The sequence below is a fragment of the Ostrea edulis genome, chromosome 2, assembly GCF_947568905.1.
Source record: "Ostrea edulis chromosome 2, xbOstEdul1.1, whole genome shotgun sequence".
Taxonomy (NCBI): domain Eukaryota; kingdom Metazoa; phylum Mollusca; class Bivalvia; order Ostreida; family Ostreidae; genus Ostrea; species Ostrea edulis.
This window is the reverse complement of record NC_079165.1, coordinates 106,834,696-106,978,874: the sequence shown is the minus strand read 5'-3', so window position 1 is coordinate 106,978,874 and position 144,179 is coordinate 106,834,696. Positions and strand designations below refer to the sequence as shown.

Sequence of the window (144,179 nt, the reverse complement as noted above, 5' to 3'; positions counted from 1 at the left end):
ACATAAAAAGAGATATATAATTAAGTTAGAGTCATCTCTTTGTATCTTTACTTCTGACGCCAAGTGTTTATTGATTTCTACTCTGAGTATGCAGACGCAGATTCCGGGGGGGGGGGGGGGGGGGGGAGGTTGCTAATCTTCAATTTTTTCTGAACCTTTTTACCTGAACTGGGGGAAAAATGTCCAAAACATCTTCATATACAGGAAGCCATTGAGGAAGCTACTTCATTTTGTGGGAGAACCGATTACCTACCAAGATCCTAATCCGAAACTTCACAAGGGAAATTAGATAAAAGAATAAATTTGAAGAGAGATAGAGAAGAAAGAATACTATATATAGTAAACCGTGTTCGTCCTTTTTTCTCTTTCCTTTTTTTTTATATATATATTTATTTATTTTTATTTTTTTTGCTTGTATTTACTGTACCAAAATCCTTATCCCGATATCTATGACAATCCACACTGATTCAACACTTGAAATATTTCCTTAGTGGAAGGTAATGCCTTAGTAAAATATCCTTAATAAAATATCCTTAATAAATGTATAAATTTTATATAGACGGAGTGGAATCATTTCATTTATTATCGAAAAATCGATATTTAAATCATCGATTACCGATCACTATTGCTAGGTAAATGATGCGACCGAGACTGGTGAGTATAACGCGTATGAACTGTGCACGACTCTTATCAAGCCCGATATCACGAAGAGGTTATTGTAGTGAATGTTGCCAAGGAAACATCTCTCAAGTTCAGAAACGTATCTCTTTTTGGAAATAGATATCACTCTTCAACTCGCAGCGATATCTCTATTACTGATAAAAAGATATCTCTATCACTGATAAAAAGACATCTCTACCATTATGATAAAAAGACATCTCTACCACTATGATAAAAAGACATCTCTACCACTATGATAAAAAGATATCTCTACCACTATGATAAAAAGACATCTCGACCATTATGATAAAAAGACATCTCTACCACTATGATAAAAAGATATCTCTACCACTATGATAAAAAGACATCTCTACTACTATGATAAAAAGACATCTCTACTACTATGATAAAAAGACATCTCTACCACTATGATAAAAAGATATCTCTACCACTATGATAAAAAGATATCTCTACCACTATGATAAAAAGACATCTCTATCGCTGATAAAAAGACATCTCTACATGTATCACTAGATGATAAAAAGATATCTTTGTACAAATTACCTCTAAGTGAAAGCGATATACTACAGATGTCTCTTAGTGAGAAGATATCTGTCACTTAAAACATCTTTTTGTTCATAAAGATATCTCATCATCAAAGAGATGTCTCTGTCATCTTAAAAGATATCTTTTTTGGAAATACCTAATGAGATAAATCAATACCGGAAATGTAGATAACATATCAATATGGAACCTGTATTCTGAAAATACATCAAGATTTACTTAGCGACTTTTACTTTATATTCTGTGTGTCCTGAAGTTTGGATACATTTAGACAAAACACTCACCTCTCTGCAATTTCTGTTGTTTATGTTTTAGTGTCCATTATTGTGGTGCTTTAAACAGCTGCCATATTGGAAACTTGTCATTGCATGTAATCCCCGTAACTAAGATCCCAAGATCAATATTTATGCAACATGGGGCGTATGTGCTTGAATTATTCTACATTTATATTAAATTAAAATATCGCAATGATTCAGTGACATTTCGCATATTCATTTGGTACTCCATACACAATTATTAGGACAATTTCTGTTCAAGAACTCGATATATCGTGCATATGCAGAGTTATCGCGCTTTGGTCACGATCAGTCTAGATGTCATTTAATAGTCGGCTGATTTTCATAGAGTGAAAACAATAGAAATTAACTTGATACTATAGTTTTGATAAACAATGACAAACATGGGTGTTGTCTAGTACGAATTCACATACACAGAACACTCGTAAGTAGAAGTTAGTCATTTTCTTTCTTTTTCGTTTGTCTGTTTGGAGGAAATAGAATCTGAAATGGGTGACTCAGTATATATACGTCAAAAGTAGCAATTTAAGAGAGAATTTTATTTTAAACACCGTGTTGTAAGAAGAAAATTAGCATTGCTGTAAGAACTGTTATATGAAGGTGAAGATTCCCACGTTAAAATAAATTGAACTTTAAATTCAACTCGCTTTGAAATCTTTGGCTGATGGAATGTCTGCGAGCTGTTTTGGACTGTTATGGTCTTTTTATGTTTTCGTCCTTTCTTTTCCATACACATTGATGTCCGTGAACTACACGCCATCACAAAATTCATCAAAAGAAAAAGCTTGTACGCTAGATCATAATAAATTTAAACTATTCCAGTAACCCGGCTTGCAGGACAAGCAATCTTGTGATGTTGCACTCTCGGTCTTAGCTGGAATTATGTAATCGCCGACCTGATAGACCGGCTTTCGTTTGAGAACAGGTTGAAATTTATTTGAATTTTAGATTATTTGATATAAGAGTGCTCGTGTAAGAAATGCGTAGTTCTCTAGCACGGCCGGCAACATCTCCGTAAATCCATCACCAATCGCTCTGATTAAGCACAGAAATGTTCAGCGAGGATTCAATAATGCTGTAATGCAAGATTAAAGATAAGCTTCATCGGAACGTTGTGTTTCAACCCATTGACACTGAAACCGTCGTTTGTTAATTAGCCAAGGGAAGAATCGGTAAAATATATAGCTTGCAACGGATTTAAAGTTGCTTGTTCTTTTTTTTCCCCCCCAATTAGACAGCTTCAAGTATCGCCGACCCGGTACGACATCAGCAATCTCCTAGACAACTAAAGTCCTCTCCCTAATGAGCAGCGACACGGCGACATACCTCTCTTATTTTGACTTATGTATGTGTTCAGTGGTTTGCACACCTTGCTTGCGATAAATGACATAACACAGGTGATTAATGGCCCGTCGAGCTCCCGGCTTTAGATTCAAGTGCTGCATCTTGGTGTTTAGTCAAACCTTTAAGGGCTGCCAAATTTCATTTCCTTGAAGTTGTTATTTAGGATGCGATTTCTTGAAGAATATGGGTTCTTGTTTGTGTACATACTGTGCAAATTGATAAATAGAATGAATTGCGATGTACACAATAGGACAGACACATGGCATAATTTATGACATCCCACGTTTTGACCACTTTAAAGTCGCGGGCATGTATGTTTTCTTCAAATTCTTAAAATAGATCTTTTTTCTTATTTTTGCAGCCACACTATTACTAGAATTGTTATACTATGCAGTATTTGTCACATTACTCCAGTCATAAGATCGAAGTATCATTATACATAGAAACTTGAAAACGAATACAAGTCTGATAAAACAGTCCAAGTGTGCCATGAAACTAAGTTGATGTCATTTCTGCACCAACACCAATTATCACAAATTTGCACTGTCTTTAATCAATAAATATGATTCAATTCATTAATTGTTTCAAATCAATAAATACAGTTCAGTTCACTGTCTGTAAATAAATACAGTTCAGTTCAATGTTTCTAATCAATAAATACAGTTCAATTCACTATCTATAATCAATAAATACAGTTCAGTTCACTATCTATAATCAATAAATACAGTTCAGTGCACTATCTACAATCAATAAATACAGTTCAGTTCACTATCTATAATCAATAAATACAGTTCAGTTCAATGTCTATAATCAATAAATACAGTTCAATTCACTGTCTATAATCAATAAATACAGTTCAGTTCACTATCTATAATCAATAAATACAGTTCAGTTCACTATCTATAATCAATAAATACAGTTCAGTTCACTGTCTATAATCAATAAATACAGTTCAGTTCACTATTTATAATCAATAAATACAGTTCAATGTCTATAATCAATAAATACAGTTCAGTTCACTATCTATAATCAATAAATACAGTTCAGTTCACTATCTATAATCAATAAATACAGTTCACTGTCTATAATCAATAAATACAGTTCACTGTCTATAATCAATAAATACAGTTCAGTTCATTGTTTCTAATCAATAAATACAGTTCAATTCACTGTCTATAATCAATAAATACAGTTCAGTTCATTCTTTCTAATCAATAAATACAGTTCAGTTCAATGTCTATAATCAATAAATACAGTTCAATGTCTATAATCAATAAATACAGTTCAGTTCACTATCTATAATCAATAAATACAGTTCAGTTCACTGTCTATAATCAATAAATACAATTCAATGTCTATAATCTATAAATACAGTTCACTATCTATAATCAATAAATACAGTTCAATGTCTATAATCAATAAACACAGTTCAGTTCACTATCTATAATCAATAAATACAGTTCAGTTCACTATCTATAATCAATAAATACAGTTCAGTTCACTATCTATAATCAATAAATACAGTTCAGTTCACTATCTATAATCAATGAATACAGTTTAGTTCACTGTCTATAATCAATAAATACAGTTCAATTCACTGTCTATAATCAATAAATACAGTTCAGTTCACTATCTATAATCAATAAATACAGTTCAGTTCAATGTCTATAATCAATAAATACAGTTCAATTCACTGTCTATAATCAATAAATACAGTTCAATTCACTGTCTATAATCAATATATACAGTTCAGTTCAATGTCTATAATCGATAAATACAGTTCAGTGCACTATCTATAATCAATATATACAGTTCAGTTCACTATCTATAATCAATAAATACAGTTCAATGTCTATAATCAATAAATACAGTTCAGTTCACTATCTATAATCAATAAATACAGTTCAGTTCACTATCTATAATCAATAAATACAGTTCAATTCACTATCTATAATCAATAAATACAGTTCAGTTCGTTATCTATAATCAATAAATACAGTTCAGTTCACTATCTATAATCAATAAATACAGTTCAGTTCGTTATCTATAATCAATAAATACAGTTCAGTTCGTTATCTATAATCAATAAATACAGTTCAGTTCACTATCTATAATCAATAAATACAGTTCAGTTCACTATCTATAATCAATAAATACAGTTCAATGTCTATAATCAATAAATACAGTTCGGTTCACTGTCTATAATCAATAAATACAGTTCAGTTCACTGTCTATAATCAATAAATACAGTTCAGTTCACTATCTATAATCAATAAATACAGTTCAGTTCACTATCTATAATCAATAAATACAGTTCAGTTCACTATCTATAATCAATAAATACAGTTCAATTCACTGTCTATAATCAATAAATACAGTTCACTATCTATAATCAATAAATACAGTTCAGTTCACTATCTATAATCAATAAATACAGTTCATTTCACTATCTATAATCAATAAATACAGTTCAGTTCGTTATCTATAATCAATAAATACAGTTCAGTTCGTTATCTATAATCAATAAATACAGTTCAGTTCACTATCTATAATCAATAAATACAGTTCACTATCTATGATCAATAAATACAGTTCGGTTCACTATCTATAATCAATAAATACAGTTCAGTTCACTATCTATAATCAATAAATACAGTTCAGTTCACTATCTATAATCAATAAATACAGTTCATTTCACTATCTATAATCAATAAATACAGTTCAGTTCACTATCTATAATCAATAAATACAGTTCAGTTCAATGTCTATAAATAAATACAGTTCAGTTCACTGTCTATAATCAATAAATACAGTTCAGTTCAATGTCTATAAATAAATACAGTTCAGTTCACTGTCTATAATCAATAAATACAGTTCAGTTCAATGTCTATACATAAATACAGTTCAGTTCACTGTCTATAATCAATAAATACAGTTCAGTTCACTATTTATAATCAATAAATACAGTTCACTGTCTATAATCAATAAATACAGTTCAGTTCACTGTCTATAATCAATAAATACAGTTCAGTTCACTATCTATAATCAATAAATACAGTTCAATGTCTATAATCAATAAATACAGTTCACTATCTATAATCAATAAATACAGTTCACTGTCTATAATCAATAAATACAGTTCAGTTCACTGTCTATAATCAATAAATACAGTTCAGTTCACTGTCTATAATCAATAAATACAGTTCAGTTCACTATCTATAATCAATAAATACAGTTCAGTTCACTGTTTATAATCAATAAATACAGTTCAGTTCACTATCTAAAATCAATAAATACAGTTCAGTTCACTATCTATAATCAATAAATACAGTTCAGTTCAATGTCTATACATAAATACAGTTCAGTTCACTGTCTATAATCAATAAATACAGTTCAGTTCACTATTTATAATCAATAAATACAGTTCAGTTCACTATCTATAATCAATAAATACAGTTCAGTTCACTGTCTATAATCAATAAATACAGTTCAGTTCACTATCTATAATCAATAAATACAGTTCAGTTCAATGTCTATACATAAATACAGTTCAGTTCACTGTCTATAATCAATAAATACAGTTCAGTTCACTATTTATAATCAATAAATACAGTTCAGTTCACTATCTATAATCAATAAATACAGTTCAGTTCACTGTCTATAATCAATAAATACAGTTCAGTTCACTATCTATAATCAATGAATACAGTTCGGTTCACTGTCTATAATCAATAAATACAGTTCACTGTCTATAATCAATAAATACAGTTCAGTTCACTATCTATAATCAATAAATACAGTTCAGTTCACTGTCTATAATCAATATATACAGTTCAGTTCACTATCTATAATCAATAAATACAGTTCAGTTCACTGTCTATAAATAAATACAGTTCAGTTCACTGTCCATAATCAATATATACAGTTCGGTTCACTGTCTATAATCAATAAATACGGTTCAGTTCACTGTCTATAATCAATAAATACAGTTCAGTTCACTATCTATAATCAATAAATACAGTTCGGTTCACTATCTATAATCAATAAATACAGTTCAGTTCACTATCTATAATCAATAAATACAGTTCAATTCACTGTCTATAATCAATAAATACAGTTCACTATCTATAATCAATAAATACAGTTCAGTTCACTGTCTATAATCAATAAATACAGTTCAGTTCACTATCTATAATCAATACATACAGTTCGGTTCACTGTCTATAATCAATAAATACAGTTCGGTTCACTGTCTATAATCAATAAATACAGTTCAGTTCACTATCTATAATCAATAAATACAGTTCAGTTCACTATCTATAATCAATAAATACAGTTCAGTTCACTATCTATAATCAATAAATACAGTTCGGTTCACTGTCTATAATCAATAAACACAGTTGAATATCTATAATCAATAAATACAGTTCAGTTCACTATCTATAATCAATAAATACAGTTCAGTTCACTGTCTATAATCAATAAATACAGTTCAGTTCACTGTCTATAATCAATAAATACAGTTCAGTTCACTATCTATAATCAATAAATACAGTTCAGTTCACTGTCTATAATCAATAAATACAGTTCAGTTCACTATCTATAATCAATAAATACAGTTCAGTTCACTATCTATAATCAATAAATACAGTTCGGTTCACAAGCTACTCACACCTGGACGATATCTGGGATTACTTTTTAAAACAAATTCAATTGCGCATGCTCCACTTGCGTTGACTGGTACAACAAAACCTCACTATACGGAATGGTATTCCTTCTAAATGAGAATTGAGTTATCGATCATAAATTTATCCGTATATTTCATCTTTGGAACCAAATACCGAAAACAGCGTATATATTCCTATATGAAGTAACCCCCCCCCCCCCCCCCCCCCCAATCATGCATATTTAGAAACATCTAATATTGCTATGAAACTGGGTGTTTAAAAACGTGTGTGATGCACAACAACTTACAGGGCGCCAAATATTCAATCAGGTCTCGTGCCGAAATTAACATTCGCAAAAAACATTAATTCTCTGTGAGAGGATGATTTGTCGTTCTACAGAAATATTTAGAATAGGGGTCAAGGAGCGGTTCTTTCTTTATTGTGCCGAAGGGGTGTGTCAGTTTAAAATCGAGTTACCAAGTTCTTCACCACGTACAATTTTTCGCCATCTTTTACCATTTTACCTTTCCCCTACCAAATGCCCTGCATACTTTTGATTGGTTGATTGATTGATTGATTGATTGATGTTTTCCGCCACACTCAACAATTTTTCAGTTATCAGTTATATGGTGGCGCCCAGTTTTTATTGGTGGAAGAGAGAATCCAGATACAATATACCTGAGAAGAGACCACCGACCTTCCGAAAGTAAACTGGGAAACTTTCTCACTTACCGGCGCGAGCGAGATTCGAACCCGCGTCGACAGAGGTGAGAGGCCGTGTGATTTTGAGCGTGATGCTCTAACCACTCGGCCACGGAGGCCCCTGCAGACTTTTGACTACCAAGACATTGTACATACCATAGAACAACGTGTCAACTACCTACCGGTACACAACCTACTGTCTAGAATTCTTCTCTTTTCAATATACGCCATGGATGATTTTTTTTTTATTTCACTTATTTTTATTTCAGCCTTATAGCTATAGCATTTAGTTTCGGGTTTGACTTCTGACCCCCATGCACTTCAGTTTTGGATTTGACTTCTGACCCCCATTCACGTTATTTTTGGATTTAACTTCTGACCCCCATGCACGTTACTTTCGGATTTAACTTCTGACCCCCATGCACGTTAGTTTCGGATTTGACTTCTGACCCCATGCACTTTACTGTGGGGACTTACATGTTGCGTATCTTTACACTATAAAACCGCTCAGACAAATTATCATAAATTCAATATTTTTTTATTACGCATACAGGCCTTCAAACACACTATATCTGAATTTCATGAACAAAATTGACGGGCGAATAATTAAGTCGAAACTATCCCTTGCCACCTAAGGACAATCGCTTCTGGTTGATTAGCATTTATGGATATGGACAGTTAACTAGCTTGGTGACTCTCTGGCCACCGTGTACCAATATGCTTCAGTTTCTTTATTTCCGTGAGTCATATGGCTCATTGGATTCACATACACATATATATATATACACAGGCAGTACAGTAGATATAAAGATATAGTACATACAGGAACATTATATGGAGAGTGCATAAACTTACATAATGTTATATAGTAATGTTAGTACATAAATTTAAGTTATATATAAACACAGTATATATATATATTACAGGTATTCATAACCAATTACACTGATTCATAATATGTACTGTATCTTATATATGCGGAGGGAAATGCTCTATGTACTAATTAATAACAGTGTCATTACGTAGTTTCGCGGCACATTTAAGATATTTACCTAAATTAAAATGCAAAGAAGGAGTTTTTTAAACCTCTCTTTTTCTCTTTTAGGTATCAAGACCTTTCAAGTTCCTTTAAACACACGTGGATGGTAAAACAATTATATGAAAATCCATGTTGCTAATCACAAGTTCTACATTGTACTATGAATGCCATTGTGAAGGCGGCTAAAGAGCAGGTTATGTGCCCTGCTTGTAGGGAGCGGATCAAAGAGCCGAAGACCTTATCATGCCTCCATTCCTTCTGTAAGAAATGCATTGCGGATCACATCGTGAAGACGACAAAGAACCAATCCGATCCAGTGGGTTTCGGCTGTCCCGTTTGCCGGAAGGAGACTTTAATGCCACCTGGTGGTTCACAGTCCCCTTCAGCATGGGTAGATACTCTGCAAACAAATACAGCAATAGCCAATATTTTACAAGCGTTTGAATCGGAGTCTTTGCCAAAAACTTGTACATATCATCCGGATAAGGAAATAGAATATTATTGTGAAGATCACTTTCTTTCGATCTGCTCGTTGTGTGCAACTATAACCCACAAGAAGTGTGAAGACGTGACTCCAATAGAGGAAGCGGCCAAACGGCGGCGTGCAGACAGCGGAAAACTAATCAGTTTCCTCATGGAACAAGCTTCACTAGTTGAAAAAATTCTGACTGACAGAAAAAGCCAGTTAGAATATCTCGATCAAGCGGAGTCGGACATCAGATCCCACCTATCGAGTCTGCGAAAGAGAGTTATCGAAATCATGGATACCTTTGAAAATAAGGTCGTCGGTGAATTGGCACAGAAGAAGAATAAAGAGGCGGAGTACGTAAAACTTGAAGTACATACATGCGAACAAATAGTGAAAGATACTCAAAACTCTTTGGAGGCTTTCCAGGACGCCATTCAAAAGGAACCCCCGGCAGATTTTGTCATGTCGTACTTGAAAAACGCCGAGATGTTCCAACAAAGGCAAATAACGATAGGTGGTTTCTGCCAAAATCTCAAGAATGTGAAAATTACTTTCATCGCTAACAAAACTGCAGATCAGGCTCTAAGACAGGTAAAATCTCTTGGAAATTTGTCTGTCGAAAGGACACCAAACAGACATGCTTTGCCTTACACGAAATCATACACAGAGAATAGACAAAACTTCTTACAAACGCCAAGGTCTATCTCGTCATTACGCCGAGGTACCACCCCATTCCGTCCAGTGTCTGGAGCATCCACAATCAACGATGAAACCCAATCACTTCCGAACAGCAAATCACGACCGATCTCAATCCGACCCCGCCCATATTCCACTCTTCCAGACTCGTCAAGATTAGAGCCGATACGACAAAAGCGGGAACTAGAAGGATTCTCCCAACCACCCAGACACGAGACTTTTCCAAAGAAAGAAAGCAAAGCAACAAAGAACACGAGAGATCTGACCCAGTCCAGACCATCTGCAACAAGTATTTCAAAGGATGGAAAAATAATACAAGCAAAACTAAAGGCCACGTTTGATGCGTCATCTCCAGATCAGAATGAATGCTCAATTGAAGGTGCCACCGTTTTAACGTCAGGTCACGTGGTTCTTGCTGACTCTTATCACAGCTCATTAAAGCTGTTCGATCCAAAATACAATTACGTTGGATGTATCAAGTTCTCTACGTCCCCAGGTGACGTCACCGCAATCGCAGATGACGAAGTGATTGTCTGTCTACCCGATACTATGCAACTGAAGCACGAAAAGCTTCAGAGTAATAAACTAGTTCCTGGGGAATCTCTTGCTGTCGGTGACAGGTGCACGTCTGCAAGTTACAACAACGGAATTCTGGCGACCTGTTCTGGTAGCACAGTGCATGTTTTCAAGAGAGAAAATTCGCGCTGGATAAGGATTCTTTCGCAGAAGTTGGATGTCGATAACCTCATGTATATTGCTGTTGATAAAGAAGGGGAAAGAATTGTGGTGACAAAAAACGGTTATCCAAATCGACCAGTACTCTGCTTAAACAAAAATGGACAGAAAATATGGAGTTTTACACACGAGGAACTCCGGTTGCCAAGAGGTGTTGCTTTCTACAAAGATCAGATTTTAATAGTGTCGTGGGACCAACAACGCATTCTGCAACTTAACAAAGATGGTCAATTAGTAGGTGCAATCGTCCGTGACGGTCTGCAGTGGCCTTGGAAATTGTGTATTAGCCCCATGAATGACAAAATGTTTGTTACGCAGTGCTACTATAGGCTCACTTTGAAAGAAAAAAATTCAATTAAAGTTTTCTTATTGAAATGACATATCAAGAACTCGCGAGGTTCCCATTTTTGAATAGTTTTTGTTTGTAGTGAATTCGGTGGCTGGTGTGAACAAATTTTGTGTTACTTAAGATGTCAAGATAAGAAATAAACTTTTCAATATTATGTAATGTACATCTTCATGTGTGAAATACGATATAAATACCCAGAGCTCGTCTGATAGATTGCCTTGTTGCGTCAGTATTTATAATAATCATTCTCAATACAGTCTTTGTACACAGGTTAATTGAGTGGAGACCATCCGAACACTTTTTTAATATGAATCTTTAGTATTTCATGTCTCGCGATAAATCATCTTTTATTTCATGGTAGCTTTTACATTCATAATTTGGTCTGAAGATAAGCACTGCCTACGTCAAAATTCCACAGATCAACAAAACGATAAAAGCACTTCAAAAACCACACCATGCTGACAAACCAATATGAAATACATTCATTACAGGGGGATAAGGAAATTGAAATCGTGTTTTTAACTTCAGACAATATTCCATAAGCTCTCCTGTGTTCACTTTCCCATAACTCTCGAATATCCTTTACTGCGGTCAAAATTGTCGGCATACTTGAAAGAGTGTTTCGTACTGAATAAACTAGGACTAGGTGTGACTAAAGGCGAGCGAAGTACACGTGGACCTTTGTGTCGGCCAGTCTCCAGATTTCGGACAGTTTGTCGAGTACAAGAGGTATAATTCTATGACCGTACCTGGCGAGGGAATCCTATACTTTAAGCTATATATATGTCGTCTAGGTAAATGGACTCTATATGAACACAGGTGTTGTACATCTCTACATCAAATTTTAACACAAATATGATACCATTTTAAGAATGTGAAGAACAACGGATCATATGGTCACAGCTAGTATCAAGTCTGCGCATAATAATTCAAAATTACAACCACATATTTCACATACTTGCTCGCTACTGTATGACTAATTAAGTAATCTGCATGCTAATTTCGGAATCGTTTTAGGCGGTCAGAAATTTATTTGGTTAGTGGAAGACCTTGCAATAAACCGTAACTTGGAGTATTATTTAGGTCAATCCTCTTAACTGACCCGGTGACTTAGTAACCTTGTCCTAAATTCTCATGACAGCAGGTAGTAATTATGAAGTAATCATGAGTGAAAATTTCTTGCTCAGTCCATGATTTTACAAAATATGTTGAATTTAACTGTGTGAATTTTGATCACGAAAAAAAATGTATGTGCAAGAAAATCACTTGACAAACGCAACATCAAGTCGGAAAACAAATATTTGCTCTGATAACTCCCAGTAATCGGTATTCTGTCTGTTATAATGCTTCAGTGTTGCATAAGCTGCACATCTTGAGTTTAAAAACTTTTTACAAAGGTTTGTCATCGTCTTAATATTTCCGCCACAACACTTAAATGCATTGCTGATGCAGAAAAATCTATTCCTGATTGTAATAAAATGTGCAAGTTACATAACAGGTACTCATAGAAAAGCATTCCGCCTGCTCTGGGTCTCGTCAAAATAAATCTATCTCTCTCTCTATGTCTCTCTCTCTCTCTCTCTCTCTCTCTCTCTCTCTCTGGCCGATGTATCGATTAACGTAAAAGTTTTATTTCATCAGGTTACATGCACTCAAAACGTAAACACCAGTTCAATAATACATTAAAGTACATTGAAAGTTTTATTGGACGACTAAATTTCTTTTCAATGTACACGGAGCGGTATTTTAATCATCGTCTGGGACGGCTGTGTCTTTGGTTTCATGCGTCAGGGCTGCATTCAAGAAATTCAAATTCAGGTTACCGAGACACATTCTGTAGGGATGATTATGTCGTTTTAATAATATGCTTACATTCAGTGTTTGTGTGCCTACACTGGGACGATTTGTCAGCTATATAATATCCCATCATCAAATGCTTCATAAAAGTTACTCTATAAATTTGATTTTAATGTATTTAAATCAACGAGCGAGTCCCCTGCATTGTTAAGTGTACAAGCCATGATAAAGGAGTTCCTAATATCAACCATTCAATAATGCATAAAACGTCTGATTTAATGATATCTGATAAACTGTAATAAAAATGTACACTACGGGAAAGGATCCAGGAATTTTCAAGGGGGGGGGGGGGTCCCTCAACTTTTCCTCTCCAAAAGGGAGGTTGCACCTTTCTCCAATGTCATAAAATAACTCATTTAAGCTCAAGTTTCCCAACCAAAGGGCGTGCAACACCCCTCTCTCTAGATCGACCACTGATCAGGAAGTGGGAGGATAATGTGTCCAATCTGAGATTTTTTTGGCAAAAACGGAATTGAAATCTTTCGAAGTAAAACAAAACCCAACCGAACGGCAGACGTTACTCGTCAGAATTCTATGAAGCTTATAAAGCAGAAATTGAATTTCATAACTCCCAACAGGTGTCAATCCGCCGAGAGAGATCGGGATCGGGTTACCATGATAGCATCGAGACACTTCACAAAAAGAAGAAGGCCGAACCGCCAACTAACCGAAATTTCGTTTAAGTATGTAATGTTCACTTTGATATAAACTTTATATGCGAGTTAAGTAAATCTGACATTGCATAAGTGCCTGTCAAGAACTTTAACGACATATTTCATTATTTTCTGCACTTTGGTGCAGATTTATACGAACTGTCTCTTGAGCCGATGCATTTAAATGAGTTGACGTGTCCCTGAAAGAAACAAAATAAAGCGTCTGTTCTGTGCTAATGCACCTGTCAGCTGTTATTAAAGATTCAACTTCATCTTTGATTTCAAATATATCGGGTACTATCAAGATCATTGTTCTCAAAAGGAATAAAAGAATAAATATGGGTATAATTTCTTCCGAAAGACGATACCCAAAAAAGAATTCAAGAAATCACTCTTGGGTGTTGCTGTCGATGTTATCTGAGACACGGGTTTTTTGAAATTTTTATCGATATTTGATCCATAGAAGGAGTTAGATAGAAGCTCCACGTGGAAACAGTCTATCTGCAGACTAACGAGCCGGGCTGACCTTCATTAGCAGAAAGGAATCTTTTCAAAAGCAGAGAGATGAGGCCTCGCTAATCCAGTAGTTTATCATCGAACATTAGACAGAGAGAAAGGAATGTTTCGACTAACCACATTGAAATCAAGGGCGTATAGGTTGTCGATGGTTAGCTTTCATGAATCATTACTAACGGTTTTCATTCTTATCAAAGCACAAACGATCTTTGGTATACATTTTGCGTCAATAAATATCGTGTAATTGGTATCTTTTTAGCTATCCACGTGAAAGGTGTTATTGTTCGTTGATATTTGCTGTACTTTTTCGAATAAACAAAAAGAAAACAAAATTAGCCAAACTGTTTAAATTTTGAAGATTTGAGCACGACTAGCAAATGAAGACGATCCCGTGAATCATTCTAACAGCAGGTTGAGAGCACATGTAAATATTCTAATTAAAGTATTACATAACAAAGTATCTAATTGCATACTTTGATAATGTACAAGATTAAGGTCTTTAAAGTATCTTCTGCACAAACAGCTTCAGAATGTCCTGATAGGCTAGACGATGCTTCTCTAATGCATCCATCGTTTTGCCGACGTTCACAACACTTGGTGCACAAATTTGCACTTCTAATTGCTGTCTGCTACGGTGTTCTCATTGACTCCGAATTAATTTGGTTTCGAAGGACGGAAAGTTTGAAGTTTGTATCAATGTCGCTCTTAATCATAAGTAAGACACAGGTTAGTTCTAGTGTTTCAATAAAAAGGCATACTTCTGATATGTATGTGCTTTTATTATCATAAGAATTGTAAGAGTTCGTTGAGCACTTGGTTTCAAATATCTGCCGTTTGTTCTTTAAATGTTTCGCTTCCCCTTGATGTGAACCCCTGCTCATAATCCTAATGGTCATTTTAAAGTCATAATCTGCATACCAAAAGACTTCACCAAGCCAACGTCCGTAGAGAGACCAATGGTCCTTTCTCCCAAATCAAATCTGCAAAGAAAAATTCCAATAAAATAGGCACTAAACCATGAAATGTACATTCTTGAACTCAAAATAAATGACACAATTACACTTTATGAAGTAATTCAAAACTCCATTCAGTTTGTGAATAGTATAACACGAGTATACTACCATAGTGAAGGAAGATTATATATCAGTTACAATAAGGTCTGGGGCCAGACTATAAAATATAATAAATCATTATTCCCATTTACATCGCGTGTTTCGGAATAATGATCGTTTAGGACACAAAGGGGGCCTGACAAGAGTTCCGATTTCAGAAGGAGCTCTACCTGATGCCTCTGCTGACGGTGACTTTTCGGAGAGGTGAGACGAGCGGAATAATACCCCTCCTGTATAACGAAATATACGACCTCGCTGACAGACTGATGACAGCATATAATGTCGGAAGTTAAAGAAATGATTCATAGAAGGAATTAGATAATTCTAACAGAAAACCAAAGATGTGAAATACAGATGGTTTACGAAAATTCAGTGTGTAGAACCTCACGTCTAGGGTGTCCAATTTAACAGTCAACCATCGCTGTTCCTAGACCCCCCTAACAATCCCCAGATGATTAACGACATGTTAGAAAACATGCTCCTAATTAGATCAACGTCTGTGTGGTACACGCCCTGGTGATGAGATGAAATCATGTACGGAGTGCAGAAATCGACACGGCCCACGTGTACCCCTCCAGTATATATGCGACGTCTTCTACGAAAAGTTTTTTGTTTGAAAAAAAAACCCTGCAAAATTATTCCCATGAATTACATGAGAAGTACAATGCCCCTGGGTTCTGCCTTTGTATCGGCCTATTATAACAACCTTGTCGGACTTGGCGAGCATGAAATACGTGTGGAGTTTAATTTCATTCGCAAATATAATATTTTATTTATTCAATTTCACCAAACATATTGGCATACAAATTACAAGAAGCACAATACATGCATGTATTACAAAAACTGTATAATTAAAGTAATAAGTAATTTTCCCCACAAAAGAATGACAGCCGTGGTGCCGCGTTGAATGATGGCGGGTACATGTGGAACGTAATTCTGGTCTCTGATTCAGTACCGTACACACAGTAAAGATTTATCTCAGAGATAAACCTATCTTCAATTTTATTTCACACGTAATCGAAACACAATGAAATGGTTGACTTTGTTTTATAGACTTTACCAATTAAGATCCTTGTTAATGATAAGCAAATCTGAAACGTCACTTTAACTACACCGCCATCTTAATTTACGAGTCGGTCCAGTGGGTGTTACACGGTCAGGTGGCGTGGTCCTGTTGATGTATCATCGCTCTGAGAAATCCTCTGTTTATAATCAACTTCAAATTGCTTGTTTTATTACTTTCCTGTTTTTGTTTTCGGAATTTCGGTTAATGTTTAACCTATAACTGTTTCGATCGCCAATATTCTCTGATGGGAACTAGGCTGGGACCTGTTTCACTATATTACACAATGTCAGTTTGTATTGATGATAAAAAAAAACCTAAACTTTTCATTGATGTTTAAACATTGTAATATCGGACAATCTGGGTCTCCTGGGTTGGTTCCGAGGGCGGGAACGCCCTCGTTCTGGTGTGGTATCTGTCCTGATATCTTGTAAGTGAATTAGATTAAGATTTTTGGGAGTAACAACTAAATCCTGAACAGAAACACCCATGGGAAAATTGCTTTCTTTATCGAAGGTATAGGTATTGCGTACATACCTGTTCAAATTTATTCGCCATCATTTTCAGCACGATCTCGTGTTAGTTAATTCCCGTGGGGATCTGGCTTAGAATAGGTCCTCAGTACCCCTTGCTTGTCGTAAGAGACTAAATGGGGTGGTCCTTTTGATGCAACTGCAAAAAACCGAGAATATTTCACTCCTATGGAGAAGTCACCATTGCCGGAGTAGGGCTGTAAAATTTATGCTCATGCTTGGCGCTTACGGTCTTTGAACAGGATGAGTTCTTTACCGTGCCACACCAACTGTGACAGGGGATCTCGGTTTTTGCGGTCTCATCAAATTGATTGATTGTTTTTACGTCCCGTCGACAATTTTTCACTCATATTGAGACGTCACCAGCTGTAGGTGAAGTACCACAAATTTAGACCTATGCTTAGCCACGCCCTTCCGACAAGCAAAGTCCGTAGCAGTGAAGGTTTTTTTTATCGTACCAACGCCTGCGGCGGCGCGGTGCCTCCGTTTTCAAGGTCATATCCGAAAGACCCGTGATTCTCACCTCTAAATGCCGAGAACAATCACTACCCATTTTAACGTCTTAGGTTTGACGCGGCCATGACACGAGCGGGATTGAACTCACGACCTCCCGGTTACGAAGCAAACGCTTTACCACTGAGCTACCACGAAAATGACTGCCTCGTTTAGTCGCCTCTTACAACAAGCAAGGGTACTGAGGACCTATTCTAACCCGGATCCTCACGGGAATTAGCACGGGATCCAACACATGAAAACATATGGAAACAAATCACATACATAGGCCTATACTTTAGTAACTAGGGTTGAACCAAAGTACGATCGAGATGCTGCCTTTAGTCGAAACCGAAGGGCCTTAAGGGGTGTCACTGGTCTACCACACAGCAACCTATAATAAACTTTAGTAACCAGACATGCGCATTGAAGGCCCGGAAGCAAGCCAGGTATGGTTGATGATCGAACTATAAGGAATGCTAGTCAACTCGGCACCAAGTAAAGTGAATTCGGCCCCAAGTAAATGCGGCCCCTGTTTTTATGAATAATAGTGAATAATGGTAATGTTCTTGGTTTTTTTTTTCTTTATAATTGTTATCGGTCTCCAAGGTTAGACAAACTCACGCATGATCTCTCTTATTTTCAAAAGGAATATGGGGGGGGGGGGGGGGGGTGATCACGTGGGAACTAAGCTTGCTTTACTTTGTTGGCCCTAGCTTGGTTCCCCGCATTTAACAAAAAATATCTTCGATTTTATATTGATATACTATTTTGATTTTATCATATTTGTGTAAAGTTCTGAATGTGTAAACGACATACATGTACGGGTATATATTTACAGCAATATACAACTCTTTACAGATCTCAGATGGCACTGGAAGGAAACTTTGTAATTCCCTCTCAGACTCTTTAATCTGTGCTATATGGTGTGGACAAGATGTAACCACGATCGTTAGTAAACAGGGCTTCTTTGTGAGTGTCCTATTTTCCTCATATGTAATTACATGTACCTCAATTTCCCTAATCGGAACATTAAGTATCTTACACCACATTCAATCGATGTTCAATAAATCTTTCTTGACTACGCTGCACGCGGTCACTTCTCCAGACGGGGTGCTTGTTTATGGCTTTGAATCGTCTGAGATTACATTACATAATCGTCATTTTACCAAACAAAGAATGTAGGTAGACTCTCTCATTCCAAATGAAAGACTTTTTTTTTTGCATCGACAACGAATCAAACTGCGCACAACTAGTCAGTTATTGTATGTTAGCATTGTATTATGAAATGTCTGCCAAGGCAATATCAGACGACACAATTCCGGCTGCACATAGATGAAACTCTTTATTGGCAGACTTGGTGCATCTGTGACGAAGAAGGCGGATATTAGGTGCTCTAGCGGTAGTTCTGAAGTCAGCATTACATGATTAGGTTCTCTCGATGGTAAACAATATTTACACGTGTTTAAGTATGCGTACAATAGTGGACAACGTCTTAAATCAATGAAATGCGGTCATCTTTGGAGACACTTCTATAAGTTAGGCGCTAACCAAACACACTTTTAATTAGCTGTTCAGTCATGTGTGTCGGCCTCCATCATCCTGGTCGTCCCCTTCCTGAGTGTGCGCCCAGTCCATGAATTCCTCATCGCTGCATAAATGCAGGTTTCTTGACTAATCACTCCGTATTTAATAGCGTACAAAACTCACAGCAGCATTCCTTTCAGATACAATTACTATTCAAGGTTTTACTTATCTGCCAACAGTGCGGATGTAATCTTGCAGGAATATTTCGCAACATGATGATATTTTATACTAAAAACCAGCGGAAAAGGATGAGCCAGATAAAACTCTCAGCTGATGAAGTTTTCTATTAGAATCTGAAGATATCATTCAAAAAGTCGTTTATCTAAAGAATGCTCATATACCCTTCATCGTGCCAAGCATTCTACTACTTCGTTGATATATTGTAGTGTAAATCTTATAAAAGTCGATATTTCAAATCGTCAGCTGCGGTGTAAACAGGTAAACACGCTGGTGCTCACCTCAAGAATCTAAAAAGACCACCCCATCCCCCAATGACATCGTCGTTCTTGGCACACTGGTTTTGACTACGGATAACTCCGTTTACCTGATCAAGATAGAGGACTCAGGGTGAGTGTGACCGGTCAACAGGGGATGTTTACCCCTTCTTGGAACCTGATCCCACCTCTGGTATAGCCAGGGGTCCGTGTTTGCCCAACTCTCTATTTTATATTACTTATAGGAGTTTTGAGATTGATCACTGCTCGTTATCTTCACATTTATAGGAGTTATGAGATTGATCACTGTTTGCTATCTTCAACTTTATAGGAGTTTTGAGATTGATCACTATTTGCTATCTTCACTTTTATAGGAGTTATGAGATTGATCACTGTTCGTTATCTTCACCTTTTATAGGAGTTATGAGATTGATCACTGTTCGTTATCTTCACCTTTTATAGGAGTTATGAGATTGATCACTGCTCGTTATCTTCGCCTTTATAGGAGTTATGGGATTGATCACTGTTCGTTATCTTCACCTTTATAGGAGTTATAGGATTGATCACTGTTCGTTATCTTCACCTTTATAGGAACTATGAGATTGATCAATGTTCGTTATATTAACCTTTTATAGGAGTTATGAGATTGATCACTGTTGGTTATCTTCACCTTTATAGGAGTTATGAGATTGATCACTGTTCGTTATCTTCACCTTTATAGGAGTTATGAGATTGATCACATTCGTTATCTTCACCTTTTATTGGGTACTATACACGTATGTGGACTGATAATACTAGTGCAGGGTCACCTAGGGTGTGAAATAAAAATCTCCGTTCATTGGGCGCGGCGAAGCCGAGTCCCAATACGAATTTCTATAGTATGCTGTGTCGTGTTGAAAACTAGCAAAATGTTCCGGACACATTACCAGATAAACCGGTCCCCTATTTCCGTGAGGACTAGTTAAACACCAACCTAGTTCCCTGTCCCTGCTATGCTCAGAGGAACGAGGGAACCAGGGTAGTTAAACACAAAGTTGATAAGAGAGGGAAATTTCAGTAAAATCTACATAATAAGTAAACAATAGTAACGAGAAATCAATTTTACGGAAGTTTCAGATAATATTAACGAAAATATCAACAGCTGTTGAGAAACTTCAAATGTGGATTCTAAAAGAATCTAAAGAACTTTTTAATAAATTTGAAATTGCAAAACTTTTTTCAAATCAATAACATCAATATTTATGACTTTTCAACACTTTAAACGACCATTCCTCACGATAAATTAAAGACTAGACTTTTTGACATCATAGACAGTTGCTTCGTCAACATCTAGTCATCAATCATCCAAAAATTACTTTGTTAAACACCACTCGGATTCCACGCACAAGTACTCTAAATCTGAAATAAAAAATATGCTGGAGTTCCTCGTGGACAATATTTCCGTCAAGTCTTCCAACAGTCCGTAGGAGTTGCCATGGGCACGAATTTTGCTCCTTTGATAGCTGACCTGTTTTGTATTCTTATGGGGTAAAATTTATTCAAAAGATTCTACATGGGAAGAAAATAAATCACTTGCTGTGGCCTTCAACTCGACATTTAGAATTATAGAAGACATTTTATCTATTAACTATAATCAGTTTCATTCATATGTCGATTGGATATATCCCAGTGAACTTGAAATAAAAGACACCACAGAGTCCTCCACATCCACTTCGTACTTAGATAGATATCAACGGCAAATTAATAACTCAACTTTATGACGAACGGGATGATTTCAGCTTCTCCATCGTCAACTTCCTATTCCATTTAACAATATTCCATTACCACCTGCATATGTCGTTTATATCTCTCAACTGATTCGATATACAAGAGCTTGTTCTGCGTATGATCAGTTTTTAAATCAAGGCAGACTACTAACAAGTAGGTTGATGCTACAGGGGTTTCAACAGTCTCTTTTGAAGTAAGCATTTCGCAAATTCTATGGTCGTTATAATGATCTTGTTTGCCAATACAACCTATCAATGGGTCAAATGCTGTCTGACGTGTTTCATACCGATTGTTGAGCCGTTCTTGGCACACTGATTTTGACCTCCCACTAACCCTTGTCACCAGTTACTATCAAAAAGTTGGGCTCATTAGGCCATTACGCAATCCACTATAAATAAAACATCCAATGATCTATGGTGTACATGGATACAAATGACGCGATCTCATACTGCTGTATTGATGAACACGCGCAATCGTAATATTTACACCACTAAATACCTTTATTGATAGCAGATCAAGTTTGGAAACATTTTTGCCTAAGACAATGTTGCTTAAACGATTGAAATAGCCATAACTGTAGGTATCAATACACGTGTTTTATTTGAATCTCTCGCTTCGCGTTGTTATGAATAGAACCACATTCTCATTGGTTCACATTCTTTTGTAGAAACAATCAGAATGAGCCCAACTTTTTGATAGTCACTGATGTCAAGGGTTAGTGCGAGGTAACGAATCAATAATCCTTGACTTGTGAAGATGCCTAGGCACCTGACAACACCTCTGGTATATCCAGGGGTCAGTATTTGCCCAACTCTTTACTTTGTATTGCTTATAGGAGTTATGAGATTGATCACTGTTCGTTATCTTCATCTTTCATTGATAAGAGTAATTTGAAAATGTCCCTTGGGAATGTACTTTAGCTGTCACACCGAGTGAATGTATTGTATCAACTTTGCAAACTCGTGCAAAACACTAGGCATGCAGACTGCCATTGAGAATAGAGAAGAAATAACTTTCTCTGAGTAACTGATCAAAGAATATAGCGACCACGAGGTCAGATTGTATCTGTAAACATGAATGTACCTCCAAGGTAATACCGATTTAACGTTCGTTAAAAGCTCCGTGTTTCTATTTCAGTTTTTTTTACAACTAGATGTATCAGTTGTCAAGTAATTGTCAGTTCTTTGTGTCAAGCCTCGATTTTACTAACAGAGGCCATATCTCACTGCACCACACGCAAAATCCACATTCATATCGCTGTAGATCTCCGTTTTGGTGAATATTTCATTGATATCCGCGAGTTTAATCCAATAACATCAACCAGTTTAAAGTGAGACGAAACAAGTTGTGTGGGGCCTATTTCACTCATTCGCAAGCTCTCCAAAAAGTATACAAATATGGAAATTGTCGAAGTTCATAAAAGGTTCGAATTCATTTTTCGATTTTTAATACCTCGGTGATATATTTGGTGATTCATAAAATTTAGATGGATTCTAGCTATTCCCGTATAACTTTGGATAGATTAGAATGGTTTTTAGTCCCAATCAAGGCTCGAAGGGATTACAAACTCGAGGTGGTGACATCAGTCACCAAAACAACACGGCATTTTGAACCCCTAGCGACTCTAAAGAGGTGACGTAACATAAAAAAAACCATATCATTTTAAAACTACATGTATATGAATTTCATTTGGCCTAGTTGTTATTTCAGATAGTTTTATTCAAAGTATTCCAGTGCAATCCATTGTGAAATTTAATCGTGATCATACCACTATATTCCCGTGGGGATCCGGGTTAGAATAGGTCTTCAGTACCCCCTTGCTTGTCGTAAGAGGCGACTAAATGGGGCGGTCCTTCGGATGAGACCGCAAAAACTGAGGTCCCGTGTCACAGCAGGTGTGGCAAGATAAAGATCCCTCCCTGCTCAAAGGCCGTAAGCACCAAGTATAGTCCTAAATTTTGCACCCCTTCACCAGCAACGGTGACGTCTCCATATGATTGAAATATTCTTGAGAGGGACGTTAAACAATATACAATCAATCAATCAATCAATCATGACTTAAATCAATTTTTGAAGGTATGTGTGTCATAAATGTATATTGGGGAAATATAGGAATTATTTGATATTAAAACCAAGAGGAAGCGATGTAAAATAAAGGTGCTGTAAACCCCTGTAGTGCGCAGTGCATGTTGCGCCGTAAATCGAAGGTTTTTATAATGTGTGGATCTGCAGCTCTCTTGTCTACGGTGGCTTGTTTGGGACAGGTGGGTGTGATTTAAAAAAAAAAAATTACTTCCCACAAAATAAAATTCATTCCCACGAAATGAAATTCGTCCCATCGAAATTAATTTCGTACCCACAAAATATTCATACCCACGAAATAAAATTCGTGTCGTCGAAATTAATTTCGTACCTACGAAATAGAAATCATTCCCACGAAATAAAATTCGTGCCATCGAAATTTAATTTCGTACCCACAAAATCTACTTCGTTTCTACGAAATAAGAATCCATCAATATTCACTGGTCAAAGGACTACTAAGCTTGTGAAATTCATTAAAGTCCATTACATTTAACCACTAGACTAAATTTTAAAAAAAAATCAAAACTGAAAATTTATATTTGTTTCGCTATATATTGATCTAACTTTGAGGTATTATAGGGCACATCATCTATACATCAGTCAAGTAATCCTTCCTGTAGTTTGTGGTCTATTTGGGCTTAGCTACAGATTAATTATGAAAGTGATGATGTACATTTGTACTGTACACAGCCTTACATGTATATTCGCTGCATTTTAATTTTCACTGAAGACCTTAACTGTGAAATTTAAACCGCAGTAAATAACACATATTTTGAATGGTCATCCAAACCGATTTTAGACAAGAAACCTGGAGAAAAACCACGCTGTGTACAGTACTGTATTCCACGGACCAATTTCTATTCTGATTCATTACTATGAGGATAAACATATTCTATTAAGGGCTATCATGCACAGAAAATTAAATATTGTCTTTCTGATTAATGACAAGATGGCATTTTTTCCTTGGATGAAAGTTGTTAAATTGATGTACATATACAATGAGAATGGTCAACATGTCGGCATCTGGCAGTAAGCGACCGAGAACAAAGTGCTTCACTTCCTTATCAAGGTCTCACGATTTATGGAGGAATTCTTGGCAAAGGAAAAAGACATGCATATCAATCAAGCACTTATGCATGTGGGTCAACCGAGGCTTTAAGCAAAAGGAGCTGTGTATTGTTTCAGCATCTCGGTGAGGTCTTCATCTAAATTGACAATTCTAGTCTATTAAAGGGATAATAAAGCTCATTTGGGGGATTTTTTCTCTCACCACAAATCACTATATTCATTTCTGATATTATGAAAAAAGATAAATGAATATGTATATATACTTCATTTGAAATGATTGCATGTTCGTCAAAAGTTACACTATGCTCCAACTTATATAGCAGACTGAATTTTTGTCCAGAAAGCAAAATTAAGGGGACGTAATTGAAAGATTTAAACTTTGAAATAAATCCAGATAAATGCATAAAATTGTTATTATAACACGACACAGAGAATGGCTTGTACGAGTAATTTGTTCTCATTTTACTTCTTCAAAAAAAACCCAAGAGGCCCAGGGGCCTTATAGGTCACCTGAGTATCATGTAACAACCTTCCAATGGTTTGAATTAGGTTTGTGTTTAAATATAAGAATTTTACTTTTGGATGGAAGAAACATTGAATAGCTATGTGGTCATGAAGTACATGTGTCATTTTTATGTTCAATCAATAATCCTTTTTAAAAAACCTAGGTTTGAGACATCATAAAGAAAAGGGTTATTTACTCCTTAGATAAAACCAATATAAGAAGATTTTCAAAGAATTTCTACATTTTCACTATATGACCAATAGAGCCCCACCCTAAGACAAGAACCCCTGCCCCAGGGGCCATGAATTTCACAATTTTGGTAGAGGGCTCAACGCTCATTATAATTATGCCCACAGTTTGGCTTCTTGATGTCCAGGAGTAAAGAAGAAGATTTTTCAAAATTACACTCATTTTGATGGTTTTTGCCCCACCCCTCAGGCCCCAGGGGGGCAGGGACCACGAATTTCACAATTTTTGTTCCCCTCCACCCACAGATGCTATATGCCAAAATTGGTTGAAATTGGTTCAGGGGTTTCAGAGAAGAAGCTGAAAATGTTCAAATGTTAACGCACGACGAACGACGACGGACAAAAACAGATAGCAATAGGTCACCTGAATGATTCAGGTGACCTAAAAAAAAAAATTAACAAAATGACCGAAATCTCCGAAATGATCATGCCGGGTGGAAAAATTATAGACGGTGACGCTGTAACCCAGCCCATCCCCACCGGTTTATTTTGAGATGCACTATAGTATCAGACCATTTTGAAATATTTAAAGATACTTGGGTGTGGAACAGCATACTTGATTGATACAACACCGGTATTGTAAAATAGTTTCGATATTTTTAGTCCAAAAAAACCTCATCTGAAAATACCAATCTCTCCCCTTGTGAACCACCAACCTTTTATTTTGAATTTGGATATCACTATCCTGCATATTTCAGAGACTACTGTTAAATTACTGATTTACTTTAAATCAGTCCGCCCACCTGGGGTAATTTTACAGCATTGTCGTCAGGGGCGTGTTGATCGAATTCTGTTTCTTGGGTATTCACTTCTGCGTGTTCTCAGTTACACTGTGTTAACCACAAGGCACGTACAGAAACACATTTATATATCTGAGTATTGTAATGAAGCATCACAGAGCAATCGTACATCCTCGTGAGTTTGAGCCCCGTTCGGGGCAGGGCCGCGTCAAACACCTGATATAACGTAAACATAGGTAGTGATTGTTCCCTCACCAAACGCTCGGCTCTTAGAAGTGAAAATCACGGGTCTTTCGGATATGATCTCAAAAAACGGAGGTCCCGTGTCGCGACAGGCGTTGGCACGTTAAAGGACCCTCACTTCTACATGTACTACAGCCCTGAGCGCTACACGTAGGTCTATATTTGTGGTACTTCACCTACAGCTGGTGACGTCCCATTATGAATGAAAAATTCTTGACCAGACGTAAAACAAAGAATCTATCAATCTCAATTAATCAGCTAGTTTCGAGCAGTTATAAAGCGTAGGGGTGAATTTCAACATTAATGGATGTATCCTCCAGGAGAGGGGGTGGGGGGGGGGGGTGTTCTGTACCCCCTCCCGGAGGATACATTCATTAATGTTGAAATTCACCCCTACGCTTTATAACTGCTCGAAACTAGTTCTTCCATTTTCTCATCACAAAATTGTAACAATGTTTGCTTGAGATTATTCCTATTCTATAGAATTTGTTTACCGTTATTTGAATTCTATATCTACTTGCCGTTAGGCCTATAATATGAGCAATCTTCTACACCAAAACAGTGCACGTGCATTTGAATGATTTTGGAGGCTATTGTTTGCTTGGGCACGTGAATTTAATTTCGAAGCACGTACGTTATTATGCAATAATGTTTAGACATACACTTTCTGCTCACTTAACCTTTACGGGGTTGCTTAAAACAAATTGAAACGTTTGTCAACTTAAAAGCATATTCTATGTTAACATGCAAAGTCCTGGAAAGTTCGAGTTGTGCTGTTGAAGATGAAACATGATCTCATACGGCGGCAGTCAGCCCTGCGTTTGCTGACAATTAACCTGTCTAGCAGAGCTGTGGAACATCTTCTCAAGAGACAATGTGATAATCTGGTACCGTAATTTCATTTTTACCTGCTCCAGGTACATCAGCAGGTTCATTTATCAGGAACTGTCAGAAGAGGCGTGAGCACTGGGCGAGGAACGTGAAGGCTTTATTGTAGAATGTCATGCTGAATTCGTCAGTAACTCTGCCATAAACAGCCTGTATTTTCTTAAACTTTATAAAACATGTTTAACGCTGCGTGTATGGTTTTTTTTCGTATTTAATGTTCAGTAAGGTGCATAATTTTGTCATCCAATACCCCCTTACAAATGAATGGTGTTGGTTGCTGCCAATCAAGTGCATGTGTATTTCATGGCCAACATTCGAAGTCGTTTAAAATTTCGAATAACAAGAAAAACAAGTCTTAAATGGAAGATCCGACGCAGCAACTAAAATCTTATACGAGCATAAATAGCTCACCTGGATGTAATACCTTCAAAGCTGGTGAAGACGTGCAAGTCGTGGAGAAGAGGTGAACCAAGTATAGATACATGTATTACAAGTACGATAAAGTCAATATAAATCATAGGAGTTACTTGCAGTCCTTCTTAGAATTCTTTTTCTCGTTCAGTCAGAATCTTTCAGTCCTTTTCGGCTTCCAGTCGCTCTAGAACTGATCAGTTTTCAAAACCACAATGAGAAAATTTATGTCTGGAAAAATTTAGTAAGTTTGCGTCAGGTAATCAGAAAATCTTTCAGAATGTTTGGAAGTACTGCAACACCTGTATAAAGTTTAATTTGATGTGCACACTTTCTGCTAAATGTTCACGTGCAGCGATCACGTTGCATAACGTAAGTTTGTTCCCGATCGAGAGATTCTTCAGGACCAAGGAGGAATTTCTATACCAAGTCTGACAACCATTACTATCGAGCTGTAAAATGTTAACGAGTGATGTACGTCAGGTTATAAACTAAACTTCGGCCAGCTGAGCTAACTACACAGGAAAAGGATTATTTGGCTAAACCGATTTCATTTTTTTTTAATGAGTTAGTATCCATAACAACCAAATCCGCAACACAGTGATGTTGCTTTATGATAAAAACTACAACATTGAATAAACTCAGTGGCAGATTTATAGGGGGCCCAGTCCCCGCTTCCCCCTTTAACGCCAAAAGTTTACAAGGCATATATTTTTGCTAATACTTTACTTTCACATGTGCCCCTTTTTCCGGAAAACCTGTATCCGCCACTGAAACGCCTCCCTATTAAGCTACAACATACCTGCATGCTGCATTACACCTCCTAGAACGTAAGAAAAGCCACTCCTGATACCGATACTGCGTACTAAAACAGAGATGTATTGTTGGTAAAATAGAGGACATCCATGTATTGCATACTTGCTTTTTAAAAAATACCGAGGCGGGGGCTCCATACATACTCAAGCTGTGTCTGCAGAGTGATGACCTTGACATATGACCCTATGGAATGTAGGACAGACTAGATGGAGACAATGTCTCCCTAAATGTTAGCTTATTTTACATAAAACCTGCTGGCGTCAACAGTTTAGAAAATATTTCGTTCGTCCGAATCCATGGGCTACACACAGTGTAATTAACCTGCAAATTGATAATTTTATTATTGAATTTCCATAACATATGTCGTCCCTTATAAAAATTAACCATGGCGTGAAATTCGTTAAATTTCTGCAAGGCTTTTTGGAGATAAAGTGGCAGCAGGTGCATAATGTGTGGGCCGCTAAGACAAATACTTGTGTTCCCCACAAAAAAATCCAAGATGTTGCATGCAGGGATGTTTGATTTCCAAATTCACAGAGATTTCGCAATTTCAATTACCTCTTTAAAACCGGATTCAGAGTCGGAGGCACTTCAGAATTCTGGTGATTCACTGCCAAAGATTGACCAAGAATGAGTCCTCAAAAAACCTTCATATATGAATAGGCATGGAAGACATCGTTATTTTCTGACAGGATGATATATAAAGATGCTTTTTCCTGGAGATACAAGTGTTGCTCCAGTTGCTTAAGTAACTAATTAAACATTTAGGGTGCACTTCCGTTTATTTACGTTCTAGACTGTTGTACTTTTATCATTTCGAAATCACTATGTACTGCAAAAGGAGCGTGCCACTAAGGCACATTTCGACTGCAGCCAGTTCAAGGGAAGTAAACGGCACTTGATTGACAATACATTGCGCAATATTTCGCGAAACGTGCATAATCATCGAACCCCCCCCCCCCCCCCCCCCCCCACACACACACACCCGAAACATATTTGTATCTAGATATAAAAGAGTTCCATGTTGGACACTAATATGCAGATTTCTAGACAGGGAGATTTCTAAGTACATGTACAAGGTCGTATGTCAAGGTCACAGTCAGTAACTACTAGTAACGACGTACGTTGCCAAGGGATTTTATTTTCTAGAGTGTTGGACCAGCAGAAATTGAGTATTAACGACGTCTGATCCCACGTCACAAGACTCGAATAGGCCCAAAATGACGGAGTATTTCAATTTAAACATTCCTTTGTGACTGATGTGGTTAGAAACCAGCAGACGGCAGGCTTAAGGAAATACTTGTCATTCCATGAAAGTTAACATTGTAGACATTAACAAACGCACTTTGAAAACATCACCGACTGTTGTAAACTTCCAAACCTGCGTTCTTTAACGAATAAACATCCGCTCTTGTGCATTTTCTCATTTACATAAAAAATACACGCTTTCTGGTGCATCTGCCTGTTGCTAACACTATGCAAACTCTCGCCTTTCCCTGTTTCATGAGTATTTTTTATGGTTATTGGTTAATTTCTGAATTTTAACATTGTTAATGTACATGTATATTGATGGCTGTAAGTTCCCCTCAGGAACCAAGCAGTCCCTGTGCCTTGTTTCACTTCGTGCTTCGTTTGTTAAGATTACACGTCTGTTTTCTTGTTCCCAGAGAGGGCACCTGTTAAGTCATCGTGACTCCACACATCGGAGATTCAGTTCTAATAGTCCGTGTTCGATTACGGAATTGACTCCAACCAATTGTAAAGAAACAACAGAGCCCGAGGTATATACATGAAACGGTGATGGTTAAAGCTAGTCGTTTGAGAACAGATGAGATTTGGGTGTAAGTGTATTTGGATTCTTATATCATTGTATGTAAATTACCACCCAGAGAGAGAGAGAGAGAGAGAGAGAGAGAGAGAGAGAGAGAGAGGATATTTCACTGGGGTCGAGTTGATAGCAGGTGTAAGTGTAGTACCACTTTAGATCTATATGCCATGGATTAAAAAGTAAATATTTCTATCGGATTGTGACTCCGTAGTCTCGTTTTCCTAAGACATCGTCTTCCTGTCAGACTGCCATGTGAGAGTTCTATTTAATTAGATACAGCGAATTTCATCAGATTCTTTATTTAAACGGCTATCTTTAAACAATCTGAAACACTACACTACAGATGAGTATGCCAATACCGTTAATCGACTCGAATGACCTACAATACCCATGTTCCTCAGTCGGTAAGATGTGGACATATATGACCTCGCCTCAGAAACCGAATATTGTGATCTCTGTGGTTCCCGCCCTTTTAGGGCCCTAGAAATAGGGCTAAAATAGTACAATCTGTCTTCAGTACTCCTGGCCGTCAAACATACTCGGGGTGGGGGGGGGGGGGGGTGTGTTGTAATGAGAATAAAGGCCCCCATAAAATGGCAAACTTTATGGACCCTGTATTAGGGTTCAAGTCCATGGACATGGTTTATGGATTAAATGATGAAAATGCATGAAATGTATAGCATACAAACAGCATTGTGCACAATCATAGACATTTGCCAATATTGAAGTTCAGTCTCTAGGGCAGGGTTATATAGACCATAAAAATATTTATCAAATCTTCAAACTTCTCCTTCTGAATATCTATCATAAAACACTTGGTGAGTAGTTATATACAATGAACATGAATGCCTCTAAAACATTTGTGAAACCTCATTGGTTTCTGACATCTATGTATTCATAGCGAAAATGCCGCAAATCTTTAAAAATAAAAGTGGGGCTATATTAGCTGGAATAATGTAGCCCTCTCCGCTTTTTTTTGGGGGGGGGGGCTCTCCCTTCGGTCACGGTTCAGTGGTTAGAGCGTTCGCTTCGTGACCGGGAGGTCGTCGGTTTGAGCTCCGATCGTGCCGTGATCGTGTCAAACCTAAGACGTTTGGCATTTAAAAGTGACAGTCGCAGGTCTTTCGAAGAAGACCTTAAGACGGAGGTCCCGTGTCGCGACAGGCGTTGGCACGATAAAGAACCTTCACTATTACGGCTCTAAACGCTGTGCCTAGATCTAAATTTGTGGCACTTCACCTACAGCTGTTTACTTCTTAATATAAGTAATTTGGTTGGATTTTTTGTTGTTGCATTATGTCCCATTCAAAGAATTTTTCACTCACCATCTTTAGATGAAATACCACAAATATTGACCAATGCAGCATGGCGCTTACGACCATAACAGTGAGGATTCTTTTGCCAACGCCTACCGTGACACGTGACCTCCGTTTCTATGGTTATAGACAAAAGAACCGTGAAGTTCACGTTTAACCTCGGACGCTTGAGAAACAAATCTTCACGTTGCAGGTTTATGACACAACGACGGGATCGGGAATCGAATCCGGGTCTCCCGTTAAGAAAGTCAGCAACCAAACCACTAGACCACCGCGGCCTGTCAGTATGAGGGAAAGGTTATCGAAGGGACATAAAACCCACCGCAGCCTGTCAGTATGAGGGAAAGGTTATCGAAGGGACATAAAACCCACCGCGGCCTGTCAGTGTGAGGGAAAGGTTATCGAAGGGACATAAAACCCACCGCGGCCTGTCAGTATGAGGAAAAGGTTATCGAAGGGACATAAAAACAAAAATACACCCCCCAATAAATTTCACAGAACCACAAGTGCTACAAGGTCAAAAACTGAGGTTTTACGTTTTTCGTCGATACTTGTACATATGAAGGGAAAATCTGTCCAAAATATTTTCAAATTAACTTGTCAAGATCTTCCCCTGTATGAGTGCGGACGCATTCTGTGTTATGTATTTTTAATTTTGTTTAAAGTTTGAGAGCAGGGCTGGGCTTCATATAAAAGTCCGAAGTTATGAGGACACGTATCTATCACGTGACTCGGGTGAGCGCTGTGGCCCATGTTCTCATCTTTCAGTAGTCATGTTCTGTATTGGATAAAGAGGGTTTCGAAGCCTGTTGGAATTTTCTGTCTGTCATATTTATTGAGGGTCTCCAAAACTATCATACAGTAGACCCAATCTGGAAAAAGCGAGACTGGAACCGGTATCATGCCAAACGCCCTCACCCGTAGCGAATCGCTAAAAACGCCGTCATCCGTAGCGAATCGCTAAAAACGCCGTCATCCGTAGCGAATCACTGAAAACGCCGTCATCCGTAGCGAATCACTGAAAACGCCGTCATCCGTAGCGAATCACTGAAAACGCCGTCATCCGTAGCGAATCACTGACCAGGCTCCCTCGCAAATGTTTTAAGACACTTCATCTAGAGCTGGTGACGTTCGGTATACGAGTAAAACTGCACGTTTTCCACTTTTTCGATATTGTTCATCAATCGCCTTAGATAAGTGTATATACTGTCAGCAACTTCAAAAATTATCAGAACCCCGCCCCCCACTAATCAACCTTCATTTTGTTAATTTGTTCTTACGGCGATATTGCAGTTTTATTTTATCAGCATAGTTTATCACATCCTATGCCTATATTCACGTAAATTGACCGTCTATATTGCAGTCATTAAAATTTCCACGGCGGCACGCTATGCAGCACTGCACATGTCTTCTAAATCTAACGCATGAGTCGAATCAGATGTTAACATTGACAATAAATGCAAATTCGATGGTTTTTTTAATTTTTATTTATTTATTTATGTTTTTTGCAGTTTTTTTTAAAAATTGTTTTGTTTTCTGGTTCTTTTTTTTTTTTTTACCCGGACTCGCTTTTATATACACACGTGTAGACGCTAGAATCTTGTACAAGTATTGTAGAAAGTGTCAGAGGCACATGATGGCGGATCTAGCGGGGTATGGGGTTGCAACTACCATTTGGTTGTACATTTTAAACAAAATATTGTCATTTTTGGGGCCATTTTTAAGGTAACTACCCACCCCATCTTTAGGGTGGAAAAGGTACAAACTTGGGTTATAACTCCCAATCAGAATTTTTTTTGGATCCGCACCTGGGACACCCCCCTGGACCCCCCCCCCCTTTTTTTTTGTCATGTGCAAAACAAATGGATGGATTTTGTAGCTATTTTCAACTCCCAATACCATTTTGCGCTTTTATTCATAAAACCTCTGTAAGTCATTAAGGTAAAATTTAGCTTCCTTCACATATGTCAAAAACAGATTATTTCTTTTCAGGTTCCGTGTTAAAATCAAAGAGAAATGGCAAGTCCTGGCGAGAGACATACCAGTTACACTGATAGCAAGCGATTTTAAGCCCAAGTATAAAGTAGCGAGTGAGAACACAGGGGAAATTAAGCTCCATCGCTCTCGCTTTCTCGATACCTCTCATGATCTCGTTCCATCTCATTTCCTCTCAATACCTCGTTCCCTCTCATTATTTCGCTCCCTCTCATTATCTCGTTTCCTCTCATTATCTCGTTCCCTCTCAATATCTCACTCTCTCCCATTATCCTCTCTCATTATCTTGCTCTCTCTTTCCCTCTCATTATCCCGTTCCCTCTCATTATCTCATACCCTCTCATCATCTCACTCCCTCTCATTATTTCACCCCCTCTCATTATCTCGCTCCCTCTCATTATCTCGCCACATTTAGTATCTCACTCTCTTTCATTATCTCACTCTCTTTCATTATCTTGCTCCCTCCCATTATCTCACTCCATCTCATTATCTCACGCTCTCTCATTATCTCACTCCATCTCATTATATCGTTCCCTTTCATTATCTCACTTTCTCTCATTATCTCACTCCTTCTCATTATCTCACTCCATCTCATTATCTCGTTCCCTTTCATTATGTCACTCCCTCACATTATCTCGTTCCCTCTCATTATCTCGTTCCCTCTCATTGTCTCGCCATATTTAGTATCTCACTCTCTCTCTCTCATTATCTCGCTCTCTCTCATTATCTCGCTCCCTCTCATTATCTCGCTCTTTCTCATTATCCCACTCTCTCATTATCTCACTCTCTCTCATAATCCCACTCTCTCATTACCTAGTAGCTCCCTCTCATTATCTCATTCCCTCACTTCCTCTCATTATCTCGCTCCCTCTCATTATGTCACTCCCTCTCATTATGTCACTCCCTCTCATTATGTCACTTCCTCTCATTATCTCGCTCCCTCTCATTATCTCACTCTCTCTCGTTATCTCGCTCTCTCTCATTATATCGCTACTTCCTTTACCAAACTGCACTACAGGCTCTGGTAAAGCCTACTTGGGTGCAGCGGCGACACTCTTATTCTATGCCATCATGTTTATTTTCTGGTTTTATTTTCATTACATTTGATTTTCATCGTATATCATTTCATTTTATTTATTTATTTATTTTTTTATATTAACGCATGATATACCGATGTATATGAGGAACGTAAGGACGTCAATCGAGGGGGTAGGGCGAGGCAGCGAGAACGCAATACCAAGGGAGCAAACTCAGTAAGGCAACAAGTCTCGTGTCCAAGGAATATAGTGAAGTTTTCGCGTTCTCGTCTTGTAGATGACGACCCAAAGAAACAAGAGAGCGAAACTGAGGGATCAAATGATCCCAATAAAATAATCGTCGCAGACACAAAAATTTCTAATTTTGGAATACTGATTCAAGGTATGTACAGTGTGTAGTCTGCTTCACAACCCAGGTTACCATGTTGGTCTTTTACTAAAAGTAGGAGGTGGTCCGGGGGTGGGTGGACAGAGGAAGGCTAGGAGCAAAGGGGACAGGGTAAGAGGGATGGAAGGAGAGTGGGTCACCCTATCAACCCCTACGAATTTTAAAATGTTATATTGCTGGTGTCATTGATCAAATTAAGGAATTCTGAATTTGTGAAGGATGTCGGAAACGAGTATATATCGGTCAACATCTTCCATTCAGGACAGGTATCAAGATCGTGTCAATTTCCTGTCTTTTTCATGACAATCGCCAGTTTGTTTATATACTTTAAAATCAGCAACAATATTGTTTTCGCGAATCGGACTCGTATACCAGGTACAATTAATGAAAGTATTTCAAAGTATACACCGCATTGTCCTGTCAGTGAATCTGTGTTTATTTATCTAGCCCAATAAAAGCGGGTATGACCTGATACAAACCAGACTGCTAGACAAATTCAATAGTATTTTAATTTAAACTGAATTCCACAGGCAAATTGCGGCAATATTTCTACTGCGCTGTCCCCGTGAACTTAAAAGTCGCACGGATCACTGGGTGTCTTCTGTTGGTGATTTAATATTTATTTATTTTATTTTGAGTTTCGGTGCAGATTTTTTTTATTTTGAAGCGATCGTAAAATTCATTAACAGTCTGAGACTTAAAAGTCTTACCTTAGTGGTGATTACGTCATATCCTCTGCTCCCCCTACCAGTCGACTCGTCCGGGGATCACACGTGCTCTCGAAAATATTATTGCAGTCAACATTTGACAGTTGGTGATAGGGGTGCTAGAAGAATGTACGAGTAGCACGGTGCTGTGAACAAGGTACCCCGTGAGATAGATATGTTTTGCGATTAAAACCAATTTTACCAGCAGTTTTTTCCCCACCAAGGAACTCCCCCGAAAAGAAATTTATTTATTCAAGAAAAACCTTATTTTCATTTCTTCGGATGGTATAATCGCACCGTCACCAGCGGAGACTCGGACAGCCTCTTGATGATTTTTTATTCGAACTGACTGAATTTTTTGGAGCCTGTTGTGTTACAATGTGGTTTAGGAATATATTGGGGTTGATTTTAACCCAAACTTTATTTTTACTGACACCGGTGCGAGGACAATTTGAGTCAGGTACGTGCTATTTTATTTGTTACCTTAGGGGGGTATAATACAATGAAACGGTGTGTATTCATTGGGGATGTTGCACTGTCATTTGTCAAAGTCACAGTAAGAGAAAGGAAGACTTATTTACAATGAAACAAACCCCCTAAGCCAGCTGTGGGGGTGATTGTTCTGCAGACCACGGTGACATGATAAGTTTCCTATAAATCTGACCTTGTTTCACATTTATTTATCACTTGAGAACAGGTAGTCATATCATCTTCAAACGCTATTTACATTAATTAAGTGTTCTCTGACCAGCTGCTTGTTTCACTGATCTGGGTAAATATTTTCCCATGTTTTGTGTATTTAGGACATCATCTTTAATTCATAGAATTTGCTTTTTACCTGTGTGATTTTATGAACAGGTGAACATTATGTAACAGAGGGACTCTTCTTAGGGACTTTATACATAAGCCACTCCAATTTGCATACTGTAATAAATTTCCTTTTTGCATGTTATCGGGCATGTTCTTTAGGAGGCGGCTCCTAATATTAAACTTGTGTGACCCCCAGCCTTCTATTCAAATTACAGCAAGCAATATTAAGCTGTCTGGATGAATGTGTGGGGAAGTCTGTCACTGTTTCCCCATGTGTGTGAAAGTCTGCTCTATCTCGAGTGCCTTTGTTACTTTTTGACTTGAGCTTTTATAATAAAACATGAGAACTGAGGCAAAATTTCATACATTGATTGATTATCCAGAGAATAATGATGAATGAGTGACCAATTCTGGCCAGGGTGTTTGCTGTGTAGTGCATTATGCCCTGACAATTAACCAGTGTTCTAGCCCTGCAGTAAGAGCATTGAGATTTCTTCTGTAACCCAACCACATGGTAACAAAAGATTGCCAATCTCCTCCTCATCTCATTCCCTAGCCCTCAAGAAATTGTTACACTGCCCTTAATGCTAGAAATGTGTGTATATGTTAGATTAAAAGATTAATTTCAAACAAGTTTTTCCATTGTTCATAATCTTCGGATAAAATCTCTTCCATTAATTTACGCAATACACAATACATGAGAAGAAAGTGGATAAAAAAGCATTAAGATACGAGACAAATTGTCAGACTTGCTGACTTCCCAGCTGCGTAAGAGTTTCTCTGACTAAATAATGGATCAAAATGATCAAAGGCGCGATTTGTTCAGGTTTCACAATTAAGAATGAAATTTATATTTGTTCTTAGTCATGTTAGTTGTAATTTGATGAATTTATAAAAATGCTCTGAATATGAACTTGTTGACAAAGTTGAAATTTTTCAATTATTTTTAAAGTGTTTTTTGCACAGTAAGCAAGTGGGAGATATTTCTCAATGTGTAGCTTTTTTTTTTTATGGAAACAACAGTTTGAGGAAAATATTTTACTAATCATGACACTGGAGACAAATAACAGAAAATTAAAAATCTTTTGGACATAGAATAAACGTCAGAAGGGTATGGAGTTCAGGAAAGCCGCCTCTGCATATTTATGCTAATTTGTATTCAGTGAAGAATTCTAGTCATTCTGCAGGGAATAAAAGGTTAAAATCTTCTGTGGTGACATATATATCAAGTGAAGTGCCATATATGTAGGTTTGCCAGATTCTATAAATATAATAGTTCATGCTATAAGCTGATTATTTCGCTGTTGGAAAATTCAATATTTAATTTTATACATTTATATTATATCATGATGTATTGAATGTGCAATTTATACTAATGGCTTCAGCAGGGATGTGTAGGTGCTGGGCAGAGTTTGGGATGATGTGTAGGTGCTGGGCAGAGTTTGGATTGTGTTTGTGGCTTGTTGTATGTCTAGACTTTTCACAGCGGGGTCTGTATGACTAGGATACCTAGTAAGTCTGTCATGCACAGAATTCCCTAGAGTGTAAGTGGTTTATAGGCCCCAGTGTGAAATGTTGGCTAATGATCGGAAGTCCCTAGTTGTCCTGATGAATAGAATTATTTACAAATTCCAGCTTGACCTCACCACTTGTATAGATTGTGGGTTTTCTTGTCACGTTGCAGTGATATACTGTATTAAAGCTCATTCTCATGGAAGGCAAAGTTGCAAGGAGTGTGGACACCACTAGGCCCTATATATTGGTATTTCATACATATAAAGATCAGATCAGATTTGACCCCTTGAAATTGGAAATCATCGCTGATCATGAAAAAATCTTTCCAGATTTAAAAAAATTCTTCAAATTTAAATTCTTATGACAAAATCAAAATTATTAAAACCAGTTTTGTGCCATTTCATGTAACTCTACCCAAAAATGAAGCATTTTATTGTTTTTTGATTTTTCTACCACTAAAAACGTCTTGTGTTGGACTTCAAAAACATTGATCATTTGGAGAATATGAATTATGTTCTTCTACCACTGACTTATTATAGAGAGATACATTTGTAGCAACAATATAAATCATATTCTCCATTATGCTTTATGTTTGTAAAAAAAAAAAGAAGATCGCACAAACATGTTAACTCATATCAAAAGGTAAAAAATTCATGAAAAAAAATCCATGAAAAGTTGTGCATTCCATCTTCGGATCAGCTGCATTTTCTGTTTAAATAATGACTATATACTGCACATAAGATATTCATGAACATAAAGTAGAAATTGAAGGGCAACATTAGGACTACACCATACATTGCCCTTCTCCACCCTCCATCAGTCAGCCCTTCTCCACCCACCATCAATTAGGACTTCTCCACCCTCCATCAGTTAGGACTTCTACACCCTCCATCAGTAAGCCCTTATTCACCCTCCATCATTTAGGCCTTCCCCACTCTCCATCAGTTAGGACTTCTCCACACTCCATCAGTTAGGACTTTTCCACCCTCCATCAGTTAGGACTTTTCCACCCTCCGTCAGTTAGGACTTCTCCACCCTCCGTCATTTAGGACTTCTCCACTCTCCCATCAGTTAGTCCTTCTCCACCCTCCATCAGTTATGACTTCTCCACCCTTCATCAGTTAGTACTTCTCCATCCTAAATCAGTTAGGTCTTCTCCACACTCCATTAGTTAGTACTTCTCCATCCTCAATCAGTTAGGATTTCTCCACCCTCCATCAGTCAGCCCTTCTCCACCCTCCATCATTTAGGCCTTCCCCACTCTCCATCAGTTAGGACTTCTCCACCCCACCCCCCCCCACCCCCCCATCAGTTAGGACTTCTCCATCCTCCCATCAGTTAGTACTTCTCCATCCTCCATAAGTTAGGACTTCTCCACCCTCCATCAGTTAGGACTTCTCCACCTTCCATCAGTTAGTACTTCTCCACCCTCCATCAGTCAGCCCTTCTTCACCCTCCATCAGTTAGGACTTCTCCACCCTCCATTAGTTAGGACTTCCCCACTCTTCATCAGTTACAGAAGTCCCTCCTCTGAACAATTGTTAGTCCTCCATATAGTATTAATTTTCATGAAATAGCATTCATTTTCCAAAGATTTCCATATTATGTATACATTGAAACTTGAAATCATCGGAGCAAGAATAGTTCATGAGAAGGTTGTATGACCTCATTTAAAAGTTAGGAGATCTTTGTGTGTGAATTTGGATACTCTATTACACAACGAAACTTTGATAACAAGATAAGAAGCAGGTATTTAGTTTCCCCCTTGTCCAGTTTCTGCTCAGGTTATAAATGTCATGTTATAGGTATGATCACATTACAGCAGGGTGACCAGGCCTGGACAATGTGATTTAAACCTACACCTTCTCACTTAGCAGTGGTGATAGATCTTGTTACACAATAGAAATCCAGAGTCCTTTATTATTTACCAGGGATGTTTTCCCAGTGGGCCGTGAATCACTGGAGTTCTTGACTTCTTACAAAGGCAATGTAATGAAAATTAAAGAAAGTTTGATTGAAATAAACATCAAATTATGTACAGGTATTTGAATTTTAATCAGCGTTTCGCAATATGGAATATTTATAGGTTATAGACTTTGTATGGGAAAATATGACGACCGAGTTTTTTGGCGTGTAGACGGACCGAGCTTGTGAGGTCCGTCCACGACAAAAAACGAGGTTGTCATATTTCCCATACAAAGTCTATAACCTTTTTATTATATACTTTCAATTTCTTGTAGAAATTTGATTGTGACGTATAATGTTTGCGGGCCGGAATGCTTGCGGGCATATATCGTGTGATATATGCCCGCAAACTTTTAAAGAAAAGATGAAATTGAAAGTATATAATAAGTAGAAATATTTGATGACATAAAATTGCTTGTGTTCTTGACCTCTTCAATAAAGAAAATGTAATGAAGATAAAGAAAGTTTGATTGAATTAAACATCACATTATGTACAGGTATTTGAATTTTGAATTGGCAATAATGGAATATGTAGAAATATTTATTTGTGCACAGTGTATAGGGATGTCATGTTTATTTTCCTGAGGTCAGATACATTTGCCGAAGAGCCTGGGAGATAAAAATCCAATAAAATGTCTCCCTAAATACAAAGTGTACTTATCTAATGAGCAGATGCAGTCCACATGGCATAAAAATGTCAATTTGATAAGGGGAGTTGTAATTGCTGCCAGTCTTCATAGTTACAAAGAGGGAGAAAATTTTAATGCATTTGTTGCAGAAAAACACTGAAGTCTGGGCTAGTTAAATTTACTTATCATATGTGTTTTGAATTTTTTTTTTTTTATGTGTACAACCATTAATCCTATTCACTCTGCTGATTAGAGCTGAGATAAAGGTTATGTAGAAAGTTAAATACCAAAAATGTAATTTATATTGAAGTCAACTGAATTAGAAGCATTATTGGCCTTTCCAGAGCCGGAGTTCTGAGATCTGATACACTTACTAAGCAGTCATGCAGTTTATTGCCTTGATATGCACAAAAAGAACTCAATTTTTATCAATGAATTTTACACACAAAGTTGCTTGGTAGACTGACAGTTTACCTTGATCTTTGGACAGCAGTTATTGAGGTTTTTTTTAGTGTAAACTTCGGTGCTTTGGGTCTCTGATCTTGATATCGTGATACAAAGAATAAGAATTAAATCTAGTTATCAGTATACAGAATTCAGAACAATGGGAAAAAGACACAATTAATGCCAAACTGGATGACAAGATAATTAACAAAATAATTATGCATGCGATCTTCCTTTGTCTAGTTGCATTGTTAAGCAGACACTCCTGTGTAAAAGGTGCATTAAACCTCTGGAAGAATCCAGCTGGATTAACAATTATGTGATAGTCTGGGGGTCAGAATTTTTTAACCCTGTTGAGATTTTCTTCCATCACATTAGGACTGATTTTTGTAGAATCATGGCATTATGAATGAACCTTTGGACGATTCCTGGGAGTATATCCCTGGATTGCAAAACGATTTAGCAGCAGGTGTTGACCTAAATCAGAATAGCTGATTCTACATTTAAATATGTAGAGTAAATATTTTCTATATGCTGTCATACAGTTCTGATATTCAACAATCTGGCTTGGGAATCTGCCCAGTTTTTTAGTACATTTTGCATCAAGCTTTTATCGAAAAGTACTGTGTTCAGATAGTGCATTCTCATAAATTATCACTAAGGCTTTGATTTAAAATGAGCTCTTTATGCAAGCTGTATTGGGAGTTTATCGGGTAATTAAAATAAATTTACTCACAGTTCATTGTTGATATTTTTAGGCTATCATTTGTACTCTGTTGATGAATAAATCTGATAGTCTCAATTTCAAGGACAGATAATTTTGAAATATATGATTATTTAATCCCTTGTTATTTAATTGCTGGAACTAATGTCTTTATTTTGCATAATTTCAATTTTAATTTGTGCATTGCCATATTTCATGCCATTGCAAAATGTTGATCAAAAATTATAAATGTTATTGTTTTGCGAATGCCTTCTATTTCCTACAACTTAGTTCAAGATCTGCCTCATGTAGGACTTATAATAAGCATGATAAGTGCCTGTATGTTTTAAAATCTCAATTTAGCACTATAATGAGGTTTTTTGTTTTGTTTTTGTCAAGGGCTGGGTAAGAGCTTTAGGAGTTCATAATGATTTTTACTCTCCTGATTCAGTCTTTTGGTGCTGCATTGTGTGTCCGCCCAATGGGTTGTGTAATGGTTATGTTTTACTTGTAAGAAATAATTATCATTTAATTGAATTACAATAGCTTGACAGACTTTAGTGCATCAAGTTCAAGGAAATTTCATACTTTGCCTAATTGGGTGTGTGTGTGTATATATATATATATATATATACACACACACACACACACACACACACACACACACATACACACACACACATTGTTACATCTCCTAATTGTCTGTCAGCTGATTTAAGGTGGGAACGTAATTACGGTAAAATTTGCATATAATGAACATGAATATATAGGAAATTCACACTTATTGCAAAGTGATATTTATTCCCCTACAAGAGGAAAATAACGAAAAATGTTATTGGATGTAACAAAGTTTGGTTTATAATGATTTGTTTTCACTGGCCCTGGTGGTTCATTTTAACCAGGTTTTACTGTAAGTTGTCAGAATTTGTGTGCAAATCAAATCTGTACACCTCTGCAAAAATGAAACATGAAATATGAGTTGCTCTAGTCTGATCTTTTATGTAAGAGGTTCTGCTTGTATATGTATCTAAATTTCCCAAGAAATTACTACAGTTTACTCTTGATATATTGAAATTCAGGGGACCGACCTGAATTCTTCATTATATATCCAAAGTTCAATATAACTGATGTTGAACCATATAGATAAATGTTACAGGAATTTATTTTCAATATAACAGATAGTTCAATATACTATTGTTTCATTAACAGTGCGCCCCATTGCTTGATCCAATGTGCTTTCAAGCACTGATTGGCCATATGGTTTCAATAATAGTGAGTGTGGATAACCACACTATGCCACTCTTTCAATGTGATTGGTCACTGAACAAAAGTAAAACCTGTTTCATTGAAATCTATCATCATAGAAACCTTGCCCAAACATTTGCATGCTCCATAAAGCAAATTAAGTGTCATGCTGTTGAAAGGATAGTAAGTGACTTCAATATAATGGACCACCATGGTGGTCTAGAGGTTAAAGTGTCCCGTCCCGTCCCCCCCCCCCCCTCCTCCCGCATGTGGAAGGCCGGGGTTCGAATCCTGGCCGCAACAGATCTAGGTCGTTAAAACAGGTAGTGACAGTTCCATCACCAAACGCTCGGCATCAGGTGTGAATGTCATGGGTTCTTGGAGATGACCGTAAAAACGGATGTCCCGTGTGCTAAAGAACCCTCACTACTCAATGGCTGTGAGCAAAGGCCTAAATTTGAAGCCCTTCACCGGTCTCTTGGTGATGTCTCTATATGAGTGAAAAATTCTCGAGCGAGATGTTAAACAAGATACAATCAATCAATATAAGGGGAGTAGACTGTATTGGAGCGATTAGGAATTTCAAACATATGGAGATTGTAATGACAGTGTATTTGATTTTAGATGTTGATTTGCAATGCTTGTCGTCTTCAACCAGTCCACAGAATGTTGACTTTTAATACTGTCACATGATGTAGACACGCATGTAACAAGCCCAGAGATCTAGAGTTATATTCCTAATGCTGACAGTTTATATGACTGCTCTCATTGCTGTAGTTATGTAGGCTGCATCTATAAGTACTGCTGTAGTTGAATGTAAAGATTTACAGTGATAGTGAAAGTAGTTTGTTGTTACAAAGGGTTTGTCTGTCAGGAACATCTTGTCCTCCATAAATTACAGGGAGGTGGCCTGATTGCCATATTATACATCCTTATCAGAGTTCTAATCTGTTTGTTTTGGCAGTTCTGTGATATAAATAATTCTATTATTATGGAAACAATATGGTCATCCCCTGGTTATAGTTTTCACCAGCTGTTGTCACAATTTATTTTCCTGGATTGCTTGATGCCAGGAATAAATGGTTATTCTTTGCAATTAATCTGTTACACTTACAAGGATAACAGTAAGAGCTAGTGTACTAATTCACTCAAATAGTGCTCTTTTCCTGTTTTCTGTATTTTGTTAATTCAGCATTGTTTTCAAGAATGAAATTGTTGTAAGATATGCAATCGTCTCAAGTTAAGCTACTGTAACAAGTCCGAAATGAACATTTACTTGACCACAATCAGGTACAGAAGCTCATTGTTTGTCTCAGCCATGTCAGCTGACCCTCAAAACAATAGAGCTAGGACTTCCTTGAAATAATATTACTAACATGTAAGATGTTTGAGTTGTCAACCGCAAATGAATGTGGTGATGTGCTGGCCCTCCTCCCTCCATTCATGTAAACAATAGCCAAGTTCAACCTACATGTACCTCAGCTATATACTTATAAAGGTTTTTGACCAGCTAACATTTTCCCTGGCAAGAAATCCGTATGAAGTATTAAAGATGATATGGAATGTTGAAAATTCTGCCATTGAGTACAATATGAAGTGTTGGGGATTGCACAGATGAAGGACACCAATAGAAGGCTAAGGATTTATAAACATTTACCCAGATTACAGCCAAATCAGGGGTGTGAGTAATTAATGTGGTCTTTAGAAAACTGCCATGTATATACAGGTGAAAATAAATCTGCACTTCTTGTCTCAATGAATGTAAGTGTTTAATGTTATTGCTTAGTACCAAGAGAGTATTTAAATATCCATTGTACGTGATTAGGAGGGTAAAATCTGCCTGTGCAGAAGTTGCTAGCTGGTTGGTGCAGTCACCTGGTGCTATATGGTCTGATATCGTCTGCTGACTGAGTTAGCGCGACCCCGAAAGTTAAATTGGTCACACTGTGTGGATCACCAGATGCCAGTCCCACTAAAAAATTCCCAGTAAATGCACAAACATTAAATCGCAAGATCAAAATGTGTAAAATTATAGTTCTCACCCCACCTTAATGCTGTTTTTGTAAATGACAAATATTTGAAATTTTGGATGATAACCACTTCTGATGTGAAACTCGAAACCATCCTAATCCAGTTCAAACAATATGAATTCTTGTTGAATCAAATTAATGCGAATGTATATTTAAACAATTTAAGCAAAGTCTGTGAGTTGTCCTCAAATGCTTCTCACACCGAGTTAATGAACTTTCCAAACATTAGTACATTCTGACATGTATATGTATCTATATATATACATGTACATTAAGGACTTTGTTGGAAAATAACCCACTAGGTCAAGAGATTTTGTTCAAAAATAAAAACCAAGCTAAAGATCTTGAGACCATTAGAGGGCTTAGAAGCAAATGTACTTGGACCAGTCTAGTACTTGGACAAATTTAACTAGTAGATCAGGACATTTGTATGTTACTTGGTGTTAGATGTCACTTGTGCAAATTATATTTCTTCTTTTGGAAGACATTAAGGTTTAAAATCTTCAATCAATCCATCACAGGTTTCACTGAAAAACAATGGCAAACGGAAGTAGAATCTGTAAATTCAAAAGTCCATTACCACCATGTTTTGGGTCAGTGTATTCTTATATTGGTCCACACAGTAACATAGGTACATTGTATGTGGAAAAGATCCTCTTGGCTATTTTCTTTTAAATCCGTCCACAGGGTCAGTGAGACTGATCAGCTCCCTCCTACATCACACAGTATGAGAGAAAGGAGACCAGTATTTCCCTCCTACATCACACACAGTGTGAGAGAACGGAGACCAGTATTTCCGTCCTACATCACACACAGTATGAGAGAAAGGAGACCAGTATTTCCGTCCTACATCACACACAGTGTGAGAGAAAGGAGACCAGTATTTCCGTCCTACATCACACACAGTGTGAGAGAAAGGAGACCAGTATTTCCGTCCTACATCACACACAGTATGAGAGAAAGGAGACCAGTATTTCCGTCCTACATCACACACAGTGTGAGAGAAAGGAGACCAGTATTTCCGTCCTACATCACACACAGTATGAGAGGAAGGAGACCAGTATTTCCCTCCTACATCACACACAGTATGAGAGAAAGGAGACCAGTATTTCTCTCCTACATCACACACAGTGTGAGAGAAAGGAGACCAGTATTTCCCTCCTACATCACACAGTGTGAGAGGAAGGAGACCAGTATTTCTCTCCTACATCACACACAGTGTGAGAGAAAGGAGACACTGTATTTCCTACAGTTTGTGTATCCACCTGTCTCTCATTGTTTTCTTTACTGCAATTTGTTACGTAAGTGAATCAGGCACTCCCTTCAGTGTTGTGTCAGGGTTTTCAGTCTAATTTTGAGTTAATTTGAAATGGCGCACACAAGTAAGAAGTGAGTCGAGACATACTGACAGGGATGGTACATTATTTCGCCTTGATTATGTTTATAAAGGTATCTGGCTCGTAAATGTTTATTGATGTTATCTGAAATGGTATGCGAAGGGGGTGAAGATATCCAATGTTGTGTATTAAAAGTTTCTTTGCATCATATTTCAAAGAAAACAAGACATGGAATTTATATAGATGGCATCAGTTTTATTTTTATAATTTAATTAGAAAATATTTGAGGACCAAGAATTGTCAGGCATGACCTAGAAAATTCAGGTAGGACACCCAGCTGGCAAAGTGCAGGTTTGATTTTTAGTTACCTGAGTGCCAAAAATGTAACCGGATTCTCAGAATGGTTCAGGTTTTGTACGTTTGCAGTGAGTAGAATCATGGGAAGGGAAAATTGGCCAGTTTAACGAAGGGGACAAGTAATGTACTGCTATTGCAATACTTTATAGAACACTTTGAAATTAGAGCCAAGTTTCAGAGAAATTGTAGGAATGAACACGAAATCTGAAGTCAAAATCACCGACTGAATAATTTTTTTTTTAGTTTCATGGTAAATTAAACTTGTCACAAACTGGCCAATCTACTTGGGAGACGCATTAGTCGTGTTTTTATGTGTTTTGTCACAACTTCGGTTCATATGTCAGGTAAAGTTTTCACACCATATTTGATTTCATGAGTCAGAACCATTGACCCTGGTATGGGAGAAGCGATTTGGAAGGCAATGGGTTTTAACACTTGGTACCAGGTCGTTTTAGGTGATAGACAGGCAAACCAACAAACCTTAACTTTCTTTGGAAATCTGATCCTCAGGGATCATTAATCTACAGGTGCACTCACTTTTCTACAGCTGTCAAAGCAAAATCAGATGCTAGGACTAGCTTATACAACATTCCATGGGAATGAAAAATGATAGCAGAAAGAAAAGGATATTGTTCAAGAATTGAGCAGAATTATGAATTTTTGGTATATCTTACCCCTGGAGATACCGTATGTTTCTCATTTTCATTGGTTATTGAGGCTGTGATTTATATCTGAGTCTCGCATTTTCTTATATTAAAACGTATTCTCATTATTTAAAGTAATTCTATTTTAGAGACAGTCGGGAGAAATTATAATGGGTGTATTTTCATTAAAGTTGAGAGAAATGAGAGATTTAGATATAGACAATGTAGGATTTCAGATGACGTGTTGAATATAACATGTCTCTAGAGCTTTTGTTTTGGTGATCAATACCTAGAAAAAATGATATGAGGTATGACATCTGAGGAAAGAGACATAGGAGTACTTTATTGTGTGTGGGTAAAACAGACCAGGAATCGTAAAATCAGTGGCTGTGGATCTGTACTTCGGGAGTGTAACTGTCAACAATATTGCTTTTCTTATCTTAAAGATTACAAGTTATCAAAATCTGTGTGTACTAGGGCTGCCTTCTGTCATCAGATTGTAAGGCTTGCCAGGGACAACAGTGTTATGCAACAAATGGGAGATCTTATTAAAATAGATCCTGTTACTAACTGACCAGTCTGTGTCTTTATATTTAACTGATCACAGGAATTCATGTTAACCAGACTTTGTTCTCTAACAAACTTGTATCCTTCAGTTTTGCTGACTGTCATTTTAATCGAAATCTCGGTGCAAATAAGTGATGAGAATTTGCTTTTTATTATTTTTGAGGGATTTTTCTTTACTATGGTTTGATTGATAGCAATAGCAATATGACGTTGAATTTGATGTGGCAAATATGCCTGTCAGGTAGTACATGATAAAATTAAAGACTACTTTTTACCTCATGGTATGAAAGCAATATGACATCATATCTTAAAATAGAATCAACTTCTTGTCGTATCTGAAGGAGACAGTCAGAAATCGGTAGCGAGATGAAAAGGTCATATCCCGAAAGTTGTTAACACAGATTTGTGAAATTGTTGTTTAAACACTTCATTTTGTTAAACACAAAGGCGGAGCAATAATTGTCCACTAAAGGCTTCCCCAATCTATTCACTTCCCTGACATTTAATTTGTGTAGATGACATACATTCCAATTGTAACACCAGGGGTCATTGACCTCACGCTTCTGATAATTAATGAGGCCAAAATGAATTTCGTATTGGGAGGTGTACAGTTGCCTTACCAATTTTAAAAATTGTTGTGAATAATTTGATGAATAAGATAATGGATGGACTATTTCAAAAATTTTTAAAGATTGTATTGTAGTTCTTTAATAGAATTAAACACAGTTTTAAAATATTTTGCCTGAAAATTCCAATATCTTGGCTGTGGAATGTCCATCTGAGGACAGTTTAACCTCAGTGGTACCTTTAGAGTGCTAGCGTCCTGTCTATGGTGAAAGCTTATGGTTAGAGTTAGCCTTTTCTAGTTTAAGGCTCTCCAAAATGCCTGTCAATCTGTATAATCTTTTCATATTTTCAACTTTTCCAGAACTTAATATGGCCAATTCTATCAAATATATATATTTTTTCTTATGAACTATGCATGTTATGTTTAATCCAGTACTTCAGAGGAGATATATGCAAGGTGAAGATAACGAGCAGTGATCAATCTCATAACTCCTACAAGCAATACAAAATAGATAATGTAACTGTATCAGAAACAGTGTGGGTTTTTTGCATAGAGAACCATGTGAACATCCCACTATCTGCAATCACTGAATGGCTGTTAAGTAGCAATAATCTCATTGATCACATTCTCTCATTCTTTCAATGTTATTGGTCACTTAATTAGCGAAAATAAGTGAAACCTGAGGCCTCGCCCAAATTTTTACTTGCTTGATCAGGCAAAGTATCACGCTAGCTAGCTGTTATTGGAACAATGGATGTAATTATGTACATGTAAAATGAAGAAAATAGAATTCGTCTGAGCAATGTAACCTATGGGCCTTGTGTTGCACTTTCCAGCTGTAGAAAAACAGCTAGCTCATGCAGATAAGTGAAACTATTAATTTCTGCCATAGTAGCACTAGCTGTGAAAAATTATACATAACACTGAGCACAGCCCAGAGTCTCAGTAACATATCGTTTTCCCAGATGACATTTGAAAAATTGAATTTATGTGTAATTCACATGTAAGAGACATTGTTAAGAGATTATACAGATTGATGACATGATAAATGATACCATTTTCAGTCTCAACCAAATTGTTGAAATTTTTTTTTCATTTTAGGTTTGGTGTCGTGTCAATTTAAGTATGTATGGGTCCATTTATTTTTACGTAGATGTCCTTAATGTACATTGTATCTAACAATCCCATAGGGATCTGGATTAGAATAGCTAGGTCCTCTGAAAGTTGCTTGTCGTAAGAGTCAACTAAATGGGGCGGTCCTTTGGATGAGTCCGCAAAAACTGAGGCCCCATGTGGCATCAGGTGTGGCACGATAAAGATCCCTCCCTGCTCAAAGGCCGTAAGCGCTGAGCATAGGCCTAAATTTTGCAGCCCTTCACTGGCTATGGTGATGTCTCCATATGAGTGAAATATTCTCGAGCGGGACAAGAAACAATATACAATCAATCAATCCAACAGTCTTCTATAATAAAGTGTTTGTGTGCTGATTTTAGTGAATTTAAAAATGTAGAATTCAGCAAAATCAGAGAACATGTACTCACTCACTTGTTTAATTGCATAATTATGGATGAGCAATGTTGTATATTCTATGATAAATAGTTTGGGGAGAATTACTTAAGTTGTTGTAAACGATTTTAAAATTAACACTGTTTGTGCAGCACCAAGGATGCCATTAGATAATGAATCTCACCAAGTTTAGGGCACACAGTTTTAAAGAAAACTTTTCCAGTCTTCTTAATTTCTGAATTTAATGGAAACTTTGTTCTAATCCAATTGTCTGATATCTGTACCTAATGGTGAATCGATTTACTTCATGCAGACATTTTCGGTCAGGAAGTCACATTCTTAAGTTTGTAGACAGTGATTGAACTCGTGAGCAACAAAGCCTTCATGTGAACGACCAGCAAACTGCTGCAACATGATTTAAGAAGACTTGTTTGTTTTTTGTTGCCACCTGGGGTATAGCAAACAAGAATTATATTGAAACCTAATCACTTCTTAAAGGGGGGGAAGTGAGTGACCTGATCAGCGGTATCAGAGAAGGCACGGAATCGGAGGTATTAAATGCTGAAAACACCGCCTATCCAGACCGAGTTTCACCCATAAACCCAGTCTTCGAAAGAAAAAAACGGTTTACTGTTACAAAGTGCAACAGCGAGAAGAAGCATGAGGTTGCCTGTAGGAAGATCTTCCTATTTTAGGAAAGATTTCTTGGAATGCGAATGATAATAAATGATGCATTGAGTGGACAAGGAGTATTGTAGGGCTAACTACCCCATGGATGACTGCAAGCATGTTTCACCAAATTGAACGTGAACATTGAAATTTCCTCTCACCATTTGTTAATGCTGATATGGTTTGTAAATCTTGAATGAGAAGTTTTCTCAGGTCCTCATCAGGTTATGAATGTGAAAAGAACTTTTGAAATTAAAGTAATAGTTGTATTAAAAATCATGGGTGTGTAAAAGAAAGTTTTAAATTCTTAAAGGCATTAAAGTTTTCATTGAAGGAGTGGAAGGTATTTAAGACCAGACTGACAACTCATTGAACAGACTGTGAATTGATTTGATTGGAGAAACAGTGTTGAGTCATATGTGTGGTAACATCCATTGATAAGCCTGAAAAAGGACCAAAGTTATCAAGTCTTCTGCACATTTATCGCAATTTAATAAATACAGCTGACCTTTTCAGGGTATTTTTTTCAATCTTGAAAAAAATATATATGCTTTTGGATGCATTTCAAAACCAATACCATGTACAAGCTCTTTGCTGTCCCATAGAGTATTTGTTTAATGTCTCCTTTAAGAGCCTTTAAATAAGAAGTATTAAGTATTCCAGGTAGCGATGATTTGTTTAAGATTTGAATACCTGTGTGGTTTTAACACAGTGTATACAGTTTGATGTTAGGGTCACTCTGTCTGGCTGTCTGTATTTACATTGGTTGCAACACCCCTTGTCTGTTAAAGCCCATGTACTCGCCTGTTCTGGTACTGCACCTTTGCCTTTGGGAAACCAGTGACTCAATTTTAATTTGGAGATAAAAGTTTGACAAGATTATATTTATTCAGAGAATGAAATTTGACAAGATCAGAATTTCCAGAATTTCCAGCAACTTGATATGTAATTTTTTAAATAACTTAGGGTATTAATCTGTCTTTCAGTCTTTCTTTTTTTCCTGAGTATTTAAAGATGATACCAGTATTTTCAAGGGACACTTCGTTTTGAATTTTAATTAGACAAATCTATCAAGACATTAGAATTTGATAATAGATAGCGACTCGTGGGAGGGAACAGTCTGGTACATGGGAAACAATTATTTCCTTACAAGATGTTTAGAAAGTAAAGGTTAATTATGACTAGATGAAATAAAAGAAAATATTCTTTCTACCATTGCTTCGTGCTGTTAAGTCTCTGTGATATTCTTTGGTGCAGTGAACTGGGCGTAATTTAGAATCAGATTAATTTGTGTCCACGCTCTTGTTGTACGTAAAGTACATTTGAACCCTGTAACCTTACATACGAAACTAGACAAGATTACTGCTGGGCCAGCGACTGTCTGGTGGTGTACGACTGTCTGATGGTGTGTATGTTTGTCCAGGTATCATGGAGTGCTGTCAACATTTGCTATTTAATTAAATAGAATGAAATTTATTATTTATTTATTTGTGTTGGCATACAAGCACATAAGACAGAAAATTACAAAAAGAAAGAAATGCGTAATCAGACTAATATTGAAGTTTTAAGAAGTTATAACAATTCCATGTATTGTCACTAAGGTACTGTGTTGTTGCACTGCAATGTTGAACCACACAGGTACACTCGTGTTATCTTTTACATACATACATAAGTAACCTGTACACATACATACATAAGTACCCTGTACACATACATACATAAGTAACCTGTACACATACATACATAAGTAACCTGTACACATACATACATAAGTAACCCGTTAACAGACTATTAACCGTGTACTGTAATTAACCGTGTACTGTATCTACTCCATTTCTACCTGTACACATACATACGTAAGTAACCTGTTAACAGACTATTAACCGTGTACTGTAATTAACCGTGTACTGTATCTACTCCATTTCTACCTGTACACATACATACATAAGTAACCTGTTAACAGACTATTAACCGTGTACTGTAATTAACCGTGTACTGTATCTACTCCATTTCTACCTGTACACATACATACATAAGTAACCCGTTAACAGACTATTAACCGTGTACTGTAATTAACCGTGTACTGTATCTACTCCATTTCTACCTGTACACATACATACATAAGTAACCTGTTAACAGACTATTAACCGTGTACTGTAATGAACCGTGTACTGTATCTACTCCATTTCTACCTGTACACATACATACATAAGTAACCTGTACACATACATAAGTAACCTGTACACATACATACATAAGTAACCTGTACACATACATACATAAGTAACCTGTACACATACATACATAAGTAACCTGTACACATGCATACATAAGTAACCTGTACACATACATACATAAGTAACCTGTACACATACATACATAAGTAACCTGTACACATACATACATAAGTAACCTGTACACATACATACATAAGTAACCTGTTAACAGACTATTAACCGTGTACTGTAGACTACTCCATTTCTAGAGTGTATTTCAAAGCAGATCGAAACTATTTAATTTCTCTGTGTTGAAGCAAGCTAGACTGGAAACTTTATGATAGTAGTAACTTTGAATGACCATTAATAGAATTTAAGGTTTTAAGGATTTAAATATACAGACTTTACTAGCCTGTACAACTGCATGTCTTTAGTGTTAGAGCCTCGTACAATATCCTACAACCATGATGCTGTGGGCCGTTAATAATTGCACTTAAATTCTGTTTCCATTGTCACAGTCCCTAAAACGTTTTGCTTTCCCAATTTTCCGTTTGCTCTCTGTATGCTCTCACCATTCACAAAGTGTTCATCCTTTGCTCACCATGCATTCACCACACACTCACCGTTCATAAATCGTTCACTCATTGTGCTGTCTTTGAGTTTCTTCATCACCATTCAGTGAAAGGATCAATCTTTCTAATGATGACAAAATGAACAAGAAAACTCCACATCAAGCTCTTAATCAGTAAAACATTTTCTACGGCAGCATGATATAAACAGAATAATTTTCATAATTAAGCTGTATACTTAATTAAAAAAAAGAAAATGCATGAAGGTGTAAATTAGGAATATTTGATTGATTAAGGTTTTGAAATAATGTTCTACTGATGCGCACAGTTCAACTGTAACTACAGTGTATGTAGATAGTAAGTTAACACGGAATGACAAGGCACCGCACCTTGTGGTATTCGATGCAACTAAATTATGAATAATTGTTGTAAAACATGCTAAACAACTTCTTGAATTAACCATTAATTAATTTTCTTATCATTAATTGTGGTTTGTTTAATCGAAATTGTTTAGTATTTTTTTCTGAGTGCAGGAAATATTCAAGGTCATTTAAATAAACCTGTATATATTGAAAGAAATATAAATGCATGTACAATGTGCATGCACTGATACATACATGTACAAAAACTCACGACATTGCATGAAACTTGTGCTATTTTTCTTCTTCAGGAATTATTCACTTCTAAAAAGCGATTTAGCTTTTAATCTAGATTGGGATGTCAGCTCCACAAAATTGACTTGTTAATTAAATTTACATATCATATTTTTACCTAGCTGATTATGGAATAAGTACATTGCGAATAAATCATTTGTTCTATGCATTCATGCAACATTCACTCACTGTAAACTCACCACTCCCTCTGCCTAATTCATTTGGTGTTTACATGCTGACTGTTCACTCCCTGTTCAAGTGAAAGGTGAAGATAATGAACAGGAATCAATCTCATAAGTCCTATAAGCAATACAAAATAGAGAGTTGGGCAAACACGGACCCCTGGATATACCAGAGGTGAGATCAGGTGCTTAGTAGGAGTAAACATCCCCTGTTGACCGTTCACACCTGCTGTGAGCCCTATATCTTGATCAAGTAAACGGAGTAATCCGTAGTCAACATCAGTGTGCCATTTGTGGGGAAAGTAGAACGTATCGGGGACATTGTTATGGGAATGTAAATACAAGTTGTACTGGTCAATGTCCTGCATTATAACTGGAGATTTCTGTGGGTATAGCCATATTTTGGCTAATTTTCCTTCAATTGCTTAGAAAATCACATAAAATAATGTTGCATGATTATTTGATAGATATATTTATTGACTGATACTTAAGCTCTCACCAATAAAGCGCAGAGATGTTTGGGGTGTTCGTCATCTGTCCGTATCATATGTTTTCTTGACCAACCATTCAAAATTTGTATCGAGTTATGTTCATTGTTGTAAGCCACATCCGAAATATACGCTCCTCCTTTTCGTGAGAGAGGAGCATTCATTTCCGTCATTGTTTGTGACGATGAGTTGTGTTGGACGATACATTATTCATTCTGGACATTTTAAGTGACAGACTTTCGATTGCAGATTTACATTTACACAAATGATTGACGATTTTGTTTTTGATGTACAGTAAAACACAGTACAACAAACACACCTATAATGGATTCATGCTTACTGCAAAGTGATTTTCATTCCCTGTTAGTTTTAAAGCATAATTTTATTATGAAATTTTGGATATAATGAATGATGTTTATAACGAATCAAAATTGTTCATCTCCAGCACTTCACTATGAGTGTGTTTTACTGTATATTATTTAATAAAACATAAATGTAATGACTAAATCGTTTTTTTACAGATGATAACATTGATGTATTGGGAGCTATTGGTGTCCCAGGGTCAAAGAGAGGTATTAAGTATGCGCAAGGGATAGATGGGTTCCCCGCCTTCGAGATACAAGACAACGCCCACATTAAGGAACCTGCTCAAGCATTTTTTAAGAGCCAAATTTATAAAGACTTTGCAATAGGCATGACTGTAAAACCAGCCAGCATAAATGGTGGTTTTCTATTTGCAGTGAAAAATCTCTATAACACTGTAGTGCAGTTTGGTGTAGAATTGACAAAGAACAAATTAGTTTTATACTATACTTCGAATGTTCGATTTGCATCAACGTCTAAAAAATTAGTGTCGTTTGACATTGGAAATATTCATAACAAGTGGACCAAATTGTCTTTAAAAGTACAAGGTGATGAAGTGACGTTATACAAGAATTGTGCCAAAGTGGAAACGGTAAGAGTTACGGGAAAGAACGGCCCATTAGATGTTGAGGGAGGAGCTAATATGTACGTTGGACAAGGTGGAGAAAATTTCAAGAACAAATTTACAGTAAGTTTTATGTTTTTCACATCTAATACACAAATAATTTGCGTAAAACTTATTTAGCACAGGGTGGCTTATAAATCCGTAGAAATGAAAAAGACAGGATGTAAAACAATTCACAACTACGACTCCTAAGAGAACTGTGTAATGATTTCCAGCCATGTGTCTCGCTTGAATTTTATCAAACTCGTGGAAATGGTGCATTACAGTCATAGACTTTGATGCTTCCTATTGGTTTTCAAGGTCACATATCAAAGGTTATGGCCATTAGAAGGGAAATTCTGAAATTTCTTGTGGTACAGTGCGAGATTTAAGTGACATTTTGTAAAGCCAGAATGTGGTAGACTCTTCTCTCTCTCTCTTTCTCTTTCCCTCTTCTCTTTCTCTCTCTCGTGCTTTCACAGTTATCTCCTTTACAATCAATTATCATTCCCTCCACTTGATTTGCAGAAGAGGGGGTGAAATAAGTGTCACATGTATGCATCAATGTCCACTTAACATGATATGTGCATTTACTACAAGTCATTAAATTTTGTATGGACACTTAACACAATATGTCCATTCACTACAAGTAATTTAAATGTACGGAAGAGTCACGTCTCGTACATGTTAGTATCATTCACAACGAAGTTTCGAAGAGTATAATGTTTTTGACCGGTCCGTCAATCCCTTTCTTGTCAGCGCAACTCCTCTGAGACCGCTCAACAGAATTTCGTGAAACTTTGTAGTTTATAAGGACACACTGTTTAGATGTTTAGAAAATTCTGATTCAATAATTTTTCTGGGAGTTATGCCCCTTTTGAACTTACAATTTCAATGTTGGAGCGTGGGGTATGTGAGCTTGCTCACCTCTGCTTTCTTTCATTTAATCAACTTTTGAAATAATGTATGCAATTAAACATTAGACAGGAATTTTTAAAAGTCTCAGAATTGTGAGTGAATGATACTAACATGGTATAGTAATATCTTCCTTGATTTTAGTCAATCAACTGTGTAGGGTGTTTAGTCATTTCTTTACCTCAAATTACGTTAAAATGCATCTGCTTTTGTCAGAATTAGAAACCCCGGGATAGTCATGGGCTGAATCTACTTTCATGTTCTGAATCTACTTTCATGTACCTAGTGATGAAACAAAATACAGCACAGGAAAACAAAATGCATTTTTCTTTTATCAATATAGATCTTCAGACAGGAATACTATCCAGCATGCACCACAACATGGTCATAATGATGTCGAGATACATACCACACATGCTAAAAGTTATCTGATTGTCTGGACCTTCGTAAACTTTACCAAAAGTTATCTGATTGTCTGGACCTTCGTAAACTTTCACCAAGTTTTTTTTATGCAGCTCTGTGGACTTTTCTGTTTTTTTCTCGAGTCACCTCTAGTGAATAACGAGTCACCTCTAGTGAATAACGGTGGGATGTTTCAAAAATTGTCTTCTCAATATTAAGAATGGCTCTGCCAGAAAACCCAACATTTAATTGACATGAAAACTTCCTTATATAATCATGAAGATGTAACTACAGGTGTTCAAGCAATAATCAGGGAGGGTTTAAGGTATTCAAAGGAAATTGAACAATTCTGAATGATTTAAATCAAGATAAATATTTATTGGTAAATTAATCAAATTCACATGATTGGTAGCCACTTGAAACTTATCTGCCCTTGATGTGAAATAAAAAAAAAAATCTAATTTTCTTAAAACATATGCGGTAAATGATTTATTTCATTTCATGTTTTTTTGAAGAGAAAGTTTATCATGTAATTTTTTACTTAGAGATACGTGTACATTGGAATTGTGTTCACGCTTTAATTTTGGTTTTGCTTGAAAATTGGTTATCCTTAGGGATAAGGTGTGAGGGTTCTATCTAATGTTTAATTTGAGACATCTTTCCAGAATTTTTGAAATGGTACATTGAGTAATTTTGTACATTACTGTACAGCACTCTTTTTTAGTTATTCTTTTATTTGCTGTAGATGATGATGATTGACATATTGTGTTATAAGTATTTATGCGATTACTACAAATCGCAGTTGTAAAGATATCTGAAGAATTCCCATCATCATGGCCGACGACATATTGTAGTCAACACAAAGTAAATAATGCTCACTCACGTTGTAGAAACGACATGCAATTTGGGGACTTTTTTTGAAGAAGTTTATTGAGAATGCATGGTTGCTGAATATATAAGATCTAAGTTCATATAGTTTTCAAGGTCAAAGTATAAAAGGTCAGAGTTGCTAGGATGGAAATTCCGAAGTTCCTTACGTTCAGCCATGCCAATTTGATAAAGAGATGAGATTGAGTTTATTTTGGGAGTAGTACTTCAACCATGGTATTGACCCACATAGTTTGTGGAAAATGCATGAACAAGACCTGTGTGTGTTGCAATTAACCTTGAAATGGTAGTCTAAATCGAGTCAGCTTAAAGTGTGATGGAACTAGAATGCGGAATATGCCCATTAGTCAATTGTTTGGTGGTAGCCATTTCTGGACACACTGGTTGGTACATACGAAAATCTCGGATACTTCGTATCAGACAAAATAATCAGCAATTCCATGATCTATACATACATGTTATGTCTGGCAGATTCCGATGTTCACTTTGCGTTTTCAGTTATGGAATTTATGTGTGTCAGTTTCTGATTTTGCTCAGTTCCTTTCTTTGTTATTTTTAGAGGCATTATTATGCTCAAAGTCTTCGAATTGAGATTTTGAATACTGCATGACAACTTGAGAGGCTTATTGATTCATTCCAGATTGGAGTAGAATTATTTTGGGCTCTGTCTGTCAGAGGCTTCATTGTATATAACAACCAGTCTCGTCTTGACTTTGCTATTGGATAAGGCAATATATTGAGTTTTAATTTGTAGTAATTTGTTGTAGGGTATATAACAACTAGTCTCTTGTTTTCTTGACTTTGCTATCAGATAATACAATGTATTGAGTTTAAATTTGTAGTAATTTCTTGTAGGGTGCCATCCAGGAACTGAAGATATACAAAGATCCAAAAGAGGCAACAAATGACGACTGCGATGATCAGGTATGGGACCATGCAAATTAGATTTTTCAGTTGTTGCCGTATTGTTTTTAGGGCGTTTTGTATCTAGATATCTGTATATATTTAAAGAATAAACGAGTTTTAATGTTGTAAAGGAATAAAATTTATGTCTGTGCTATTTGAATTTTGCATCTTCACAAGTCAATGAAGGTTATTGATTCGTTACCTCGCACTGACCTTTGACATCAGTCACCATTCAAAACATTGGCTCGAGACGGAGCATATGATTGGTTTGCAGCGTGGAGCCAATCAGACAACAGCTTTTATAATCGGTCAAAAATGAAACTAAACAAACATGGTGTGGTATCGGCAACATGGTGTAGATTTTGTTACTGTCGATTGATTTTGGAAATTCATTGTTTTAAAAGAAATGATTAAAACAAAGTTTTAGAATAACAGCTGCATGAAAACGATGGATTGCACAAGTATGTTTGTCGATTGTGTTTCAACAAATTAAACAAGTTAATTATAATTGAAATGAATTAATGAATAGCTACAACATTTAAGGGACGAAAATGTGAATTATTAATTACATCACGTACATGTATAAAATCAGCACGCAATGTTCATGATGTTGAGAAAAGTACCCCACGAAGACCATTGTTTACTTTCTTATTTTGCTCTTACCAAACTTGCATCTTAAACAAAGAATCTCATTGGATGATTTAATTTTAGCTTATTGTATCATCCCCTGTCCCAAACCCATGTTTTGATTGATGACTGATGTCAAGGGTTAGTGGAGGTAACGAATCAATGACCCTTGACTTGTGAAGATATGAATTTAGGGGTTGATAAGCTACTGAAAGTATATAAAATTATTTGCATGAGTTGGTATATTTTGTTAGGTCACCTGAGTAAACTCAGGTGACCTAATTATATTAGAATTTGTCAGCATCCGTTGTCATCCATCGTGTATTAACAATTGAACATTTTTAAATTCTTGATAACTACCATTCCAATTTTTTTCAAATTGAGTATGAAGCATCTTTGGAACAAAGGGGACATATAATGTAAATTTTAGTCTCCTGCACCCATGGGACCTTGATAGGTTTTTACTGACAAATCATTGATAAACATAGATATATTAAGATTCATTATTGTAATGAGTTCTGATATTGCATAACCCTACACATACTGAAATCAATTCAGGTAAAATTTCAATTAATGAACAAGTGTCAGTGAAGTGTTTTCCCTGTATTTTACAGATTTATGGAAGTGGCTCAGGAAATTCAGGAGTAGGTCCTGACACTGGTATCATTGCTCCAATCATAACTCCTGTAAGTATCAGTGAAATTAACAGCTAGGCTGTAAATAACATTGTCATGGCAACCCAGCAATTCAGGACAATTACTTTGATTAGATTTTAGCTCCTCCTGCAATGTCATGTACTATATGTGCCAGCTTATATGAAACAATTCTGAATAGCAAATGTTTGTTTTGTATTGAAGCAAATTATGCTACTGCATGGTCTCATCACTGTCAGTGAATCTGGTGCTAGCTTTCATTTTGTGATTGTGCCAGATCCCAAAAAGGTTAAAATTTTGCTTATAATGTAGCTTTCCACCAAACCATGTATCAGTTTTTGACATATTTATAGATAACTATCTACGAAATAACAACACATAAAGAATATGGAGGGTAGAACTTCCAAACATACAATTTTTTCTTCATTTGTCAAGTTCAATAGTACTTGATGTTTGATAATTGTAATAAGCATTTAGCCTTATTAGTTTGCTCCAAAACATCAGACTCATATTATGGGTCCTTTTTTAGCTGAGTTGCAACGAAGTTGATCGGATATTGGTTTGGTGATGCTGTTGGGCGTCAACAATTGATTTCCGGATGATAACTCAAAAAGTTTACAATCTAATCAAATGAAACTTTGATATATTGTTGGGTACCAGGTAAGGAAGACCCCTATTGATTCTGGAGAAAAATGGTCAAAGGTCAAGGTCACTGACCGAAAATAAAATGAAAATTTCAGAAAAATTTGGTTTCCGGATGATAACTCAGATTGTTTAAATCCGAATCAAATGATACTTAAAGATATCGTTATGTACGAGGTAAGAAAGACCCCCTATTGATTTTGGAGAAAATAGATCAAAGGTCAAGGTCACAGTGACCAAAAATAGATTTAAAATTCCCAAAAAATTTGGTTTCCGAAAGATAACTCGAAAATTTTTAATTTGAATCAAACGAAACTTGGATATATTGTTGGATACCAGCAAAGCAAGGCTCCTATTGATTTTGGAGAAAAAAGGTCAAAGGTCAAGGCCACAGTGACCGAAAATAGATTGAAAACTTCAGACAAATATGGTTTCTGGACAGTAACTTGAAAAGTTTAAAACTGAAATTAGTTCTTCACAATTATAAATATGCCACTTCATTCCTGACTTTACAATGTATCCCATGCAATTCGGCTCATGCACCCCTGGGTGCATACATTGATTTTATAATACCATTTCTTTTCATTTGTATTCAACTAAAACATATCATTCTTATAGAGGTTGTTTATATCTAAATATTACTTTTAGATAACTGGTTGGGACAAAGATATGGGGGAGGGGGGCTTAATTGAACCGGAAGAAGTTTAGGAATTTCAAACGGGATGCAGACTCGTATTTCACAACTAGGCCTTGCCAATTGTGAATTTATTATTGCAAAAATCCGAGTTGTCCATCCTTCCTGAGCTTTCTTGTTACACCCTTTCCATATGTTTTTCGTGATCAATGTGCGTGCTTCAAACTAACATCTGTGATCGTTGACCCACCAAAACACTTCATTGGAAATTGAAGCTATTTGTTTTGGTATGTCTACATAACAAATGCATAAATAAACAGGTAGATTTCTCCAATTGGAAACAGTTTGAGTTTCAATGATTGATTATAATCGAAAATCTGCCCCTCATCAGGTGTTTACTCTACGTTTCATGCTTAGTGTGTATTACGGATATTTTAATGCGTAGTGTGTATTAAGGATATTTTAATTGCATTTCGTCTAATAATATAAACTTGTAGAAGTGCAATACAAACAAGTCTGTAGATGATGGCCAATCTCAACCCAGGGATTGAAAAACGGCAGACGTGTAATCACGAAACTAGCTAGAGTCAAAGGATGACACACAGCCTGACACCAACGTAGTGATGGGGACAGAATTCCAGACGTCTTTTCTCTGTTAATGCATCTCGTGTTTGAGATTAATATAAGCAAAATGTCATGAGTCAGATTGTAATCAAAGATTAGTTAATTACATAGAACCAGTGACTGATGTGGAAATTCTTCCGATTCTGTCACAGTTATATTCTTAATGTCGTAGTCTTGGAAAAATGTCGTAGTCTTGGAAACTTAGTTCATCCAATTTTTTTTATATCAAAGAATGCGATTTTGCCAAGGTATTGGAACTTGTCAAGGCATTAGAAACTTGCAATTAGCAAAGTCGGTGTTTGTAGTAATGTTGTTTTCTGTTTTAGCCTCCAATTTTTAACAAGGGGGAGAAGGGTGAACGTGGAGTGCAGGGTTTTAAGGGCGACAAGGGAGATCAGGGGTTACCTGGAAATTCCTCGAAGGTCACAGGTACTGGAGAAAAAGGTAAGTAAACTTAGTTTACCTGCCATAAAGCAAACATGAAAATTCTATAACTCGGTGTTGATGGCTTGATTTATCAGATTAACTGTTGTAAAGAATTGCTTTGGGGTCACCATGCTCTTCAAAACCAATAACTGCTGAATTTAATGCACAGCCCACTAAGATTGTGTCAGTTACAGCTCTGATTCAAGTCACCATATCCTGTCTGCTGCAAACTGTAGGAAAGGGGGGGGGGGGGCAGTAACATTTAATAAATTATTTAACACATAGATATTTTATATCTATACTATTAATGCTAGGCATGAAGGAGAAATATTGTTTCTACAAATAGAAACTATTGGATTATTTCTGCATATGATTACTAGATGTAATCAATGACAGATTAGTTCAATGTTGAATGACTATCATGACTAGTCTTCAGCCACCAAATTCAGAGTTACTGGCCCAGAGCAAGCACATTGATCCAGGATTAAATCTTCTAAGAACAAGAATTTCAATAAACATAGAAAACAAAAACAAGATTTATCTTTTGTGTAGAATATTTTTTGTTGTGGAAGATGCACAATTGATGCATAATGTAAAGATTGTGATTTGTTTCTAAGGTGAGACAAGAATTTCAATAAACTGCAAGAAGATGAAATTTATTTTTTGTGTAGAATATTCTTTGTGGTGGAGATAGGTAATGTAAGGCTTCTGATTTGTTTCTAAGGTGAGAAGGGGGAACCAGGAGAACCAGGTGTTAAAGGTGATACAGGGAGTCCTGGGAAAGATGGCGCTGATGGAGCCCCAGGTGAAGTGGGACTTCCAGGCCAGGGCGGGATTCCAGGCCGAAAGGGAGACCATGGGGACCAAGGCCGACCGGTGAGTTAACGTAAAGCTGACCGGTGAGTTTACACAAAGCTGACCGGTGAGTTCACATAAAGCTGACCGGTGAGTTTACACAAATCTGACCGGGAGTTAACACAAAACTGACTGGTGAGTTAACATAAAGCTGACCGGTGAGTTAACATAAAGCTGACCGGTGAGTTCACATAAAGTTGACCGGTGAGTTTACACAAATCTGACCGGGAGTTATCACAAAACTGACTGGTGAGTTTACACAAAGCTGAACGGTGAGTTAACATAAAACTGACCGGTGAGTTAACAAAGCTGACCGGTGAGTTAACACAAAGCTGACTGGTGAGTTAACACAAAGCTGACCATTGAGTTAACACAAAGCTGACCAGTGAGTTAACATAAAACTGACGGGTGAGTTAATACAAAGTTGACTGGTGAGTTAAAAGAAAGCTGACCGGTGAGTTAATGTAAAGCTGACTGGTGAGTTAGCATAAAACTGACCGATGAGTTAATACGAAGCTGACCAGTGAGTTAATATAAAGCTGACTGGTGAGTTAAAACAAAGCAGACCAGTGAGTTAACACAAACCTGACCGGTGAGTTAATATAAAGCTGACTGGTGAGTTAACATAAAGCTGACCGGTGAGTTAACATAAAACTGACCGGTGAGTTAACATAAAGCTGGCCGGTGAGTTAACACAAAGCTGACCGGTGAGTTAACAAAGCTGACTGGTGAGTTAACACAAAGCTGACTGGTGAGTTTACACAAAGCTTACCGGTGAGTTAACGTAAAGCTGACTGGTGAGTCAACATAAAGCTGACTGGTGACTCAACATAAAGCTGACTGGTGAGTCAACATAAAACTGACTGGTGAGTCAACAAAGCTGACTGGTGAGTTAACATAAAGCTGACTGGTGAGTCAACATAAAGCTGACCGGTGAGTTAACATAAAGCTGACTGGTGAGTTAACATAAAACTGACCGGTGAGTTTACACAAATCTGACCGGTGAGTTAACATAAAGCTGACCGGTGAGTTAACGTAAAGCTGACTGGTGACTCAACATAAAGCTGACTGGTGAGTCAACATAAAGCTGACTGGTGAGTTAACATAAAGCTGACTGGTGAGTCAACATAAAGCTGACTGGTGAGTCAACATAAAGCTGACTGGTGAGTTAACATTAAAAACTGGGATTATTCTGATAGAAGAATCCAGGTAACAGTAATTGCTTAATGTGAAGTGGACGTGCTGGCATGGATCCCATGGTTAGGGCTAGGAAGAGTTATTTTTTCAATTTGAAAAAAAAGATGATTGTAAAGTTATTTGATAGTTCTGTCAAATTTTCTATTTTTTTATCACGATTTCTGATCACTTTTATTACTTAACGGTTTGATATCTCCACATTGTTCTAAGTGAAGATTAGGCTAGTCATAGTTTCCATGTTGATATAAATGATAATTTTGAGAAAGAGATGGCTTACTGCTGGCCACTACAAAGAATCCTAAGTCTTGAGATTTAAGGAACTTGATTGACTAATTGATTAAATGAATCGGATTTACTTTTTCTTAGGGAGTACCAGGCATCGGTGTACAGGGTCCCAAGGGAGAACCTGGGGCACCAGCAGTCATCAACATGAAGGACATCGAAGATTTCATTCAGACCAGAATTCCAGGGGCAAGTGATGGTGAACGAGGCGAGAAAGGAGATCAAGGAGAGAGGGGTGAGCAGGGACCTCGAGGAGACACCGGGCTCCCAGGAATCCCTGGCAGTGATGGCCTTATCGGACCAACAGGACCTCCAGGACTCAAGGTCATATTGTATGGATGATCATGTGACTTCAGTCATATTGTGTGGATGATCATGTGACTTCAGTCATATTGTATAGATAATCATGAGACTTCAGTCATATTGTATGGATGATCATGAGACTTCAGTCATATTGTATTGATGATCATGTGACTTGAGTCATATTGTATGGATAATCATGAGATTTTAGTCATATTGTATGGATGATCATGTGACTTCAGTCATATTGTATGGATTATCATGTGACTTGAGTCATATTGTATGGATGATTATGTGACTTGAGTCATATTGTATTGATGATCATGTGACTTGAGTCATATTGTATGGATAATCATGAGATTTTAGTCATATTGTATGGATGATCATGTGACTTGAGTCATATTGTATGGATGATCATGTGACTTGAGTCGTATGAATGATCATGTGACTTGAGTCATATTGTATTGATGATCATGTGACTTGAGTCATATTGTATGGATAATCATGAGATTTTAGTCATATTGTATGGATAATCGTGAGGAGAAACTTTTGATATTTTGGTGTTGTGATTTTTAAAATTTTCACAAAGTATGGTAACATTTTCATTGAATCTTCTAAAGTAATGCTTTTAGTATGTGGTCTGGATCTCTCAAAAGAAACTTAAGTGGAAACTTGGACTTGTGTGTGAGATTTTACTCAAATTTTGGCTGCTCAAATAAAAGAAAACTAAAACTTAAGTTTGAGATATTTTCAAGAAATCCCAGCCAGAGCATGTTAGAATTTTTGGTTGAACGTCCATTATGCACATTTCCTTTTATTTTCAGATGTTTTGATTTGTGTTAGTAGCAAGTTATTTCAAAGTGAAATAATTTCAGGGTGAAGCCGGTGAATCAGTAGTTGGACCTCAAGGACCTGCTGGTAAAGATGGCGTCCCAGGGGCAACAGGTCAGAAGGGAGACCAAGGCGAGAGAGGACTGCCTGGTCTCCCGGGACCTACAGTGACAGTGGAGGGGTCTGGTGACGGTGATAGTGAGCCAGGACTACCGGGTACCCCAGGACTGCCAGGAGAGAAGGGAGAGAGAGGAGACATAGGACCTCAGGGTCCTAAAGGTGAGGGGATATTGAATACATAAACATACTGTGTAAACATAGATAAAAACATTATGGTATCCATATCCATCATTAAATTACTACAAGATCTGACATTTTTAAGGAGAAATACATTGATGAAATTTGGCATGCTACTCTTGGTTTGTTTAGGCCTATGTTTTGACAGGCTGTATTATAGTAGGAACTTTCCTGTCTGTTTTTCTGTCTGTCTGGGTTATATCTTTCACTCTGTGATGCCTAGAACTATCAAACTTGGTCAGCTGATGCATCGTGGGAGAAAGGTGCGCCGTGTCCCAAAAATAAGTCACATTAGTCTTCTTGTGGAATTTTATGGCTAAAGAGAATCAAAAATAAGTCCCATTAGTCTTGTGGAATTTCATGGCTATAGAGAATCAAAAATAAGTCCCATTAGTCTTCTTGTGGAATTTTATGGCTATAGAGAATCAAAAATAAGTCCCATTAGTCTTCTTGTGAAATTTTATGGCTATAGAGAATCAAAAATAAGTCTCATTAGTCTTCTTGTGGAATTTTATGGCTATAGAGAATCAAATCATGTCTAGATCATATCTTGCATTACTGTGTGGCCTAGTACTATTAAACTTGGTCAGGTGATGCATTGGGGGGGGGGGGGGGGGGGGGGGGGGGTACCGCAACCCAAAAGTAGGTCACTTTGGCCTCACTTGGAATTTTATGGCTATACTCAATTCAAATTATGTCTGCATTATATCTTAAGACTGTGAGGCAATTGATGCATCTTTGGGGGGGGGGGGGGATGTATGGTGTGACCCAAAAGTAGATGACTCATTATGGAATGTTATGGCTATACATAATCAAATCGTATCTTGGTCATATCTTGCACTCTGTAAGGCTCAGCTCTATCAAACCTGGTCTGTTGATAGAGAACTTCAGGAATGTTACAGTAATTTAACCTCAATGTAATTGCAGAAGACAGATTCAAAGCTTGTGACTTTGAGTATGCAAACATATATCTGCATCAGACACCACAGTCTTCCACATCATGTACATTTAGTTCCAGATTATGGTTATCGTGGACCTCTTGTCTGCATGGCATCAAGTATCTCTACTCCAACCAGTGGGTGCTTGGTTCCTTCCTCTCCTCACAGAGTAGAAATAGGGACACCAAATCTGTCCCGACCCCCAAGACCCACCGGGTGGTTCCCCTACAGCCTCATATCACAAATCCTTGGGGTACACTTTATTTATATTTTATTCAGAAAACGAAAAGATCTGAGTACTGTGAGATTAGGGAACCAGGGATACCCAGACAAGCCATAGTATGCATACTGAATAGAAGACAGAGGAGGGCATTATTAAAATTAGTGGTCAAAGAATTTCATGATTTTTTTATTTAACTTTTCAGGAGAGCCAGGTACATTTGATGGCGACATTAACGATCTGATTGGACCAGCCGGACCGCGGGGACTAACAGGAAATCCTGGACTTCCTGTAAGTAGATCCATACGGATATAACACAGCCTGCAAGTTATACTTAACTATCATCAAGATCCCATTCTGTCGTACAATCAGTTCATAAGAATGTGTTATTTATATTCACCTTTCAATTTTCATGTGCTCTCAGTCCTAGGGAACAGGTAATATCTCACCTGAATTCTCGTTTAATTTTGAATTATGTTACTTAGTTACGTGGAAGTTACCTGCTTTTTATTGTGATATTTGTTATGAATTTCTGCTTCCAGTATTTTGTTTCTTTGTCTTTACTACACACAATTTATGTATTACCATGAAGGATTAAGTAATCTGGGAGTTAACACCTAATCCTAGTGCTGACAAAAATATAGAGTATGATAACTGAAAAATTTGGGTGACTGTGATGAAGTGATTTTCATTTCAGGGAGTGCCAGGACCAGCAGGCTTACCTGGTAAAGAAGGCCCCATGGGACCACTAGGACTCAGGGTAACACAAAGCGTTTTTACAACTCATCATTATGTCCGGCAGAATTAAATTAAGAAGTCAACTGAGGTCCAAAGTTTTACATATTGTAAAAAATGTATAGGAAATCTTGATGATAATTTTCTTCACAAAAACAAGATTACAATTTGTCAAAGTTAGTTTATAGTATCACAATATGGGTGTATTATATCACACGGAGGAAGTGATGCAGGTGGACATGGGCTGATAGGGTTAAGTCATTATTTGTTTACAGGGTGAGGATGGAGCACCAGGCTCAGATGGACGAGATGGACAACTGGGACCAGAGGGACCGGCCGGTCCACAAGGCGACATTGGGCCCCGTGGACTGCCAGGTGCCCCAGGGACCCCTGGATTACCCGGTCAGACTGGGGCCCCCGGCCCTCCAGGAACGTGTTCCGGCTCTCCCAGCCGTGGAGATATCACTGGTCTGGGTGATGATTTGGTAAGTCTTGTTATCACTCTATTAAATGCTTCTATGCACTGGATTAATCTAATCATTTTAGCAACAAAAAATCATTTAGATGAATTGAATTCAAAATTTTTAATTAGTTGTATCATTTTGTAAGACTTCCATGGCAATTTAATAAAGTATCTGAATCATAAAAGTAAATGATGTATTCAATAAAACCATTTTGGTAATTGTTGTCTGTAAAGAGTATATAAAATTTTGCATTGTTGGTAATCCTTTGTAGGAGTTTTCTGGTAATTAAGTATTTAACATATTGCATTGTGGGTAATCCTTTGTAGGAGTTTTCGGATAATTTAAAAGTATTTAAGATATTGCATTCTGGGTAATCCTTTGTAGGAGTTTTCTGGAGATGGGTGTGGTGGAGGAGACTGTACCTGTATTGGCACCCCAGGACGAGACGGAATTAATGGCACAGAGGGGCCCCGAGGTTTACCGGGGTCCCCAGGAGTTCGAGGTGAAAAGGGAGAGAGGGGATTACAAGGCATAGCCGGAAAGGAGGGGCCTGCAGGCAAAAGGGGAGAAGCAGGACCAACGGTAAGGATCAGTGTCTGACTCCGAGACATTTCAGTGTCTGACTCCGAGACGGTTTAGTGTGCGACTCCGAGACAGTTTTACTATTTTAAAAAACTTGGATATTCAGAAACTTTTTGCCATTTAATGTGTATTAAAGCTTCATTTCTCAGAACTTCAGATTTTACAAAATCTAATTCTATTCTTGCAAAAAAGATGAGATTCGGCCATTTTTCAGGATATAGACACATAAATAAAAGGTATATTTGTACATAGATTTAGGTGTTGAGCTTAATACACCTTTATTCATCAGGGTGAGACTGGACGACAAGGGCCGCAGGGTCCCCAGGGTGAGACAGGTGCAATGGGATCCCCTGGTCTTCCGGGTGTGTCAGGGGAACCAGGTCTGACAGGACTGAAGGGGGCAAAGGTAAGAGTAACACTATTCACAGGGGTTAAAGGTTAGAGTAACACTATTCACAGGGGTTAAAGGTTAGAGTAACACTATTCACAGGGGTTAAAGGTTAGAGTAACACTATTCACAGGGGTTATTAAAGGTTAGAGTAACACTATTCACAGGGGTTAAAGGTTAGAGTAACACTATTCACAGGGGTTAAAGGTTAGAGTAACACTATTCACAAGGGTTAAAGGTTAGAGTAACACTATTCACAAGGGTTAAAGGTAAGAGTAACACTATTCACAGGGGTTAAAGGTTAGAGTAACACTATTCACAGGGATTAAAGGTTAGAGTAACACTATTCACAAGGGTTAAAGGTTAGAGTAACACTATTCACAAGGGTTAAAGGTTAGAGTAACACTATTCACAAGGGTTAAAGGTTAGAGTAACACTATTCACACAAGGGTTAAAGGTAAAAAAGAAAAAGAAGAGTCAAGTTAAAGAAGAGGAACATGATTTAAAATTTTCAGCCCTATGCAGAAAATTGGATGTGTACTCTAAATGTAGTCAATGTAACAACTTGTCATTATATTTTATAAAATGTGTGTTATATAACCTTGTTATGCATTGTGAATTGTTGTTTTCATCATGTAAAAATAGACACACGTGTATTTCATCATAGATACTGTGCAATAGTAAATATGTGTACAGTTAACAGCGTGTGACCAGTCGACAGGGATGCTTACTCCTCCTAGGCACCCGATCCTACCTCTGGCGTGTCCAGGGGTCCGTGTTTGCAGAACTCTCTATTTTGTATTGCTTGAAGGAGTTATGAAATTGATCACTGATCGTTATCTTCGCCTTTCATATGATCAATTCTTATGCAATTTCTTAAACACAATCGTGTAAATTATACTTCTGCAACAGTCCCTTTAAAAATCTAATCTTGAGACCTGTTACTTTTTTGGAAAATTTTTGTGGTTAGTACAATATATGATTGATTATCTCTATCAGTGAGTATTTATGGAGGTTCACCATTGTGTTGTATAGTAAATGGAACAGATGATTTATCAACTTTTTATGAATATACTCCGTCCCGGTAACCTTATAATTTTCAGCTCACCATAGCCCCAGACTCGCCCTTCAGATGATTGTTTATTTTGTGTCTTTGTTTCTCTGACTGGCATGATCTCGAGAACCACCAGATGAGCATCATCCACATTTGGCATGCAGTCCTGCATAAAGATGATTCATGTATATTCATGTCCCCTCTTAGGGTGTGATTGTCAGGAAGTGATGGAAATAGGGTCTTTTGAAAGTCTTTATAAGAACACCAGTCCAGAAGAGACAACTTGCATGTTTCTTATTGTGTAGATCAACTGATGACCCCCAGGGTGAGGTTAGCTTATAGCGTAGATCAACTGAAGACCCCTGGGTGAGGTCGGCTGTAGGTCACAATATGGGGTTCAAAGTTTTTCATATGAAGGATCATTTTTAAAAACTTGCGGTTTTTTTTTTTCAAGAAAAAGAAGCTTATATTATGTTAAATTTTTGAGAAATTATCCTCACGTAGAGTAGATTAAATTTGTGCTAATGGTTTCCCCTGGTTCAATATGGGGCTGCGGGAATTTAAGTCTTAAATGAGAGGCCATGGAGGTGCAGATTTGTTATAAGACTTAAAGGACTCTTTTGGAACCAGTGGGCGGGTCCAAAGATTCCATTTGATTAAGAATTTTTCACTCCTGAAGAATTTTGTAGAATTGATGACATCCAGTAGTTTTGATAGCTTGGGTGAGTGGTATGGCCCATACGCCTCTTGTTTAAAATGAATGACTTTACTAAAGGATTCATCATCAAAGATTAAAGTTTGATATAGAAAAAGAAGTAGTACCATCTTGGGTTGTGAAGGGGGGGGGGGGGGGGGTCTTCATACCAAGCTAGTATATACAATATAAACAAAAATTTTCAGTGTACTCATCCAATCAAATTGTGTGTTACAAGTAAAATTAAATTAATATCATATACAATATATGGTATTAGCGATTTTTTTCCTTATATAACTGGTACTGATAAACGGTACCATTCCCAATGCCAAAAACCTTTGATTTTTCCCAGTTTTGAGACTAAAGATTCCCAATTTACTTGCCTAAAAATAGACCGCTGACATCGTAATTTACTTAATCTGAAACGTTGTATAAGTTAACTAAAATGTTCACTTCCGGTATTAAATCGAAAGTACAGATCATGGCAGTGCGCGTGTTTTGTAGAGCTACGACGATTCTTAAACGACCCTATGACGATTCCTTATTTCACAACAGCAAATAATATGTTTTACGGCGTGACCGTGTTTGAGGGCGAAGCAAACAAATTTTGGCATTAGTATCTATATCCAAAACAGAACAAAAACAACCCGAAGTTAGCACGAAGACGGAGCTGTATCAAAGCATCCTAATTTTGGATATTTAATCCGCCTATATATTGAACGCGGGAAATATAATGCAATCGATGTAAACAGTACATTGTGACGTCATATTCAGCGTCATTATTTAGCAAATTTACAAACATAACGTTTGAACCACAACAACAAACATGGCATTAATCGTGGAGTGATTATATATGATTAAGAAAATAAGATTTACATGCTTTTACAAATTTTATGTAACATCTCAGAATGACGTGAACTAGGGTAGACGAGATTCAAAATGGAGAAATACATGTCCACGCACTAATATTCGAATCGACGCCATTAGTACCAAAATTTTCAAGTTCCATAGGTATGGTTTAATTTTTCATTATTTTCCTTTTAAACATGTTTATACGTGCTACCTATAGGGAGAGCTCCGCTCTCATGGCCCAAAGGGCCATGAGAGGGCTTCGCCCTGTATTACCGTAAAAAAGTTTGTAAAAAGAGATGACTACTTCTTGTTTTGTTCTTTTTTTTTTAGTTGATATCATTTGCCGATATATTGGTAGAAAATTCCCAATTTGTTCGATTTTGACATTACTTTTCCCAATTGAATGGGTACCAGTGGGTAGAAAAAAATCGCTGGGTATTTTGTCTGAAAATTCGTTAATATTTGAGTTGTTTATTCTCTGTTGGTTTTGGAGTGTAATAAAATCCTCTTTCTGCAGGGTGAAAAAGGAGATGCCACTGTTGGAACACCAGGTAAAGACGGAAAAGATGGCAAACAGGGACTTCCAGGCCCACCAGGGCCCCCGGGGCCATCCATCAGTGTAGTGGACCCAGGGTCAGGTGTAGGGGAAGTTCTGGAGGGGTCACCTGGTGAAAAGGTAAGTCCGTCAATAGAATCAAAAGTGGTTACTATGGATACAGGAAATTAACCTAAATTCAGTGTTTTTAGCTCACCTGAGCCAAAGGCTCAAGTGAGCTTTTCTGATCAAAACTTCATTGTCTGTCGTTGCGTCGTTGTTGTAATCTTTTCATTTTCATCTTCTTCTCCAGAACCACTGGGCCAATTTCAGCCAAACTTGGCACAAAGCATACTTGCATGAAAGGAATTCAAATTTGTTCAATTCAAAGGGGAGATAATCATAAAAATGCAAAATTAGGGTGGGATCATTTAAAAATCTTCTCAAGAACCACTGGGCCAGAAAAGCTGAAATTTACATGAAAGCTTCCTGACAAAGTGGAGATTCAACTTTTTAAAAATCATGGCCCCTGGGGGTAGGGTGGAGCCACAATAGGGAATAATATTTTACATGCAAATATATAAGGAGAATCTTTAAAAATCTTCTCAAGAACCACCAGGCCATATGATTAGGGATTTACATGTAAGTGAAAGCTTTCTGATTTAGAGTAGATTCAAATTTGTTCAGATCATGGCCCCCAAGGGTGGGACCAAATAAGGGGGTCGAAGTTTGACATGCTGATGTATAGGAAAACCTTGTTCTCCAGAACCACTGGGTCAATTTCAATCAAACTAGGAAGAAATCATCCTTAGGTGACGGGGATTCAAGTTTGCTCAAATGAAGGGCTATGCTCCCTTTAAATTTTGTGTGATAGATCTGTTATCTACGCAGAACAATAAAATAGACTCATTAATTGCACACTGTCAGGACTAACCACTAGACTCATTATCTACACAGGACAATATAATAGACTCATTAATGTGCTATCCAATAGCAAAGGGATTAAATGGTCCTCTCACTGCAATATATATATAAGTACCAAGATAGTAGATTAAAAAGTACTTTTAAGTGTTATCAATTTAGATAATAAATCGGAGTGGTCAAAATTTATTTTCCTGTTATCAATTAAAGAATATATTATCTTGTGGGGAAATTGAGGTATGTTCTCATGAATTAAGCAGGTGTTGGTTGTCATTCCTAAAATGCACTCGCTGCAAGGAAATTTTCAGTCTTAACTTCATCAGATACATTGATATACAGTTAGTTTCTATGACCCATTCTTATTTCATCCACTTCATTTCCCAGCAGAATATTTGGTGGGAAGAAATTGTCCCAAAACTTGTAAGATGTGAAATGTAAATGATGGAATTTGTTTTTTATATCTTGCAGGGAGAAAGAGGAGAACCAGGCTTAGAGGGAAAACCAGGTACCCCGGGACTGCCAGGTGTGGATGGGAAGAAAGGTGATACAGGAGACAGGGGAGAGAAAGGCACGGTGGGGGATACTGGAGCTGAGGGACCTAGTGTAAGATATCCGACAGTGATTGTTTTCTAAACTATCACCCCTCCTTTTAAATTGGGAAAAAATAGAGACATTTTCCTCAAGTTGAGAAAATTCATTTATTGTAAATTAGAATGATTAAAAATGCATAACATGATTAAACATAAGAAACAACAAATGTTTTTGTTTGAGGTTAATTTCAGTTGTGATTTAAAATCATAAAATAAATCATTTATTTACCTTTAGATATGAATGGGAAGTCGCATCTTTTATAACTATTATTTATTGTCTAATTTCATGAAATAGATAATTTACCAGCATTTGGACTTGTAATTTAGTAAACTGCCTTATATTGATAATGTCTCTCCTGCTCATGTTTTGTCTGATTTTAGTAAAACCTTAGTGTTGACAATTTCCTGTTATTAACCTGACCCATTATTTGATAATGGCGATCAAACTGAAAATGTCAATAAGGCTTGTGTCTGGGAACTATATACTAATTAGTATACAATACGTTACATTTCTGCTTATATGGATACCTCCATTGTTTTACACATTTATCACAAAACCTTTTGCATGCAGAATAAAAGTAAAGTATAAACAACATATTTAATCTTTGTCAGCAATATTTAGCAACTTTTTATTTAAAATTTTAGGATATAATTTCCTTACATTTGAAATTGGAAAAAATGTATATAAAAAATTCATATTATGTGTAATTGGGGGAAAAATAGTTATTTTTTGTGAGGGAAAACAGCCAAATATTAGTGGCATTTTGGCCCCAAAAAATCAATGGTCGTAAAAATTCTCTTTTTGTTTTGCACATATATATATGGGATTAATTAGTCTATGGCCTTGATCATCTTAGATTCTGGATTATCAAACCAAAGTACATTTGTTTTCTGCTGAGTTGATCTCAGTCCACATTTACCCACACCTATTGTTCATTTTTTGTGGCATAGATCTCATCACAGGAAGTGTATAGTGTTCCCATACTTGGATAAATTCTAAGATACCAGAGGTGTGCAATAATTAGAGAGGATTTATTTGTGTGGTTTATTGGTTGTTTTTGTTTGTAGGGTGAGAAAGGGGATAAGGGTGATACAGGGCCCGTTGGACCGCCCGGTCTACCCGGAACAGGAGGATCTGGAGGGGCTGTGACGGTAAGTGCATGTTAGTATTGACCGCCGGTGGTGGTGAGTGGATATTGACATTACCTGCCTGTGTTGGTGAGTGGATTTTGACATTGACTACCTGTGGTGGGGAGTGGATTTTGACATTGACTACCTGTGGTGGGGAGTGGATTTTGACATTGACTACCTGTGGTGGGGAGTGGATTTTGACATTGACTACCTGTGGTGGGGAGTGGATTTTGACATTGACTGCCTGTGGTGGGGAGTGGATTTTGACATTGACTACCTGTGTTGGTGAGTGGATTTTGACATTGACTGCCTGTGGTGGGGAGTGGATTTTGACATTGACTATCTGTGGTGGGGAGTGGATTTTGACATTGACTATCTGTGGTGGGGAGTGGATTTTGACATTGACTACCTGTGTTGGTGAGTGGATTTTGACATTGACTACCTGTGGTGGGGAGTGGATTTTGACATTGACTGCCTGTGGTGGGGAGTGGATTTTGACATTGACTATCTGTGGTGGGGAGTGGATTTTGACATTGACTGCCTGTGTTGGGGAGTGGATTTTGACATTGACTGCCTGTGTTGGTGAATGGATTTTGACATTGACTGCCTGTGTTGGTGAGTGGATTTTGACATTGACTGCCTGTGTTGGTGAATGGATTTTGACATTGACTGCCTGTGTTGGTGAGTGGATTTTGACATTGACTGCCTGTGGTGGGGAGTGGATTTTGACATTGACTGCCTGTGTTGGTGAGTGGATTTTGACATTGACTGCCTGTGTTGGTGAGTGGATTTTGACATTGACTACCTGTGGTGGTGAGTGGATTTTGACATTGACTGCCTGTGTTGGTGAGTGGATTTTGACATTGACTGCCTGTGTTGGTGAGTGGATATTGATGTATTTGTTTTAGGTTAGAAATTGCACATATAGAATTTCAAATTACAGAGATAGGTATCAATGGCAGAGACATTAATCATGGAATGATAGGGTTATATAATACTGCAAACAAAAATCTGGTGTAAGTGAGAAGGTAAAGTGAGCTATCATGTTTATTTTAGGGAACAAAAGGAGAACCAGGAGCCCCTGGACTGCCCGGAAAGATAGGTAAAATTGGACCACGGGGCCTACCAGGTCGCAAAGGGGACATCGGAATGCCAGGGATACCGGTCAGTTCTTGTACAATATTTCAAATACAGTCTACTCCAGATATACTAAAATTCAGGGGACCAACCCAAATTGTTCATTATATCCAGAAGTTCAGTATAGCTGATGTTGACCCATTTAAATAATGTTAACGGGATTTATTTTACTTAGTATAACATAATTCAATATAGGTGACTTCTGAATCAATGTAAGTGGACTGTACACATTCTGTAAATGGTGGTGTAAGGAAATAATTCTTAGAGTACTTGAAATGATACAAATGAAGAATCTTAATAGACTGAGAGAAATGAATCTTAATAACAGTAATTAGCAAAATTTTAAGTTGATACTCTGTATATTGTGCTACATGGTTCAGTGCAACTTTTTATTTTGTTAAATATAAAAATTGTGCTTATGGTGTTTAGACATATTTTGATGGGGAAGAGTGTTGTTTTAGGGTCGTAGAGGTTTCCGAGGAAGGAAGGGTGACCGTGGATTTGGACTGCGTGGATTTAAGGGATTTCAGGGCCCCCCAGGTCTTCCCGGTCCCCCGGGCCAAGGACTCGGTCCAAGTGGAGAAATCATTCGTGGAGCCAAGGTATAAATATCTTGATCTGTGTGACGTCCCCCTTTTTCTATGCTTCAGATATTTTGATTAGTGTAATTTATGCCTGTATTTCAATTCTTCCTATGTTTTCTGTTTTTTGCAAATTTTTCAGATCAGTTGAATACTGATAAAAAAAAAAAAGAAGCCCAAAATAATATTATAATTTACCTTAATCAGGAGATATTGTAGGGATGCTTTTGGTCTTAATACTTGAAAGCCTATGTTATTTTAGGGAGAACGTGGAGACAGAGGTTTGCCAGGAATCCCGGGAACAGGTATCTGAAAGTCCACACGACACTTGTACTTTTTCAAAACAGGGATTTATTTAAAACTTTCGCAACATGTGTACTATGTCAAAACTGAATTTATTTAAAACTTTAACGACGTGTACTATATGAAACAGGGGAATTTATTTTTAACTCGCAAATGAAGCTTTCAAACTGAACTTATGATTGGTGGTCAATCAAGTTTTTTGATAATTGGGTATTAATGCAGATGTTTATTTATGGTTGATTAATATATATATATATATATTAAAAAAATATGAAAAGAAAACACAGAAATCCTAGGTAAAGCTTTAGCGCTTTCATTACATCTTCAGAAGATTTACATTTACATTTATAGTATGTGTACAGTCCACTTACATTGATTCAGAAGTCACCTATATTGAACTATCTGTTATACTAAGTAAAATAAATCCCATTATATATATAAGTAAAATCTTTTGTTTCTTACAGGACGTGATGGTTCAAAAGGAGAACGTGGTTCCAGGGGTTACCCAGTAGGTCAATCTTGTGTATCCTTGTCGATCTATGATATACAAATGTTAAAATTTAGTTGTGTAAATTGTTTTCCTATAACAATAAATTTTGTACTCAAGCATTTTATTCACACAAATTAATTGGGTTAAGTCCTTTTCCTGTTTGTTTGAGATATGAGTTATTCTAAAGACGAGTTTAATCTTTCAGGGCCAGAAGGGTGATGATGGAAAGAAGGGTGAACCCTCGTATATCCAGGGACCACCTGGTCCCCCCGGACCCCAGGGACACAGTGGAGGGGGCAATGGAAATGGAGTAAGTCATCAGTTCTCGACTGTTATCAATTCATTGCGCATTGCAGTGTCTGTTTTAACAATTCATTTTGCACTGCAGTGTCTTGTTTTAAGTCCTCGATTTTAACAATTCATCTCGCACTGCAGTGTCTGTTTTAAGTCCTCGATTTTAACAATTCATCTCACACTGCAGTGTCTGTTTTAAGACCTCGATTTTAACAATTCATCTCGCACTGTAGTGTCTGATTTAAGTCCTCGAGTGTCGAAGGTTTTTGTATGCTCTTCTCACTATTCTGTTGTACGAAGTTTTACACAATCAAAAGGAAAGTACCACATATGTCAGATGGCATCTGATATTCCTTTTGAGAGAGTCGAAAAGACCATGCCTTCATTCTCCATACATTGTTTTTCTGACTTTTTTTTCAGGGGCTTGTTACCTTTAAAGATTTCAGCAACATGTTGTATGCAGCCAAGTCTCTTCCGATTGGCACAATGACCTTTACTCTCAAAGAAGAAGAAGTTTATGTTCGAGTGACAGAGGGATTCAAACAAATTACGGTAAATGTTCAACAGACTAATGTTTCGTACATTTGATAAAAAGTAGAAGTGTGGTTTATTTTATTTGGCTTTTGTTTTGTGAACGTGTCATTCATTTCATGATTACTATGAACAGGGACGAACAATTCGGGTGAGTTTTCACTGTATGTTACACACGTAAGCGCTAAAGCATTAATTATTTAACAAGAGGAACAGGCACAGCTTAAGTGCTTTAGGGATGAGGCATAATATATATTTTTCTTCCATTGTTTTACTACAGTAGATGGTTGATATAATTCAGGAAAAGACTACTCCATTGTTTAAATATGAATTTAAGTAAATGCTCTCTTTGAGCTGCGTTAACCAACTCCAAACAGAAGAGAGATCTACTGCATACTAAAACAGAAATAATGCTTCAGTAATTGCCTCATGAAGAGTTGCTAGCCAAATCTGAACACAGCACTGGCGATTCTGTGACAAGTCATACATGTATATGTATACTGCACATGTTTATATATATGTCACGTTGGGCTTTGTATCATATATGCTCATCGCAGTTCATACATACACATACATCAATGCATGACATTGATTATGAGAAAAGTGCACAGGCCAGAAGATGTGGAAAATGAGCTGCTTTTCATTTTACATATAAGGTTTCTACAGAAAATTATGTGATGGTTTCAATGTCCGCTTTTCATTTTACATATAAAATTTCTACAGAAAATTATGTGATGGTTTTAATGTCCGCTTTTCATTTTACATGTAAAATTTCTACAGAAAATTCTGTGATGGTTTCAATGTCTGCTTTTCCAGCTTTGACTGTAGCTCTCTACTCTCTTGATAGTGTGTACTGATTTGTGGACTAGTAGTGGAATAGAAAGTGTGAACTTTCAGCCATATAACCTAATATTGTAAAGTTTTCTAATGACTGTTATTCTCGCCGTGAAATTGTTTTTGGAGTTTCGTGATAGTAACAGTTGTGTTGGATGTTTGACATGAGGACATGTTTCGAAACATGTTTGTTTGACACGTCCTTGCTGTACTGAGTCTCTGATACAGGGGGTATTTTATTAGTGTTTGTATGACACTTCCTTGCTGTACTTAGTCTCTGATACAGGGGGTATTTTATTAATGTTTGTTTGACACGTCCTTGCTGTACTGAGTCTCTGATACAGGGGGTATTTTATTAGTGTTTGTATGACACGTCCTTGCTGTACTTAGTCTCTGATACAGGGGGTATTTTATTAATGTTTGTTTGACACGTCCTTGCTGTACTTAGTCTCTGATACAGGGGGTATTTTATTAATGTTTGTTTGACACGTCCTCATTCTAACAACGTTCTATTTTCCGTTTCAGCTGAGTTCCAATATCATCAGACTTCCATCAGAAAAAGTAAGTTTTCTCCGACAATAGGACACAGCTTGCCATGGCAACGCTCAAATGGTCAACGCTAACGCCTGCTAATGTGAAGCCACTGCTCAGTATAAAAGTCTAATCGAAATTAACAGGAGCATCGGAGAGTTAAAATCAGTATCATTTTTTGCATCCCATGGTTGATTAACTTTGGATCAAATTTATCAGTTTTAGTACTTGAACATGTGTACACTTACAAACTATAGTGCAGAAAACATATGGATTGTGGTAAATTGTCTCAACAGATTTGATTAATATCTATTGAATTCAAATTAAATTTGCACATTTTTGTGAGAAAACAACTAATGTGTTAATGGCAACCTCTTACTTAATAAAGAATTCTAATACCTGTCCAGACAGTACAGGTGTTGTTTTCCGAAACTTTAAAATGACCATCCATCTTCTTCCTTCTAGCTTACGGATAGTACTACTGTTGCTAGTACCACTAGTACTGCTAGTACCGCTAGTACCTCGGTTTGTAAAATTGACCAAACTAGTACCTACATACTAAAACAAGTTCTGCACATCTCTTCCATCTTACTTATCAATGCCTGTAGTTTTTGTATACATCACAAATGTTGTACTAACAATACAAAATAACATGTTATTCATTCACGTCATAGTTTACTGACCCGGATTACTGTAATGCTAGCAAGATTTCAGAAGAAATTTTAGCATTGCCTGCATGGCATACACAAATGGATCACTTTGTTCAGTATCTCTTCACCTATTTATATGTCGTTTTGGAAATGCACATGCAGTCAGATGAAATTTCTTATCTCAAATTTTTGCGGGAAGAAAAAACATGGAAAGATTTAGCACAGTGGAGTGCAACACTCTTTGGAGTTCAAGGTCACATCCATTGTCAAGGTCATTGCAGACAGCACGTACAGTGTATGTTTCACTAGTTTGAATTTGGGTAGCCTTTGCCAACTTTTAGCTCGCCAGGACGATTGTCTGGAGAGCTATTGTCATGACCCCGGTGTTGGTGTCACATTTAAAAGAAAAAACTTTAACCTGGGCTATATCTTTTGAACCAAGGGGGGTAAGGTTTTGATATTTCACAAATAGATGTCTCATAAAGAGACCTTTGTTTTGGTACCAAGACCTCTGACCTAGTGTCCTTGACATTGAACTGTGACCTACTATTTAAAAAAATATTTACCTGGGCAATATCTTTTGAACCAAGGGTAATAGGGTTTTGATATTTCACATATAGATGCCTCATGAAGAGACCTTTGTTGTAGTACCAAAACCTTTGACCTTGTGACCTTGGACTTTAACCTACTTTTTAAAAACTTTAACCTTTTGAACCAATAGGGAGAGGGCTTTCATATTATATATATATTGATGCCTCATGAAGAGATCTTTGTTTTCTTTTGTTACCAGAACTGTTGACCTTTGACTTTGACCTACTTTTCAAAAACATTAACCTTGACTATATCGTTTGAACCAAGGGGATAGGGATTTGATATTTCATAATTAGATGCCTCTTGACCAGGCCTTTGGTATGGTATCAAAACTTCTGACCTAGTAACCTTGGACTTCCACTTTTTTTTCAAACACTTTAACCTTTTGAACGATAGGTTAAGTAGAGCCATGCTTCCTGGCGAGCTATTTTGTCTTCTGACAACTGTTGTTTGCTTTGCAGTTTGTTGAGAGTAATGATTCATATTTTTATTTCTTCAAAGGCACTCAGTCAGCTTTCTTGCTATATTTTTTTGCAGAAATGTTTAGTAAACTGCCAAACTGTGTGATCGCTTAACTATGCATGCTATTTTATAAGTTATGTAATAAAAAATTACTTTGTATACACATGTGCGCTTATCTCCTTCTTGCAAGCTATGTATTTTCATTTTTGTTGGGATACCTGAATTATAAATTGTAATATGATTAGTCGTGTAATCTTCTACTATGATGAAAATCATCAATTTTTTTGTCTGGAATCCATATTCAACTAAATTTTATTTGATTTGATTGTCGTGTTTTCTTGGTTTTGTGTAGAATGATGTCATCAACTTTCAATAAAGATTTTCTGCTAAGTTCAAAGAAAATGTGATTTGATCCCAAAAGGCATATTATGAAATGATGAATGATATAAAATTTTGAAGATTTATTATCTTGTATTTCTATATACTTATATTTGATTTTCAATATGTTTAACAGCCAGCAACCACCCCCAAGCCCATTCCACTTCCTGGGCCTGATAGTGTTATGCAGGCAGACCAGCCTAGGGTAAGTTAAATAGCCAGTGACTACAGTTAAGCATAGTTGTAGTGAACAAGAATATAATGAATTACAGATTATAAAAGTGACTACAGTTAATCCTAGTTATTGTGAACAAGAATATAACGAATTACAGATTATAAAGTGACGACAGTTAATCCTAGTTATTGTGAACAAGAATATAATGAATTACAGATTATAAAGTGACGACAGTTAATCCTAGTTATAGTGAACAAGAATATAATGAATTACAGATTATAAAGTGACTACAGTTAATCCTAGTTATTGTGAACAAGAATATAACGAATTACAGATTATAAAGTGACGACAGTTAATCCTAGTTATAGTGAACAAGAATATAACGAATTACAGATTATAAAGTGACGACAGTTAATCCTAGTTATAGTGAACAAGAATATAATGAATTACAGATTATAAAGTGACTACAGTTAATCCTAGTTATTGTGAACAAGAATATAACGAATTACAGATTATAAAGTGACGACAGTTAATCCTAGTTATAGTGAACAAGAATATAACGAATTACAGATTATAAAGTGACTACAGTTAATCCTAGTTATTGTGAACAAGAATATAACGAATTACAGATTATAAAGTGACTACAGTTAATCCTAGTTATAGTGAACAAGAATATAACGAATTACAGATTATAAAGTGACTACAGTTAATCCTAGTTATAGTGAACAAGAATATAACGAATTACAGATTATAAAGTGACTACAGTTAATCCTAGTTATAGTGAACAAGAATATAACGAATTACAGATTATAAAGTGACTACAGTTAACCATAGTTATTGTGAACAAGAATATAAGGAATTACAGATTATAAAGTGACTACAGTTAATCATAGTTATTGTGAACAAGGATATACTGAATTACAGATTATAAAGTGACTACAGTTAACCATAGTTATAGTTATACTTGCTGTCAGCCAATGTGTATGTATGACTTGTTATTTTACAGTTATACATGTATGCCTTGAGCACCCCAAAGACTGGGAAACTCCGTGGATTGACAGGAGCTGACTACGCCTGTTATAAAGAGGCTTACTACTCCGGAATGTATGGAAGAACCTTCAGGGCATTCTTAGCCTCAAAGACGCAAAATCTGTACTCCATTGTGTCAGACAAAAATATTCCTATTGTCAACAAAAATGTAAGTTATCATTAGCAGTTCACCAATCTCCAAAACATGCTTTAACAATGTTATATTTATGAATAAAAAGTATTTAGATTTCATTAAAAGGAATATATGTATTCAGAGAATGATTGAATAATAATATTTCTTGACAGGATACGATCATATTCAGCTCTTTCAATGACCTGTTAAGGACGGGAGGAAGATTTAACAGAAATGTCAAGATCTACACATTTAATGGAGAAGATGTTATGACCAGCTCTAAGTGGTAGGGAAAGTTACTAAGATGTTTTGAATTCTTTGTGGAAGTTATCTTCCCCTTTATACCAATATTCCTCTTCTTTAAGTGAGTAGATTTAAATGATGAGTGATCATTTCATTGTCATTGACAGGCCTGAGAAGATGGTCTGGCATGGGGCAGACAGTCAAGGAAACAAAATGAATGACAAAGAATGTTCAGACTGGCGGTCGGACAGTTCCAACCGGGTCGGATATGCAGGTTCATTGAAAGATGGAAAATTAGTAGATATGATCGAATACAGCTGTCGGAAACAACTGATAGTGCTCTGCATTGAGGTTTTACCAAAGAAACAGAGAAAACCTTAAACTGAAGTGCCATGTTATTGTTGCTTTCATTGTACAAATATTTTTTATTTCATACTTGTATCCTCTACAAAAGTTTTTACCACTTAGTAGACATTTTAAGTCATTTGCGAAGAAGACAGCCTCCGACGTTTCTTTGGTCAGTATTTTTTGTTTGAAAATGAGAAATTTTGATTCTTTTATGATGGGGATATCCATCCCATAAGATATCTGTGATATTACTATGGAACAAATTTAATCACCCACCAAAGCGTGAGAAGAGTAGGAATTATACATGGTATAAGAATTACACAGTAATGATGTAGTGATTTTTACTAGCATTGGATAATTAGAATTTTAGTCTGTTGTTCATGTTCAAGAAATCTGTGGCCTTAGATGAGACAGTGGTGTAGAAGTGACATTTTACACTGTGTGTGTAGCAGTAATCATTGCAGTAATTTACCAACACTTAATTAAATGTCCCCCAAGACACTAAACCAATAACCTACTGTAGATTATTTATGCAAGATTTATTATTTTACTAGTTTATATGTGTGATTTTCATCTGTGTGTATGATGTTTTCCCCCCGAAAAAAAAACACCTTGCAACCTTCAGAGCATTTTAAGCTTATATGAGTATATCTGAACAAGTAGCTTTAGTCTCTCTGTGTAAAGATACCTAGAGTGTATTGTGAATGAGTAGACTTAGATTTGAAGCCTTGAGCCATTTTACCCTTGCATGCAACTTCTGTAGTGTAGCAACATACTTCTTTTATTTGAGAGCTTTGAAAAAAAAACTCATTGAATTATATAATTTCAAACAAAATACCTTTAACAAATGTAGGTATTTAGTGATAATGCAGTGCATGAAATTATTGCTTTAAAATTTTTTAAATTTGGTGCTTACATGCTCAAAAAGGTTGTATTTTGTATGAAAATCACCATTGTATTGCTATGTTCTTCTTACTCTACAATATTCAGTTGTATCCTGTCTGTGTAGTATTCATTGTACAGTAGATTGTGTAATAGACAATTGCAGTGTGCCCTGATGTAGAATGTTTGAGATGTGTGACAAATGTATTACTTTTTATAACACAAAGAATATTATAGGCTGCAAGGAAGTTTGAAAACTCTGAATCAGACTGTCATAGAGAAGAGTATAAAATTTATTTTATATGGGGAGTGTATTTTATTGATTTGTAAGTAAAACTTTTTGACAAATCATCGACAGAAAAATAAAAGCAATTTGTAAATTGAAATGTTCACAGAAAAAGGGGGGGGAGGGGAGGGTGCTCATGTGATACAATATGTAAAATATGTCATTGGGGCATTTACTATTTGTACTACAATTGTTATATTTTCTGATGTCAAAGTGCATGTAGTTTTTAGATGCTTTGTTAATGAACAGTATTGCATTCTGATTACAGTGTAACCCAACTATTACAAGCATTACATTCTATGTATTTTATGTTATACCGAATTTGTTCAGTTTTGTTTACGTATAAAATGCAACCAGTTATAAGCTTTCTCATCACATACCACTATGATCAAGAGATTAAAACAAATTCTCTGTTTATTTGGGATCGAAACTATTTACTTTGATTGTTTATACATCTTACTTCAAATTGGACTTGGATATGAAGCCTGTACTCTCTACAGTACAATGTACACAGCTCTTTGTACACGATATATTGCATTTTATTCAAAGTAGAGGTACGACTACTGTATCACTGATTTTAGATATATATTTATGTATGAGGTAAACAGATTTTTGAACTGAATTTTTTTTTTGGACCACATTTAAGAAGTTCATTGACCTTTTTGCTGTTTAAGGCTTACATCTCCTGCTAATCACATCATGACAGACTTACATAATAAAAGCTTTTAATAATACAGAGGGTGTTGTTCTTATGTAAGCATTAACTGTAATCAACAAAGGGAGTGGTGTATGGTAGATAGCTGTGCTTGTGTACAACAGGGAGGAAATGCAATGAACACGAACCCCCTGAATCTCTGGTCATGTGCTCTACCAACTGAGCTATCTGTTGTCACTGATCGAACCTGGCTGACCGCTACATTCCTATCTACTTGTATGTCTACAAACCTTGAAGACAACTTGGGGGTCTTTATCCCCTGGCAGACATTTTCACCTGTTGGTTCCAGGGGCTGGTCTATGGCACCAAAAGTAACAGGAAGGGAGACAATGTAATGGACTAGACTGGATGGGAACCCGGGCCCCTTGAATCTCCAGTCAGGTGCTCTACTAACTGAGCTATCTGGTCACAGGCGAACCTGTCTCACCACAACACTAGCGAATGGTTGCACCCCAAAGAGGGAGTGATTATGGAAATATCTTTTTCTCATTGAGAGATATCTTTAAATTGATCTTGAAGATATATCTTTGAAAGGTGAAGATGATAAACAGTGATCAATCTCATAACCTATAAGCAATACAAAATAGAGAGGTGGGTAAACACGGACCCCTGGATATACCAGAGGTGGGATCAGGTGCCTAATAGGAGTAAACATCCCCTGTCAAACGGTCCCAACCGCCGTGAGCCTTATATCTTGATCAGGTTAATGGAGTAATCCGTACTTAAAATCAGTGTGCTAAGAACGGCCTAACAATCTATATTTTCTCAACTCCTTATAGGAGTTATGAGATTAATCACTGTTCGTTATCTTCACCTTTATAGGAGTTATGAGATTGATCACTGTTCGTTATTTTCACCTTTATAGGAGTTATGAGATTGATCACTGTTCGTTATCTTCACATTTCATCCCCCTGAGAATGTTGGTCATTTGAAGAGAGCAATAATTCTTTTAGAGAAAGTATAATTAAAGATATCTTCAATTCAACAAATCCACAATTGAATCAATGATCTCTTTAATTGAATTGTTGTTCTCTTTAAAAGAATTTATGCGCGCATTAATTCTTTATAAAAAAGCGTTTTAAATAATTAAAGATATCTTCAATTGTTTTAAGAGATCACCAAAATATGGAGCTCCGAATTCAATTTTGCCAGCAATAATACCACCACATTGGTGTGTGCATCAATTGAATTGATCAGAGCAATAATTCATATGATGCGCGCAATAATTTAATTGATCAAGATGAGAAGTTATCTTCGTGGTAATATAGTCTCTTTACCTACCTAGTAGTCCTTGTTGCGCCCGTGGGCACATAGGGCAAGGACTAGTTTCTTCCACTCCTCTCTGTCTTTAGCAGTCTTTTCAATTTCACCCCCAGGTCATGCCAACCTCTCTCATTTCTGTTTCAACGGTCCTCCTCCAGGTGGTCTTTGGGCGGCCTTGCTTTCTTTTTCCTTCTGGAGTCCATCGACGTGAGACCCTAGTGATGTCATTGGTGGGTTTCCTTAGGACATGCCCAATCCTTCATAAGTATGGTGCGCATGTCTGAGGATTTTGTTCTTGCATGTAAATTCTCATTTGAGATTTTTTAGGCCAAAATATCTTGCAGATCTTTCGGAGACATCCATTGTGGAAGCTTGATATTTTATTAATGTCTTTCTACGTCATCCTGCAACATTCCGCTCCGTACAACAGAACTGACAGGACACAGCTGTTGTATAACCTCATCTTGGTGTTCTTGCTTATGCTGTTTGACTTCCAGATGTTCCTAAGATTGATAAAGGCACCTCTTGCTTTTCCTAATCTTGCCTTGATGTCTTCTTCCGCACCACCATATGTTGTAACAATGCTACCCAGGTATGTAAACGATCTTGTACTTTCCAGGTTTTTACCATTAATCTGTATTCCTTGTGGATGCTTGATATTCAAAGACATAACCTCTGTTTTCTTTATGTTGATGTTCAATCCAATTTTGCTGGCATTAGATTGCAGGTTTGATGTCTTTCTCTGCATGTGTTCCTCAAGGTGTGACAGTAGGGCAAGGTCATCTGCGTAGTCAACATCTTCTAGATTGGAAAATGGAGTCCACCTGATGCCGGTGTTGTTTCCACTCAGGGTTGATCGCATTTCCCAATCTACTGCAATCAAAAATAGGAGGGATGACATTACACAGCCTTGTCTTACCCCAGATTTCACGAGGAAGCTTGTGTCTGGTTTTCTGCCAACCGTGCATCTGAACTCGGAGTAGAAAGCTTTAATTAACTCCACTATCTTAGCTGGTATTCCATAGTGTCTTAAGATCTTCCATAAGCTTTCTCTACATGGATACTGTCAAAGGCTTTCTCAAAATCGACAAAGTTGATAATTAATTGCCTCTTCCACTCTGTGCATTGCTCTATGATGTTTCTGAGTGTGAACACCTGGTCACAGCAGCTCTTTCCTTTTCTAAAGCCTGCCTGTTCGTCTCGCAGTTTGCTATCTACTGCTGTCTTTATTCTATCAATTATAATTTTACTAAACATTTTGCTAGGTATGGAAAGTAAGGTGATACCTCTCCAGTTATTGCAGTTGGTTAGATCTCTTTTCTTTGGCAGTGTAGTAATGTTCCCTTCAGCCCATGTATTTGGTATGATGTTTTCGTTCCAGATCTTGCAGAAAAGTGGGTGGAGTATAGCTGTTGTTAGTGTGGGATCAGCTTTAAATATTTCTGCTGGTAGCTGATCATTTCCAGATGCTTTGTTATTTTTAGTGTCGTAATTGCTTTCATAATCTCTATTTTTGACGGTTCCTTAATGTTTATCACTAAGTCATCTTCTGCTTCTTGGATTTCTGCTAATACAGTGGGTTCTGGTCTATTAAGAACCTCTTCAAAATGTTCTTTCCACCTCTCATATTGCTGTCTTTCTGATGTTATCAGTACTCCTTTTTTGTCTCTTACTGGCATGTTTGCGTTTCTTCTCTTCCCACATAGTTTTTTGATTATCTGGTAAAGATCTCCCATTCTCTGCTCGGAGGCAGCTTTCTCAGCTTCTTTGCCATTCCTTCTATAAAGATTTGTCTATCCTTTTTTGTCGCTTTTTTAATTTCTTTATTGCTGTTGCTATATTGTTCTGCAAGTTTATCTTTTTTTCTCTCAGAGTGTGTGTTACATAGCTTCTTCTTAAGGTTTTTTCTCTTATCTATTAGCTTCCACGTTTCTGATGTAATCCATTCTTTATGAACTTGCCTTCTAAAGTCCAATACTTTTTCGCTTGTTTTGCTGAAGGTATCTCTCACCTTGTTCCAGTGTTCGTCTATTTGGTTTTCATTTTCTATGTTGCTGTTTTGTAAGACGTGGAATTTGTTTCCTAGATATATTCTGAAGTCTTGTTTGATTTTGTTGTCACTAAGTTTCCCTGTGTCGTACTTTTTAATAGTGGACTTTGGTCCTACTTTCTTCAATTTCAACTTGATGTTACCAGTGACTAGGTGGTGGTCACTCCCTACGTCAGCTCCTCGTCTCACTCTCACATCTTGAATTGACCTTGTCCATTTACCATTAATTGCGATGTGGTCAATCTGATTCTTATCTCGTCCTCCAGGTGATACCCATGTTAGTTTGTGAATATCTTTATGTGGAAAGAGTGTTCTGCCGATGACAAGGTTATTGTTTCCACAAAATTCCATAAACTGCTCTCCATTTTCATTCATGACGCCACATCCATATTTGCCAATCACTCGCTCGAATCCCGTGTTGTTGTTTCCTACTTTTGCATTGAGGTCTCCCATAACTATTGTCAAATCATGTTTAGGAATCTTTTCTATTTCAGCTTGAAGTGCCTCATAAATATCTTGTTTAACATCACTTTATGCATCATTTGTTGGAGAATAGGCCTGTATTATGGATGTTTTGACTGGCATGGTGTTTAGTCTTACTCTTATTATTCTTTCATTAACTGGATGATATTCTATTAATGACTTAGTAGCTGATTTAGATAAAATGATTGCTACTCCTTCATGATAACGTCCATCTTTTTCTCCCTGAGAATACTATTGTTTCTCCTGTACTTGTTGTATTCTTTCCAAAATCTGTCCATCTGCACTCACTTACACCTAGAATGTGCAGCTTGTTCTCTTTCATCTCTCTTAAGACTTGAGCCTGCTTTCCGGTCTCATACATTGTACGGACATTCCAGAAGCCTACTCTTAGCTTGGTTCTCGTATTCAGTATACTCTTCATGCTGCTAGCTTCCTGTTGGATTTCACTAGAAGCATTCATACATGCAGGATTCTGCTGGTATCCTGAAGTCTGGAGAAAAGTTGAATTATTTCTAGTCCTTGTTTCCGTAATCAATATTTTTTTTACGAGAAGGAGAGATTACCCCCTTGCTCAACCTCCAACCTGTTGGGCCAGGGATTTGTCTTCAAGGTTACCTTCCTCTAGAATGGTTGCCTACCTCAGCTAATGAATACATTCTACCCAGGTTTTATATAAGAGTGTCCTTCTCCTAGATGAGTTACTTGCCAAAGTTGACGACCCTCATCTGGCCGACCATTTGCCCATGGTTGGGGCAAGGTTGATGAGTGCTAGGACATGTCCACACACCGGAGATCCCCTGCAATTCAGCCTGTGATACTTGATCCCAGTTGACGTGCGTTGCCACGTGGAGGCATTGAAGTGTCGAGGCTTTATACTGTCAAGGAAAGATTTACGCATTTTACTTTCCTTTTCACCTACAAGTAGGCTAGCCAGCGGCAGCATTAGATCTACAATTTTGATCTTAGCCACACTAGACGCATTTCACTACCCTGTGGTGATTCACCAACAGTATGGCCTCTGTACTCGACATCAAAACCTATGACTTATCAACACTTTACACGACTATTCCTCACGATAAATTAAAGACTAGACCTTTTGACATTATAGACAGTTGCTTCTTCAACAAAAATGGAAGACGGAAATATTCATATTTAGTGAATAGTCATCCCAAAAATTACTTCGTTAAAAACCACCCTGATTGCATGCACAATTATTACAATTATTCTGAAGTTGAAATAAAAAATATGCTAGAGTTCCTCATTGACAATATCTTCGTGGTCTTTGGTGATCAGGTCTTCCAACAATCTGTTGGAATTCCCATGGGCACGAATTGTTATCCTTTGTTAGCTGATCTGTTTTTATATTAGTATGGAGCAGAGTTTATTTAAGAGATTCTACATGAAAAGAAAGAAATCTCTTTCTTTGGCCTTCTACTCGACATTTGGATGTATATATCTTATTGAAAATAAATATTAACGGCAAACTGACAACTGAACTTTACGACAAACTGGATGATTTCAGCTTTCTTATAGATCTATGTAACAATATCCCATTATCAACTGCATATGGTGATTATATCTCTCAACTGATTAGATACACAAGAGCTTGTTCTGCGTATGATCAGTTTTCAAATCGGGGCAGATTACTGACAAACAAGTTGATGGTGCAGGGGTTTCAACAGTCTCGTTTAAAGTTAGCATTTCGCGAATTCCATGGTCGTTATAACAATCTTTATTTAAAACGTCAAGCACCTGTGGTTTGCAGATACGACCTATCATCGGTTCATATGCTGTCATACCGATTGTTAGGCCGTTCTTGACACACTAACTTTGACTGCGGATAACTCCGTTTACATCGTAGCTGGCTATCAGTAATGATAACTTTTATGTTTTGTAGTAGCTGGCTACGAGTAGCTAACTTTTTTTTACTTTTACTTTTAGTATCTGGCTACTAGTAGCTAACTTTTTTCCTGTTTCAAGTAGCTGGTTACCAGTAGCCAACTTTTCTCTTTTTAAGTAGTCAGTTACTAGTAGCCAACTTTTCTCTTTTTACCGGTCTTTGTCAAGTGCAATCTCCATTCCCGAGGTGTGGGTTTTGATGAAAACGAAATTTAGTTTTTTGTTAGACATTAAACTTTTGATATTGTTTGTAACTGTATGCTTAGTAAGAGATTTTGAATATATTCGTTTGAAATGGAACCTTGTGAAAATTGAACCGGAACATAACACCCTGTCCATTCGATAGTCTGTATTTTACTGTTCAAGCGGAAGTAAACGTAGCATCTCAAACATGGCGTCTGTAGCAGCATGGAACTTCTTGGCATTTAATTTGATATTAATTATTATTCAGGTTCTCGCAGGGTATGTATGACATAAGATATGTAGGGAGAATTTATGTGTGCTACTTTTTTGACTCACCATTGTAAAAAAAATATTGAGAAATTGATGTCAACGATGCTGTCAAAAACACCGGTCGTCTCATTGTTGACAATATTAACACTTGGTGAAATTTCATTGGCCGAAAGTATTCTTTAAATCCATGTGTAGTTTCACGAACCGAAGTAATGCATTTTCGTCTACTGAGCCTTCGTAAATATTTCTAAACCACTGACAAACTCTATTTCACCCATCTCGTTGTAAATGACGATGGATCTAGTGGAAGGGGCATTTCGGGATATCCTAAACCTGAGGTCCCGTGTCACAGTAGGTGTGGCACAACAAAGATCCCTCCCTGCTCAATGACCATAAGCTCCCAGCATAGACCTAAATTTTGCAGTCCTTCGCCGCCAATTGTCTCCATACGAGAGAAAAATTCTCGATAGGGACGTTGACTAATATGGCATGTCAAACGTTGCAATATTTGATCTTTTCCATTTGTATTGTATAATTTTATATTTGCATTGTATAATTTCCATTTGTATTGTATAATTTTCCATTTGTATTCTATATTTTCCATTTGTATTGTATAATTTTCCATTTGTATTCTATATTTTCCATTTGCATTGTATAATTTTTCATTTGTATTGTATCCAGGGAATGTTTATTTTGATTTGTTACGAAGGATTTCATTAGTTAACGTCACTGATGTACCACATCTGTACTGTAGACGTGCTTAGCACACAGGGCCGCATCGTCGCAAACCACGGTTTTGAGTCCACTCACGCTCGAATAGAAGCATCCGTGGGTAACCGACGATGACAGGCCGTAGCAATGACGGTTCTTTATCGTTCCAACGCCTGTGCAGCGATAAGGAATATCTGTTTTTAAGGTCTTTTAAATGCCGAGTGTTTGGCAAAGGAACAATCACTGTCTTTATGTCTCTAAAGCTTTGATGCGGCAATAACAGTAACGGTTCTCGAACTCACGACCTCTCGCCCGCCCACAAACCAAGCGATATATTACTGAACTACCGAGACCAGGTCGTGGACTAGTTATTTTTAAAAATACTTAGCTAGCTCTAGTAATGGCTCCCCCCCCCCCCCCCCCCCCCCCCCCCCCCCGATCATTTTTTTAAAAAATAGAACTGTCCAAAAAAGCATGCACATTTTTATTAAGTCAGAATTCAGTAGATTCGGGGGACTTAATTCGGCCCTTGGGTCCCCACCAATTGTTAACCTCGAGTTTGGTTTGTTACAACTATTCAATGGATTAATCTTAAGTTATCGTTTATCGAATTTGGTAATGCGCGAGATGTTGAAGAGGTAAAGTTCAAGAGCCACGTTTCGCAGGAATGTACCGTATTTGCTTAGTGGCGTAACCCCAACCAACCCCCCCCCCACCCCATTAATTGATCGCTTTTTTACGTCTAATGTGATCAGCATATTCAAACTAGTCTCCTATTTAACCACTGGCTGATCTACATAATTCTGAACGAAAGGATGCAGTAAACTGCTGGATGTCTGGGGACTATCTTAAGATCCCTAGTGAATCCAGTGCAAAGCCTTGGGGGAGGGGGGTTGCAGTTGGAGGGCGGATTTAGGGGGGGGGGGCGCAGCCGGCGCCCCCTCCCCCCTCAAAATTTCCAAATTTAAGGTAAATCTTGGTATCTTGTTTAGAAAAATGTATCAAACAATAAAAGAAGCAATAATTTCTTCCATTCTCGGAGAAATAAATGACAAAATCTTCTGATTTCTTGAAGTACTTTATTGAGAAAACTTAATTTTTCCAGAAACCCTTAAAATTTGCGTCATTTTACTAATTTCACTTGATTAAAAATGACATATTTCAAGCCCTATGAAATCTGTAAAATCCAGGAACTTCCAGGGACTTCGCCCCCTGGACCCCTACCCACTTGAGGCAGTCCCCCGACCCCGTGCCTCATAAAGTGGCGCCCCCGTAACCGCAATTCCTGGATCTGCCCCTGGACAAGTGCGTTCTGACAAAATAAAACGTACATACATGCTTTTTTCGACATCTGTATATAAAATATCATTTGTGAAGGGAGGGGGGTCTCCCGGCGCAAGATTCCTCATTGCTGGCTACATGTATGTTCAACTAGTCCTATATGGAACCGATCGCAGTAGTTCAGTGATATGCCCTTTGGTTCGCAACCGTGAAGTTGCATGTTCGAGTTCTACTCGTGTCATGGCTGCATCAAACCTTAGACGTAAATATCGACAGGCGTTGACACGTTAAAGTACCCCCAATGCTACGACACAGTGCCCATACATGTAGCATAGTAAGTCTATTTGTGGTACGTCACCTGGTGACGGCTAAATATAAGTGGGACCTAAACTAATGAAATCCTTCGTAACAAATCAAAATAAACAATCCCTCGGATGCAATATAAATGAAAGATTTTGCAATGCAAATGGAAATTATACAATGCAAAGGAAAAAAATATATAATACAAATGAAAAATATAGAATACAAATGGAAAATTATACAATACAAACGGAAAATATAGAATACAAATGGAAAATTATACAATACAAATGGAAATTATACAATGCAAATGAAAAATTATACAATGCAAATGGAAAATATAGAATACAAATGGAAAATTATACAACACAAATGGAAAAGATCAAATATTGCAACGTTTGACATGCCATAGACTAATACACAATCAATCGCTTGTCTCAACTGTCACACTGTAAAACATAGTATGCCTTATAACTTGACCATGTTTGAGGGCAGGGTTGGCAAAAAAGTGGTCAATATGAGTATTGACCGGGCCGGTGGTCAATACTGGTCAATATGGTTAAAACCGGTCAATACTGGTTAATACAGGTCGATTGAAGATTATTTGGTCATTATAGTCTGTGTTATTTATTTTAAATGTTTAAGTGGTAAATACTGTAATTCATAACATGCACTATCAGTTTATAATAACTTATAAGTCGTGATATTAGATAAATAATGTACAAATGACTCTGTTGAATTGGGGAAGATGTAAAAGTTTCTGTTCAAATTCCTTAGTTTAACAAGAACTACCTATATTTTAATAAGTATTGTTTGATCAATCTTCATATCAAGTGTTAAATAAACATTTGAGGGAGTGGGTTGGTGATGTTTTCATAACAATAACACACACACTGGTCATCTCTGGTCCCTGCCTATGCTTATTAACATCTGTCAACTCTGCTTCCTGTGCTCAGGTAATGTCCAGCTACCTTTTATTCTTAATCTGTCCAGGTACATGTATTAACAGGTCTGTCTCCAATCGTCAAGCTATTCTATAGAACTGTGACCCTCTGGTAGGTACTGAAGATATTTCGGTCAGTTTCAGCAAACCAAATATATTAAACTTATGAAATTACATTTGATTATCTAATGAAAAATATTAATCGACAATTGATCCATATAAAGAAAAGACTTAATTCATCTTTATCTTTGCAAGAAATGTACAAAAATAGGAAATTGGACAGTTTAAATCACAATTGACCAGTATTGACCACTTGGGGAGTATTGACCGGGACGGTTAAAACCACTGGTTTTAACCGCCCAACCCTGTTTGAGGGTGAAGCAAACAGTATTGGTATTAGTATTTATCGTATCAACAGGATAGAAAAATTTCCAAAGTTTACGTGGATATGTGCGGACAGCTGTCCGAGCATCTTAACATTGTGTTACAAAACCTTAGATAGGTTGGGAACACTTCCCCTACATCGAGATATTCTCTCAAAAACACGATTATCCCGCGAAAGTAATGTATCCCGTACAACTGGGAAAAACATTTGTGGAGTACATCTCTTCGTGTTTCACATGTAATGAAGAAAAAGTGCTAAAATGTCTGATACTTCTGCAAATATATTACTCAAAACAAAAACACTCACGATGTGTATTGGATTTCAGACTGCTTCCCTCTTACACAGCAACTTTGATAAGCAATTTCTTGACTTAAATTGTTGTCGATTTTATAGAGACAAATTGCATCATGTTGAGTGTGTGTTGTACATATTCAGCATTGCATGGAATTTGTAATTATTTTCAGTCAAAACACAAAAACACCTGTTTATGGTAATGTTTACTTTCTTGCTAAAGATGGATAATTGCATTTTAGAGAGAAGATCTCACTGTAGGGGACATGTTCGCAACCTGTAATAATTGGACATTTGATCCGCCTATTCATTGAATCAGAATGCAGGAAATATAACACATCTGATGTAGAAAGTGCATTGTGACATCACATTTGACATCAGTGTTTAGCAAATTTGCAAGCTTTGGAGACTGGTACAATGATGGAGTGATTATATGATTGAGAATATGTGGATTACATGCTTTTAAGGATTTAATGTAGCTTGTTAGAATGACGTGAACTGGGTAGACAAGATTCAAAATGGCAAAATACATGTCCTCACACTTCCATTTGAATCAACACCATTTTGACCCAAAATTTTTAAGTTCCATAGGCACAATTTAATTTTTTATTAGTTTTCTATATTTTCATTTTAAACATATACCTATTATGTATAGATAGGGCTGTATAGATAGGGCTTTGCCCTCTAGCTCAAATCAAATATTCTTTATTTAAAGTGACTAGTTGGGCATGTAAAAAAGCTGCATACTTTTGTCAAGCTACTTGAAATAACTTATTTGAGAGAAGAGAATAATATAAAAAATTCTGAAGAATAAAATTCCAAAAATCTCTTCTAATAAATGATTCACTGGTAACAAGTTTAAATGTGCATAAAAATATTCACATTTTCCTGTTAGATGTGTCTTCACATTTTACTGTTAGATGTGTCTTGACATTTTCCTGTTAGATGTGTCTTGACATTTTACTGTTAGATGTGTCTTCACATTTTACTGTTAGATGTGTCTTCACATTTTACTGTTAGATGTCACATTTTACTGTTAGATGTGTCTTCACATTTTACTGTTAGATGTCACATTTTACTGTTAGATGTGTCTTCACATTTTCCTATGTTAGATGTGTCTTCACATTTTACTGTTAGATGTGTCTTCACATTTTCCTGTTAGATGAGTTTTCACATTTTACTGTTAGATGTGTCTTCACATTTTACTGTTAGATGTGTCATCACATTTTACTGTTAGATGTGTCTTCACATTTACCTGTTAGATGGGTCTTCACATTTTCCTGTTAGATGTGTCTTCACATTTTCCTATTAGATGTCACATTTTCCTGTTAGATGTGTCTTCACATTTTACTGTTAGATGTGTTTTCACATTTTACTGTTAGATGTGTCTTCACATTTTCCTATTAGATGTCACATTTTACTGTTAGATGTGTCTTCACATTTTCCCGTGTTAGATGTGTCTTCACATTTTACTGTTAGATGAGTTTTCACATTTTACTGTTAGATGAGTCTTCACATTTTACTGTTAGATGAGTTTGCACATTTTACTGTTAGATGTGTTTTCACATTTTACTGTTAGATGTGTCTTCACATTTTACTGTTAGATGTGTCGTCACATTTTACTGTTAGATGTGTCTTCACATTTTCCTGTGTTAGATGTGTCTTCACATTTTACTGTTAGATGTGTCTTCACATTTTCCTGTTAGATGTGTCTTCACATTTTACTGTTAGATGAGTTTTCACATTTTACTGTTAGATGAGTTTTCACATTTTACTGTTAGATGTGTCTTCACATTTTCCTGTTAGTTGAGTCTTCACATTTTACTGTTAGATGAGTTTTCACATTTTACTGTTAGATGAGTTTTCACATTTTACTGTTAGATGAGTCTTCACATTTTACTGTTAGATGAGTTTTCACATTTTACTGTTAGATGAGTTTTCACATTTTACTGTTAGATGTGTCTTCACATTTTACTGTTAGATGTGTTTTCATACATTTTTAAAAATAAAATCCTTACATGGTTATCTGTCAGTTGATTTGAAGTTCATTGTAATGATGACAGACTTTTTCTTTTGCAGCCGAGATTTTTATAAGATACTAGGAGTTTCAAAGAATGCCAAGCTTAATCAGATTAAAAAAGCCTATCGAACGCTGGCCAAGGAGCTGCATCCAGACAAAAACCCCGGAGACGAGGATGCCAACACCCGATTCCAGGATCTGGGGGCAGCTTATGAGGTGTGGTCAAGGAATTCCAGTTTCCTCTTTCAATGTTTTTTTTTTTGTCTCTTGACCTCAAGAAATAAACAAATGACCTTGTAAACTGCTTCTCAACATGATAATGTTGATTCAGTTTTCTTCAAAATTGATTGAATAGAAAGGAATTCAGATCGGTGATCGTATTTTGTAGGTGTTGTCAGACTCGGATAAAAGGAAGATTTATGACAAGCACGGAGAGGAGGGACTGAGTAAAGGGGATGTAGGAGGAGATCCATTTTCCAGGTAAAGCAAACACCAATTTCTTATGTTAGCAACATGTAAATCTAAGGTACTTGATTATGAGGATTTTCACCATTTTTTGTTATTAGTGAAAATCTTTCATTTCAGCTTCTTTGGAGATTTTAGTTTCTTTGGAGGTGGAGGGGGTAACAAAGATCGAGAGATTCCCCGAGGTGGGGATATCGTGATGGATTTAGATGTCACACTAGAGGAACTCTACAGTGGAAATTTTGTAGAAGTGAGTATTTCCAAAGTCCATACAAAGGTGTTATAATACAAACAAAGTCCATGCAAAGGTGTTATTATACAAACAATGTTCTTAATTCATATAAAGTCCATACAAAGGTGTTATTATACAAACAATGTTCTTAATTCATATAAGTACCATTGCTAAACTACAAGTGCTATGATTCGAGTCCGAACTCTTCCTGACCTTTCTATATTGATTTGGTTTATATCACTCCTTCCTGATTTCCATTGTCAATATTATAACATCAGACTCCTTAGAAATAGTCCCAAGATAGATGTATCCAGTTGGGTCATTATATGGACATGAATTTTTGACCATTCTAAGTCCAGAACTTAATGGAAGTATTGTTAATTATGACTGACCGGCAGTAGCTTTGGTCAGTGTCCCTGTATTCACCAGATGGACAACAAAGGCTGAAATCTGTCCATGAACCTCAAGCTGACTGGAGTGATGATTGCATTTGAACTTTTGTGAAAGCGAGACACCTCTGTATTGTAGGTTATTCGGTACAAACCAGTAGCTAAACCAGCCAAGGGAACCAGAAAATGTAACTGCCGGACGGAGATGGTCACCCAGCAGCTCGGACCAGGTCGGTTCCAGATGACACAACAGCAAGTCTGTGATGATTGTCCCAATGTCAAGTACGTATTATTTGATTATCGTGGAATCAGATTTATCACGGAGCAGTTTTGCATGTATACCTAATCATGGGTACTTTCTGTGGTTGAATATTTTTGTGATTTGATTCTTCAGAGGTAGCAAATTATATTCTGCGTTTCCAATTTCTGCGGTTGCATTATACATATGTATACCTACTTATATCTATATATATTTTGCAATTGTAATTTCTGCGGAGTTTCCCTATCTGCAAAAAAAAATTAAAACTGCGGGAAATACCTGTTATATAGTATTTATACTGCAAATCGTGTGTCGTTTGCAGAATGGTTCCCGAGGAGAAAATTTTGGAAATCGAGATCGAGCCAGGTATGAGAGACGGACAAGAATACCCATTTGTAGCAGAAGGTAAGCAACATGACATCTCAAGAATAACGTATTGGAAGGTATACTTAAAAAGCTTCATGTCAGAAGTACCCACTAGATTGGTGAGCATACAATTCTTGTGAATATTTGTTGTCATTTGAACCAGTTACATTGTCTATGTTCCAGGGTCACTTGAAGCCGTTGTAAATGTCTAGATAAGAATTTTTATTTCAGGGGAACCTCACATTGATGGGGAACCAGGTGACCTCAGATTTAAAATCAAACAACAAAAGTAAGATTCTACGATTCCAATATAAAATCAAACAACGAAAGTAAGGTTTTACGATTCCGATTGTTTTACTGTAGAGTTGACCTATATCAGCGAGTTTCTTGTATGTTATGTGATTTCTTATGTGCACGATAAAAATGTTTATCGTAATTATCAAATCTGTGTTTGTAGACATAGAAGATTCGAGAGAAAGGGGGACGACTTGTACACAAATGTAACAATTTCCCTCAAAGATGCCCTGATTGGATTTGAAATGGACGTTAAACATTTAGATGGACATTTGGTAAGAGTCGTACCTTGATTTCAGGAGCATGAATATTTAAGAAGGTATACAACATTGTCATTATTGTTAACTTCATTTTATCGCAATTCAACTTTGAATTAGAACGCTTTGGCCGATATAGTATTGCGTTGTGTGACGACACAATTGAATCTGTTTGTAATACAATAGCGAGATGCAACAGAAACTCTCATTGGTCCATATGTATAAGTCCGCCCAAATTCCCTTATACGTGAGTAGTCAGCATTTGAAAACATGACGGCCAGATGCTAGATGGGGGAAAAAAACTTCAAAGGAAGAAAGAGAAAAAGTTGTATTCTTGTGTTGTTGTCTCATAAATTTAATATAAAAAAAATTCCTAACATATTTTCCTACTATACTTGTGTCCAAACATACCTTCAAATATTTATTAAAGCCCCATACGACCCAAATACTCGATCACAGCTTTTGATGATTTCGTTCGTAGACGTAGCCATGTTAGGTAGCCAGTCAATTCGAATCCCGGTTCATTTCCATATTGGCACAATAGCGTCTAGATGTGTACTAATACCCCACAAATATTTTAGCTAGATTGTTTAAATAATATACCACCCCAGTCCTATTAAATGATAATTATTCAAATAGCTAAACTCACGGCAGTGCGGCTTTCATTAGTCATGAGCGGCCGCGCCGGCCGGTCTCCATCTAATGTCCTTATGTAGCATTTTCGTTCATCTAGAGCTTATTTTACCTTTACAAAAACTGGCACAAAAATGTTTTAATTTCTATTAATTATTCGTGTTGATAATAAATGAAGAGCGAATACATAACTTACAACCGATTTTATGAATAGATACCAATAGCAAGAGTTCGAATTGACCGGCTACCTAACATGGCTACGTCAACAAACGAAATCATTTGAAGCTGCGAGTTTTCGGGTGGTGTGTGGCTTTAATGAATATTTGAAGGTATGTTTGGACGCAAGTATATAGTAGGCAAATATGTTAAGATTTTTTTATATTGAGTTTATGAGACAGCAACACAAGAATACTGTATTATACACCGATTTCAGGCCTCAACCGTCCGCAGCTTTTTGTGACCCGTAAATCAAAAGTTTTTATAAGAGGTGGATCTTTTCAGAGAGCTATGTACAGTTCTCCAGCTACACTGAATCCACTCGAGAAAGTGGGCGGGCTGTAATCGGCCAATGAAAACTCTTGTTGTATTACATCAAACTTGTCATTCAAATTGTTCAATCGTCTCATTCAATTGTGTCGTCACACAACGCAATACTATATCGGGTAAAGCGTTCTAATTCAAAGGTGAATTGTGATAAAACATGAATGAAAATATCAATATCAGCAATATTTGTATATTCCATTTAAATTTAACTGGAATAGCCTTGTAGTTCAGTTGGTAAATGTGTCAACTGTTATCTGTAGGTCCAGCGGGGTTTTAAATTTTTTTTATATTACCACTTTTTATTCCTAGAACTACATTTTTTGAATAAATAAAGTAAATTTGAAACTTTTCAATTTTGAAATATCATTATACCTGTTGTCCATTTTTCATCCATATCAAATTTCTCTGATGTAACATTCCCCTTCAATTATAATGACACATCAAGTTATACTTTGGGACTGTAGATATGCTGAATACATGTACATGAAATTGAGGGTGATTTGAGTAATGCTGTATTTTTTTATCAATGGTCAGTGGAGCAATGGTTAATAATTTAGAGTACAACCTTTGATTGGGTCGAAAGCAGTGGTTGATATACATGTACGAGGAGGAGATACAACCGTTCATTTCATTCGTTCCTGTAATATTTCCAGATAGGCATATCTAAAGTCTCTGAGAGTATCCATACTTGTAGGTCCAATCAGAAGATAGAAATTTTTTATTGATATATGTTTGAATTTAACAGGTTCATGTAGTTCGAGATAAAATAACTTGGCCAGGTGCCAGAATGAGAAAATCTGGAGAAGGGATGCCCAACTACGAAAACAACAACGTCAAGGGTCAGCTAGTTATTACGTTCGATATCGATTTCCCCAAAGGCACTCTCACGGAGGAGGAAAAAGAAGGTAAAGTTTTATTTCATAGCAAATGGATTAGAATAGAAATGTTTTATTCTATATCCAACGGATTAGAATAGAAATGTTTTATTTCATATCCAACGGATTAAAATAGAAATGTTTTATTTCATATCAAACGGATTAGAATAGAAATGTTTTATTCTATATCAAACGGATTAGAATAGAAATGTTTTGTTGGAAGAGAAAGAGGGTAAATGTTTCATTTTATATCAAACTGAGTTTTTGTCAGAGGAAATGTTTTTTCTATTTCAAACTGATTAGAATAGAAATGTTTCAGGGGTAAGCATAGTGAAGCGTATGAGGCATTGTGAGGATGTGTATGTATGTCTCTATTGGATGCTTCTTTGTCTAGTGCTCTTAATGCCTTCTTTGCCACGATATGTAAGCCCCTGAGAGGCATTAAAACATGTTTGTTATTCATTGTAAAATGAACCACAAGTTAAATTTTTTTAGTGTTAGCAAATGCAAATATTTGGAAATAAAATTTTCTGTTTTTGTAATAAAAATTCTTGGGTCTTTAATTATATTTATGTTTCTTTTTCAGCTTTAATCAAGATTTTAAAACAAGATTCCAAACAAGTGGTTTATAATGGACTTCAAGCAAATTTGTTTGCGTGATGAAAGTGCAATGTAGGGTGAAATTAAGTAGAAAATTGAATGATGTACATGTATGATTATAATTAGTTCATGTTTTTCATATCCTCCCGCCACCCTAAAAAAAAAAACCAAGCAACAACGATAATCTTTTTGCATGTTGTTTTTATTCGTAAGTTTTTGTAATTAATTTCTGAAATTCTACTGCTGTTGTTTGGACATATGACTTGGTTTGCATTAAGGTTGAATACCGTGTTACTGGTCATCCCGAGTAATGATCTCAATTTGTCTCGGAGGTTGACCATTGTATAACTTGGTCATTGTAGAGTACCTCAATTTGTGGTAGTTAAGTTTAACGAGTTAACCGCGGGAAAGAATGGTCTCTTTCTGTTGTTTATTCTATTAATCAAAAAATGTTTACTCATTTTTGTGTCCTTTTGTTCAGGGATTTTTCCTGGAAAGAAAACCCCCCAATCTGCTAACTTTATGTTGTTTAAAGCAAGTTAATCAAGAATTTAAGCTACTTACAGGACAAGATATGTATTTATATACATCTCAAAAATCTGTTGTAAAATGACTCTACTTTTCATTCTGTTATGATAAATTTTTCAGCGAAGCCATTGTTATGTTGTGACGGTTGTTACGTTTATGTAACATAAACGGATAAAATCCTGTTGTCTTTTGTGTTTATGTGAGTTTAATTACAACCTGTGCAATTGAGTGTATGATTATTCTTTTACTGTTACAGATAACGTGTTAGATTGGGAAGTGAAAGGTTTATTGTGTACAAATTCATATTTCATGAAACATACTCAGGGTGGACACAAATTTCTGAACGTTACACGATTGGTCAGATTTCATTTTGATCGTATCAGAAGCTGAATATCAATCAAGACTGCTTGTGCGGGTCTTATGAATTGACAATTAAGATATGATTTTACCAAACTAGTGACTTCAGTTTTATCGAACACAACTTTTAAATCTTAATTTGAAAGAATAGAAAGCTGTTGTTTATTAAAGGATGTACATGCTCATGAATTCATTGATGCAGAACATGTATTCACTTGCATACTAACGTGAACAGAATAGAGTGGTTCATTGTAAATTATTGTCTATTCAGGTCGACAAAATCATTTTCTATGTAATATGTACTTATTTATGCAGGAATAAAAGAACAATGTCGTAGTATGTGAGAGTGAAGTGAGAACAGTGAAGTGAGAACAGTTGTTTCCTTTATTGACAAGGGCTTAATACTTGAATCTTTAGGGTTTTTACTTTGTTGTTGAGTACAATTTGACCTTGAGAAAGTATGGAATTGTAATTTTGAGTCTTGTGAAATAAAGTGGGATCTCCTATCTCTGTGTTAATTTTATGTTTTAAAAATCTGTATGAATAATGCATGATGATAAGAACTCAGCTGCAACAGATCAAACGAGTGAAACCAGTGATCTTTTTATAGGCCCTTTTTGCAGTTAATTGGTCAGGCTGTTGGCCAGTCAGTCTTCCACATCTTGTGCAACTGCAGGTAACCAGAGAACACTTTAAATCACAGACTTCATACTGAAACGATCTCTGTAGGTCAGCAGGTCAGTAAGGCAAAGGTCACTACAGTTTCTAAGGTCAATGGTCACTACCAGGCCAGACAGATTTATGTGCAAGGGACGATTGAAGAACACGTTAAATCTCCGATTTTATACTATGTAGGCTGTTACACATCAATGTGCAGATGATCCCATATGTTTGACAGGTCAGTATTTCCAAGGTCAAGGCCATTACCAGGCCAAACACATTTTAACAGGGGAATACTTCAAACTTGGTAGACTGGTACACAATGAAAATAAATTCTAATAAAAGTTGATTATTGTTATTATCTTGTATGGTTTATAAAACGTATACACCCTTCTAGGTGCCCAATGCAAGAGATGAAAACTTATACAACTTCATCAGACATCCAGCTTTTTAGCTGACCTGAGCTGAAAGCTCAAGTGAGCTTTCCTGATCACCCGTTGTCTGGTGTTTGTCTGTAAACTTTTTACATTTTTAGCTCACCTGAGGTTTTCTGATCACCTGTTGTACGTCGTCTGTCCATAAACTGTTCACATTTTCAACTTTTTCTCCAGAACCACTGGGCCAATTTTAACCACACTTGGTATAAAACATCCTTTGGTGAAAGGCTTTCAAGTTTGTTCAAATGAAAGGTCATGTCTCCTTCAAAGGGGAGATAATCACAAAAAGAGGGTGGGGTCATTCAAAAATCTTCTCAAGAACCACCGAGCCAGAAGAGCTGACATTTACCTGAAAGCTTCCTGACACAGTGCAGATTCAAGTTTGTTCAAATCATGCCCCCAGAGGTAGGAAGGGGCCACAATAGGGGATCAAAGTTTTACATACAAATATATAGCATAAATCTTCTCAAGAACCACTGGACCAGAAAAGTTTACATTTACATGAAAGCTTCCTAACATAGTGTAGATTCAAGTTTGTTGAAATCATGGCCCTCAGGGGTAGGGTTAGGCCCACAATAGGGGATCAAAATTTTACATACAAATATATAGGGAAAATCATTGGAAATCTTCTGATGAAAAATCACTGGGCCAGAGAAGTTTACATTTACATGAAAGCTTCCTGACATAGTGCAGATTCAAGTTTGATAAAATCATGATCCCTGGGAGTATTTTGGGGTCACAATAGGGATCAAAGTTTCAAATGTAAATATGTATTGGGAAAATCTTTAAATATGGGCGACTCTGGTGAGTGATGTGGCCCATGGGCCTCTTGTTTTTTGTTGTTGTGGTATTTGCAATGTTGTTAAAAATTGAAAGATATTGGGGAATATGAGTGTATTAGACTTGGACAGAAAGAGAGTATCCAGAACGAACATCTCAAGTCATTTGTTAATGGGAGAAAAAGAATAAAATTCTTTGTGTGCCATAACTCTGTAATTCAAAAATTACTGGTCTCTCTTGATATAAAAGCTGTTTATGACCAGAATTCCAAACCATTATCATTAGGTCACAGGAAACATCCCTTATCAACTTTTAAGTAATGAGATCTGTATTTCAAGACTCGTATACATATTTACTTGACACCAAAGTTCCATACAACCCCAGCATGCAATATAATGTGGACCCAAGGTCATTTGAGCAAGGTCATGGTCAGCTGTGAAGTTATAAAACATTACAACATAATTTTGCTATGAAAAACAAGAAAGTAAATTGGAACATCACAATGCCGAAATAACAAACGGTGATATCAAAACTCCAGCCAATCACATTCAAGAAACCAGCAATGGCTGTTATACAATGTTGATTGAGAAAAAATGACGAATTTTAAAACTCTGAAATTACAGATACTTTAAAAGAAATCGCATGTCATAATGTATACACTACGTAGTAGTTTGGGCTATACGGCCGTAGGTAGTTAGAACACCTGACTAGTAATGCAGGGAGCCCAGGTTCGATTTCCAGTCTAGCTGTAGCTTTTCTCCTCTCCTATACTACAGTTGGACCACCCCTGCACTGCAGATTGTCCTGCCAGGAGCAAAAACAATCTGGGTTGTGTGTGTCTTTGAGGACGAACACAAATCGAGGATGGAGGAATGTAGTAGTTAGAGCTACTAGTATACAGACTGTGGTTAGAGCACCTGACTAGTAATGCAGGGGTCCCGGGTTCGATTCCAGTCCAGCCACACATTTTCCCCTCTCTCCTATATACTACAGTTGGTGCCGTCGACCACCCCTGCACTGTAGGTTGTCCTGCCAGGGGCAAAAAGAAACTGGGTTGTGTATCTTCAATGGTGAAGACAAATTAGAGGAGGGAGGAATGTAGTAAGGGCTATACGGACCGTGGATATCGGCCTGGGTAGCTCAGTGGTTAGGGTACCTGACTAGTAATGCAGGAGTCCTGGGTAGTTCAGTAGTTAGGGCACCTGACTAGTAATGCAGGAGTCCTGGGTAGTTCAGTGGTTGGGGCACCTGACTAGTAATGCAGGAGTCCTGGGTAGTTCAGTGGTTGGGGCACCTGACTAGTAATGCAGGAGTCCTGGGTAGCTCAGTGGTTAGGACACCTGACTAGTAATGCAGGAGTCCTGGGTAGTTCAGTGGTTAGGGCACCTGACTAGTAATGCAGGAGTCCTGGGTAGCTCAGTGGTTGGGGCACCTGACTAGTAATGCAGGAGTCCTGGGTAGCTCAGTGGTTGGGACACCTGACTAGTAATGCAGGAGTCCTGGGTAGTTCAGTGGTTAGGGCACCTGACTAGTAATGCAGGAGTCCTGGGTAGCTCAGTGGTTGGGGCACCTGACTAGTAATGCAGGAGTCCTGGGTAGCTCAGTGGTTGGGGCACCTGACTAGTAATGCAGGAGTCCTGGGTAGCTCAGTGGTTGGGGCACCTGACTAGTAATGCAGGAGTCCTGGGTAGTTCAGTGGTTGGGGCACCTGACTAGTAATGCAGGAGTCCTGGGTAGTTCAGTAGTTTGGGCACCTGACTAGTAATGCAGGAGTCCTGGGTAGTTCAGTGGTTAGGGCACCTGACTAGTAATGCAGGAGTCCCAGTTTCGATTCTCTTCTCTTATACAACAATAAATAAATAAAACATTAAATTCTTATTTTTGACATCTATTGAGCAAGTAACAGCCACAGGGACTAAGCCCGTTTTGGGCCCAAACCCTGTGATCACAGGGTTCGGGCCCAAAACGGGCTTAGCCCCTGTGGTAACAGCAAATGATTTGAAAACATTTTTTCTTCTTCGTAAAATGCATCATCTATAAACATTTAATAGTTGTTCAATTTTGGAAGCTGTTATGAGCATGATACATGGTAAAAAATAAATATACAACATTTATAAATAGTTTTGCTGTAACATCATCAGCCTTCAACTATTGCTGTGTTTCTATGGCGATTGCTAGGTATACACGGGTGGCTGGAATTTTGGTTTTCATTGGTATAAATGTTATCATTGTACAGCCCAGATTCACGTTGGGTCAGGCCATTATAGAACACGTACAAGGCATTTTTCTGAAGTCCTAATACGAAATTTCCGAATTGCCCAATAGTTCTTTCCCTTTGTGGAACTCTTACGCAGAGTGAGACGCAAAACATACTATCGTCGACACGCGGTGGGTACAAATAATGCTTATCGCTGCCTTCGAATATTGCCTAAAGGCCGATTATCAGACATCATGCAACCATCCTAACTGCAGGGACAAACAATATTAGTAAGTTAATTAGTATTTAATATGTCTTACGGCGTGACCGTGTTTGAGGGCGAAGCAAAAAGTATTGGTATTAGTATCTAGATCTATAACAGGACAAAAAATATTCCGAAATTAGCACCTAACGTGTGAGGATAAAGCTCAATCAAAGTATTCTAACTTTAGACATTTTTGATCCGCCTATTCATTGAATGCGGGAAACTCTATGCAACTGATGTAAACAGTGCATTATGACGTCATATTTAGCGTCGGTGTTTAACAAATTCACAAACATAGGAGGCATGGTACAATATCGCGTTATTCATGGAGTGATTATATATGATTAAGAAAATAAGATTTACATGCTTTTACCGATTTTATGTAACATCTCAGAACGACGTGAACTTGGGTACACGAGATTCAAAATGGAGAAATACATGTCCACGCGCTAGTATTCGAATCGACGCCATTAGGACCAAAATTTTCAAGTTCCATAGGTATGGTTTAACTTTTCATTAGTTTTCTATATTTTCCTTTTAAACATGTATTTACGTGTTACATATGTACCTATAGGTAGAGCCCCGCTCTCAAAACGGCCCTTCGGGCCGTGAGAGGGCTTCGCCCTCTATCACTCGTGCAAAAGAGGAAATAAAAAATAATTTAATTTAATGGCCTAATCAATCAAATAATATGTTTTACGGCGTGACCGTGTTTGAGGGCGAAGCAAAATTGGTATTAGTATCTATATCCAAAACAGGACCAAAAAAAAAAAAAAAAAAACAAAAACAAAAACAAAAAACAAAAAACCAAAAACAACAACCTGAAGTTACATGTAGCACGAGGACAGAGCTGTATCAAAGCATCTTAATTTTGGACATTTGATCCGCCTATATATCGAACGCGGGAAATATAACGCAATTTTGATGTAAACAGTACATTGTGACGTACGTCATATTCAGCGTCATTATTTAGGCCTAGCATATTTTACAAACATAGCAGACATGGCGTTAATCGAGGAATGATTAGGCCTATATAAATGATTAAGAAATAAAATTTACATGCTTTTACGGATTTTATGTAACATCTCAGAACGACGTGAACTAGGGTAGACGAGATTCAAAATGGAGGAATACATGTCCACGCGCTAATATTCGAATCGACGCCATTGGGACCTAAATTTTCAAGTTCCATAGGTATGGTTTAATTTTTCATTATTTTCCTATATTTTCCTTTTAAACATGTATATACGTGTTACCTATAGGGAGAGCTCCGCTCTCACGGCCCTTTGGGCCGTGAGATGGCTTCACCCTCTATTATTCTCGATATGGTCAATTTAATGTTTACCAACGGCTGATATCAACAAAATTTACACTTTTATTACTTTTATCCGTATTTACATAGCTAGTCTATATAGTATATGTATACATCTTGTACCCACCCAAGCGTTCAACCTCTATCACAGAAGAGCTGATATATATATATATATATATAAAAGCACTAAAGTTCCAACAACACCCGATACCTCAGAGTGTCGGATCCAAAACATGGATACAAGGTCAAATACAAAAAATTATACAAAGCACTAAAATGACCAACGACACGAACAACGAGATTGTCGTTGGTCATTTTAGTGCTTTGTGTGTGTGTATATATATATATATATATATATATATATATATATATCGGAAGTTGCGTATTGGTGTGGGAACTTTATCATAGTTGCCCGCTCACCGTACGACGATCAATTCAATATGGCAACTTCAGGTGATCCATCGCTAAGGGGCTTTATCCAACCCTCAATAATGTCAGCATTTCCCTGTGTAAAATCAAACAATAATGTCAACATTTCTCTGTGTAAAATAAAACAGTAACGTCAGTATTTCCCTGTCTATGTTAAAATCAAAGAAACACATCCTATTTGCCCCTTAAAATTCAGGCCCAGGACCATAACACTTAGACAAGGTTATGTTTGATTCTATTTTCACTTTTATGAAGGAAGGTACAGTGAAACGGTGGGACCATAGTGGTAGATGGTGAGACAGACGTAAATGGTGAGACTTAGATCAAACTCGAGCTTGTGTTTGCTTTCTGGGAGCGTATTGCGTTCATCTACGTTTGTGTCTGTCTGCAACTTTAATCATGGTCAAGATGTTTGAATTATTCAAGATAAAATCTTATCATTTGGTCAAATGAGAGGTCAGTCAAATGTTACAGGTGATCAATAAAGGTTGAACTTTGTCCCACTCAAGGACATAGTGTCTCAAAAACATCTTGTTTTCTAAGGTAATTGTTTGCTAATCATTACGCTCTGACTGTGGCTAATCTTTGACCTTGAAATGACATTGATCTTGACAAGGAACAGATCTTGAAAATGTCATGACCAAGATTGATGTAGTAGATAGACATTATTACCCCTCATTGACAATATCTTTGTAGTCTTTGGTGATCAGGTTTTCCATCAGTCTGTTGGAATTCCCATGGGCATGAATACTAGTGGTTGTATCTCTCAACTGATTCTATATGCAAGAGCTTGTTCCACGTATGATTAGTTTTTTTTAATCAAGGCAGACTACTGACAAATAAGTTGATGTTGCAGGGGTTTCAACAGTTTCATTCAAAGTCAGCATTTCGCAAATTTTATGGTCGTTATATCGATCTAGTTTGCCAATACAAACTATCATTGGGTCAAATGCTGTCTGACTTGTTTCATACCGATTGTTGGGCTGTTCTTGGCACACTGATTTACCTGATCAAGATATAGGGCTCACGACAGGTTTGACCGGTCGACAGGGGATGCTTACTCCTCCTAGGCACCTGATACCAACTCTGGTGTATTCAGGGGTCCGTGTTTACCCAACTCTCTATTTTGCATTGCTTTTAGAAGTTATGAGATTGATCACAGTTCATTATCTTCACCTTTCATTGACAAGTCTTTGTGACCTGAATAAATATTGCCTGTCTAGGTTTCGCGTTACGTTTGCTTGTAGAAGACATTCAACCTTTTCTGATTTCACTACTCTGCTAAGTTAACTACAATGTAATTACAATGAACCCATTCACCCTAAATTAATGATTACTATGAGTCACTGCAGATGTAAATTTCAAACATCTTTAATTAAATGATATAATTTTGCTACAGTTGAACACTAAACCCGGATGAGCAGTAGTTCTTTAGATCAATCCTACTCTGCATTTTTCGGAATGGGGAACACAGTATTGCTGATACTTGATGATGTGGTTTTATACGCTGTGAGAAAGCATATCTGACTTGCATTCACAATAAAGGCAGAATCATTGGTATAGAAATGCATGAAGAGGTTTCCATGGTAAATATCATTTGATGTTTCTTATTTTCCTTATGTTAATGTCAACAATGACACTCTCTCTTCTCACGAGGTTCTGTTTTACATCTGCTTATGTAGCACCCCACCCACTTGTCACACATTATTTTCCTTATAACTGTATCGTTATATTTTTGTTCAACATTTTAATTTACAGTCTTTTCAAACCATAAATTCATCAACTCTGCTGAATTTTGGCCTAGTCCATGTACTGACTTAATGTACCGTAAATGTACTTAAAGTTCACTGTTAGTCTATGTATTATAAATGTATTTAAAGTTAGTCTGTATACTACGTGCATAAAAATGTGAATGCCAGCTTCATGATTAGTGTCTGGGTTCCTTCAATTAAACTTCGCTGCAAGACAAAATAATGTACTTGTATCAATTTCTTCTATAATATTTCATGTGTTGGTCAAATACTTCAAATTCTGTTGATAAATTCCTGCTGCCATACATTCATCCGGGTCATTCCAATGTCCAGGTTCTGCAGTTTTACATGTACCTCATCCGGGTCATTCCAATGTCCAGCCTGCAGTTTTACACGCACCTCATCCGGGTCATTCCAATGTCCAGCCTGCAGTTTTACACGTACCTCATTCGGGTCATTCCAATGTCCAGCCTGCAGTTTTACACGTACCTCATCCGGGTCATTCCAATGTCCAGCCTGCAGTTTTACACGTACCTCATCCGGGTCATTCCAATGTCCAGCCTGCAGTTTTACACGTACCTCATCCGGGTCATTCCAATGTCCAGCCTGCAGTTTTACACGTACCTCATCCGGGTCATTCCAATGTCCTGGTCCTGTAGCAAAGTTTCCCGAATTATCGCCGTAAATCTGGATTACTGTGTGTACTCGGTCCCAGCTGTCAATCAAATCTACAGCGTTCCGCCACATATTGCACATCACAGCTACATCTTTATAATAGTTCACCTATTGAAACAAGGAGTTGCACCAACTCTTATCCCTTACACAAGCTGATGTTACACAAGGTGTTTGTATAAATTAAGGCAGTGTTACAAGGTATAAGATGACATGAGTAGTATAAGGCAGCTCGTTGGCCGGGTCAACTGAGTACAGTTTTGAGTGCGGACCGATAGACGGGTCAACTGAGTGCAGTTTTGAGTGAGGGCCGATAGACGGGTCAACTGAGTGCAGTTTTGAGTGCGGGCCGATAGGGGGTTGAACTGAGTGCAGTTTTGAGTGTAGTTTGGAGTGCAGGGTTTTTTAGGCGGGTCAGCGGGGGTCAAGCAGCTGGCCAGGTGGCCGGTAGGCCACCTGGCGCGGTCAAGCTGGGCAGGTGGCCAGCAGGCCACCTGGCGCGGTCAAACTGGGCAGGTGGCCAGAGCTGGCGCGGTCAAGGCGAGGTGGGGCGATAGCGTGTGAACGTTTTGATATTCCTTGTGTATTCCTTTTTGTTAAATTTTAAATAAAAGAATTGAATTAAAGAAGAACAATGGTTGAAAGTTTACACATTTATTCAATGAACAATTAAAAGTTTACACAAACACAATTCAACAATTCAATTAAACACAATTTTTACAAGTCCACACAAATTATAAAGTCCACACAAATTTACAGTCTTTCACGCGGACTTGGATTTCTTAGCGGTGGTGTTTCTTGATAACTTCAGGGTATTGGATCCTACCACCTGATGATTCGTTACATTTCTTAAGTGAGTTTGCTTCGTAATGCCCATGTTGTAAAAAATAACACATTTTTGTAGGTTTACAACTTTTATTTCATTGCATATTTCAGATGAAAAATGTCATTTGATGTAGCTTTTGCCTTCAAATAGATGCAGGTCAATATTTGACTGAATTAAGTTTTTAAAGCCAGTGTTCATTTGTGGGTTTCTCGGTACACAGTGGTGTGATTCTTTCGCATTTACTAGTCCTCCTCCTCCTCATATTCCTCCTTATCCTCCTCCTTGTCTTCATCATTGTCGTACTTATCTAGGTAAGATTCAAGTAAATATTTGTTTTTGCGAAGAGCCATCTTAATGGATTTTTTTAATCCATGATTGTCGGACACAAATTCATCTATGGCGTCCGTCACCTGTTCGTGTGTTGTGTCTTCTTGCAACTGATCGTAAAGGAACCGCTCATACAGGTTTCTAAACTGTTGGTAAGTTTCTCCTTTGGTTTTTTCGTCTGCTTTCTTACTAGCCTTCTTTTCTGACATATTTTGGTTGAAGTATTTCTCGCATCTCTTCTGCCATTCTGCAGCTGTATGTTTTCGCGCTTTATGTACCATTTGGCGAAAGACGATATTGTCTTCCTCTGCGTCACTGTCAACCTCACTCTGTGTTGGAGATACATCAGTCATGTCAATATCCTCTCCCTCATCGCTGTCCCCATGTTTTATATTTTCGTGACGCATCATGGCATCTCTGCGAGAAAATAAAGCATGACACTCTGAACACTCAATCATGTTAACTGCTCGAATGCATAAAAGTGAATGAATAATTCCTGGCTTTTAGGTTCTTTATATGTTTCCACCACCACCACCACCACCACCACCACCACGCAATTACCGGTCGCATTGCTCAATGATAAAGTGTTTGTTTCCTAACCGGGAGCTCATTAATTCGAATCCTCCTCATGCCATGGCAGCGCCAACCTAAGACGTAAACATTGGTATTGATTGGTCCTCCAGATGCACCGCATTTACGGGTCTTTCGGAAGGCCTTATGGTGGTAGGCGTTTGCAGGCTAAAGAGGCATCAATTAAAGAAACCCTTAGTCATGGGAACTGGTGTGCCGATAGTGGCGAATAGGTGTTATGTAGTGTATAGGTGGTAGTCTGTGGTGTACAAGTGGTGGTATGGGGATGTATAAGTGGTGATATGTAGTGTTAATAAAATGTGGGTGGTAGTATGGTGGTGACACATGCAAACTAATAACGGTAGATCAATCTCTTTCATTAATATTCGTATGCAAAGACATGCATAACTTAGGACCTATATGGGTAGTGGTGTGAGTTATGTTAAAGAAGATATAAGTGATGGCATTTGGTGTGCCAGTAGTGGTGCACAGGTGGTGGTATTGGGTATATAGGTGGCGGTATGTGGTGTTTGAGTGGTGGTATGTGGTGTATAGGTGGTGGTAAGTGGTGTATGAGTGGTGGTATGGGTGATGGTATGTGGTGTTAAGAAAATGTGGGTGGTAGTATGGTGGTGGCACATGCAAACTAAAAATGGTAAATCAATCTCTTTCATTAATATTGTTATGCTAAGAAATGCAAAACTATATAGGTAATGTTATGAGTAATGTTAAAGAAGCTGTAAGTGATGGCATATGGCATATGGTGTGCCAGTAGTGGTGCACAGGTGGTGGTATGGAATGTATATGTACTGTGTAAGTGGTGAGTATGTGGTGGTATTGGGTGTATAGGTGGTGGTATAGTGTATAAGTGGTAGTATGTTGGTGTTAATAAAACGTGGATGGTAGTATGGTGGTGACACATGCAAACTAAAAACGGTAGATTAATCTCTTTCATTAATAGTGTTATGGAGAAATCCGATGAGTTTTGTAATAACGGCCCGGATATGGATGAAAGATAAGGATAACTTTGAATTGACGATGAACTTGTCGGAGGGAGCCTCAATATGACAATTTCTGGAGAAAGCGCATGCTCGAATATGCGAGAAATGCTCTCGAAAAAATCTTTTACAGTCGTGATGGACTAGATCCTTTCGATATTCCTGCTATGACCACTTTCCGTTTCGATACCTGCGTTAACTCCAGAAATGTCAAGGAGAAAGTCGAGAGAGGTCGTGAGGGTGGAAAAACCAGATATGTTACCCCTCCTATGTCCCAAAGGACCTTCCGTATTACCATACTCTTCAAAACTGAGAAATCACTGGATCGTTTTGACATTCCCTTCTACCCCGAGTACTCGGAGACCACTGGGAATCTGGAACGCGTTGCCAAGAAAGATGTTGTAAAAATTTGATAGATTGATTAAACCAATATATGTGTTGTGTTTTTATCACATTTCCATTAACACCACATACCACCACTCATACACCACTCATACACCACTTACCATCGCCTATACACCACATGTCCACCACTCAAACACCAATGTCCACCACTCACACACCAATGTCCACCACTCAAACACCAATGCCCATGACGCTGGTATTGCGATGATGCGCTTTGCACGTAAACCAATCCACAAAGGATTCTATGGCCTTTATCATATTTACTTGAATCTTACCTAGATAAGTACGACAATGATGAAGACGAAGAGGAAGATAAAGAGGAAGACGACGACGAGGAGGAGAACTAGTCGATGCGAAAGAATCACACCACTGTGTACCGAGAAACCCACAAATGAACACTGGCTTTAAAAACTTAATTCAGTCAAATATTGACCTGCATCTATTTGAAGGCAAAAGCTACATCAAATGACATTTTTCATCTGAAATATGCAATGAAATAAAAGTTGTAAACCTACAAAAATGTGTTATTTTTTACAACATGGGCATTACGAAGCAAACTCACTTAAGAAATGTAACGAATCATCAGGTGGTAGGATCCAATACCCTGAAGTTATCAAGAGCGGAGCCTAGTTGCCACACCTCATTCTATCTTCTGGTATTCGCTAGAGAACATGGTACAGAAACAACTCGACTTGAAGAAAGCTAAGAAGCCCGTAGATCAGACGCAACAAAAATACATTGAGAGACAGTTGGAAATGGCACAGACCACGGACTTTCTCCCTAGTCAGAATCCTACGGATCAAGGCCTGGGGGTTTTCTTCCCCCGATTCGCAGGAGGCTACGGGACTGGAGTTGGGATTATACGATAACCCTCCCATTAGTAATGAAGATTCCCCCATGACCAGGGCTGATTTTGCGATCATTACGACCACACTGGACGGAATCGTCAACCGCATCAACGTACTGGCCGACGAAATCGCCAATCACACCGCGGTGTTGATGAAAAAAGTGGAGAAAGTAGTGTCAGCTAAATCCCGTAAGGAGTCTACCAACAACGCCTGCTTCACCTGTGGGAAAACCGGGCATTGGTCACCAGATTGCCCCCAGAAAACCACCAAGAAAACTAAAGAGCGCGACCCGTGCTACAAGTGTGGGGAAGTGGGCCATTGGATTGCGGACTGTCCGAAACACCAGGACGTTCCCAGCGCAAACCCTCCACCCAAAGAAGAACCACCCAAAAAGAAGAGGAAAACCGCCGCTAAGAAATCCAAGTCCGCGTGTAAGACTGTAAATTTGTGTGGACTTCATAATTTGTGTGGACTTGTAAAAATTGTGTGGACTTGTAAAAATTGTGTTTAATTGTGTGTAAATCGTTGATTTGATAAATTGTTGAATTGTGTTTGTGTAAACTTTTAATTGTTCATTGAATAAATGTGTAAACTTTCAACCATTATTCTTCTTTAATTCAATTCTTTTATTTGAAATTTAACAAAAAGGAATACACAAGGAATATCAAAACGTTCACACGCTATCGCCCCACCTCGCCTTGGCCGCGCCAGCTCTGGCCACCTGCCCAACTTGACTGCGTCAGCTGGCCTGCTGGTCACCTGTCCAACTTGACCGCGCCAGATGGCCTGCCGGCCACCTGGCCAGCTGCTTGACCCCCGCTGACCCGCCTATAAAACCCTGCACTCCAAACTACACTCAAAACTGCACTCAGTTCAACCCCCTATCGGCCCGCACTCAAAACTGCACTCAGTTGACTCGGCCATCGAGCTGCCTTATACTACTGATATGTATATCTAAATTCTGTTACCTCTCTTACAATACAGAGAAAATGAAATTTACTTACATTACCCCCTAAACACACAGGGTATAACTATAAGAATTCGGTATTGGCCTTCCAGTCTTGTTAAGAAAATCCCATGGCATCATAACCTGAAATTCATAACCAGATGTTTTGTTGAAATCAGATATTACCATTATGACATTTTAAATTCATATTCCATGCCTAAACATGGGTATTTAAAACATTTAACTGCCTCTAAATATAAAATAATCTTATTCTGAAAAATAAAAAGGGGATCCAGTGATATATTAATTACTGTATTAAATACGGGTGTACACACATTGTATCATGATTAAAGTACACACACTGTATCATACTTAAAGTACACGCACTGTATCATACTTAAAGTACGCACACTGTATCATACTTAAAGTACGCACACTGTATCATACTTAAAGTACGCACACTGTATCATACTTAAAGTACGCACACTGTATCATACTTAAAGTACGCACACTGTATCATACTTAAAGTACGCACACTGTATCATACTTAAAGTACGCACACTGTATCATACTTATAGTGCGCACACTGTATCATACTTAAAGTGCGCACACTGTATCATACTTAAAGTGCGCACACTGTATCATACTTAAAGTGCGCACACTGTATCATACTTAAAGTGCGCACACTGTATCATACTTAAAGTGCGCACACTGTATCATACTTAAAGTGCGCACACTGTATCATACTTAAAGTGCGCACACTGTATCATACTTAAAGTGCGCACACTGTATCATACTTAAAGTGCGCACACTGTATCATACTTAAAGTACGCACACTGTATCATACTTAAAGTACACACACTGTATCATACTTAAAGTACACACACTGTATCATACTTAAAGTACACACACTGTATCATACTTAAAGTACACACACTGTATCATACTTAAAGTACACACACTGTATCATACTTAAAGTACACACACTGTATCATACTTAAAGTACACACACTGTATCATACTTAAAGTACACACACTGTATCATACTTAAAGTACACACACTGTATCATACTTAAAGTACACACACTGTATCATACTTAAAGTACACACACTGTATCATACTTAAAGTACACACACTCTATGTACACACACTCTATGTACTATATGTACAGACACTATATGCACTAAGAGTACACACACTATATGCACTAAGAGTACACACACTATATGCACTAAGAGTACACACACTATATGCACTAAGAGTACACACACTATATGCACTAAGAGTACACACACTATATGCACTAAGAGTACACACACTATATGCACTAAGAGTACACACACTATATGCACTAAGAGTACACACACTATATGCACTAAGAGTACACACACTATATGCACTAAGAGTACACGCACTATATGCACTAAGAGTACACACACTATATGCACTAAGAGTACACGCACTATATGCACTAAGAGTACGCACACTATATGCACTAAGAGTACACGCACTATATGCACTAAGAGTACGCACACTATATGCACTAAGAGTACACGCACTATATGCACTAAGAGTACGCACACTATATGCACTAAGAGTACACACACTATATGCACTAAGAGTACACACACTATATATACAGAGCACATACCCACTTCCATTTCCATTTCAATGCCCCCATTACAACAATCCAACTTGAACATATCCATCCCGCAGTCAGATAAGGTTTGTATGTAGAACTCTGACACCGGGTAATCCTCACAGGTCTTTGTATCCATGTCACTGTAAATACCAAGCTTCATCCCTCTTTTGTGAACTTGAACGGTAGCAAACTTTAGCTTGACTGGAGAAATGTTCTAAGTACTGTATCACAGTCATTGCTTGATCTCAGACTATGAGACCTAAAGATCAAACCAGCTGGGCAGGGTAGTGAACTTCCCCTATATACATGTATCTCACATTACAATCTCTACGCGGATTGAGAAGAGTTGTCTCCCATACCTCAGTACCACAGTTCCATTCACAAATGGCAGATAATTCAAACACTTCATTTGACAATGTTTACCCTGTTTACATTCTGAAACATTCATTCCCAATAACTTTTTGTGATAATCTTCGATTATAACAGCTAGTATGCAATATTAGTTTATGCAACAGTTTCCTAAAGAATAAGCATGTGTTGATTACATTACAGAATATATATGTCCATAAATGATGCTCAGTATGAAATCCAAGCTTAGAGTGGGTTTTAGAAGAATGTTGTATAGCACGAGTTGACAGAAGTATAAGTGAGAACAAGGAGAGATAACTCTGGACAGAGATTACCTCACATCCTTCACACTATCATATATACATCTTATCAAATATTCAGCAGAACTCTACAATTTTTCACATACAGCAATCAAAGTTGTTGACATCTAAGTTTCACTGGATGATGTGGCAGTGTTTCGTTCACTGCACAGTGTCCACCGTCTCTTGGTACAGATTTTGACACAAAGAGAAATGTTTGTGGGACATATTTGTTTGGCGTCTGGTAGTACCCAATTTTACAAGCAACTACTCTATCAAATGATAAATATACAGACTCATGACAAAAGTATTCGCACGATCGCGTCATTTTTCAAACGTGTTTATCAAGTATCATACATTGCGGGTTATCTCTCTTTGCACAGACATGAGTTATCCTTTCACCGATGATGTATTTTAAAAGTTGAAGGTCAATAATGTGACGTAATGATGTTTGTTGTCGTCTGCAACTCTGTTTATACATGCAAGGTAGTGATTAGAAAACATGTGTTGTAAACATCGGAACTCGGTATGGGCTGCTAAGAAAACATCGTAGCATTAGTTCAGAGCTGAAAAAGTTCCGGGAAAGTTGAAAAATTATTGAGAATTCCTTTATCAACTGTGTATAGTGCTTGGAATAAGTTTCGAGAGCGAGGTACAACAGAAAATCAACAAAGAAGTGGACGAAAGAAATTAGTGAGTGGACGTGCAGAACGGAGAATTGTTAGATAGACACATTATGCATACATAATCTGCTAAAGCCCTAATGCCACTTGGAAACCTCTCTCTGTCAGGAATCAGCTGACCTGTAAAGGGGTCCCTGTAATTCTAATCAACTGACCTGTAAAGGGGTCCCTGTATTTCTAATCAGCTGACCTGTAAAGGGGTCCCTGTATTCCTAATCAACTGACCTGTAAAGGGGTACCTGTATTCCTAATCAGCTGACCTGTAAAGGGGTCCCTGTATTTCTAATCGGCTGACCTGCAAAGGGGTCCCTGTATTCCTAATCAACTGACATGTAAAGGGGTCCCTGTATTTCTAATCAGCTGACCTGTAAAGGGGTCCCTTTATTTCTAATCGGCTGACCTGTAAAGGGGTCCCTGTATTTCTAATCAGCTGACCTGTACAGGGGTCCCTGTATTTCTAATCAGCTGACCTGTAAAGGGGTCCCTGTAATTCTAATCAGCTGACCTGTAAAGAGGTCCCTGTATTTCTAATCAGCTGACCTGCAAAGGGGTCCCTGTATTTCTAATCGGCTGACCTGTAAAGGGGTCCCTGTATTTCTAATCAGCTGACCTGTACAGGGGTCCCTGTATTTCTAATCAGCTGACCTGTAAAGGGGTCCCTGTAATTCTAATCAGCTGACCTGTAAAGAGGTCCCTGTATTTCTAATCAGCTGACCTGTAAAGGGGTCCCTGTATTTCTAATCGGCTGACCTGTAAAGGGGTCCCTGTATTTCTAATCAGCTGACCTGTACAGGGGTCCCTGTATTTCTAATCAGCTGACCTGTAAAGGGGTCCCTGTAATTCTAATCAGCTGACCTGTAAAGGGGTCCCTGTATTTCTAATCAGCTGACCTGTACAGGGGTCCCTGTATTTCTAATCAGCTGACCTGTAAAGGGGTCCCTGTATTTCTAATCAGCTGACCTGTAAAGGGGTCCCTGTATTTCTCTGACCAACAGTCATCTATTGCAATGTAAGTATACCCTGCATCTTGCAAGCCACCTTCTAGGTACATTTTATCACAGATCTGCATTTAATATCAGCTTTTCACTGCAAATATGTAATAAATATGACTGTTATAATTGAAGAGAATTGATCTGACGGCTTAGAGGCTGGGAACAAAATCAAAATAAACATACACTGCATTGATTTTATCCTGCCATTTGAATATGGATGATATGGCACTTTCATTGAAACAGTAGTACTTTAAGAAGTTAATTACTGTCTGTTGCATGTCTGTATTATCACACACCTGAGGCAGTTGTCGGGGTCCTCTGTGCAGTTGGTATTACAGCGGAATCTCTCCCAGGACATTATCCCATCGGTGGACGAATGGTCAACCCATTACCCAAGCTTTCTACATTGATGACCAACAACATATTCAGCCTGGGGCACTCAGACCCAACAGTAGCAACAACTGCTTATTCTCCACGAACATGCCGGTCACTTTCTTTCCTCTTCAACTTTAAAAAATATCATGCTTAAAAAGATATAAAAATTTTACACATTACAATGCAATGCCACTGCAGAGAGACCGTTGTTCGGATCTTTGGAAAAGAAGGCTTGATTCAGACTCGGAGCTCAGACTCAGAGCTCAGACTCAGAGCATCTATTTAATCATAGAGAGGAAATGACTATGTCACTCCTCCTATTTATTACCATCTATGACAAAAACTTTGTCAATTTTTACATATGTCTCACATTATTCATGCTGTCATTTTTAAATAAACAGAGAGAAATACTGAATTTACCGTCGAATTATGTATTGACAATCAAAAGTGGTTCATTTCAGGCGTATATAAGCCGCCCAGTATGACAGACTTTATGTTCACTTCTGATTTCAATATGTATGCCGACCAAATATCAGCATCTTATGACAATTCTATGTTCTTAGTTGATTTCAACTATGATATGTTAGATGATTCAAAGTGTTCCGTCATGCAGGAAATATGTGATGTTTTTTATCTTAGAAATCACATTAAGAAACCAACATGTTTCACCAGCTATGGAAAACCAAGTCTTTTAGATCTTATTATCACAAACATGTCATCTTATGTACATGGAGTTTTTAATTTTAGCAGTGGTTTAAGTGATGTCCACAATTGTATTGCTGCCCAATAAGCAATTTCCGAGTTACTCAATAGTTACTTCCCTTCGTTGAACTCGTGCGCACGGTGAGACGCAAAATATGTTCTCGTATTCACGCGGTGTGTACAAATGCTTATCACTGCGTTTATATATTCCCTAAAGGATGATTACAAGACGTCATGCAATCACCCGAATTGCACGGACACACAAATTTAGCAAGTTTAAAAGTATTTGATAATAAAATAGCTTAAGTAAAAATCGATAATCACCATCTTTCTTTGATAAAAGTATCACTCGTGCAGCAGAGGAAATAAATGATAATTTCATATTCAATTTTATGGCCTAATTCATAGAAATTATTCTTAAAATGGTCAATTTAATGCATACCAACGGCTGATATAAACAAAATTGACACTTTCAGAACTTTTATCCTATTTACATAGCCAGTCTATACTGTAAGTATACATCCTGTACCCACCAAAAGTGTTCAACAGAATACTGAACGTACCTCCATCACAAAAGAGCTGAAATCTCGGAAACTGCATATTGAAGTACGACACTCCTTTGGCAACCAAACAAACCAAATTTTGCAGAAGTTTTAAGAATTTCGATGTACAAAACTATTTAGATGAGTTAAGTAGTATAGATTTCATTAATGCTATTGATGTGGAAAATGTCAATATGGCATACCAAAATTTTGAAAACAAATTCTTAGAAACGATCGAAAAACATGCTCCCTTCAAGGAGCGGAAGGTTTTGCCTAAACAAGTTCCTTTCATGAATAAAACTCTGAAGAGGACTGTTTACAGGAAAAAGATGCTATTTCACAAATTTAAAAAATGTAATACAGACAAAAATTGGTAAGCATATGCAATTCGAAGAAAATACGTCACAAAAGTCAAAAGGCAGTCTCTAAATAAATATTTTATAGAGATGTGAAGGGGGGCCAAAGTCGAAAGATTTCTGGTCTACAATCAAACCGTTTTTGACAAATAAGGGCAATAATACCATCAGAAATACTATCATATGTAAAAATGACAGTTTGGTCAACGATCAAGGTGCTGTATGTGATATTTTTAACAACTATTTCGTTAATGTGGCAAAGGATATAGGAACAAACGATGTGCAGATAGATGAAAAACATTCAAGTGTTAGACAAATTGATACTATCAGGAAAGATAAGGACTCACAACCACTATCCTTTAAACCGGTAAATGAATCTTTCATCATTGAACATGTAAACAAAATCAATATTAAGAAAGCTACAGGGGTAGATGATATATCACCCTTGTTATTAAGACTAGCCGTGCCATCTATAACTAAACCATTAGCATGTCTTATAAATAAGGCCATAGAAAATTAAGTTTTCCCCGATTCATTAAAGAAAACCAAAGTCTGTCCTATTCATAAGAAAAACAGCTGTCTAAACAAAGGAAATTATAGACCGGTCAGTGTTTTGCCAGCCATCTCAAAGCTCTTTGAGAGAGCCATCCATATACAGCTTTCTGAATATTTTGAATTTATATTTCATCCTTTCCTTGCTGCTTTTAGAACTAGGTATGGATGTCAGTCCACCTTACTTAGGATCATGGAAGACTGGAAGAGAGCCTTGGACGAGAATAAGTATGTAGCCGCAATTCTTATGGATCTCTCCAAGGCTTTCGACTGTCTCCCCCATGATCTATATCAATATATTAAAATCGGGGAGTTTTGTAGTTCATTTCAAACAGTTTTCAAAGGTGTCCCTCAGGGCTCGATACTTGGACCAATACTGTTTAATATCTTTATAAATGATATTTTCGGCTTTGTCTCTGACTCTTCCATTTATAATTATGCTGATGACAACACTGTTTCTTATTCTCATGAAAAAGCAGATATATTAAAGACCACATTGGAAAATGATAGCTTATTCCTTTTAAACTGGTTCAATTGCAACAAAATGAAGGCAAACCCTGACAAGTTCCATGCAATTTCAGTAGGAAAGAAAAGCAAAGATTTAGAATTAACTTTTGATTTAGGAGAAACTACTCTATGTAGTGAATCGGAGGTTAAACTATTAGGGGTGACCATAGATTATCAATTAAATTTTAACTCCCATATTACTGACATTTGTAGGAAGGCAGCTAGGCAATTAAATGTTTTGAAAAGAATGGGACACAATCTTAATCGTTTAAGTAAACGTACAATTTATCAAATTTTAGCTACTGCCCCCTTACCTGGTACTTCTGCTCTGAGAAGAATACCACAAAAAATGGAAAAACTACAGAAAAGGGCCCTTCGTTTCATATATAATGATTATGTTTCTACATATGATGAATTTGTTCATAAATCTCTTCTTCCAACCTTAAAAGTAAGGCGTATGCGCACACTGGCTATAGAAACTTATAAAATTATAAACAAATCCAGCCCTCTGTTTCTTCATGACATCATTGCATTTAAAGATCATTTTTACAGTTTTAGAAACACAAACACTGCCATTGTGCCCAGTGTCAGGACAACCAGGTATGGGCTGCAATCCTTTAGGTACAGTGCTCCTAAGATCTGGAACTCTCTGCCAAATGAAGCTACGCATCTTACTACCTTAAATCAATTTAAAAGTTTTATTTCCACTTGGTCTGGCCCCACATGTAAGTGTAAATCATGCAGATCTTAGGTCCAGTGTACGTAGCTTTATATGGTGCTTCTGCTCTTTCTAGCTATGCAGCGTTTACGTGTTGTGTTTGCATGGCTCAATAGACCTTTCTTTTCTAGTTTATTTTATATTTTTAGTTAATTCTATCAGCAATGAAATTTTAAATATTTATACGATTAATTCACTACCATTACTGATTTTAATTATATTTAAATCATTTTCAAAATTATTATACTATTTATCCAGCTTTCTACTTGAAACAGCTTACACTTTTCGCAATATTTGCAACAAACATTGCTAATTGGTTTGAATTTTAATGATGATTTTTATATACTTATACTCTTGCTTGTAGTATTTATTTCTTTCTCCTAGTCTTATGCTTTCGTATCTGTATATTCTTGCATGAAATGTTTTGTTTTATTTTGTGTTCTTTTGTTAATCTGTGTATATGTGTACAACCATGTAATGTGTCGTTGTCCTTGATATACATGTATGTGATAGTCGGTTAAAAAGCTCTACAGAGCTTGTGTTTTGATTTTTTGAATGTATATAGTGCCGACTTTAAATAAAATTTACTTTACTTTTATCGAAGTCTTGTTTTGTTTATATCACATGACACCCACGTGATCAAAAATAGAATTTAGAGTATCGCTATTTTTCCGGCAAACGCGGAAGGGTCACCATCTTTTCCTGTACAGTAGTAGTTACATGGAAATATTTTTTTAAAAATCACGGACAGGAGCGTATTTAGGCGCGCGCTCAAAAAAATTAAGATGAATTTTCCATTGAATAAAATAATAAAATGTTTAAAGTTCATCTTCGCTAGCCGAGGGTTTTATGGTCCACTCCGCTCCCTACAAGCTGTTTGTATACCGACAACCCTCGGCTAGCGAAGATGAACTTTAAACATTTTATTATTTTATTCAATGGCTAGCGAAGATGAACTTTAAACATTAAAGAACGGCGAAGATGAGGAAAGAACGGCGTACGTATTTTCTCTTCTGGTGTCAGTATTCAGAGAATTTTTAAATGCATGTAAATACTTAAGTCTACATTTTTTTTCAGGAAAAATGCATGCAAATTATCTTAACAATTAAAATAACACACAGGCTTCAAAATAACACCCCCACCACCCGGACCTCTACCAGGGCTTTACCATGGGCCGATCGGAAGCCCAAAACCTGCTTATTTAATGAGTCCACTTCAATATCCCTCCAAAACTTTCCCTTTCGATTTAAAATTCTGTTTGCATTCCGAGTTTCTAATAGATATTGGAAGAAAATTCTAGTCTTTGAAACCGATGAGATAGAGAGTCGACCCCCCCCCCCTTCTTTAATTGACGGTGCATAAAAACAGGACTCTCTCTGCCTTGCATCACACGAGGAGTGTTTCCTATTGAAGCTGAATGATAGATAGGATGACAATATATAATGTTCATAAAATCTCCGAGTCTTGGTTGTTTTACCCCCACAAAGATGGATAAAAAAATGAAAAAAGTGAAGATAACGAACAGTGATCAATCTCATAACTCCTACAAAGGTGAAGATTACGAGCAGTGATCAATCTCTTAATTCCTATAAAAGGTGAAGATAACAAACAGTGAACATCTCATAACTCCTATAAAAGGTGAAGATAACAAACAGTGATCAATCTCATAACTCCTATAAAGGTGAAGATTACGAGCAGTGATCGATTGCTAGCTAGCTGACCGTGCACGGAAAGCTTTTTATGCAACAAAACATTCTTTACCCTTTTATGATAAATTATCTGTAAAAATTCTAGACTATTAAAACTTTATTCTGCTCTTATTGAACCTATCATTTTGTATGGTTCTGAAATTTGGATTTCAGACTTCAATATCAACATTAACAATTGTGACCAACTATCCTTTGAAATAATACAGAACTTAATATTTAAAGACATTTTGGGTGTACAGAAAAAAGCTTCAAATTTAGCCATTAAATATGAACTAGGAACATTTCCCATCTGCTGTAAAGCTCTCCTCTCTATGTTTAAATATTACAAAAGACTAAAAAGCTGCTGTGATGAAAATGGTATTAAAAATCCAATACTTCTGGCTGCCAAATTGGAAGATGATAACCTTCATGATACTGGCATACAGGAAAATTGGCAGGGACAAATAAAAAAATTAAGAAATAAACATTAAATATGCAAAACTTTTAACAATTACTTGAAGAGTTACTATATTGATAATGTTAACATGCAACTAAAAAAAACACTGAATTCTCTAAACGTGGAAAATTACTCTTCTGCAGTAAAATTAAGAAGAACTATGAATTACAAGAACTATTTGAAATTTCCAACTGCAAAAGTAGTACGCTCTAAAGTAACAAAGCTTAGGATATCTGTTCACCCTTTAGAAATCAAAACTGGTAGATATCCCAAAAGGATGTCGTTTTTGTCAGTTTTGTAAAACTACTGTTGAAGATGAGTTACACTTTTTATTTGACTGCTTTATGTATAAAGATATAAGAAAGAACTTTTACCCTTTAAACATCTACAATTCAAATGATGATATATCAAAGGAAAACAATTGTAAAGTACTATGCAACCCTGTCAATGCTGTTCATAATAGAAGGTTATGTAAATTTTTATTTGAATGTTTTTAATTGCGCAAGGAAAGTAGAGTGCTATACTTATATTACTAATATTATATATACAATACTAAACTGCATACATACAGGTTAATATGTCACATATACATGTGGGGTGTATATATATATATATATATATATATATATATATATGTGTGTATGTAATACATATTCAAATATCTGTATAAACTGTTTGTACTTGTATTATCACATAACGTGATTGAATGCCAACATGTTTGGTGAATCAATAAATTGAATTGATTTCATATAAATTGAATTGATTTGATTTTATAACTCCTACAAAATTGATGGTAGGGCAAACACGGAAGAGTAAGCATCCCTGTTGACCGGTCACACCCGCCGTGGGTCCTTAAAACGGAGTGGAAAAGTCACTCTACTTACTATATAGGTAAGCTTGGAATAAAATGTAAATTTTGTAAGGAGCTACATGATCTGAAGCTTAGTTTAAACAGGGATTTGAAAAGTGTCCCACCATTGCGGTGCCCCACGGTGGTACCCTTACGGCTCCAAACTGATGGATGGAATTGACAGTCCAAGGGGTTCCTCACCTTGCCTCGACACTCGTTTCGTGGATTCTTCAAAATTTTAAAGTTGTTATTAACCTCTATTATGACTCTATTAGGAAAACTTTCAAGGGTACCCTGACACGTTTTAATGCTCCTGAATGATGCATATAGTATGCATTGTTTTCTATATTTTGATCAATTTTGTTTTTTTCAATCTCGTTATATTATTAAGTCAAAATTTTTAGTACTTATGTCAAGCACAGGTGTTTAGAAAAACTGCAGGTTTATAAAAAAAAAAATTCAAATGCAAATATATACTGAAAATTTTATTTGTTTATGTAAATTATTTCAAAAGTTTAACTGTTAACTGGATTTGAAATTTAGACTTTTAAAAGTTTATTCTCAGTTTATGGTCTTGAGGCCTGAAAAGTGGTCCCACCGCCGGGACGCCCCAGATGGTATTCGTATAGTCCAAAACTGAGGGCGGGAAATGTTAGTCGAAGAACTCCCCTAACACTGCTTCGATACTCATTTCGTGGACTACACGCGGTATTTAGAAGTGAGGATCACGGGTCTTTCGGTCATGATCCTAAAACGAAGGTCCCTTGTCGCGGAAGGCGTTGGCACGTTAAAGAACCCTCTACTACTATGGCCTTGAGCGCTGAGCATGTCTAAATCTGCATGTGGTACTTCACCTACCACTGGTGACCACAGCCATCTTTTTCTGCAAATAAGTTATTAAGTCTAAATACTGTTGTTGACATATGTTCTGTTGCAGAGGCAATGAATGCAGTCATACCATACAAGGTTTTGTACAAGAGAACTATTAAATACATTTGCATCACATATTCCCATGAAGTTCAAAAGGTCAACATTTTCAGGGGGATATAATTTCAGACTAATTACCTTGTGTTATTAGTATACAGGCGTCATAACTTATTTAACGAAACAAATGCTTGTGCTGGTGACGTCACAATATGAGTGTAAAATCAACTATATTTTTTGAGATCTGAAAAGTGAGGCTATATGCACGTATGTCCAAGCATTTGTCTTAGTATGGTTAACCATAATGTTTCACTTTATCTAATGCATGACGTGCATAATAATTTACCAGAGAATGTCAAAGAAATATTGTTTTCGTATTTAATTGTACTGTTAAGAGAAGACAGCTATGTTTATAATTAACAGCTTTCTTCATCTGCAAATAACAAGAAGAAATCATGAGTAACGATAAAATAGCTATCTGTTAATCGAAGTTTAGAAGAAAAATACAAGTGCACTTTACATTGTACATCTTTATTTAAACTCACACTGGTAATCATCTTTAAAAAAAAATCTAATATGAAATAAATAATTGTGACTACGAAATTAAACGTTTTGGGACACTGAATATATTATGTAAGTTGTAACAAGAAATAACACACATGAACTAGTAGAACAAACGGTTATTGTTAAAACGCAACAGAAAGATGATGAAAATGAATTAGTTCCATTCAATTTGTGCTTGATGTAGAGAGATTATGGCAAAAAAGCCTCTTGTTATCAATAAATTCCTACTTATACTTAACGACTCATCTGAAAAACATCACAGAATGTGGTAACATATCTTTTTTTTTTTTTTTTTAGCTTTTGGTGATCATGATATAATAATCATTTAACATCCAATTGTCTAGATAAAATTGCGGCGATTTTAATTGGTTGAAAAATTCATTTGATTTCTGCATCAAAGAAAACCTGATTTTGATTTCATGTTGTGAATTGATCAGTTGTATGCATTTGGAAACAAAGTAATGTTTTATCATTTAAACTCAATGTTTTAAAATACTAGCATTTAAATGGTAATGAAATGATAGGAAATTAATCTTAAAATTCTTTTCTTGTATGGAAAATTGACGGAAACCTTTATCAATGCGTTACCTTAACAGAATTACTCGAATTCACCCATTTAAAAAAATGAAAGATCATGGTTAACCAAACTAAGAGTAAGTGCTCATGACCTCTTTATTGAAACTGACAGATATTCTATCGACCCCCAGTTCCCCGAGAAGAATAGTTTTGTTAAACTGTTTGTTGAAACTGAAAAAAGGGTGTACTCTACTACCCAAGGCGAGGCGCGCAAGGCGCTGTCATACCTAAGACGTAAACGTAGGTAGTAATTGCTTCTTTGCCAAACGCTCGACATTTAGAAGTGAGAATCACGAGTCTTTTGGATATGACCTTAAAAACGGAGGTCCCGTGTCGCAGCAGGCGTTGACATGTTAAAGAACCCTTACTACGAAGGTCCTGGGCGCTAAACATAGACACGGGGGCTAAGCCCGTTTTGGGTCCGAACTTTGTGACCTTTAACAGAGTTCGGGTCCAAAACGGGTTTAGCCCCCGTGTGAGCATTGGTCGACATTTATGGTACTTCACCTACACATGCTACAGCTGGTGACGTCCAATATGAGTGAAGAAAATCGTATGGGTAATGATAATGATATGTTTAAAATACGACGTTAAAAGTTTAGACGTGTGTATTTAAAATCATTTGAAGAAAAAAACAAATACTAGAGCACGATTTTACGGTGTTTGACAACATGCTCTTTAGAACAATTAAAAAATACAATTAATGTTAATTTTTTCTTAATTCATTCAGGTTCCCCTGATGTATTGTTACGTGTGTCTCACAGAGTTATTGATAGTAATATTAAGATCCAATGGCTGGACAGTTTTTATTAATACATGTCCTTGTACACATGTGCTTTGATTCATGGAATGCATGTAATTTCAGATAACTCCAGTGAAAAGCCTGTGAGTGAGGAGTTTAAGACAGGTATTGTATATACACTAATGATAATCTATTTTTCATACTCTGGGATGTATCGTTACGTGAGTCTCATTTGATTGCAGCCGTACGACCGCCTTATTTTGATTGTAGAGGGGTTACAATCGACTTTTGTGGCGTTTGAAAATATTATTGCAGTACTAGCGGAGCACACTCTGCCACCTCGTGATGTAGACTACCACCTCGTGATGGGAGTAGACTGTCACCTCGTGATGGGAATAGACTACCATCTCGTGATGGGAATAGACTACCACCTCGTGATGGGATTAGACTGTCACCTCGTGATGGGAATAGACTACCACCTCGTGATGGGAATAGACTACCACCTCGTGATGGGAGTAGAGAAAACTTCAAAGAGGACTGCGTTAAAGTACCTGAATGTAAAAATATGCAACACCGCCCCATCAAGTATACAAGTGCTTCAAATGGACCACAAACACCTGGAAAGAATTACAGCCATCCGCTGCAAGTGGAGACAAAATGTATACGAATGAATTCGAAGGACATATGACTGATGTTCCAAGTTCTATTTAAGAAATAAGGTATCATTTAAAAATATTTATCGGGATATAAATACGGGTTGGTCACGTGATCAAATTCCATAAAGCCCGAAGGGCTTTATGGAAAATTTGATCATGTACCAACCCGTATTTATATCCCGATAAATATTTTAAAATGATACCTTATTACTTATATTTACATTTTTGGTCGGTAACATTGCTGAATTGTGTTAACAACACGTTTCCATACATTTCAAATTGTTGACGTCCACAACGAAGCGTCATAGATGGTCAAAATGACGACAACACAAAACAAAGTTCTATAAAATGAAGAACTGTTTTAATTATTAAGACGCTAGAAAGCAAGTATATCAACATATACTTATACATTAACTCGGGAGTATATAATGGAAAACTCTTCCATATGTCTAATTTTAGGGGGTGGGGGAATTATGATTTAAACGGGGATGCGCAGTGTTACACTTAGAGTTGTGATGCGCTTTGACTTTTGAAAAGTGAAGACGTTGAAGACCGACTTTGAAAGATATTCTGTGGATATTACGGAGTTAACAGAAGACTGAGATGGAGGAACATGAAGAACAGGGCGGCAGTCGTCAGGTGTAGGCAAATTATTTATAGACAGGACCGAGGACGCAGCTCAGATGAATCTCCGGAAAGAACTGAACATCGCAGAGAATGTGGAACTGCACGAAGGTAAGGGACGGTTTGGATTTGGATATGTAATTGTTGATATTAAAACATGAGCTCACTGAACGCTTCTTTTGACTCGATAATTTTTTGTAATAGGTTTTTAACGACGCCTCGCTTCGATGTCCCGACATAAACTTGCTGCTGTGGCACGGAAGCAGTGTGGTGTGTAGGTCTTAATGCACTTTGACGACTTATCGGCCATACATCCTGTGAATGACCTTTTTGCTAAAGCCTAATGTCATCGTCTAGCAGTAGGTACAATTCCGCATCACCGATGACCAGGGTGAAGTTGTAGCAGACGAAATTTTAGACATACATTAGGCCTAGTAGGCTAGTAACTAAAGACATTGTTTACAGTTATGCTTTTATCAATTATTGATGAAAGTCCACTGCTTGGAATACAAATAAAACCGTAAATACATTTTGTGGTGTTGATTTCATCTATTGAAAGATTTCTGTAGTAAGTGAGAGCGATTGCTAGATGTGTATTACCTTAGTAAAAGTAGTACCTGTTACCTACTTTTAACAAATGTTCATACGCACAGCCGTGACCTCTGTTGACCCCGTAGTAGATTTATCCAGAAATAAATACGTATTGCTCGTAATAGTGTTATGTAGGAGAAAACAGTTGCAAATGTAAATATTATGTGATAATGGGTAAAATCGCTCTGTTCGCCTCCACTCCAAAGGAACACATGTCATAAGGGACACGTTTAGAAAGGTCTCTCAAGCACTAGTCATACATTTGTATTGTGATAATGGATTTAATGAAAGTGATGGACTTGGCATCCTTTAGATTGCACTTTAAAGTGTGAAAGTTGTAAATTAGTTTGACGTCATCATGTCCAGGTGTCCGTGTTTTCCCAACTCTTATATTCCTTACCTGAGTTATGAAATTGACCACTGTTGTTTATTTCCACCTTTTCATGACTTACCAGGGATATAATTATCCTTTTAATGTCAATAGGAGGAACACAGTGTAGTCCATGTAAATCTCCGATCAATACATCAGAACACACTGCTATGTCCACTGAAATCATTAGCATCAATATACATACCCAGCACAACACATCCATGGTCAGCATCTATGTGCATTGTCCACCCAGTTGAAATAATGGATTGATTGTATCTTGCTCTCCAGAATGTTTCTTTCAAATGGAAACTCCACCTATACCGACGAAGGGTTTAACTTAAAGCCTATCTCAGCACTTACGGCGATTGATAATTCTTTAGCGTGTCACATCTACTGGGACATCCAGGTTTAAAGGTCATCTCCCTAGGAGCCGTGATATTCACACCTGATGTCGACCGTTTGGTGGTAAACGGAATTATCCGTAGCCAAAACATATTAACATTCCTCTTCAAAGTATATAAATTTGATGACTTTGTATTGTTTGCTCTATGTAGAACAATTATTGCTTGTATAATCATATAAAAGAGATAGACCATGGGCCAGTAACACATTACCTCTACCCCTCTAGGGATTTTTCTACACTATGATTTTTTGAAAGTATGTATAAAATAAAGGTAAATGAAGGTTGTTTGATAAATTTATGTTGGGGCGTTTTCAAGATATTGCCATTTGAATTTATAAAAAATTTGGCAAATTCAACATGGCTGTTACGGTGTTCCATATCGCATTAAAGATGACACATTGTAAACACAAACAACGGGATAGGGACGTCCCAGAGAGGACATTTGTGAGAAATACGTATAAAAAATAGAAAACAGTGTATTAAGGAAAGTGATACATATTTTTAAATGTCTCCAAATTCATGTCTTACGAAATTATACAGTGTATACTACATTCCCAAAATAACATGTACATATTATCATGTTCAATACTAAATAAACAGTATGAAAAACTGTTTATTCCTAGATACTATAATCCATAGACCCTATCCAGGCGCGTAACCGCCTATACGCAAGTACGCAACTGCGTACATATCATTTGCTAGAGAAATATCATTAACTTTACATTATATAGTTACGATTTATAATTTAATCAACATCATAATGCTATTTAATCAAATTTTAATAAAGTCCATTTTGAATTTCAAATCATCAACATCATGTCAAATATCACATTATGATTAATAATATAATGTACATCATATAAGTACATGTAGTAGACAGATGAAGATATTCATTGTTATGAGTAACTTTTAACATATATATATATATATATATACCAGTCGATAAACAACACGATTCATAAAGAAATGTAAAGTCAGTCCATGTACACACGGTGAGTTGGCATTATAAAACACTTTTGAAATTAATTTTGTGAATTCTTTTTGGTTTAGAAATTGATAAGAAACCCTGTTTCGATGCACAAAAAAATTTGCCTCCTGGGCCCCCACCGGGGGTTTACCCTGGACCGATTGGGGGTATTAAGGCGGCCCCACACCCCTTGCCATACTTTGCGTACACTTCATTTTCTTTCTGGCTACGCGCCTGTATCTTTATATGATAATATATACAATCTTGAGTTAGTAAATATAACTTTCAACATAAAAATCTTTGTCCACATTTCCATGTCTCACACGATATATCTAATGTATGGAAGCCCATAAATGTGTATAATCAATAAAAAGAAAGCACATGGATTACTTTTGAGTATACAATGCAAATATGGAGGAAACCCTGATAAATAATGGCTCGACTATTGAGAATACAAACAATAAACTAATTTATGAATAATTTAGATTAATGAATTGTATTAATCTACAATTGTAAAATAGATAAATATATTGTCATATGTAATATTGAACACCTTTTCAATTTTCAGCTTACTTATAAAGATGTCACATAAGACAGAGTCCCAAGAATAATAAAGGCGTATATTGTTTACTAGCTTTAAATGGTGCCTTGCATGGTTTCTATCGCTGGTGTTATAATAATTTACAAATATTAATTAGTTACTAGGAGTAAAACTTGAGCATTGACGAGTCAAGTGAACTGTAAGACTAAGAGACGTTCACTCAACCTGTGTTCACTATCGACACTTTCCCCGCCCATAAATGTCTGTTCTGTAATGCAGAAACTCAAGTACAAGGGAAAAACACAAACTTGTTAAGTGTGTGACAAAATCAGTAGAAGCCATTTTAAAAAAAACTCTGCATACAATAAAAGTGACTATAACACAATAAATTAATTGGTTGCTTGTATATTGTTTAACGCACTGCTCGATAATTTTTCACTCATATGGAAGCGTCACCATTGCCGATGACGGACTGCAAAATTTAAGCCTATAAATAAAGCGCTTACGGCCATTGAGCAGGGAGGGATCTTTATCATGCCACACCTGCTGTGAAAGGAGACCCCGGTTTTTGCGATCTCATCCAAAGGACCGTCCCATTTAGTCACCTATTACAATAAGCAAAGGGGTACTGATGACCTATTCTAATCTGGATTTCCACGGGACAATGGTTTTCTTGCCCCATTATTCGCCTCTTACGAAAACCAAAAGGTACTGAGGACCTATCCCTTCTAACCCAGATACCCAAGGGACAACTAAAAGTAAAGTTCAGTATATTGATTTGGTTGCTAAAGGGGGGAATGTTTCATCCAACCTGTAGAAAAACGTACACTAAGTCCGATGATCTAAACAAGTCAGAACCTAAAATTAATATAATTCTTCAGCAACATGGAAAGGCATTTGACTTTATCCGAATATATGGAGATAAATATCGTGTAGAATTATGTGGTTGAAAGTATGACAAAGCTCAGAGAGAGATACTTGTCATTTATCCCGATTCATATAACAGTGATTACAAAACTTGAAACCTAAATAAAAAACACAAAGAAAATTTGGTAGCAAAATTGAATTTCGGAAAACTCCAAAGGCGAACTTATATAATCTGCATGTGTTGCTACTGAATTGAGTCTGCATTTGCGTTAGCCCTTTTAAGTCAAAGAATCTGCTTTGATAATCAAAAGGCAGATTCCTGACTGCCACAAAATTGCCATACAATAACTTACCATGGCCACCTCTCCATCATCTCTGAATACATGTGTATATAATATCTCAATGCATGTCTCTCTCAAGTCGTATCAGACAATCCATTTTATTTTCAATTGCAAAAAGGTTTTCCAAATCGTACTCTCAGGACATATGTGTCTCAGCTATGGATGGCAAATGGATATTACCTAAGCACCCCACGTTTAAAATGACTATGCACCATCTGACGAGAAGTACTAAGTTAATTACACTATCAAACATGTTATGTCACTGTAGATTGATTGATTGCATCTTGCTTAACGTCCCTCTCGAGAATTTTTCACTCATATGGAGACGTCACCAAGACCGATGAAGGGCTTCAAATTTAGGCCTTTACTCAGCGCTTACGGCCATTGAGCATTGAGGGTTCTTTTGCGTGACACACCTACTGCGACACGGGACATCCGTTTTTAAGGTCATCTCCGAAGACTCGTGACATCCACACTTGATGCCGAGGGTTTGGTGATGGAACTGTCACTACCTGTTTTAACAACTTAGTTTGTCGCGGCCGGTTGTAGAAGTTACTCACAGACTCAAGAGTTTGAAACTACTATTTGCAATGCGATTACAAATTCTGGATTAATATTGCATGCAAGAACATCTCTTACTAATAGCTCAGTAATTCATATACCTCGCCTTAATGTCAAACAACTTGATATATAAACAAGGGGTTAAGTTCTTTAATGCAAAGTACATTTTTGCAAATGTCCATATCATGTTTGTAAGATTCTCGAAGTTTTTCCATTTTTAAACAATACTTTAATTACAAATTTCACGAGTTTGCCTCAAAACTTGAAAAGGTCCCCTTGCATTAATGTCAAACAATCTTTTTCACAATTTAAGGGTTACATACATGTACTTTCAAAAAATAATTGTTTTCAAAGGTCCATATTATTTATAAATGATCTGAAGAACTTTTCCATTTTTCGGCGATTTTTAAAGAACAAAATCATGTTTTAGCCCCAGAAGTCGTAAACATCCCCAATTATTTATGTCAAACATCTTGTCAATCAAAGGGTTACATAAGTTCACATAATACTTGTTTGTAAATGTCAATGACATCTATACCGGATGTAAAGAGGTTTTTTTTCCAGTTTTCGGCTATTATTTTTACGAATTTTTGGTTTTTGCCCTCAAAATCTAAAAGGTCTCAATGTTAACAATTTGATTTATTGTTAAAGGGTTACAGACTTTCAGAAAATAATTGTTTTCAAATGTCCACGTCATCTATATAGAATCTGAAGGAGTTTTCTATTTCTCGTCGAGTTTTAAAGAAAAAAAAAATCATGTTTTAGCCCCAAAACTAGTAAATGCCCTCACTTATTTATGTCATACAACTTTATATATAAACAAAGGGTTATATTCGTTCAAAAAATACCAGTTTGCAAATGTCAATGACATCTATATCGGATCTGAAGAGTTTTTCCAGTTTTTGGCTATGATTTTTACAAATTTCATGTTTTTTGCCCCAAAACTCGTAAATGCCCCCACGTAGAAATGTCAAACAACCTGATTTATAATCTAGGGACTATGCACTTTCAAAAATTACTTGTTGGCAAATGTCAATGACATCTATATCGGATCTGAAGAGTTTTTCCAGTTTTTGGCTATGGTTTTTACAAATTTCATAATTTTTGCCTCAAAACTCGTAAACGCCCCCATGTAGAAATGTCAAACAACCTGATTTATAATCTAGGGCCTATGCACTTTCAAAAAATACTTATTTGCAAAAATCCCTAGGGGGGTCCCCCATTACCTTTACTAGCCCATGGTCTAATATGTTTTGGCCCAAGTTAATATTCATCATATCAATCACGCATAGCTCTTATCCTTAGACGAATTTGACTCCACTTTTTTGGCACACTGGTTTCCCCTATAATAGCTCTAAAACTTCATTGTTATTTCGGATTTCAAATATTTCGGTTGAGCATCACTGAAGACACATTATTTGTCGAAATGCTGATCTGGTGCATCAAAATTGGTACCGTACAAGTTTTACATCAATGAATCGTATGGGTAATGATATGTATAAAATAGGACGTTAAAAGTTTAGGCGTGTGTATTTAGAATCATTTGAAGAAAAAAAAAATACTAGAGCACGATTTTTATGGTGTTTGACAACATGCTCTCTGGAACAATTAAAAAATACAATTAATGTTAATTTTTTCTTATTTCGTTTATGTTCCTGTGTTATTTTTATTGATTGACTGCGATGTATAGTTACATGTGTCGCATCTGATTTCAGCCGTATGACCGCCTTATTTTAATCGCAGAGGGGTTACTATCGAGTTTGTGGCGTTTGAAAATTATATTACAGCGGAGCACACTCTGCCACCTCGTGATGTAGACTACCACCTCGTGATGGGAGTAGACTGTCACCTCGTGCTGGGAGTAGAGTGTCACCTCGTGATGGGAGTAGACTACCACCTCGTGATGGGATTAAAGATAACTTCAAAGAGGACTGCGTTAAAAAATATGCAACACCGCCCCAATGAAGTATTCAAGTGCTTCAAATGGACCACAAATTACAGCCATCCGCTAGAAGTGGAGACAAAATGTATACGAATGAATTCGAAGGACAAATGACTGATATTACAAGTTCTATTGTGTGATAAGGGGTTAAAATCTGGTCACCTCCACTCCAATAGTGACAGGTGTGGAGAGGACACGTATAGAAAGGTCTCTCTAGCACAGCTTGCCTCAACCCAAGCTTCTCTTCTTCGATAAGTACTCTAAGAATGTACCTGGTCATACATAGGTATAATGATAATGGATTTAATGAACATGATGGACTTGACATCCTTTATAATGAAATTTAAAGTGTGAAAGTTGTAAATTAGTTTGACGTCATCATGTTCAGGGGTCCGTGTTTTCCCAACTCTTATATTCCTTACCCGAGTTATGAAATTGACCACTGTTGTTTATTTTCACCTTTTCATGACTTACCAGGGATATAATTATCCTTTTAATATCAATAAGAGGAACACAGTGTAGTCCATGTAAGTCTCCGATCAACACATCAGAACACACTGCTATGTCCACTGAAATCATTAGCATCAATATACATACCCAGCACAACCCATCCATGATCAGCTTCTATGTGCATCGTCCACCAAGTTGAAATGAAACGACTTACATTAGTCCTTTTATCAACGATTGATTGCATCCTGCTTAACGCCCCTCTCAAATTTTTTTCAAATTTCAAGCTATATTCAGCGATTACGACTATTGAGTATTCTTTAGCGTGTCACACCTATTAGGACATCCATTTTTGAGGTCATCTCCGAGGACCTGTGACATTCACACCTGATGCCGAGCGTTTGGCGATGGAAGTGTCAATACTTGTTTTAACGACTTGGATCTGTCGTGGCCGCATGCGGGGTGGACGCTCTACCTATAGACCACCGCGGCGGTTTCTATAAACGACATTCAGGAAAAGCATAACGACTAAAATTATATGTTTTAAGATACTGGATGGCGCATAAAGAATAAATATTGCATTCTTCAAAATACAACCTACCTCTGGACAACATCATCAGTCAGAGGACCTGATACATTGTTGCTGTAGACAAAGCAACTCTGATCAAACGACATTGAACAAGGTCAAAACATTCACTGATTCAGGTTAACGGAACTCTGTCAAAACATTCACTGCCTTAGGTTAACAGAACTATGATACGGTGATGTGTGGCCTCAATATTTCCATTATACTTAAAGACAATTCATGAGACAAAGCAGACCAAAGAAACTATATGATGCCATTAATGACCTTAGAATGACTTTACGCCAAAATTCAAATGTTTGGTATCGACATAGATTCAGACACATCAAACCGATATTCGAATCCCTGGACAAATGTTTCTACGTCAGCGCTCATCCCACTAAGCCATGAATTAAAAGATCTCAGGCGGAGTACACCAACAAGGAGGTAAGGAAAGTTTAGGACAAGTAAACGACGGCATACACGGAAACATGAGAAACACCATGCAGTTCTGGATATATCTTAATGAAAGGAGACAAGTTGCTGAAAGAGTAGACCCTCAAAGAATATCATGGACCTTTTCCCCCTACATTTGAACATGTCAAGCAAGGCGGAATGTTTAAAGACCCAGGTTTATTCGTTGTACGCAAGAGAGGACATAGCTGCTTGCCAGACAAAGGAGAAAGTTCTCTTCAACATTTGTCCAGCATTAGATTGTAAATACGGAGTGTCACAATCTCCGAAAAGCATGAACTCCCAGAAGACCACTGAACCTGACAGAAAACCATTTATGCTCCTGAAGGAGTATGCAGAATACAAATGTTGACAAAGGTACTCCAAACGTCTCTACACAGCAGATTCATGCCCCAGGATTGGTGATCAGCATGCATAACTCAATTCTTAAGACAAGGATACTGTAGGTTGTTTATCAATCAGTAGACATCATTTATATGCAGTGTAAAACTACTGAACATATACCATCCATAGCCAGGAGTCATGAAGACACGAATGGTACAACAGGAACTGGATTCACTGGATTGATTGATTGTATGTTGTTTAACGTCCCTCTCGAGAAATTTTCACTCATATGGAGACATCTCCATTGCCAGTGAAGGGCTGTAAAATTCAGGCCTATGCTCAGCGCTTATGGCCTTTGAGAAAGTAGTGATCTTTATTGTGCCACACACCTCTGTTTTTGCGGTCTCATCCGACGGACCGCCCGTTTAGTCACCTCTTACGACAAGGAAGTGGTACTGGGGATCCATTTTACCCCGTATTGATGACAGAAGACCTATTCTAACCCGTATTGATGAAAGAAGACCTATTCTAACCCGTATTGACGAAGGGTGAAGACAACGAACAGTGATGAATCTCATAAATCCAATAAGCAATGCAAAATAGATGGTTGGGCAAACACGGACCCCTGGGCACACTAGAGGTGGGATCAGGTGCATAGGAGAAGTAAGCATCCCATGTTGACCGGCCACACCCGCCATGAGCGGTATATCTTGATAAGGTCAATGGAATTATCCGTAGTCAAAAACATATTAACATTCCTCTTCAAAGTATATAAATTTGATGACTTTGTATTGTTTGCTCTATGTAGAACAATTATTGCTTGTATAATAATATCAAAGATTTGTTTTGACCCAAGTTCATATCTAGCACATCAATGAATCGTATGGGTAATGATAATGATATGTGTCTGAAATAGGACGTTAAAAGTTTAGACGTGTGTATTTAAAATCATTTGAAGAAAACAATACTAGAACACGATTTTTATGGTGTTTGACAACATGCTCTCTGGAACAATTAAAAAATACAATTTATGTTTATCTTTTCTTAATTCATTTAGGTTCCTGTGTAGCCCTTTTCACAAAAAGTCTTAAGATTTCTCGTAAGTTTTTAGGTTAAGATTTTCTTAAGATCAATCTTAAGTCAGTTTCACGAACGCACTCGTAAGTGCAAAAATAATCGTACGAAAAAAATTACGATTTCCGTCCACGAGCGCACTTACGATTTCACTTACGAGAAAAAGCTTCCTTGACTACGTACTTTCGTTTCTTTACACATGCGCTCTCTCTATTTCCGTGTTTACATTTTTGTCGTCTGTCACATTGCGTAAGATATGGAGAAGTTGTCCAAAAGGAAACCGAATTGGTCTGCAAATGAAATTGAAGTACTCGTTCAAGCAGTGGCGGAAAATATCCGTATCATCAAGGGGAAATTTACTCCCAGCTTAACGAGCGAGGTGAAGAACCGATGTTGGACTGAGATAACGTCACGGTGAGTATCCCACGAAGTCACGTCCCAGAGTCACTGATATTTATGTCACATTTCTTAATATTGTCATCAACATACACAGTTACCTTCTATTTATGTACAACTATTAAAATCCACCTAGTATGACGTCATTCTTTTGTTCGAACACTCCATTATTTTTCAGGAATGGAGTGTTCGGAAAGTAGGTCAATCGTTATACAAGTAGATATAAATGCATGCAACAAAATAATGAAAAACGTAAGACCCGATTAAAATGCACAAAGTTTAGTAGCAAGGGGCCCAGCAAAGGTGGATTTTAAGTGGGTCAATGTACTCGTATCACTCCATTCCTTAAAAGCAATGGAGCGATACTCGTACATTAACCCTTACGTAATGCATTACCAATTCCATATTCTTTTTTATTGTCCACAATGCAATTGTATGTCGAATTAATATATGGTTGCTAAACTATTCTTCTGGAATAAATTAAATGTAGGGCTTACAGAATCTATATATTCAGGTTTACGAATGAATATTACCTATATTATGAATAAAGAAATGTTTTGATGAATCATATTTACTACGACATACGGGACAGAAGAAGTATTGATTCTTCAAAGAGAGGTAATCACAAAAGTAGGGGGAAACCTTTTCTATAAATAAACTACAGGGATGTGTCAAAAGTGTGTGTGTATTATTATTTTTCCAGTCTTTTTCCTTTATTTAATATCATTAATAACATTTTTTTTTGTCTCCTTAGTTTGTTGTTCTTATATATTTTTCATGTCGCTTCCTTTTTTATTTTGAAATGTTCTTTTTGAAATCATTTGGGGTAGGATAATATTTTTTTCTTTCTCCCAAACTTAAAGGTCAAGTACGGTGATTTTCCTAAAACTTGAGTTTTATACAGAAAAATGTCTGTCGTACACTTATGGATTAATTGCCATGGCAATTTTGATAAAAATCACTTGGCGTGAATTACACGGCGCTATCAAACTTTTACCTGAGCGATCGATAAATGTGTTGTGACGTGAGTTATCGCTCGTAGCTTATGACGTCATCTGAGACAACTTTCGACTGCATTGATAGGGTTTTATAGTGTTTACATAGAAAAGTCCTGTATTTATGGTACAATGCGCTGCTTTGAACTGCAATGTGAAATCGGGACAGGGATTAAGTATATTTCTTTTCCCTAAAGATACTAAATTTCGAAGAATTTGGATACTGAAACTGAAAAGAGACACTGAGATTTGTGACAAGCCACGAGGATCAGTGAGTGACACTTTAATTAATGAGGATCAGGTTTCCATTATCCTGTTTGACTCCAAACAAAGTGCAAAGTGATGATTAACTGGACATCCTACAAAACAAGTGGAGGGATGTATTTTAATTATATAAAAAGTTCAACCCAAAAAGGGGGGATGCACGCAATCCACCCCTCTCTACATCCACCACTGAATGCTTTAATGCGACATTGTATTCAATGGGTTTGCGATTGCACATAAAAATTAATGTCACCCATTACCTAGTTCGAATTGATTTTATTTCTTTTATTAAATGAAATATCTTTCGAATATTATCGTACTCATACTATATTTATAAGGGACTCATCGTCATCATTTCATTTCTTCACTATATATACATTGAAAAAATAAAATATAGTAAAAAATGGAAATGAATTTAATTTTAAAAACCCATTTTGATAAAACCTTATTTATTGCGAGATCAGTCCAATTTCCAAAGCTTTTTTTTTTTTCAAGTTCATTATGAAAACAAGTACAAGTTTTTCCTTTTCCTAATATGCTACATTCCTAATGTGCTACATATATATCATGAATCATTAAGGCAAAATTTCACACCTCAAAATGCTACAATTCGTTAACTTTGTGTCGTAATATTTCAATTTCGCATTTGACGTGTGTTGTGAAGAAATTATATGTACTAATAGGCCTAATTTACATTTTATGACATTGTATCTAAAAAAAAAAAAGGGGGGGGGGTACAAATAACGTTGTGCACAATAAATTTTTTTCTTTTGTCTTTTGTTGTTCTTTTTTCAAAAAGGCATTTTTCAGTTAAATATATATCTAGCTACATTATAATTTGAATCTGATCAATCTCATACAAATAAATCCCATAATAAAAAAAATACAAACGTGAGAGTCAATCTAGTTAAATAC

At 36.9% G+C, this 144,179-nt stretch overlaps 3 protein-coding genes, 2 long non-coding RNA genes and 2 pseudogenes across 6 annotated transcripts in view; 4 read left to right on the top strand and 3 right to left on the bottom strand.

Moving 5' to 3' along the window:
* Positions 1 to 1,782, bottom strand: part of LOC125682157 (tripartite motif-containing protein 5-like) — a 4,320-nt gene extending 2,538 nt beyond the window's left edge. Inside the window, exon 1 of the mRNA XM_048922549.2 lies at positions 1,509 to 1,782. The gene's annotated coding sequence lies outside the window, so the exon portion shown is untranslated. The remainder of the gene's footprint in view (positions 1 to 1,508) is intronic.
* A 90-nt stretch (positions 1,783 to 1,872) lies between these two features.
* LOC125680526 (tripartite motif-containing protein 3-like) lies at positions 1,873 to 11,734 on the top strand. Its single transcript, XM_048920196.2, has 2 exons — positions 1,873 to 1,944; positions 9,339 to 11,734. Exon 2 carries the CDS (start codon positions 9,433 to 9,435, stop codon positions 11,548 to 11,550), a length of 2,118 nt encoding a protein of 705 aa, XP_048776153.2. The 5' UTR covers positions 1,873 to 1,944; positions 9,339 to 9,432; the 3' UTR covers positions 11,551 to 11,734.
* A 3,141-nt stretch (positions 11,735 to 14,875) lies between these two features.
* On the bottom strand, positions 14,876 to 16,159 carry LOC130052043 (uncharacterized). Its single transcript, XR_008800392.1, has 2 exons — positions 16,048 to 16,159; positions 14,876 to 15,527 (listed from the first exon to the last, which is right to left on the bottom strand). It is a non-coding gene; the product is annotated as an uncharacterized LOC130052043 (long non-coding RNA).
* Positions 16,160 to 34,766: 18,607 nt separating this feature from the next.
* LOC125682614 (collagen alpha-1(I) chain-like) lies at positions 34,767 to 104,430 on the top strand. Of its 2 annotated transcripts, XM_048923292.2 has the most exons (37): positions 34,767 to 36,267; positions 55,426 to 55,955; positions 58,932 to 59,000; positions 60,224 to 60,295; positions 62,489 to 62,606; positions 63,313 to 63,464; positions 65,007 to 65,246; positions 66,098 to 66,332; positions 67,714 to 67,799; positions 68,206 to 68,268; positions 68,519 to 68,728; positions 69,092 to 69,289; positions 69,579 to 69,695; positions 72,795 to 72,953; positions 74,202 to 74,336; positions 75,392 to 75,475; positions 76,511 to 76,618; positions 77,053 to 77,193; positions 77,435 to 77,477; positions 77,940 to 77,983; positions 78,171 to 78,275; positions 78,680 to 78,811; positions 78,927 to 78,941; positions 80,150 to 80,185; positions 82,373 to 82,441; positions 83,418 to 83,609; positions 83,747 to 83,859; positions 83,984 to 84,183; positions 98,176 to 98,342; positions 98,515 to 98,606; positions 98,712 to 98,841; positions 99,352 to 99,494; positions 99,794 to 99,876; positions 100,069 to 100,126; positions 100,295 to 100,406; positions 102,310 to 102,469; positions 103,026 to 104,430. In XM_048923292.2, the coding sequence occupies exons 1-37, from the start codon at positions 36,186 to 36,188 to the stop codon at positions 103,097 to 103,099; spliced, it is 4,767 nt and encodes a 1,588-aa protein (XP_048779249.2). In that variant the 5' UTR covers positions 34,767 to 36,185; the 3' UTR covers positions 103,100 to 104,430. The 2 variants fall into 2 exon arrangements, with proteins under 2 accessions (XP_048779249.2, XP_048779248.2); XM_048923291.2 differs by lacking the exons at positions 98,176 to 98,342; positions 98,515 to 98,606; positions 98,712 to 98,841; ... (4 more) ...; positions 102,310 to 102,469; positions 103,026 to 104,430 and adding an exon at positions 80,621 to 80,680 and having other exon boundaries at positions 83,984 to 86,066.
* Positions 104,431 to 112,028: 7,598 nt separating this feature from the next.
* LOC130051551 (alpha-N-acetylgalactosaminidase-like) lies at positions 112,029 to 124,122 on the bottom strand (annotated as a pseudogene).
* A 7,535-nt stretch (positions 124,123 to 131,657) lies between these two features.
* LOC125681688 (uncharacterized) lies at positions 131,658 to 132,676 on the top strand. Its single transcript, XR_007372294.2, has 2 exons — positions 131,658 to 132,256; positions 132,350 to 132,676. It is a non-coding gene; the product is annotated as an uncharacterized LOC125681688 (long non-coding RNA).
* A 7,659-nt stretch (positions 132,677 to 140,335) lies between these two features.
* The window catches only part of LOC125680234 (uncharacterized), a 9,387-nt pseudogene continuing 5,543 nt past the window's right edge, over positions 140,336 to 144,179 (top strand).

Excerpts from the sequence above, each read along its gene's own strand:
- LOC125682614 (XM_048923292.2), top strand. The coding sequence starts at position 36,186 with ATGTGGTTTAGGAATATATTGGGGTTGATTTTAACCCAAACTTTATTT. Across the intron at positions 77,194-77,434 it reads AAATCATTCGTGGAGCCAAG|GGAGAACGTGGAGACAGAGG; the intron begins GTATAAATATCT and ends ATGTTATTTTAG. Across the intron at positions 98,343-98,514 it reads ATCTGGGGGCAGCTTATGAG|GTGTTGTCAGACTCGGATAA; the intron begins GTGTGGTCAAGG and ends CGTATTTTGTAG.
- LOC125680526 (XM_048920196.2), top strand. The coding sequence starts at position 9,433 with ATGAATGCCATTGTGAAGGCGGCTAAAGAGCAGGTTATGTGCCCTGCT.